A 144,179-nucleotide genomic window follows, 5' to 3' on the forward strand; every position below is an offset into this window, starting at 1 on the left:
AAATCTTGAAAACACCTAGACAGTACTGGCAGCAAATTCTGTCTAAAGCAAGAATGCAGAAGACTGTGCACCAGACACATCTTTGTCAGATATGTTTGAAGCCTTTTTAAATAGGTGCCTTATTTCCATGATGAATGCTTAATTACCTTGAAAGGAAGAAATTAGTGCCAACTGGAATGCTTAAAAAAAATGTACACAAAGTGTATAAAACACCCCAGAGCATTCAGAGGTGGTTGTGGCTATAGGAAGAAGGAAAAGAAAATGCATGGGCCTGCTACTGGCTCTAGCTGAGCCACCTCCGCTGCCTCATGCACTCCTCTGATGGGGCTGGGGCAGGTCGGTCACGCCGCTTGCGGCGGGGGCTAGCCTGCCACCGATTTTTATCTGTTGTAGGCCGTCTTTGCACCCGCCACCGCTTCCTATAGCCAGAACAACGACACTGGTGTTTTGTTGTTGTGGCTGTAGGAAGAAGGAAAAGAAAACGCATGGGTCTACTACTGGCTCTGTAGTGGAGCCATCTCCGCTACCTCGTGCAGACAAGAGAAAATTGAAAAGAAAGAAAAGGAAGAGGGAGAGAAAGACGCGCGCCGCAACAGCCGTCGTCCACCACCACCGAAGCGGTGGCGGGTGCAGTGGCGGCCTACCACAGATATTCGATGGCAGGCTAGCTCCCGCCGCAAGCGGCGGTGACCTACCTGGCCCAGCCGCCCTCCTCTTCCTGCTTCCTGGTGTTTTGGTATCCGTTGCGCATGTCGTCATTGCACTTGCCGCCGTTTCGGTGGCGTGCGGCGGAAGTTGAGATTCGCGCATTTCTTGCTTTTTTCTTTCTTATCACTTTCAATCCGCCTCTAGCCGCACGAGATAGCGGCGGTGGCTTAGCAGAATGTTTTATCCTCTAATGAAGGCTGCTAGTGCGCTCCTACGCTCGACATCAGGCGCCATCTGTCGCTGGCACGCGGTTCGGAGACTACGGGTTGAGCGGGGGTTTCAAGTAGAATACGTATGGGAGTAAGCATTCTTCATTTCTGTCCTTAACGAGCTCTACCACCTACTGATGTTGGTACGTCCTGTGCATCGCTACTAACATTTTTTTTTCTGTTCCAGAGGGTACTACACCAAGTTGAAGCGCACTTTTTTTTGCGAAGTTTATTGCCTCAGGGCATAAAAGGAATGTTATGATGGATGAAGGGTGTGGTCAAATAAATGAAAAAAAGATGGCTGGTGCAATAAAATTGAGGAGTGAACGACGATGCGGTCCCAGCGTCCAAACGGCATATGACTGCGAATTATGGGGGGAAAGGCCAGCTGCCATCAGGTGCCGGATCCGCGTCGACTTCAACGCTGGACATTGCCACAGCAGGTGGTGGATGTCAGCTTCTATATTTCTAGACTTGCATACTGGGCACCTACGGTGTGGATATAAATACCGAAATTGTGGCCACTTTGGGATCACTGCTGGTGTTAGGGCCACCCCAACTCTAATTCTCCGAAGCGCCACCTTCTCTGCACGGGTTAGACCGCGGGGGAGGCTTACCGTACACGGAGATATAAGAGCACGTGTACGGCGCCGGAGGTGCTCCTTTCTTGTTAAAAGCAGGGTAGCATGTCGAGGTTGAGTTTGAAAGGCGGGTCGCAGAATCCGCATGGCTTTGAGCACTTAGGTCACGCGGAGTCCATTCAATACGAATTGGATTTGGCATGCGAGACGCTAGACTGTGTATGTTTTGGCAGATTTCCGGGCTACCTAACGCGTCTAAGTAGCTTCATCACCTGGAGGGCATCAGTACGTATGACAATAAGGGCCGTGGGAAGCATGGGAATGGCGGTCACAGAGCGAAGCGCCTCTTGCACTGCAGGCAGTTCCGCATAAAAAGAAGATGGAGGCTCCGGTAATTGAAATGTTGATGTCTTGTTCATTGAAGACTTGCTAGGACAGTAAACTGCTGTTATCACTTCGCAGGCTCTGATGCTTGCGTCGACGTAAATTATAATGGCACCATATGGTGCAAGCGTGCGTCTTGTTCCATAGTTCGGGAAGTGACGACGCCGTTTCCTGTTCTCGGTCGTCGTAAATCTATTGGCTTGTTATCGCTCAGCTGTACAAAACGTCATGGAGAAAGAACACGTTGTGGCGGCGGTAGTAGTGAATGTGTCGAACCATATGCCCCCAGAACGCACGTTGCGTGAGAGAGTGGCCTAAAGGCTGGTTCACACTGGCGACTCGCGGAGGTCGCGCGGCTCGATTCGTCACGGAGGGGGAGACCGGCGACAATCGTCGATCAACAGGGAGTGTTCACATCGGAATGCGACTCGCTTCACGACAAACCCCTCTCCGAACGAGATTTGAACGAAGGCCCGGCTGTCGCGCCTTTACGGCTTCTGCTACCGCGCTCGGGGTAGATCAATTCGGACTGATTTCGCGTATGAATATGTGAAATTATCGGCGAAGAACCGGATCTTATGGTCATTCCTATGTTTAGGACTGTTTCGACCGCCAACGCGCTATAGTTCGACGAAGACGGAAGCGGCGGTGGTGTGTGCGCTGTTGTTAGCGTTCTCGCGAAATAGCAGATCACGAAATCGCCTCATGCCCGAGCGTCAAGCACATGACCAGGGATACGAGTACAAACGTGGATTAGTACGCTTCACTCTCGCAGTGCTCCTTAACATGTGTGCCCAACAACTGCGGGCGCAGTAAGCCGATCGTGCACACGCGCGCATGCACTCTTGAATTTTCCCGCCTTGGAAGAAGGCAGAAGCGCTGCGGATTGGCTCAGTAGCTTTGCGACTTCAAGTCGCGTCGCAAGAAATCGGTCAGCGAGCGACTCCATGGCGACTCCATCAAATGGGTTGCTGACGGCTCGTTCGGGTCGCCCTCTCCGTGACTAATCGCCCCCTCCGTGACGAATCGTGTCGCGCGACCTCCGCGAGTCGCCAGTGTGAACCAGCCTTTAAGCCTACGTGCATCACGTCGTTGCTGCACCAGTTCATCTATTGTGTTTAGTTGTGCGCTTTCTTGGAGCGCCCCGATTGGTGTAATGCGATGAAGGCAGGTGATGACACTCATTGCCTCTCGATTTATAGCCTGAAGCCGATCCCATTGTGCCCTTATCAAATGCTGAAATTGAGCTTGATAAACAAGGCGCGGTTGCACAACTGTCCGCACCAACTGTCTTGCAACATCTGAGCGAGCGCCGCCCGCTTTTGGAGCAATGCGTCTAATCAGACCCAGAGTCTGTACCGCTTGTTTTTTTAGTGCTAGATAGCCATGAGTTCCTGCCTCATGAATTAAGCCCAATAGTTTTGCTGTTGAACTTTCCTGGAGTGGGGTTCCGGATAGATGTAGACGAATACATGTTGCCGATAGTTTACGGCAGCCCCAGCGTTTGGCGACTGATATTTATTTATTTTATTTTACAATACTGTGAGCCTTTCTCAATGTTGTTGTTTTACTGGCGGAAAGTTCAAGCCCAATGGAAGATGCATATGTACACGTAATATCCAAAGCTGATTGCAGGGCAGATGATTGAGTCGGTAGGTCGTTGTGTGTGCTCCGCACCGTGATGTGATCAGCGTATATTAAAAATTTAACATCAGAAATTTTATGTAACCGCCATGCAAAAGAGATAAACGCAATATTAAATAATGTTGGTGACAACACAGATCCCTGGGGTACGCCGCGATGAGGGAAAAATGATCCCATGGCCTCGCCACTGAGGCGTATTGCAAATCATCTACCTTCAAGGAAAGATTTTACAAAATTGCGTACTCTAAGTGGTAAATGGAACATGTCAATTGAATATCCAGAATTGCAGCATGACTGAAGTTATCATAAGCCTAATCTCGTGGTGGCTTGAACATCACGGTTTCTACCACCCGGCCAAAATTGGCTTTCGACCGTAGGCACAGAAGACGAATTGGCTGTCTTGGCGTCCTCAGTATTATCCGCCCGCAGCCACAATGTACGCACCGTCCTCGCCATGGATCCATGGCGAGGACGGTGCGTACATTGTGGCTTCGGGCGGATAATACTGAGGGATCCATGGCGAGGACGGTGCGTACATTGTGGCTGCGGGCGGATAATACTGAGGACGCCAAGACAGCCAATTCGTCTTCTCTGCCTACGGTCGAAAGCCAATTTTGGCCGAGTGGTAGAAACCGTGATGTTCAAGCCACCACGAGATTCGTGTGGCGAGCATTTTCTCAGCAAGCTTGCAGATTGTTGGCGTTAAGGAAATAGGTCGAAAGTTTCTTAGGTCTGTTGGCGCTTTCCCCGACTTTGGAAGAGGGATCACAATAGCCGATTTCCAGCTGTTTGGTATATCGCCGTCTAGCCATACCTTGTTAATGGTGTCAAGGAGTTGAGGAAGTGCCTCACCACTGAGGTTTTTGCAAACCTCGTACGTAATGAAGTCCGAACCGGGCGCTGTCTTTCGGTTGGCTTCATATATAGCTGCAATCAATTCGAGCATTAAGAATGGGCTCGCGATTCTCTCAGTGTCGGCAATTCGAGCATGGAGAATGGGCTCGCGAATACCTCGGTGTCGGCAGCAGATGACAGTTTATCGACATGGTCTGGCATGCCCCACAAGTAAGTTCTTGTAACTGGTACAGGCAATGCGTCGTACTTGGGGGAAAAACTCGCGCGCTGCTTGTCTTGCGAAATCATTCGGAGACAAGTTTGCTTCAAAGCATGCTGTGGCCGCTGCATCAGGAATTCCATGCTCCATGGCATGGAAAGTTCGCCAGAGATAAGCATTCGATGAATGTGTGGAGAACTGCTCGCACCACAAATGCCATTGTCGTCGTGAGAGATCCCGCTAATACCTTCGAGCGTTAGCAGTAATGTAATTCAGTTTTGTACGTGCTTGCGTAGAAGTTGGTTCTCTAGTTGCAGTCAGTTCAGCTTGTCGACGAGCAGTCCACAAGTTGAGCAGAGGCACATCCGGTTTTGGTCGACCAACCTCCAGCCAGCGCACTTTTTGACGCGATATCTAAGGATGGTCTACTAAGCAGCCCAGCTGCGTATTGAGCACCGACAATATGTAAATGTCAACAAATCCCATTGTAACGACTCGATTTCGACTCTCCGACAAAGCAAATAAACTTACTCCAAAATAACCGTGTGGTGGAAATATTTTTGGCCATATTTCTGGCGCTCGAAGGCTAGTTAATCGTGGCTACCGTGCAGGTGCGGCCGCGGAGATATGTCGGTAGCAAATGGCTGCACCCGAGAATGGTTAAGTTGGCAGGCACGTGCATTTTCTTTTCTTCCTTCATACAATCGCAACAACAACGTGCACTGACATCGCATAGCACACGGACGCCTCTTCGTCCTCTCAGAGACACGTCTGTTTCCATGGTATAAAGGATCTGCGATAGTTCGAATGTATGAGCGCATAGAGCGGTTCATTTGGAGAGGTTGCGCCTGTGACCGGCAATGCATGCAGGACAGCGCGTTGGCTGGTTTTTTGCTGTCGATGGCCACGCACCTGCGTGCAGTACGTGTGTCGTGAGTTTAATGTGAAACAGCAGAGCAACGATCTTAGATATTATGTGCCTTACTCCTCATTGGCCCACAATACCTTGGCATCAGAGTCGATCCACGTGTTCTGACCAGGGTATTTCAAACATCTTTCTTACGGTAATATCGGCTAAAGCAGGATAAACCCCAGATAACATTTTTCCCAACGTTACTAGAAGCAGCTCCAGTTTGAAAACTCCCCGCCTTCGCTGTACATCGCAAGCGGCGCCCGGCGCCTTTCGCGCGTAGGTGGCGCGGCGGTCGAAATCGGCTCCTGACTGACGCCTTGGAACGATAGCGAAAGCAGGGGTGCGAAAGGCAGCATTTACGAAGTAATAATTTGTCTGAAGCAATTATGTGATTGTTTTTTTTTTTTTTCAATAGCTGCAACCTTCATAGTCACAAAACGGTTACGAACTCTAATGTAAAACCTTACAAGCAGCCATTCTTAAAGCGGCAGCAGCCCGCGCGCGAGATGTTTGTCTGGTTTTTGCCAACTTGGGAAGACTATACTTTTCTGGTATATTTTGCGTGATTTGTACTCACAATCAGACACCACACGCCTGCTTTTGAGAAACTAGCTGTGTGCGCATGTTTTAATTAAGACAAATTGTCTATGTGTCAAAAAGCTTTGAGAGCAGCCTTTGCAATGTTTTCCCTGCCACACTTGGCAATTGGAGTTGTGAAATATCAGAATTGTGGCATGTGGAACGGCCGGTAGTGCAATTTGCCAGAATCAATAGGGACTATTCCCAGTTGCTAGTTATTGTTGGTTTAGTAATCTGAAATGTAATGAGCGTACATGCGTATTGATCAATGCGTAGCTTCACTTGCTTATTACCCGCCCTGTACGCAATGTATGTATAAAATGTGTCCGCAGTGGCTGTGCAGCTTATGTTGACATGATTTCACTCGACTAATTATAGTTCTTCGTTGTTACCCTTTAATTAGTAAACTGTGACTATAATGAACGCTACATCATTAAGTAATATATTGTTGGATAGCTTTGTAAAGTATACTTTCGCTAGATTAAGTGTAGCAATTATTTAGTTGTTATTAATTACTTATCCGTGTATAAAATTTATACCTTCATGCTGCAGCATCAAATCCTATTTTGTTAGATAGCTTATGACAAATATAACTGCACTTCTGTATTGATTATCGTAATTAGTGAATTGGGATTAAATGTGAACGTTACGATACAGCATCAAATCATATCTTTGGACAGCTTGTATCCAGTGCGAATGCACTACTGAGTGCACTAAACATATCTTCCAGGCAAGTTGGTGCTGTAATTTGCTGTGGAGAGAAAGTGCGCTAATTTGGAGAGGGATGGAAGCGTAGACAAGCGCAGGCGACCGCGCTGCGTACGTCTTTTTTTTTCTCTTCAAGTTGTCGTGCTAAGTTCTTCACACCTTGCAGTGCTTTTTTTTTTCTTTTTTTTTTATAGTTGTAGGAATGGTAACGGGGCCGGTCAGCGTGGGCGGGTCTGCGCGCACGCTTTATTCGTCCATTGACTTACTCTGCGTAGTATCACGAAAAGGGCCTTCAAGCGTGAAAAGGACTCACGGATATACGCACGCTTTAAAAATGAACTTGTTAGCAGGATTAATAAAATGGTTCCTTTTAGAACACTACATGGCTCGGGCCGTGCCTGAAAGTGACTGTTTTTCGAGGCCCGGGCCGGGCTAGGGCTTGAGGTTGCGGACCTAGGCCAGGCTAGAGCTAGCTGTGTAGTCTTCTTTCGGAAATGAAGGAATCCCGGCATTAAAATCGTTCAAGTGGATTTGAATAAGCCACTAAATGTACATTTGTTAACGCCGAATGAGGGAAATCTCATTTGTAGACCGATTTTAATCAGCGCTATTGGTTTGCCCAAATTACTTTGGGTGCGCACGCCTGTTCAACGACACAAACGAAAAACTTAAAACGAAAAAGCGCAAAACACTGTAGCGAGCTCTACTACGGTATAGGTCTCATGGACCGCGGCAATGCATGACGCAAGCCCGTTTATATGAGCACGCGCCTACAAAAGTGGGAATTTTCAGCGATAAGTGAGCACCAAGGAGGTTATATAGAACTATATAACCTCCTTGTTGAGCCCACTCCGTCGGATCTAGCAGAAGGCACTCTTTTTATCTTCTCGATTTTGTGTTTGTCACCTTAGTGACTAGCCATTTGAAGCTTCATAAGCTCGGCAGACAGCCATCTTTTCAAAGATAGCCTTTCTCTGCCTTAGCCTCCCCCCCTCCCCCCGAAAAAAAAAAAAGAAGACAAAACAAAAAAAAAAGCATCTCTATGCTACGATAAACGGCATCGAATAAGCGCGTACAGCAATAGGAATATCCGGGTATTCAAACGCAAATACATGCACAATAAACAGGTGTCTTGCTTTTCGTCTCCATAGGGATGCGGAGTGCGACATTGAACGCTTCACGAGAATATGTAGGGGTTTTTTTCTTCTGCCCTTGCTAACACAGGTTCTTGAGGCATAGTTGCAGGAGACAGCCTGTGTGATTGAGCAAATATTATGTCCCAAGAACTAATTGCTAATAAGAAGCCATATTTAAAATTTCTGTAATCTATAGCTCTCAAACCTTAGATCTTGATTTGTGATTACGAAACATTTAAGCAGTATCATTTATTTATTTTAAATATACCATCAGTCCTATTCAGGATTAAGGAGTGCGTTGGCGACATAATAAACTAAGGTATTCACATGAAATACAGTCATGACCAAAGGAAAAAAAAAATCGTGAACAGCACACCTACAAGCGCTAATTTAGCAATTCAGATAGCAGAGAAAATTACGGCTCTTAAGCGCATACAGTATTGTTGATAAATTTATCACAATCTTGCTTCGGACTTAATGGTTGAAGCATGTGCAAGGTGCGTACAGAAAATAGATGGGCAGTTTCTCGTGTGATAGCAATTATATCCGAATCTAGCAACCAACTAGCCCAGACAAGGGCTTTGGTAGTACAGTCTCTTTAGTAGTATAGTCTCGCACTCTTTCAATAACACCTCATGCAAAAATCCTAACTTGTCTGGTTGGTGTAAGGAATACATTCCCAGTTGATCCCAGTTGGGGATCCATTGTTATCCAATTGGGATAAATTGGAAACTTGTTCTTTAAAATACTTCATGCAGTCTTTTGGAAATTTTTTCTTCTACTCGCTTTGTTTCGTAGCGCGTTATTTACAATGTTGACTCTTTTATGTACTGTTGCATGTAAATGAGGAATAAATCATACGATGAAATAAAAAGGTGTTGTGAAGCATTTCTTTTTTCGTCATAACTGTACATTTTTAAGAAATCCGCTCCGACTGTCTGCTAGACAAGGGCGAGACTTGGTAGAGCGGGCCCAGTTCGGGCTTGCTTCATGTCAGCGTGGGCCTTGTCCGGGCCCAGGCCTGGAGCAATGAGCCCGCGTTGGGTTCGATCTTCAAACGATGGGCGCGGGTCGGAAAATCAGGTCTGCGCAGTGCTTTAGTTCGTTTACTATCCTCACTGCCGTCATGCCTGCAGCCTCCGGCAAAGGCGCCGGCGCGGTGAAGCTTGGTAGATTGGTTCGACTCGCAAAGCTACCAAGCTTGCGCGGCGCCACTCGCCGCCCAAGGCAGCGGCGGCGCCGCGCAGCATCCGGAGTTTTTAAACTGAAGCTTATTCTAGTAACGTTGATTTTTCCCTTCATGATGGGCATACTATGCGTGGCGGTGGCAACTGGTAACATGGCTACCTTGAGTGCACGGTTAGCGTGGCCGTTCTGCCTCGAGTAGCACCGATAGCCGTTCAAAACTGGTCCTCATTCTACGAACTGCGATGCTACTGGCACCAACGCATTGATTCTGGACATGCCGCATTTCTGTGTGTGTCCTGATCTTTTGCAGTGAAGCTGAGCGTAGCAGGAGGTGGTAAAATTTAGGTGGGCGGATGAGGTTAAAAAGTCAGCTGGGGTTTTCTGAATGCATCTGGAATATTGGAGGAATATAGGAGAGGCCTTAGCGCTGCATTGGGTACACAGTCCGGCTGATTTGATATTTGAGACTCATACTCCGACGGGAGCTCAGAAGCTCTGACGCACGCAGTTTCAGTGCTCTTAAGGACATTCACGACAGATCCGTTTGATCTGCAATATATCGCATGTGTACAGTTACTGCAGGCCCGTTTGTTTGCTCACATCGGCGTTGCTGCCTAACTGCAGCCATCTGCCTGTCGTCCGTTGGCCGCTACATCCAAAATCTCACGAAGAAACTTCGCTCAGCAAACTGCGGTGAAGTGTTTATCTCAACCGGCATCTGAAAACCAACGCTTTTGTGAACAATGAACAAAGTGGGCATATATGTACCAGGGGTGTGCTAATATTCGAATGATATGTCGAATATTTTGCTACAAATTGAGTGAAATAGACATAGTGTATGTTTTTAATTTTCGAGACAAGTTTATTTTCTAGTTTTCGAATAACCTGGAGACAAGGACGGCCGTAGCTTTCTTTCTTAGACGACTGTTTGAACTGTTTGAACAAGTTAGTGATGTGCGCAGGAAGGAATGTTCAATGATGCGATTCCATGTCATGAGTGGACTTCGAAAAGGTTTGGTTTAGTTTCTGGGGTTTAACATCCCAAAGCGGCTCAGGCTATGGGAGACGTCATAGTGGATGAGTCTGGGAATTTCGAGCACCTGGGGGTCTTTAACGCGCGCTGACATCTCACAGCACAAGGGCGCCCTGCTTTATGCCTTCATTCAAAAAGCGACTGCAGCTGCCAGGATTCGATCCCGCATCCTTGGGCACAGAAGTGGAGCACAAGTAGTCCGTTGAGGTGTTGGCCGCCAGAACACTCAATTGATGCTTGCAAGGTCTCATTATATTGAAATACGTCTGTTGCATTATATACGTGGTAGTTGATCATATTGTCACATACGGATAGAATCACAAGAAAAAAAGTGCTCCTTGGTACGCTCGCTCTGTCTGTTGCAGTCTCGGTTGTGTTCAATTTACCACCTGCGTCTTGGTCACTCCCACATGTGGTTGTGTCATAGTAATTTCTGACCTTTCGGACTATGTAACATTTCTGGTGGAGGGGTCAAAAATAATCTTCGTACCACGGAACTTCACAGCCTATGATTATGAAACCCTTTTAGTATTAGGCATTGACAGCTTCGGAATGCTTGATATCCTATCTTTTGTTGGAAATAAACATTAGTATACGTCCTCCACCCAGACATCTACACGAGTGATATGGGCAGTGTATGTCAAGTGGACCAATGGCACACCATGTGGGACTGTGCCAGGTTCCCGACCGAAGCTGCATCCAGGACATACCCGCCGGAACTTCAAAGTGTGTAAAATACAGGCTAGGACATTCAACTACGGGCCGTCCAGCAGGCCCGGGATGCGCTCGAAAAGCACACGCCTCACAACCCACCACAAACGGGCCAAATGAGGTAGTGCAGAGTAGGGCATAATAACCCCGGGTCGACGCTTGGCCAGCGTCACGACGCTTTAACCCGTCGTTTGCCGGCTCCTTAATAAAGTTATACATACATACATACATACATACATACATACATACATACATACATACATACATACATACATACATACATACATACATACATACATACATACATACATACATACATACATACATACATACATACATACATACATACATACATACATACATACATACATACATACATACATACATACATACATACATCGCCATTATTTTACAATACAACGGCTATGCCGTTTAGTCCGGGGGATTTACCATAATACGTCCTCCACTGTAACTGCTGACGTTTACTTAGTTTTAGCTACTTATTTGTAAAGCAACTCCTCAATATGTTACTGTAGGGGCACTTTGAAAAATTTATTTGGAGCTCTTGCTTCCCAACAAGAACTGACAGCACAACTCTTACAGCTTCAGCAATTAAGGTGAACAGAACTTGCACCCTGAATCTGGTTACCACACACACGATCTGGAAAATTCGGTTACCCTAAGTCAAAACTCCATATATCGGGTCAGTATTACGAGACCGTGCTCGCTTTAAAACCTTTCACTGTGTGCCTTATGAAATATATTTGTTTTATTGCAGAACACGAAGCTCTTCTAAAAAACCGCACTTCAAAGGTTCGCTATTATCTAGAGTGTGAATTTTGACTCCAGGAGTTTTTTCTGCTTAAATCAAGATTTCGCCCAATTAAATGCTTCCTTTTTGTTTCGTGTGCCAGGATATAAAAATAAAGAATAGGCAAGCAAAATTTATTTTTGCACAGACCGCGGGATTTTTCATGGCTTTTGCACTGCTGCCGCATTCCTTCCTCATCCTCTTTTGATAGCCAACCTCACCACAGAGTACACCGGTGGTCCGGGTTCATCGTTGAATTCGCTTTGCATTCGAATATAGTGCTGAATGCTTGCATGTTCGACATTGGGACGTTAATTCTAGAAAGAAAGAGAACAATACGTCGGCTTCTTAGCAATGAAGATGCATGGTTCCAGTGCGTTCAATAATTTTTAGTAATGCCGGTATGCTTTCAATCAGTATTCGCTGCTTCACACTTACCTGGACAATCGAAAATAAGTTTCATACGAGACAGCTGAAGGAAAGCTTCAGGTGTAGAGTATATTGTTTGAGCACATTCTTACACTACTTTCCGCAGCTCACAGGCTCTTGTCTACTAAATTCGACATTTTGAAATGAAATGTTTTGTGTTATATCATGAGCGTTTAAAAGATTTCGAATCTCTGTACACTTGTACGACATGCGCTCGACGAATTCAGCGGTTTGGAGAAGAAACAGAATCTATGTCTCAAAGGCTACAATTCACCACTGGTGGACAGTCACTCCCCCACCCCTCCGCACCAACAACAATAACAAAAAAGATATGTCTAAAAAAATGAACGTAACAAACGTAGCATGAAAACATAAGTAAATTATACTTTTGCTTATACTCTGGCATCTTCATACCCATATAGAAGGGATTAATAAAGCTCCACCCAGGAAGGAAAAGCGTCTAGGAGGAGGGCAGCTTCCGACAAGGTAGGATGCAGAGAGCTTGGATGGATGGCGATGCATATCGACAGAGGGGCACGTAAAGAGAGACGGGTTGGACCAAAAAGGATGGATGGAATGAGATGTTTTTGTAAAAACTGGATACACTTTGGCTTTTTTTAATATATTACGCCCATCTCGGATTTTTGTTAAAACCGCTAGAATAAGGAGAGGGCGCCATAAAGTTTCCGGGACCAAATTTTGTATATATTTTTTTGTTTTGCATTGCTCAAAAGCGGTAATATAACAAGGGGGAATAGACTCTGCAGATGGAGTGACATTTCACTAGAAATGTTGCCTCCCGTATAGCGCCAAAAAGCCAAGTCATTTTTGATTCAAACCCGAGCATGTTAGTTAGCCCATGGGGAAAAAGCATCGCCACAGAGATTTTCGAAGAAAAACAACCCTAAAAATTGTGCATATTAACTTCGCTGCTGTTACTACCGCTATCTGAAGGATAGTACCGTCATTTTTCTTGATCCCATTTATGCTTCCCGATATTTTCGCCAACTAGAGAAATGTTTCATATGTAATATTTTGAATGAGTACAAGTAACGTACGATGTAGAATGATGAACTGAAAGTTATAAAAGTGGCAACTTTAAGTGCCTGTATTATGAAATATATTCCCCGAGCCTTACCTGTACTGTTCTGGGCTGTGTCGAGAGTACTCGATCACCTGTTTGAGATACTCGGGGCGGACAGTGCTGCACCATACCTGCGCATATAGGAAAGCAAGAAATCAATTTCTTTTACGAGTCGCCACATTTTATTGTAATTAGAATGTGTCGTTCCTAAGTAACCATGATGCTCAGATAGATTGTCGCCTCAGAAAGCATATTTACCATTGCGTTGCCGATGAATAAAAGCTGTTTCGCGGACAGGTCTTCCAAGCCTATTAAGCGGGTGTCGTTTTCAGAGCCCTCTTTCAGTAGTCTGTCGTACGCCTGCAAAAGAGATGAGATTTACATGAAATAATGTGGAATCAAGTTAACGCCAAAGAAGGCACCACCTGCACGTTAAAATTCTTTTTCTTTTGTTTTGTCCCCGATAGTATATTACATACGTCCGTCCGTCCGTCCGTCCGTCCGTCCGTCCGTCCGTCCGTCCGTCCGTCCGTCCGTCCGTCCGTCCGTCCGTCCATCCGTCCATCCGTCCGTCCGTCCGTCCGTCCGTCCGTCCATCCATCCATCCATCCATCCATCCATCCATCCATCCATCCATCCATCCATCCATCCATCCATCCATCCATCCATCCATCCATCCATCCATCCATCCATCCATCCATCCATCCATCCATCCATCCATCCATCCATCCATCCATCCATCCATCCATCCATCCATCCATCCATCCATCCATCCATCCATCCATCCATCCATCCATCCATCCATCCATCCATCCATCCATCCATCCATCCATCCATCCATCCATCCATCCATCCATCCATCCATCCATCCATCCATCCATCCATCCATCCATCCATCCATCCATCCATCCATCCATCCATCCATCCATCCATCCATCCATCCATCCATCCATCCATCCATCCATCCATCCATCCATCCATCCATCCATCCATCCATCCATCCATCCATCCATCCATCCATCCATCCATCCATCCATCCATCCATCCATCCATCCATCCATCCATCCATCCATCCATCCATCCATCCATCCATCCATCCATCCATCCATCCATCCATCCATCCATCCATCCATCCATCCATCCATCCATCCATCCATCCATCCATCCATCCATCCATCCATCCATCCATCCATCCATCCATCCATCCATCCATCCATCCATCCATCCATCCATCCATCCATCCATCCATCCATCCATCCATCCATCCATCCATCCATCCATCCATCCATCCATCCATCCATCCATCCATCCATCCATCCATCCATCCATCCATCCATCCATCCATCCATCCATCCATCCATCCATCCATCCATCCATCCATCCATCCATCCATCCATCCATCCATCCATCCATCCATCCATCCATCCATCCATCCATCCATCCATCCATCCATCCATCCATCCATCCATCCATCCATCCATCCATCCATCCATCCATCCATCCATCCATCCATCCATGAACAGAGGAAAAATAAACAAGAGTGACGGGGAAAGCTAAACTTAACTAAAATCTAAATGCGCGAGGGATAACAAGAAACAGGTGAAAGCGCTAAGCATGGCGGTACGCATTATTCGTTCTCGGTATTTAATTTCCTTATCCGAATGAAGAATGGAGGGCGTGCTGACACAATGTTCCGCATTCTTAGCATTCAGGAAGGTCCCAATTATTTTTCTGTCTTGCTTGCAGCCGGGACGAGAAATCTAGCTTCTTCTAGAAATGCACGACTATCCCGTTTTTTTTTTTTTTTTTTTTTTTGCACTTCAAGCAGTGTATGGTCAGATTGCTTCCAAATCACTAGACAAGTTGCGCTAGTATTCACTCTCCCTCTGCGTGAAGCAACGCAAAGTTGATACCAGAACTTCATGTGTGGCTGCAGTGCCGCATTCTTTACACATGGCGCTGGGCTTAGCGTACATCCTCGTCGCCTACAATCATTGTACGCTACACTACAGCACCTTGCATGCAGAATGCGCCACTGAAGTCATATACGAATTTCTGGGATCCTGTGGTAGCATGCACACCCTGTGAATATTTATCAAGTGTTGCACTGATAAATACAACATGTCTTCTTTCAACTTTGCAGGTTGCTTGTTCGTGCAGCAATCCAACACATGCCGTGTTACAGAATGGTTCCTTTTCCTATAACCTGGAAGGATAGAAGGCTCGCTGCAATCAGTCATAAATAAATAAAAATCACCATCCTCTGCTACGACCAGAAACCAAATCAGGCAGCATACGCAACAGTGGTTTTCCTTCATCTCGTCTTCCTCTGGGCAACCGACCACTGTAAACTGGAAGTGGAGTCCAATTTATTTTTTGGGTAACTTAGCTTAGGGCAAATACAATGCTTGATATTGAGGAGGAAATTAGTATGGAGCACATCGGTCAACATGAACGTTGCTTTATCGAAAGGCCGAGTGAACACGAACGCAGCTTGTCGAGTAAATAGGGAGGCAGTCTGGTCGTACACTGCATGAAGTACAATAAGCGGGGTTGTCGTGTCTCTAGAAGCTGAATTCCTAGCCACGGCTGGAAATATGACATAAAGGGAAGTAACTGAACCTTTCCTAATTTCTAAGAATAAAAACAAAACTTTGTTTGAGAAGGCATTCTATTCTTCTTGTCGACAAAGAAACTCAATACCAAGAAGGGAGAAATGCGTACCGCCATTTTTAGCGCTTTCATTGTCGCACCTCTTTCTTTATGCTCTCATCTCTCTCGCCATTGGGCTTTAGTTAAGTTTAGCCTTTTCACCTTCACTCTTCAATATCGTTTCTTGTTGATGTCTTCTCCACGATGTTTGGTTTAAATCAGCGTTTTTTGCGTGATGTGTGTTCTCTTGCTCGGCCTTTGTAATATTCGAGCCGTCTTGAAGATGAACAAGTATGTGTTATTTTTGGTGTTGAATAATAGGCAATTAGGAGTGTGATAATTGTAGTGCCACAAAGGTGGTTTTGGTTACAATGTTTAACATTCAAAAGCAAAGTACCCCTTTTTGTTGTCTCCTTGCCTCCGTCCTGTCGTTTCGGCGATTTTATCTTTACGATGTCCCACCAACTGGCCTGCAATCAGGCTATTTTAAATCCGAAAGCAACTCAGACTATGAGAGATGCCGAAGTGGCGAGCACCGGAAATTTGGACTAAACGGGGCCAGATTGCATAGTGCTTTCAACAGAAAACCAGTAGCAAAGCACGGCCCTGTCCGCCGGTGAGGGCCAACCAGTAGGAGCTGGGTACTGATTTTGAGACTAGTTTTGTATTGGAAGCGATATGAAAGATGACTCTGGGATTAGCCGCGCACTAGTATCGGACAGAAGTTGAACGCCTTGCTTTTCGCCTCCACCGAAAATCTGGCGCGGCGGCCGGGATCGAAACCCACGTCCTTGGTTTGACATGTCGAACGCCCTAAAAACAGCCACCGCAGTGGGGTGGGTAAAAATTAGCTGGTGGTTTAACTTTGGTTAATTCTAGAGTGAAGAGAAAACTTCATGTACATGTCTACGCTCATTGCAAAGCTTTGATTACATATTGTGCCTTTCTCCCAACGTAAACATTCATCGGTCTCTTCGGCACGCCGCCTTTTCAGCGCCTGATTCCGACGTGCCTTCGTGTTCCGACGCGCAACTTTAGCAGAGCGTTCATCATCCATCTCGCGCAGTGTTATAATGTAGGCGTTGTTGTTGTTGCGACTGTAGGAAGAAGACAAAGAAAGTGCACGGGCCTGCTACTGGCTCTGTAGCTAGGCTACCTCCACTGCCTCGTGCGGACAGAAAAAAAGAACTGGTTTATTTATAGGAAGGGAAAGGCGCAGTAACTGTCTCACTTGTTTTCTGTGGACACCGCAACCGCGCCGTAAGGGAAGGGAGGAAGGTGGGAGATAAAGGTGGAAAGAGAGAAAGAGGAGCCGTAGTGGAGGGCTACGGAGTACTTTCGACCACCTGGGGATCTTTAACGTGCGCTGACATCGCACAGCACACGGACGCCTCTTCGTTTCGCCTCCATCGAAACGCAGCCGCCAAGGTCGGGTTCGAACCCGGGTACTTCGGCACAGTAGTCGGGCGTCTTATCACTGCACCACCGCGGCGGGGCGTGCGGACAGAAGAAAATAGAAAGGAAAGAAAGGAAAAGAGGAAGAGAGAAAGACGCGCGTCGCAACAGCCGTCGTCCATCACCGAAGTTGGTTGGTTGGTTGGTGGGGTTTTAACGTCCCAGAGCAACTCAGGCTATGAGAGACGCCGTAGTGGAGGACTCCGGAAATTTCGACCACCTGGGGTTCTTTAACGTGCACTGACATCGCACAGCACACGGGCGCCTTGCTTTTCGCCTCCATCGAAAAGCTGCCGCCGAGGCCGGGATTCGATCCCGCGCCCTTGGGAACAGTAGTCGAGCGCCGTAACCACTGCGCGGTGGCGGGTGCAATGACGGCCTAAAAAAATACAACCACCGGTGGCAGGCTAGCCCCCGCTACATACCCCCCCTCAGATAGGTGGGACCTACCAGTGATCCCCTTCATGGATCACTGCCTTGTCGTGGTCGAGGGGCTGCTGTGTAGGGCCACCCAAGATAGGCGGGTCACGGCAGAGAGTTCTGACAAAATGTGATTTTCTGGAGAAGGTAATGGCAACCCACTCCAGTATTTCCTGCCAGGAAATAACAATAGCATTGATGATGTGACGCCGGAAATGAGCCCCCCAGGTTGGAAGGCGTCCCACATGTTACTGGGGATAAACAAAGGGCAATTCCTAATAGCTCCAGGACGAATGAAGCGGCTGGGCTAAAGCCAAAAGGACGCTCAGTTGTGGATGTGTCGGGAAGCGACCGAAAAGTCCGATGTTGCAAGGAGATATATCACATAGCAACATGGAATGTAAGATCTATGACGCAAGGTAAACTGGATGTCGTCAAGCGAGAAATGGACAGATTGAACATTGATATCTTGGGTATCAGCGAGCTCAAGTGGACCGGAATGGGAGAATTTAACTCCGGCGACCATTATGTCTTATTGTGGGCACGAAGCCAGGAGAAGGAATGGGGTCGCTCTCATAGTAAACAGAAGAATGGGCAAATCAGTGCTAGGGTACAACCCCCAAAACGACCGAATGATTTCACTTCGGAGCCAAGGTCACCCTTTCAACATAACAGTTATCCAAGTCTATGCACCAAATACTACTGCTCAAGAAGCTGACGTTGAGAGATTTTATGCTGAATGCCTTTCAGACCGTACTCCATCATCAGACGTCCTTTTTCTCATAGGAGACTGGAATGCTAAGGTGGGGAGTGAATAAATATCCGGAATTACAGGCAAGTTTGGTCTTGGTGAGCCAAATGAAGCTGGGCAGAGGCTAGTAGATGTTTGTCAAGAAAACAACTTCACCATAGCGAATACCCATTTACAACAGCACAGGAGGCGCCTGTACACATGGACTTCACCGGACGGTCTGCACAGGAATCAGATTTATTATATTATTTGCCGGCAGAGATGGAGAAGTGCTATACAAGCAGTAAAAACAAGGCCTGGGGCCGATTGTGGCACCGATCATCAGCTTCTTGTTGCCAAATTTAAGCTTCCATTGAGGAAAACGCAGAAAACTAGACGGCCTTTCAGGTATGATCTGGATCAAATTCCATCAGCAGATGCTGTGGAAGTGAGGAATCGATTTCAAGGATTAGATCTAGAAGACAGAGAGCCCAAAGAGATGTGGACTGATGTTCGTAATATAATACACGAAGTTGCTACTAAGGTAGTTCCAAAGGAAAAGAAATACAAGAGAGCAAACTGGTTATCTGAAGAGGCTTTGCAAATAGCTGAGGAAAGGAGATTGGCAAAAGTTATTGGGGAAAGAAAAATATACAGGGTTCTCAATGCGGATTTTCAGAAAATAGCAAGAAGAGATAAGAATGGCTTCCTGAACATACTGTGCCAAGCAGTTGAGGACAACAGCCAATTGAGGAACACAAGAGCTCTGTATAAGACAATCAAAGATATCAGAGGAAGCTTCTGTGCTAAGCTGGGCGTAATAAAGGACAAACGAGGCAGGGACCTCACTCAAGCCTCAGAGATAAAGAAGAGGTGGTAGGAATACACAGAGAACTGTACAAGAAGGACCCGGTTGTGCAAACCCAACATAAGACGGTTGTGATCACTGATCTCGAGCCGGGCATCCTGAAGAGTGAAGTTGAATGGGCCTTAGCCAGCCTTGCTAAGTACAAAGCTAGCGGAATTGATGGCATTCCAGCTGAGTTGCTCCGAAACCTCAACCATGACGCTGTTAACAGTCTACATACATTATGTCAGAAGATTTGGACAACCCTGCAGTGGCCACAGGATTGGAGGAGGTCAGTTGACGTCCCCATTCCAAAGAAAGGCAGTGGGGTAGGCAGCGAACGTGACGGTTAGATGGCATCCTCAAGGCGCTGCAGATGAAGTTATGTAATGTTAGGAAGATAGTGAGAGACCGGAAAGCGTGGCGTGAAATCACCCTGAAGGTGAACACCGTGCATACCTAACGGCACCTCACGTGACCTTCACTTGACAATTCCCATGGGCCATTTCGTGGCCTGTACGCCACTATGCCCCAAAGACACATGACGATCACGACGCTTAACAAAGAAATTTGAATTTTTATTCTCATTCAAGATGAAAACCGAGCATACTCGGCGGCTTGAACTACATGGCGCAGTAAAGGTTTCGGATAAAAACAAGTTTTTTGCCCCACCGCAGTGGCACAGCGTTTAGATGCCTGCCTACTGTTCCGGGTTGTTGTGGCTGTAGGAAGAAGGAAAAGAAAATACGCGGGCCTGCTTCTGGCTATGTAGCTGAGCCACCTCCGCTGCCTCGTGCGGACAGAAGAGAAGGTCGGACTGGGGTGAAGGGTGGCAGTTCCTGGCCCTACGGGGCTCGGACGGTAGATCAACGCCGCTTGCGGCGGGGGCTAGCCAGCCACCGAATTTTTATTTGTTGTAGACCGTCATTGGTACCGCCATCGCTTAGGTGGTGGACGACGGCTATTTTTGCGGCGCGCGTCTTTCTCTCCCTGTTCTTTTTCTTTCCTATTTTCTCTTCTGTCTGTACGAGGCAGTGGAGGTGGCTCAGCTACAGAGCCAGTAGCAGGCCCATGCATTTTCTTTTCCTTCTTCCTACAGCCACGACAACAACAACAGAAGAGAAAAAAGAGAAGAATGGAAAAAAGAAGAGGGAGAGAAAGACGCGCGCCGCAACAACAGCCGTCGTCCACCACCGAAGCAGTGGCGGGTGCAATATGCGGAGACGAGATACAGCTATTTCCAAGCGAGAGGATAAAAATGAAAAGTCTAGGGGGCACTTTAGATCACTAAACTGCGATGAGGCGAAACTATATAGCGAGGTGGTGTGAAGCCCTCCACTATGGCACCTCTTTCTGTTTTAAGGAGAAAGCCTTAAGCGCTCATACTCGCGGCGACCGCCCGTCCGTTACAGCCAAAGGCTGGAAGAGGGGATTGTGGGAGGCGGTAGTTGGCAGTTGACATGACCGAGCCCAACTGGATGCACAGCTTCATGAGATTACGTTTGACAGCAGCTGCTAACTCGCGCCTCTCCTTTAATATGGGAGGGTGGTATTATAACCAGCATGTCAAAACCATTGCATTCACGTTATCCCTAGGCCAGGCAGGCACGTTCATACGGCTCGGTTAAAGCGGTGCTCTATATGTTGGCTGGTAGCTTACGCTATAGCGTCATCGCGAAGGTGGGAGTGAAAAATGAAATGTTATTGCACCGTGCTTCGGACCACCGCGCGAGAGAGGCTTTCGCCTCATAACAGTTTAATGATCCAAAGTTCCCCCTAGAATTCTTCAATTCGCGAGCATGAGCCCTTGAAGGCTAATGCCTTAAAACGTGTAAAATTGGCTAAACCTAGTACAATAAAACTTTGGATTTCATAACTAGGCATAGCGCGTAGACAAGTCGCAGACATTTTTTTGCTCACGTGTTTTCTACGCGACATTAAAACTGTTGGTACGGCGACGGTGACGACTTTTCAGCCGAACAAGCACATAACGCCACCGCGCACGGAACAGCCACACGCTTTCAGTAAGGTTCGAAATGGGTACCGTTTATCACGCCCGTTAACCTATCAGCTGAGCTATGGTGGAGGCCGTCCATTTTTGTATTTTTGGGGTATTCGCCTTGAGTGTAACCCAACTTGGTGTTTTCACCAGCTCGTCTGTAGTGGCGGTCATAGAACATCCTGTATACCGCGATGTATTATCAAATAGTGTGGACAGAGCCTGTGCGAGAACCCTCTGTGGTGTCAAACCTGTCTTTTGAGGTAGTGCTGCTGAGTCACAGAAATGAGCTATGTTAAACAAAGTTTGAAGAGTGAGGACTGCGGACTTACCTCGAAGGCCAATCGAAGGCCGCCGTTGTCGGCAATGTTTTCACCCACGGTGTTTCTGCCATTGAGCTACAGATATAGAAAGGGAGAATACGGAGAACATTACTCCTCATAAAAACGGCTCAAGCTATCTGGGTAAGCAAATATAGTTCAGTCGATAACAGAGTCCACTAATGTGGTGTCAGTTTTAGGGTACATTGGGTGGTCGACGCTGCTTCATTTCAGTGCTAAGGATATGACTGAATCAAATCACTTTTCCGCCCATGCGTAGAAAGGGCAAGTTGTTTAAAGCTTTGTTATAGCTCAGGTGACCGCATTTCTTTATGACTTCAACGATGCGAACGGGCCATGGTCTGAACGCATACCCATAGATGCCTACATTATTTACTGTCTTTCTTCTTACAAAAATGGGCTTACAATCTCGATTATCCGGCTGTTGACCGTCTGTTGGAATAACGGAATCACGGTGGATATTCAACACAAATCGAGTTCAATCAATAGATGGCCAACAGGATTATCGCTTTGTTTGTCTTAATTTTCTATCGCTCGTTTGTGTCCACTTTATATTGTCGGTTTCGTACGTTCCGGAGAAACTCGTGCGCTTGTTACGCTGACCGATATTTTTCACGTTTTACGTGGAAAGGATAAAAACATGATGTAGCGATTAGATTATGCTTTGAAGATCTAATTAGTATTTCACCATTGGCCAGGTTCTACAATAGAAGATGAGAGCACTAAGCAAATACGTGAGCAATTTAAAAGTGCATGGTCAGCTCTCTGCACTGATGGTTGATAACATGCCGTAAGAATTTTCACGCCAGGACATTGCACTAGTGGTACACTCGACGCAAGTGACCACATAAAGTACTAGACACACTTCTCCGAACCGGGCTGCCGATCTCAATGTCAGCCTCACTATGGAAGAAAAAAGAAACAGAGATGAACGGCGCCCTTGCGATATCAGCCTGCTGATATCGTACGGCGCGTTTCTCCCGTGCAAGCCGTTCGCATGGCCTGAACTGTTTCTCCGTCATAGTCGGAAGTGTCACCGTAATGCTTCACTCTTAAGACATACCCATTAGATCAGTGCATAAGTGCAGTTCAGAATAATCTTGTCAATACTATTGATATATTTGTTGCTAACCATTATGTAACGAAGGAAAGGTTCACGTTGCCCTTTGTTATAGAAATATCGAAATTGTTAACTGATCGCAAGCAGGAGATGACGCGCCGTACAGTAATGAGCAGCCCTGTGTAGAGCGCGCTGACGGTGCTCTGCGGAGCAAGTCAGCGCCATTTAACGTTAGACTCTGGGTTTGAGCTATACCTTTCGTCAGCATGCGCGCCGTAAACAAAGTGGTGCCTACTCATCGCTTCCTTTTCCGGCCCCGCCTTGTGAGTTCGTTTCGTGCCGCCAAGGCCACGCTTCCTGAATTTGTGATGCTGTGAAGGTGGTTAGGGCGTCGCCATGCAGCCATGTTTCACGAGTGCACGAGACGGCCAGGAATGGAAGCGCGACTGATAGTTTATCCCACGTTTCTGCATACACACCCCTTGCCGCGTCGTTAACGCCTTTCGGTGTTTATCTGCCCTGCGCAATTATCTACGAGGGACGGCACATTTCGCGTCTGTATGGAACGGCCAACTTGTACCTAGTTGGTGAGAACACAGTGCAAAAAGAAGGCATGAGACAGTACGCCTGCGATTCATTGTAGGTACGTGGTGGTAACGTGGTGGTACGCGCTAACCTGATATGGGCAAGGCGAAAAAAATTGTCTGTGGTTTAGCTCTTTTTAAACCTGGTTGTGTTACGGAAGCAACGAATGCTTGGCTACGCTTATGATCCGCTTTGTGGCAGCTTAGTTGTACTACTTCGCTTTATCGACGTAGACGATAGCGTAGGTGCGTCTTAGACGTAGGCGCGTCTTTCTCCCCTTTGCATAGCTTTGTAGCTCGTCTATTAATCCTGAACACGCTCTTGTGGCCGGTAAAGTAATGTGACGTCTCTTTATTTGTCGATTTTGCATGTTGACGTCTCCGTCTAGCTGCATTCCAACATTCCTGTTTGGTAAGCCTAGCTCTGCAGAAGAGGACTCACACTGGGAACTCGAGCAGCTCGCCTCGTAGTCGTCAAACTCAGAAGAAGAAGCGAAACGCTTAGCTGCATACCTCTCACGACGTTTCGGCAATCGGGCGGCACGTTCTTCGTCGGTTTCATATGCACGTTGCTCCTTCTCCTTCTCAGCCTGTCTCCTGGACTTTTCTGTGGCTGTGTCCATGGCGAAACTGTTCTACCGAGCTGAAGCGCACTGGTATTACCTCGCGGTAGCACACCCTCTCCACATGGAGCGAGTGGAGCTGCGAGAGGACGGTGGTTGCTCCTGGCCCTACGGGGCTGGGACTGGTAGGTCTCTGCCGCTTGCTGCAGGGGCTAGCCTGCCACTGAATTTCTATCTGTCTTTCTTTCTTTCCACTTTCACTCCCACCTTCCTCCCTTCCCTTACGGCACGGTTCAGGTGTTCACAGAAACAAGTGTGACAAATACTACGCCTTCTTTTTTAATCTGTGAACCAATTAATATTAATATTATTGTAGGCCGTCATTGCAGCCGCTGCCGTTTCGGGGGTGGACGACTGCTTTTGCGACGCGCGTCTTTCCCCCCCTTTTCTTTTTCTTCTCTATTTTCTCTTCTCTCACGAGGCAGCGGAGAGGGTTCAGCTACAGAGCCAGTAGCAGGCCTGTGCATTTTCTTTTCCTTCTTCCTTCAGTCGCATCAAGAGGTTGTTGTTGTGGCTGTAGGAAGAAGGAAAAGAAAATGCAGTGGTCTGCTACTGGCTTTGTATCTGAGCCACCTCCGCTGCCCGATTTATTTATAAACTGATTTATTTATAGGAAGGGAAAGGCGCGGTAACTGTCTCACTTGTTTTCTGTGGACACCGCAACCGCGCCGTAAGGGAAGGGAGGAAGGTGGGAGTGAAAGTGGAAAGAGAGAAAGAGGAGCCGTAGTGGAGGGCTACGGTAATTTCGACCACCTGGGGATCATTAACGTGCTCTGACATCGCACAGCACACGGACGCAGTGCGGACAGAAGAGAAAATAGAGAAGAAAGGAAAAGGAAGAGGGAGAGAAAGACGCGTGCCGGAACAGCAGCCGTCGTCCACCACCGAAGCAGTGGCGGGTGCAATGACGGCCTACAACACATAAAATGCGGTGGCTGGCTAGCCCCCGCCGCAAGCGGCCTTGACCTACCGTCCCAGCCCGTAGGGCCAGGAACTGCCACCCTTAACCACATCCCCTTCGCAGCAAGAGGAGTGGGCGTGCGTGATGGCGTTGCTAGGCGACGGAGGAGCAGCTGCTAGACGAGGCGGTGGCATGAGGCCTTGGTAAGTAGTGCGCGATGGTGCGACGTGGCTATCGCGAAGAAATGGTCTAGTAGGCGTAATATTGCTTCCACAACAAAAGGACATCAAGCAAGTATATAGTCCAAATTTTCGCAATCTTAACTTAATGTGTTTGAAAGGCACAATCGTATGCTATCATTTGCGCCCGTTTTACCTCGCGCTTCTCCTTACCGAATACCTCGCGCTTACTTGCCTAGCCGTCTCGTGATTCGTTCGAAACGAGTTGTTTTTCATCCTGACATCTGCTGTTGCATATCATTCAGCGCGACCCTGACGGTGTGAAACGCAAGCCTGCGTGAAAATGAGGCCGACAACCCCAAGTTGGCACTGCTTTGATTTGCCCGCGCATGCGCACCAGACGCTTAACTTAGATGGCACTCACTTGCTCAGCAGAGCACCGTCGGCGCGCTCTGGACAATTCTGCTCATCACTGTACTACTGCTTTTTAATTAATGCAAAACCAGCTCATGCCTGCTGTTGGCCAACAATGTTGGTACTCTGCTTTTTGTTGTTCTGCACTTGATGATTTATAATCAAATTACATCACTTGCAGTTTCCAGAGCATTTCAGTTAAAAGCAAACACAACTACGGTGGCGTAGATTCGACCTGCGCTCAAAAGAGACTCATGGGGCCTTATTCAACACTCGCTCAACATTTGCTGAGGACTGCACCAGAAGGGATGTTCTCGATTATCAACATAATTTCAACAGTGCGCATATACATACATGGTGAAATTTCAACAGAATGATCATCCATTTTCAGTGGTGTCTTGTGTGAGGAATGTGTACAGAACTCTCATACAAGGCGACGCCAGAACGAAATTGGTGATGTTGTTATTTCTGATATGTATTACATTCTTACTTTAGCTAAAGCACATTTATGAGACCAGAAAGAGGACTGGATGTATCTTTCGCCCAATTATACTTTCGAATGATGGTACAGTGTCGATCATAACTGTGATATGCGAAAGAGTACTAAACCCATTTAATGAGAGGTTCGCAAACTCACCGACATGTTGGTCGCTTTGTCAGTGATGTTTCCGTACTGGTCAATGAAGCACTTGGCCTTATCCTTAAAATGAGCCCGTGTCTCGTTTGTCCACCACTGTTTCAGTTCACCGTAGGCATCGTACTGGCTTCCTGCAGGGGCACGGAGAAGATAAACATCAGTCACCAGTCGTGGCATGAATGTGCAGTTAACATATATATTGCATCCAATATTTCCTATGAATGCACGAGGGGTACTTTTACTCTGTTCTTGCGCACGTGTGTGTGTGCGTGCTTGTGTGTGCTGCTGAAAGATGCATAAAAGCTTGTGCCCATCCTGCTAGTGCTGAAGCTGAGTACAGACGACATGACAACAGACAACAGAGTTAAGCAGGTAATAAGCATAAGTGTACAGGAAGATTTCTCAGATTCGATGTGAGAAGTCATGGATGTTTCATATTAACCGAAGTGAAATTTGAGCAATAAAATTCCAGCTCATTTAGCTAAGCTGACCAGACGTGCAGTATGTGCGCCAGCATGGTGCGTTTTATTTAGATTTCGGTTTAAGACCAGGGGTTTCAAATCAGTGACTGGTGACCATAGTGATAGCGCGGTATAACATTTTACAACCGTTCAACGCACCCTAACTGGGCAATTACGTAGCGGTGTGTTTAAATCCTTGTGTGCGAATGGTAATACGAAGACAATATACAATCCGCAGCGCGGGAAAGTAGGCGGGTGACAGCTATGAGATTCTGTCCTCGCTTCTCAGGGAAAATTGCTGGGTGGATTGTAAGCTCCAACTTCGAGTTTTATTTTTTTTCTGGAACGGTTAAATTTAGGCTTCCTATACGTACCTCGTGATCTTCGGTTACCCCGTAAAGTAGTGCTTCACAATAAATGTAAATCCAATAAAAATAATCAAGCCAAAACATTACACAAGAAACACACATTCTTAACAGCTTTGAAGCCGTTATCTTTTTTTTTTTGAGTGACGATTAAAAAAGCAAACAGTGTGCTAACAGTAAAAGATACAAGACTTGCACGTGATGTCATTGCTCAATTCGTGGTTTCATGAACACAAAGATATTTGAACTGGCACATGAATGAACAACAGCAATAAGTGTCTTTAGATGAGCCGCTTTGAACTTGACTCTTAGTTCGTACTGGCATCGAAATAACAATGCTCAGAACGCCTTTTCAGCTAATTAATAAAGCACGTGATAAATTTTCAGGAGACTTTCCTGCCGGCTACTCACCCTCGTCGTCAAAGCCGTGCGTCATTTCGTGGCCGACCACCATACCAATGGCTCCAAAGTTGAGTGAGCTGTAGGCGAATGCAAGTTTCAGTTCACATGATTTAGCACTTGTTAACAGTGGTGTCAGGCATATAATGGCAGCTGTAGATAGGAAAACAATATCGACATTCCGCTGGAATTGTTCTAACGTACTTGATGGTTTCGGCTGGATAACATATTGATTTATTTTAAATGTTGCTTCAAATAATCTCTTTCTTCTCTCTTACGATATGCTAGTAGCAGGTTTGCTATGATCTAAGTGCCTTAAAAGCTACTAACAACGTTGCTTTAGGAAACAATATGAAGAACAAAATAAAGCCATGCAGCGTACTGGTTTCCGGTACTGAGGATGCGAAGAATGCATAATGATTAAGGCAAATTTTATAATTCCTGTTTACCTAATCTAAATGGGGTTATCTTCTTACAAATGCATTGCTACTGCACGTTAATGCGTTGCTAACGGCAGTGAAATATTGTTATTGTCTATGGGAGTTAAACCAGCAGAGTAGTTGCCGTAAAACATATGGAACTGCTGAAGGTTACTACCGCATGTAGGAAGTGTGCCTTACCGGGGAAGTCCATGCTCATAGAAGACACCTTGAAGGATTCCGGCAGGGTATGCTGCAAGGCAAGAAAGGCCATTGTGTTATCTTCGGAGTTGTTAGTAGATCACGTGTATTTTCTGCTCGCTTTATACCGCCTAGTTGTTTACTCTTACTGTATGCGAAACAACGGCAAACCAAGGTGCCAATCGTATGTCTGGTAAGTCGAAGAATGAGGAGAACTCTTAAGCTATTACCATATTGAACTCACGTCGCAAACTGGTCTACAGCTGAGTAGCTAAATGAGAACGAAATAGCATGACACCACCCAGAACGCTGCATAACAAAACTCTTGCATCAGAATTTTGATAAAATATGAAATCTGGCGACACAGTCCGCTAGTGACAGCGGTCGCTTACACTATCTTTTGAATGCTGTCACAGTTTAGCACCGCAGGACTTTCACGTAGTCATTTAAATGCTGCTGCCGAAAACGCACGCGTGTAACACCTCTCGCGCTCAGTTACCGCCATAGAGTATTAATTTTAGTGGACCATGGAGGTGGACCTTTTGAGAACGTGCCACCATGTACAGTGGAGTGTGGGCCCAGGAAACTGAATGAAGGCTGTCATTTGGAAGACATCCGGTCCTTCCTTGACTACAATGTCCGTTATCCCTTAATGAAATATAGCAGGAGTCTTGGGTGTGGTTCATGCTTCCGACCAATGCTGCTCTATTACGTACGGGAGATCGAACAACGGGGTCCCGACAATGCCCTCTCATCTTACGTAGGAGGGGTCTGCCGAGTCGGAGTGAAGAGAAGCGTGTGATTCCGCAGTTTGCATTTATCAGCCACTGGCGGCACCACTCATTGGTGAATGCTCGGGAGGCCGGGGTGGCGGGAGTCTCGAAAGCTCTGGCTTTGTATGTTTCTCCCTGCGTCTGCTTACTATTTCTGTTCTAACTTCACAGCGGACATGTACAATTTCGGACATAAGTAAACTGTGCACGCTTTTCTGTTATTATAAAATCACGCTTTCTGCACTGGAGGTAAGAAGAAAAATTGTTCCAGTGAAAGGCCACTAGCGTCTACTACCGGTTCGCATATATAATTACTGCCAGTTTCAATTATGCAAACAGTGAAAAAGTTTAGAAGGAAATAGCGTGTTCCGTTTATTTGTCCGCACCGGCGCGTGTGTCGAAAACAAGTACGTTTAAAGGGTTTTAATAACAGTAAGCATGTTTTTTATGCAGCAGCGCACCGCCTTGTAAAGAGCAGTAAAAGCGAGTACTGAAAACTTCGAAAGTGAATGTTTCCGGCCCCAATCGGATGCAGCGAAAAGCTATGTCTCTAACTAATGGTTAGGTATAGAGGTATGTTAGATTAAGGAGCGTAAAGAAAGCTAATGCCACACGTTACTTCAGTTAGCATGTTTTGTTGACAACAGGGGAAAAAAACGAACTTATTGATTTTAAATCCAAGCGAAACTGATGCTGAGCGACTGCAACAGCGACACAAAGTCACGGCGTAGTCCGTCAGCAAATAAAACGCCATAAAGATGATCCGAAAGATGAGATACCAACCGGGAGCTATGGCTGTGGGTGACCGGGCGTTAAATCGAACACAACCAGCGTTTCGTTGAACGAATCAAACTGCACCGGCGTTCTATGCAGAATGTATTTTCATCCACTTGCATTTTGGGGCATAAGGATTGCACGGCTGTGACAATCGAACTGGAGTTAGTAACTGAGGTGGAACATACATTTATTCAGCTATTCCGAACGTATGTACTAGCAGAAGGGCGTATGTGTTGAACATACATAGTCGATCGAAGAACAGGGAGGAGTCTTTCGATGAGATTTTCCAAAAGGCAGCGCAATTGGCAAAAAGTTCACCTCTCATCATAGTGGGGGATTTTAATGCACATAGCTTCTTGTGGGGTTATAGGAAGGATGGTATTAAGGGCAGGAAACTCGCTGCAGCCATTTCGGACCAAGCATTGACGATTCTTACTGACCTGCAGCATCCCACGAGGATTGGCAACAGTGTCTTGAGAGATACGTGTCCAGATTTCTCTTTGATTAAGAGAGCTAGAAACTATGATTGGCACAACACACAGGAAACCTTGGGGAGTGACCACTGCATTCTCAAGATCTGCTTCGACTACAATAAGCATCGCAAACCGAGAGGGACCGCTCGGCTCACGAGCTAGTCGTTTTTCCGAAAGGCGGAAGCCTCTACGCTTAACGCGCCCATTGAAAAGTACAAGGAGTGGGCAGAGTCATTGCTAGGAGTGAGGGACCGCTTTACACGTACGCTTCAGACATCAGAAGGAGTTCCGGCCATTGACAACCACCTACTACATCTATGGGAGGCCAGAAGAAGTCTCACACGGCGGTGGAAAAATCAAAAACATAACCACAAGCTGATGATCAAGATCGCCCAATAACACTGCAAGCAGAAGAGTATGCACGGACCCTGGCCAAAACCAACTGGTTGGCTAAATGCGACTCGCTGCAAGGACACCTTAGCACCACGGCGGCTTTGAGTCTTCTTAGATGTTTGATAGAGCCTTCCAAGTCCCGTGGGGATCAGCAACCTAACCTCAAGAGAGCCCTACATGGCTTCGCAGGCACGGACCAGCAGCTGGTTGCAGCCCTCACCAGCAAGTACCTATGTACAGTGAAAGACAATGAGCCAATAAGAGATTATGAGGGCATGGAGAATCCGGACCTGGATCGAGAGCTCGATGTCGAGGAAATACAGGCGGCGCTTATGGCCATGAGGAGGGGCACGGCACCAGGGAACGAAAGAGTGACGGTGGGATTGCTTGTCAATCTCAATCGGAAGCGCTTCAACATCTCACGTAGTACACCAACGAGTGTTGGAAAAGTGGACAGTTACCCGACGCGTGGAAGACGGCTGATGTTAGCTTTATTCCCAAGCCTGGAAAGCAGGTGCACATCAATAACCTGAGACCAATTTCGCTTACGTCGTTCACAGGGAAACTGATGGAGAAGGCGGTACAAATGCGGTTTTCAGCGTATATAGAAGACCAAGATATTATGCCTCGGGGGTTTAGGCCACACTTGTCAACCCCGGACGTGTACTGCAGTTGAAGATAGAGGTTATCGATCCCCCGTGCAAATGCATCAGTAGGGCTATACTTGCGCTGGATCTTAAGGGAGCTTTCGACAACGTGAATCACTCCAAGATTCTGGAAAACCTACAGGGTACTAACTGCGAAAGCATACTTTTAATTACATCAAGGCTTTCTTGAAAGATAGGCAAGCACACATCAAGATTGGCGACACAAGGTCCGAGCCGATACCCATGGGCACCAGGGGGATGCCTGAGGGAGCGGTCCTTTCTCCACTGCTCTTCAACGTTTCCCTCATGTACCTGCCAGAACAACTTAATGCCATAAAGGGAATCCGCCGCGCCCTCTAAAAGGATGACATAACCATATAGACAACGAAGGGCAACTTGGGACATATGGAGGAGGTCCTCCAAGAGACTGCTACTACGGTTCAAAAGCATGCAGAAGGATGCGGACTGCGTGGTTCTCCGGACAAGTCGGAGCTCCTCGTCCTGCACGGGAAGGGGCATACTGCACCGCTGGAAATCTCGGTCCATGATACCCATATTCCCGAGGTGGAGACAATGAGGGTTTTGGGGCTGCTTACTAACACCAAGAGTGTGAACGCAGCAGCGATCACCAAGCTCCGAACGGTGTGCGAACAGTTCATCCGTATGCTATCTCAGATCGCAACCAACAAGAACGGTATTCGAGAAAAAGATACCCTAAGGCTAATACAGGCCTTTCTCATCTGCAGGATAGTGTACGTGGCCCCGTACCTTCCTATGAGGAAAACCGATCTAAACCACCTGGGCGTTATCATTCGAACTGCTTATAAGAAGGCGCTCGGGCTACCCATGAAAGCATCTACGCTGCGTCTGCTTCAACTGGGGGTGCCCAATACCGCTGATGAACTGATTAGCGCCCATCGTACAAGCCAGGTAATGCGACTGGCCACAACCAAGAGCGGTCGCAGGGTCTAGGAAATTTGAACATTTGCTTTCCACGACAAGTGGCTGCGAGAAAAGATATACCTCAAGAGTGGAAGAGCAAATTTCTTACGCTTCCGCTCCCAAAAACATGCACTCGGAGCATCATCATGCTAGACGAGGGGCGAGAAGCAAGAAGATGAACGAATCTTATTCAAGAGAAGAAAGAGCCTTCTTCGTGGACGCTGCTGGTCCTGTAACGGGGATATCAACAGTATCAGTGGTGCACCAAATGCAGGTCGTGGACGGGCTTTCAGTTCGTAACTGGGATACGCAGGCTATGGAGGAAGTGGCGATAGCTAGCCGCAACGCGCTTCGCATCGAAATACATAGTTACAGATTCCCAGGCAGCTTGTAGAAACTGTATGCGTGGCAGAATCACGCCGCTAGCCTGCAGAATTCTGAGTCAATGTAGGACTTCAGCTGCACAGAAGGAGCTAATATGGGTACCAGGTCACCAGGGAGTTGAAGGAAACGAGCGCGCACACGCTTTGGCCCGAGGTTTTCTTCCCCTGAATCCTTCTATGTCCTGCCTTGCTGATTTAGGCCCCCCCTTTCCGTTAAAACATATTCAGATATATTACAGCATTTGCGCCTTGAAAGGCAGACATTCCCGAAGCCCGCTAAGGGTCTTAGTAAATTAGAAGAGTGTCACCTTCAAAGGTTACAAACTATGTCATTTAATAATCCAGCAACAGTTCACGCCATTGAGCCCGTATTCTTTTCGGCCCAGTGCAACGTTTGTGGCCAGAAGGCAAACGTATAGCATATGGTATGGGCTTGTAAACAAAATACCAGTATTGGCATAATAAATCAGCCAACGTGGGAAGGCTGGGAGGCGGCCCTGTCCAGCTCGGACCTCGAGGAACAGCGAGCCCTCGTCGAAAGAGCACGGGCAGCGGCTTTTAGCAACGGTGTCCCGGACTAGGGACCCGACCAGCCTTCCCTTAATCTAAGCCAATGTCAATAAATATTTTCATCATAATCATCATTACTGGCCCATGTGAAGACGGCAGACGCTTTCTCGCTCCACTCTGTCAAAGTGTGTGACTTCCAAGGAGGATGTAAACTCCTTGGTGACATCACGGAAAGAGCGCTCAGACCTGAAGTGTCTAGGAGGCTTTGACACACCTTAGTCTATACCTGGGGTAACCTGCGGGGCTTTTCTTCCTCGCGACAACCCGGCGAAGGCGGCGGGGCGAGGCCTCCGCGGAGGCGCGCGCATGCGCAGTGCGGCAACTATCCTCGTTCTCCTCTCCGCAGGGGGTGGTGGTGATCTGCTGGGATGCTGCTGCCACCCTCCTCCTCTCTGCTGCTTGCGTGGCATTTGTGACTATCCTCTGCACTCTTCCTCTCCACAGCAGCTGTCACGTGCTCTCAAGGTCGTGTTACCACGTGTTACGCACACGGCGATACCCGGCTTTATATACCTAGCAGAGTGAAGCTATCCCTTCAAAAGACGTATGCGCAAGCTCGACGCAGTTTCTTCTTTATTTTCTCTTCTGTCCGTACGAGGCAGCGGAGGTGGCTCAACTACAGAGCCAGTAGCAGGCCCATGCATTTGCTTTTACTTCTTACTACAGCCACTACCAAAACAAATGCTCCCAGGCTTTTTTGCCCGCCAACCGGACAGAGCAGCTACAAACGGCGGCAAAATTGATAAAAGGTTGTCAGCAAAAGCTGTGTCGACTGCCGACTTTTTCCCCACAGCTTCAAGTACCAACTCTTGTGCAAGTCGTGCTGATGGAGGAGCAACATGCGCCTGGGCACCACTGTTACAACGACCTCTAGGTAATAAGCCCATGCAGCGCGTTCCCTTACCCTCCGCGAAAACATCCGTAGGCCTCATCGACAGCTTCCTGACTTCAGAAAGCACCACGTTCTAGTGACGACCAGTGCGACGATGGTGCCGCAGAATTGTCATGCCGTAAGTTCTGGGTTAAAATGACATGGATATAAAAATAGACATTGCAAATCAAGAAAGGATTTCACAATAGTAAAATTGGAGATGTGAATTTAGAAATAAGCAAGTATGGCGGCGTAATACATTCTGGAGAGAGAGAGAGAGAGAGAGAGAGAGAGAGAGAGAGAGAGAGAGAGGGAGAGAGATATATATATATATTTTAATGACAACAGGAGATGTCTGCCTGGCTTGCCCGGCTGCCTGGCGGATGGCTTGCACGCTGGCTGGAGCAGACGACTGATTGTCTGCTACCGCCCTTGCGCGAGGAGAGGAGATATGAAATCAAGAATTGTAAGGATGGCTTTCGCCACCGGCGAGGAGAGTGGTATAAGAAAAGCACGAACAGCCTCAACAAGTGAGCACAGTTGGGAACTAGAAATGTCAGAGTTTCTGCGAATAGAGGTTTCGCATGAGCGGTTCCGGGATGCACACCTCAAATGAGGCTGCTGTGCGGTAATTTTTTGTGGGCTTGGTACAGATGGTTGTTGAACCTCTAATTGTTGCGGAAGAGGAAGAAATTCAACCACGTCATCAATTCTTGGATGACCAGCAGCATCTTTCTGTGACTGTCCTTGTGATTTCTTTCCCGTCAATGGTGTTTTTCTGTGATGACTACTCCTGATTTGATTTTGGTCAATTAAAGCAGCTTTTGCTGACTTGTAGTCGGTATTGTTGGATATCTTGTACTTATAGATTAGTTTGTCCTTTTCGTAGGCAGTGCAGCTGGAAAACGTTGTCTCATGCTGCTTTCCGCAGTTGGGACAAATGGGGATGTCACTTGGGCACGTGGTACGGTCATGATTTCCCCCACAGCGTGGGCAGCGCAAGTCTAGTCGGCAAGCAGTAGTCACATGGCCGAAGCGCTGACATCTATCACATTGTCGTGGTTTTTGGATGTATTCATGCACACGGTATCTTGTATATCCAAGAATAACGTATTCTGGCGCAGATTCTGTCACAAAAACAATGCGGATATTTTCGGAATTTCCAAGACGGTGCACCGATTTTATTGGAACTCTCTGCAGTAGTGCCGAGTAGATATCTATTTGAGAAAGATCCAGGGGCACACCCTTGATTACTCCTACGCCAAAGTTGTTTGGTCGGGGCTCGTATGCTTGCACTGCAATTCCTGCTATTGATCGTATTTGTAAAAGGCGTTCAGTAGCGACCGTGGTTCGGGTGTCAACTGCCAGAAGATTAAGCCGCTCGTTGGGGCGAACTTGAAGGACGGCATCTGGACCCAGAGATTCAAATGCTTGCCTCATTGCCAGCGGATTAAAGCGAGTAATACGGTATCCGGTATCTACTGGTTTCATGATTACTGTGAGGTTGCACTTGGGCGCTTTAGAAGCGTTAGTTGCGTTGACACTGAAATTCTACCGCCTCGAGCTGCGGCGACGCTTCGATGGCACTTGAATAAATTTGGCTCTTGAGCAGACTTCGCCGCAGCATCTATACAGGTAATGACAGACGAAGTATCTGAGCTATCAGGAAAATCATCCTGACCTGTAGGCATCAGCCGATCCCAGCTTGCGGTGGAAGGACCAGATGCGTGTTGTAGATGAGCATCAGAGGGTGAGAGTCCTGAAGTACCTGGTGATGACAGGTGACCGCATGATACACAGGTTGGGATGACGGGTGATGATTGCAGAGCTGGCACAGTCTGCAGAGGTAGGCCTGACGCGACGCCAGAACACTCAGGTGATGATCCAGGGTGCGGCATCTGTGGAGCCGCACCCGCCGCTGATAACATGTCAGGGTCTTGCAATATAGGCTATCTGGGACATATATATCGAGTATTAAATGGAAAATCAAACAGATTTCGCAGAGACGAGCAGGCACAATCTGACAGCTCCCTGACTTCTTCGTATTCCCAGAGAGAAAGAACTTTTAATGAGCATAATAATCAGTAGGAATTCGCAGGAGCTGGGTGGTCGGTGCCCCTAGTCCAGGGCTCCGCTGGCAGCAGCTGAGTTGCGGACTAGCTGGATAATCCAGGCTTGCTCGTCCAGGTTGTCGCTGGTCAGGGCCGCCTCCCACTGCTCGTGTGTCGGGCATGACACTAGTAACGTTGGGTCAGGATTGTCCTGGCATTTCCAAGAGATGTGATAGAGTGTGGGGCTTGCACCGCACCAAGGACAGTAACTCGTCTATTTTGTTGGGCTTATCTTATTTAAAATGTGAACATTAGGGAATGTGTTTGTATTTTTCTCCAGTCTATAGCGTCCGAGGAAGGAAGTTGTTTGTGTGGTGGTGAGAAAATTCTTCTTTCTAACCGTAGGTGTTCCAGCCTGTCGCTGTAGGGTCCTAGGAGAAAGGTGGGGTAGGGATGGGGATCCGCCCGGTTTGTGAGAGCTCGGGCTAGATCATTCGCTACCTCATTTCCTTCTAGGCCTTCTTGTCCATGTAATTGTGTGCGTCTGGGAGATGGAACGTAATATTGCACACGCTCTTCTGTGAGGTTTTCCGGCCAGGTAGTCCCTGCAGGCTGGTTGGGAGTCCGTCACTACATGTGATGACTTTTTTTGGTGGTCTTGTGTTTTTATGGTGACGGCTATTGTCAGTGATTCCGCTTCCGCAGGATCCTTGGTATAGATCGAAGCCTGAATAATTGGCCTCTTCTGGTTGTAAACTGCAGCTATTGTGAACTTGCCAGGCTCGCCGTAAGCCCCTATGTGCACGTAGACAACGTCCGCGTCTTTAGACTATTGTTTTTCCAATGATTTGACTCTGGCTTTCCTTCGACCCTTCTGTAACGCATGGTGCATGTGCTTGGGTATCGGGTTCACATAGATGTTGTTTCTTGTGGATATCGGAATTTGTGATTTGATCTCAGAAGTTCTTAGTGCCTGCCATAGCCCTAGTTTTGACAGGATTTTCCTACCCGCCTGCGTTGTTGTTAGGCGTTGTTTCTGACTCTCTAGAACCGCCTCCTTGAGCTCCTTGAAGTTGTTGTGCACTCCGAGTGCCCAACTACGTTCCGTTGATGTTGTTGACGGGAGGTTTAGGGCCGTTTTATAGGCTCCTCTTATGATAGTGTCAATAGCCCTTTTATCAGTGATTCTAATTTCGTGATATGGGAGCCCGTAGGTAATCCTGCTAACGACTAGAACTTGTACAAGGCGGAGGGTGTCCTCCTCCCTCATCCCTTTCCGGTGCCAGGTCACCCTTCTAATCATTCTGGAAATTTGGTTGACTGTGGTTTTGAATGTTTTGACTGTATAATCCACTCTCAAATTGCTTTGCAACCACAGCCCCAAAACTCTGATCTTGTCCTTCTCTTGAATTGTCTGGTCTCCTAGAGAGAGCTGAATTTCTCCTGGGGACTTGTAATTTCTTCTGTGTAGCCTGATAAGTTCGGATTTTTCTGGGGAGCATTGAAGACCGCTCTCCCCGGCAAATTCCTCGACTAGGTCTATAGCGGCTCGCAGAGCTTCTTCTTTTTGCGCCAAGGATCCCTGAGTAGCCCAAATGGTGATATCGTCCACGTATAAAGTGAAGCCCATATCATTGCGGGTCAAAAGTTTTTTTTGCGAAATTTATCATTGCTACGTTAAATAGCATTGGAGAGATTACAGAACCCTGCGGTGTACCTTTGTTCGGCATGGGTACTTTTGGTGATCGGATCTCTCCAATTCCTATGGTTGCTGTGCGATCTGAGAGGAAAGCCTTCACGTATTTGAAGATTTTCTCCCCGCAGTTGATATTGTTTAATTCGTGCAATATGGTTTGGTGGCCAATGTTGTCGAATGCTCCTTTGAGATCTAGTGCCAGAATGAAATTTTCGCCTTTTCGGGGTATGGTGTTGATGACTTCTTCCCTAATCCGGAGGAAAGCATCTTGCGTGCAGAGTCCCTTGCGGAAGCCCAGCATGCAGGAAGGAAAGATGTTGTTTTCGTGGATGTAATTTTGGAGCCTAGCCTGAGGTGGACTACTTTTTCATAGAGTTTTCCCAGGCAAGAAGTGAGGGAGATAGGATGGAGACTCTCCACAGCCGGTGGCTTTCCAGCCTTTGGTATGGTGATGATATCCGCGTGTCTCCAAGCTGATGGGACCTGTCCCTTCTCCCACAGTTCTTCTTTAATGTACTTCGTTAGGTCTTGCAGATGTTCGGTGCTTAAGTTCCTAATCATGGCGTAGGTGACTTTGTCTCCTCCAGGGGCAGTGTTTCTTGTAAATGTACGGGCGGCGGAGTAGACCTCCGCCAGTGATATGGGGGAGTCAAGGGAGAGGTTTGGTTGACCCGCATATGAAGTTTGGCAAGCCGGAGTAGGGTCTCCTATGTATTTCTTGTGCATGGCGGTGATCAACTCTGCCTCTGTGCCCGAGTATTTATGGGCTATGGTGTGGAGGGTTCTTCTTGTGGCCGTTTTGGTTTTTGAGGGGTCTATCATGCTTCTTAATACTGACCATGCTTTAGCCGTGCTTAGGGGAGCAAGTTTGGGGAGCAAGTTTGTGCATTTTTTGACAGAGAAAAAACGATGCACAAAACAGACGTCACAGATCACAGAAGAAAACAACATGCCTCGTCTGTCTGACTTCGTTGATGTCTTTTTTTTTTTTTGCATCGTCATTTTTAAAAAAATATATGCTGCAATGCATAACTAATTTGCATGTTCTCACCCATTTCATTGCTGCTTGGGTCGTAATAGGCGTTCACTACCGCAGGACCGATATGCCATCTGTAGGGAAAAATAGAAACAAATGATTTGTGAATCTACTGCGGAAGGATGTCTGCAAGAGAGGTGCTTATGGCCTTGCTTGCCCCTGCTCATGGCTGATTCGATTTGCTGGAGTAGAAGTAACCATTACTGCTGTTAAATTACCCCTCTCCAAACAACACCATGACTAAATTATTGACGAAAATGTATTTGAAAATAGAAATAAATTAAGACATCGCATCTAATAAACTTCATGAACAGTGACTTGCGGCAAAGTAAATCCTAACGATCATTACGAACTAGATTAGGCGTACACGACATTGAAATGAGTTGAATACATCTTTAGCTCAGTCACAAAGGAAAACGTTAACGACTTACTCGTCTCTGTCGTACGGCTGTCGCAGCTTAAGCATTTGCAGTATCCAGCGGTTATGCTGTAGCCAGTGCAGTATTTGCGGAAAGGAATTGTCGCCTAGCACTGGTACCTGCAGGAACAGATTAATTTACGCTATTAAACAAATAATAATTCCGAATATAATCTAAAGAGAGATTACACTGCACTGATAGAGTATATCGGAAGCGCGAAGAGCGTTTTTTCTGCTCGAAGTGCATAAGTGCATCAATGACAATACCGAAGTTCAAGTCTCAAATTTTGTCCCTATTTGTGCCCCTACAAGACGCCAGTGGCGACATGTTTTCATAATTCTCCGGCGAATGGATGATGTAATAGATACTTTAAGAATAGCAGAGCCGCACTACCATCCCCGCATCTGTAGGGGCGGGGAACGGGGGCTCCTATTCGACACCAATGAGCCCTGACTGCGTCAGCTTGAAATACGAGAACGTAGCGATGGTAGTGCTGCGAACACAAAGTGCGAATTCTCGCCTTTCAGGGATACGAGAATATCTGGTTGTGTTGTCTTCAAATTCAAATGGAATCACTCTGATATATTAACACCGGGAAACGGTCAAGGCAATATAAAAGCAAAATAATTACCAAATAATGTTAATTACCCTGCAGCTAAGTACCTTAATACGTTTTCGGGACGGGAGATGCTCTAGATGTGACTCAGAAATATGGTCCTAGTCAAAAATATGGTGTAAGTTGACCTAATACTCACGAATTGGTAAAGCTGTTCCAGGTAGGTCGTGTTGAACAGCCAGTCAGGGTATCCTATTTTTGCTTTCATTGTAAGAAGCTGAAAGAAGAGCCAAAGTGATGCGTTCATTCCCTACAATAAGTGGGCGGGGCTGGAACAGCATTCCTTGCTTTTGTATGTGGTTTAAATGTTTTCGAAAACCTTTCTTAAACGTTTTACAAACTGCTGTTTACCCTAACTGCATGTTCTTCAGTCATTATATGGTGAGGTAGCTTTATGATGAGCCGGTATAATTTTTGATAGATGTCAAAATACCGCAATGTAGGAAGGTAATCGGGATTGTTTAATAGCATAATGCTTAAAAAGGACGGCAAAGTAAGACTAGCTGTAGATCTTCACATTTCGCAAGAAATAAAAGAAAGTAGCACATTACCTTCTCCTCTGCAGCGTTCCTTGTTTCATTGTCCATCCATGTAGCCTTCTGAAGCGTTTCGTTGAAGACTATCATGAGCCTTTCGGTAAGCTCTTGAACCTGGAACAGAAAACTGGAATGCTCTGGCGAACGCTATTTTTGACCGTATTTATACTCGACTCTACAGAAGAGATACAGGAGCTTTGTGCGGCTCACTGGAAAGACGTACAGCCTCGCGTACATTTAGCTATACCACGGTCACTATATTAAAAGGGTCATTGTGTCCTACCTGACTAAATGACTTTTCTCCGTAAGCGCACGTGTCGTACGCAAAGTTGCTTTGAAAGCAGTGACCGTGTTATAGGTAGAAGTGGATGACCCTGTACATGAGCATTTAGAGAAATACGCAAGCGCACACTGCATCTGGATCATACGGACATCCCAGTTCGTATGCACGTACGCAAGTATTAAAATTAGATCAGCGGCAAACATTTCCAGATTTATGTAAGGTATTCATTGGCTTCTTTTGTGTGAACGGGTAATATGTCTAATTTTCGCTCAATATTAACCTGGGCTTTTACAAGAAGCCTTTCTTTACTTTCTTCCCCAATCTCATTGCCCTCTGCGCGCAACATCATTACATGAGATAGAAAGAATGCATTCGCTTCACCACATCAGGACCGAATACATTTTAGCCTTTCCCCTTGGAACTAATACTCTGTTCAGCAATCGCATGTCTCTCTTTTTTTTTTGTTTCAATGCTAATGGCGCAAAGAACATGCCTCCTGGCGTGGTTGTGGTTACCTCTCGTTTGGCATCTTCGCTGAAGTTTTGCTGTACATAGAGGTAACCGACCGGCTCGGGCATCATGTCGTTCAGGACATCAACGCACTTTTCCCACTGCGGCTTGTCTTCGACTACTCCCGTCATTACTTTCGTGAGCTCGAATGAAGCATTCCGGAATTTTGCAGATACCTGCTCTCCGTACTGTAACATGACTCTCAGGCCACCGTAGTTGTATAGCGTGCTTCTGCAAAGAAAATTACAGGACAGCGTTTCAGTCTGCTGAAGAGCGTAAATAAAGAGTCCCTTTAAAGTACTGTTTTCGCTAACTGCACCGCAATTGTCAACCCTATTATCATATCCATATATTAGTGTAGCTGTCATCGTTATCAATTAAATGTACCGTCATTGTCATCGCAACTACCATCATCATTATTACGAACTGCAGCGTCATTATCATCCTACGATCATCATTATCATTATCAAATACGTCGCTATTTTTTATCGCTGCTATTATCCTCGCGGTAGACAAAGAGTATTTGAGCGCTCTCTCACGAGCCCAGTGTGGCGCAATGGTTCGCGTAATCGGATGTGGAGAGGTGGGATAGGGGTTCTGTTTCCGGTGGAAACATTTTTTTCTTTGGTGTCAGTTCGACAGGATATTTCCTGCTTACATTCCCGCAGCAAATGAGCAACGAAAGGCTTTCGCTTGAAAAAAAAAAAAAAAGAAACAACTTATTAGGAAAGGGCGCAATTTTTATGACACAGAAAGAGAACTTTAATGTGAGAGGCATTCTGAAGGGTTAGAGAGAGAACCGATGTGTGACAGCGTAAATGCGCATAAAGTTTAGGTGAGCAGAAGCAGGTTTCCTGAAAATAATCTGCTGCGGTCTTAATTTGTGTTACATTTCTGCATTGCACTCTAATAGCTGGCGCCAACTGCATATCGCGTTGTACAGCAGTAGTTCGAATTGCTTGCATTATGCCAAAATAATAAAGGTTTTTCAAAGGATTCTCGTTTTCCTGTTCCTTTTCTTGAAAAAGGTTCATTAAACATTAAATCAACACTTACGGGTCAGCAACACATCGGAGAAAATAATCCAATTTGGTGTAGTATTCCAAGGCATACAATTCTACTGTTTCGTTGTCACTCAGCGTAATATTGGCTTTGGAGAATTCTTTCGCCAATAACTCTAAGAGCGGAACCTGTTAAAATATGATAAAGTAGATTTATTAAGATTTTACCCGTAATAAACACCGCGCAACATTGAGCCTTTTGCTTTTGCATGCTGCATGGGGTTTAATGTTCCTTTTATGGCCAACTTTTTCTGTAGGAAGTGAAGTATGGAAGAAGTTTTAGGCTGGAGAGAAAAAACGTGTCACATTCTGAGAATGAGGTCAAAGAGCATGGGAGATTTCAGTTTTCAATCCGCTGCCAGTTATCAGCACCACTCTGTTGCCTTCCATTTGCTCTCGTTCGCGGACGCTGATCGTCTCACGATGACGTCATATAACCCCGCAGAGATGCCATAGTAGAAATAACGTAGTGACTCCATGCCGAACCGAGCAGCGTGGTAAGGCTATACAGCTAAGCTTTTGAAAGGCAAGAGAAGAGCAGGAGGGCGGTATAAGTGCTTCTCTGTGTGGCAGAGAAGCAAATCATGCTGCCCAGTAGTTACTATTTGCAAAGGCGCTACGTTCAGTTGGACGTCCGGCTGGATATATTTTTGCCCAAAAGATGTCTTGAAAGCAGCCATCCCTTCCAACCTACTGATCTCCCACCTTCTCATCATCAGACCAATTATCCATGGGCAAAATGCCCTGCTCCAAAAAGGTTCATATTTTTCGTGCTGTGTTTACATAAAACAGAGATAGACTTCTAGCTTCCTGCAGTAATTAATGTCCTATAGTAGTTGTGTTGCCAGCGCCTTTCCATTCAGCGCTCTTTATTTATAGTAATGGATGTTCAATTTTATCAAACATTGTTTTGCTGCGCGTGGCTCACAGGTTGTTTGATTAAGCAGATCGACTCGTAAGCATTTTTGTTTAGCACGTTCTAGTGGCCTGATGGGGTTCAAATGAAGCGCACTATTTGGGCACTTCATCGTATAGTAGGCAAAGTGAACACTATAACGTGCGGACCTATACTTCTGACTCGAATGCAAGGATGTATTCATTTAAATATCCTAACTGTTCAAATGTATTACAGAGGGAAGGGGAGGAAATGCATTGTATTACAAAGCAAAAGAAATGAAAAATATTAGACTTGAGGCGGCGAAACACACACACACACACACACACACACACACACACACACACACACACACACACACACACACACACACACACACACACACACACACACACACACACACACACACACACACACACACACACACACACACACACACACACACACACACACACACACACACACACACACACACACACACACACACACACACACACACACACACACACACACACACACACACACACACACACACACACACACACACACACACACACACACACACACACACACACACACACACACACACACACACACACACACACACACACACACACACACACACACACACACACACACACACACACACACACACACACACACACACACACACACACACACACACACACACACACACACACACACACACACACACACACACACACACACACACACACACACACACACACACACACACACACACACACACACACACACACACACACACACACACACACACACACACACACACACACACACACACACACACACACACACACACACACACACACACACACACACACACACACACACACACACACACATTCACTCTGTTGCGAAAAATAGAAACTCTGTAACCGAATGCAAAGAAAACTGACAAGTATATGAAAAGAGAGATTACATACGGCATCTTTATGTCTATAAAAGCTGATAATGCCAACTACATGCCTCGGAAGGTGGTTCTAACAACCAGATGTGCTAGAAACAAATGAATAAAAGCAATGTTTAGTTCGACATGAACGCCTACTTTCTGGGAATGATCGATTCGGTCTAAGATAAGTGCGGCAGTGGTAGAACGGGCTTGTTGGTTATTCTTGTTTGGAAGAAATAGCGCACCTTTAAGACATGGATAGTGAAAGGCAGGACGAAACAGCACTGAAATAAGTGTGTGGGTACTTAGCAGTCGACTCTTGTGCAGTGGTAGACCTTATGAAACAAGCATAGACGAGGAATGTTTTTGCATTGTGAAAGAAGTGGCTGTGATAACGTGGGCTTCATGGAGGTAAAACTCTAATCGCGGTGATAATTTGAGCGTATAAAACGCAACGCTAGGTTTACTACAGACTCTAGTTCAAATAGTAGTTATGCAAGGTCAGGGGGCCAGAGGGAAGCTGCGTATTTTAATGGAGGTTGGAGAAATGAATTTATAAAGCAGTAGTTTAACTGGACTGAAGGAAGGTGGAAATTTTTCCACAGGTACGCAAACATGTGGTTATCTTTGTTAGCCATGACTTCAAATGCAGTTTTCAAGACAGGTGATAAGTTATGAGCGCACTGATGTATTTTTGCAAAGAAATATATTGTAGAGGGATATTGTGAAGTTCATAAGTGTTTGGTATGACACTGCATCGAAAAACACGCATATGTTTTTATGTTTCTTTCCTTATGCCATAACTAACACGCTCTGAAACTAGGCTAATATCAGTTTGAAGAACAGAAACGTCAGATTCACTTTTGATTTCTAGGCAGATAGCGCCGTCTTTAGCAAAATGGCACATAAAATAAGGTGTATTGTTAGGCATGTGAATAACATAAACGAGAAAGAGCAAGAGCCCCAAAGCTGAATTCTTTAAAACATTTGACTTCAAAAAGAGGAATGAAGGTTAAGATTATTTGAAGTCATAAATTGAGAATGATTAGTGAGGAAAGACTGGAGCCACGAAATAGAGTTAAGGTCAATTTTAGGATTACTGAGTTTGAAAAGAAGTACATGTATGTTTAGACCTTATCGACTGCTTTAGAAGAATTTAGAATTATACATTCCGTCCAGAACTCCAGTCAAAATTGATGTGCATGCAGATCGTGGCAAAGCATAGAAGCTGGGTCTCAAAACAAAACGCTTTTCAAAATCATTTGAAACCTACTACCTGCTTAGCAGTTTCGCTTCCTTAGCTCACAGATAACCAGTGTGAGTATTCCAAGCCAGTTTGGGAAAAAATCTTTAAGAGGAGTCAGTCTAGCCTGTTCTCTGGCGGTTTCATATCACTTATCTTACCAGACCACTAAAGTCAATTCTTGCTAGTTTATTCGTGTTAATTTATACAAATCGATGATCTAGACACACCATGCGATTTTTATCCGTCAACCAGCCTTTACATAAGATGTCATGGCCGTGCTCAGGTTAATTCTGACAGCCGGTTGTTCTCACATGGCCACAGGGAGCCAAGAACGGGTGGCGACTAGTAGACTAGCAGTAAATTATTTAACTCAAATTACAGTAACCTATTGAAAAAAACTGTGCATTTTGTGATGTACCAATAGCACCTCAAGCCTGGAAATATAGCTCTACAATAAATTAGTTTGTTTTAACAATTTCGCTGCTAACTAAATATTTACTTTCGATATTGTGTCCATTAAAAGGCACCTCTGATGTCTGTGCCACAGAAGCTTTGGTCTCTCGATCGGGAGGCCGGCTGGGTCCCTCGAAAGCAGGAAATACGTGCGAAAAAATTGGTAAGGGTGGTGCATCTGAGACTACGAGCTTCATATGTTATCATTACGTTGCTTTGGCGGAAGTGCCATGTCTAAACTCTCGAGTATCGTCTAGACAGCAAAGAAAGAAGCCAACAGTCGGCGAGGCCAAGGAAAGCGTTGGGAATGGTATGTTTATGTCATTTTTTTAATGTTTATTTCGATAACCACAGAAATTAGTAATGTAATCTGTTTAGAGGAAAGATAATTAGACACAAAGTAGAAGAAAAAACAACGTGCCGATGGTGGGATCCGAACCCACGACCTCCGAATAACGCGTCCGGTGCTCTACCAACTGAGCTACATCGGACGCTGTCCCCCCTGCTACTTTCTTGGCTATTTATGTTGTCTGTATACGAACCTTGAGAGTGTTCACCAGCGCCGCCCTCAGCCATAGCGGCGGACGTGGGACGTCCTTTGTTACCGCCAGCGTCACGTAGAACGTGATCAAGAGCGAGGGCGAAAGCTGTGCTAGAACCCTCTTACGCTACCTATGGCTTCAAGACTGCCAGGACCGAGACCCCCGTAAGCTACATACCGATGGTGGGTTCGGATCCCACCATCGGCACGTTGTTTTTTCTTCTACTTTGTGTCTAATTATCTTTCCTCTAAACAGATTACATTACTAATTTCTGTGGTTATCGAAGTAAACATTAAAAAAATGACATAAACATACCATTCCCAACGCTTTCCTTGGCCTCGCCGACTGTTGGCTTCTTTCCTTCATGTATTATAACGAGCACCCTCATTTCCCCTTGATTGATCTGCTAGACAGCAAAAGGTATATAGGACTGCAGTGGCAGGCTGCTCATGTCGGTGTTCAGAACTACTAAAGAAAAGCTGAGCACCCTCAAGGTAGCGCTAGCTATGGGTATAGTGGTGCATGGTTAAGATGAGCCGCACTCCACGGACCAAGCACCGACGCACTAAATAACCTGCTTCGGATCCTTCTAACTGTGCAGAAAGCTGCAGACAGAAATGGTCGCGTTCACCGCTCCATTATGTCATGAGCACAGTGAACATTAGAAGTTTTCGGTGATGCTACTGTTTTGTTTTGTTGACTTTTTCTTACCTGTTCAGTGATTCGTGTTTGAGCGAAAGGGAAATAAGAATATTTGGCTAGGGCTTTAGACTGTTGATGCCCTTAGCATCTAAGACGACATACGTGTTCCCAGATATAGCAGCGCACTAGTGCTACACAATTGTACGGCTGGGCAGAACACCGTAAAGTAGCGCTATTGCAGTCAATGGATTTGAAATTTTTTTCAGATGTGTGGGAAACTCTGTTATATGGTCTTATTTCGGTCCCCTTGACGGTTAAACATTTATTAAAAATTCTTGCAATTCGAACATCATCTTCGGTTCCTTGTAATCCTAATTAACGCAGCTTTACGATAGCAAACCGGTCCGAGTGAATTTTTGGTTCGCTGAGCCGTAATCGGGTTTTAATCCTGTCGTCACATCATGTGCTAGCTGTCGCGAAAGATACTTCGCAATTGAGCCTTCAATAGTTTCGTGTAAAGTGACTTACGCTTGTGAAATTTTTCTGCAGCTCCCTGATGGTGGTTCTGTTGTAAAGTTGCATTAAGTCTCGCCTTTCTTCAGGAGGTGTCGTCAGCTGGAAGCAAAGTGTCTTATTTGAAACCCTGTGAAAACTGCCTACCCAGTGCCTCAGCGGCACCGGTACAATGTCGAAGTTTTACTTTTAACCTGCATTACACTGCGCACATGCAATGTAAATTGCGATTGGCATATCGCATGCGCAGAAAATCACGTATGTTTATTCAGGATGAAGAATGATGTAGTAGTAATTTGTTATTGAATAATTTTACGTTATTCTTTATACTTCAACATTGATATTGTTTAGTTTGTAGCGACTAATTAGCTTACGATTTATTTATTGTCTTGAGGAACAAAATCCTAATGCAAATGTTTTAGGTCATCCGGTATTGAAGAACAACTAGCTGTGGTGTATGCATGAAGGCACAGTTTGCGCAGGCCTATTTACAAGCTCGCAAAGGAAGTTATTACGTGACCAGCTGATGGCTATTATCTCTCGCACAATGCATACACAAAGCTCCATCGGAGACAGCGCTCAATAAGAAGGCAGGCTTGGTTCACTGAAAAGTGTCCCGGGATGCCGGTTTAAATTGCTACTTTGTGCATATGGTGGCTTGGTGCAAGCATTTCAGTAAGCTGTTTATCATGACGATATACGAGTTCTTTACGTACACTTTTTTTCGCCCCGCCGGGGTGGTGCAGTGGTAAGACGTCCGACTACTGCCCGAAGTTTCCGGGTTCGAACCCGATCACGGCGGCTGCGTTTCGATGGAGGCGAAACGAAGTGGCGTCCGTGTGCTGTGCGATGTCAGCGCACGTTAAAGATCCTCAGGTGGTCGAAATTACTCCGTAGCCCTCCACTACGGCTCCTCCTTCTCACTATCCACTTTCACTCCCACCTTTATCCCTTCCCTTACGGCGCGGTTCAGGTGCCCACATAGCAAGTGTGACAGATACTGCGCCTTTCCCTTCCTGTAAACCAATTATTATTATTATTTACGGACACTTTTTAAAATGCCAAAAATTTAAAAGGTTGCTTATTAGTCTTTATTGCTTATTATAGTTAGGAGACTTAACAGCCCTAAATTGATTTTACTTGGCTTAGGCACCCCGCCTGATAAAAAACCATGGTAACATTTATCTGAAACACCCGGTAGATAGGCAATCCTTGCCGCAATTCTTTGCATGTATACAAGATGTATTTAGATGTTAGAGGACATTGAAGGGAGAGAGGGGGGATGCAAGATAGCCATGGTACAGTGAGTCGCTCTTATTCTCTACTATCGCAGTCCTTTCCGAACGCACATAAACACGAAATGGGAAATATTCCGTTTCAATGGCAGTCAGTCAGACGACGCGCCGTTGCTCAGCTTGGACTGAAATCGCGAATTAGAGCTCGCTTGAAGTGCTTTTGCATGCCGCTGTGGTTAGGCTGCCAGGCGTTGTTAGTCATATTGAACGTGATAGTGTACCTTCACTATTTCGCACAAGGTAGTGGAAGTATTTGATGAGTTCGATTTGTCAGAGCTAGAGATCAAAAAAGCTAATCGAAAGCAGTCAATTAAGTTCACATATGCTAATGAATTTGACGAAGTCCAATTTCGAGCGACACATGAAACCAGGAATCTAAATGGGGTCCCACCTAATCTAACTGTTGTTTGGCCTTGTCATTTGGGGAGACTGTTCTACAGAAGCTAATTCCCAGCGATCTAGGGAACCCCTTTCTTAAGAGGCGATCTGTCACGGATTGTGGAACAGTTCTTTGAATTTTCCTTTTCATTAATCAGTCCTGTGACGTCGGGAGAAAAAGGAGGTGATCAGCATTTCTAATATGTATAAAATTGAGAGAATATCTGAAATTAGGAGAAAATGTTCCTTTTTCTTCGCCACCAACGCCGTCGTCGAACACGCTTTAAATGGTTCCATTGCTGCCTTGCTTCCTATTTTGGAGAGGGAACTGAAAGTCCATTTAATAGTGCCTTTCATAAAGCGCGTTTTTATGCCCATGTGTGATCGGTATTGGTTGCGCTGTGTGCCTGAATATTAGTGCAAATTAATTACTATCACGTGAATATCATTCGTGGAACTTTCGGTAAATTGGTGCAGTTAAAATAAAACTGCGGGTAAAATCCGAACATGTGGCCAGCTTATAGCTAGTAACATTGATTTAATATTGCGCTCTGACCACAGCGTTGTCCAGGGTGTGAATGTCATCGTTAAATTGCATCACTACAGTGCTGTGTACGCTAACGGATGCACGGCCGCTCCAGGTGCAGTGTTAGGTGCAGTGACAACCTCGCGGTTGTCAGTCGGCTGGTTTGGAGAAACCAGCAGGAACCCCAACTACCAGCGATGCGCGAGATGACGAAACCCGAACCGTACACTTCTGTCGAAGGCCCATTCCTTGGACCGTGTGCACGACCAAGGCAACGTAAGCTTTCTCTCTTCCCCTTTCTTGCATAAGTGGCAATAAACTTAAGTTTTCGTCCATAAACAGTGTTGGGAAGGTGCTCGCCCACCGGGCTCTCACGGCCCGAATATAGCACATACTATGGTAATGTCTGCAATTGGTATAGACTTCTGAATAAGATTCAAGAACCTGCTTTAAAAAGAGCTGTAATAATATGATTAGTGGTAAGAAGGACAGAGGAGAAATTCAGAATTTTGCTGATGATTAGATATTTGGCTTAAAATGAGGATATATTACTGCAACATTGCAACTAGGGTGGAAAAAAGATGAGACAGCGTCAGAAGGTAACCGACGGGAAAGCACGCTAGACATCAAATGACATTCATTGCGCATGTAAAAGAAAACACACATTCGTAGTAGCACATGTTCAGGAAACTCTTGTATGCCCCCCCCCCCCCCCCCCCCCTTCGCTTCTTCTCCGTTTTCCTTTCTCGATTAACCCAGACGTCTTATAAACACAAAACTTCTAGGCTCATTATTGCAAGCACTTGTGAGCAAGCAATCTAAACGAAAGAGCGTTTATATGTCTTGAATTTTTTAGTGTTGTGCGACGACGGCTTGTTTCATCGATAAAGAAAAGAACGGGGGGTGGTCGGATGAGTATACAAGAGTTTCCAGAGCATATGCGCTAATGCAATTACATGTTTCTTTTACGTGTACGATTAATTTCAGTTGAAGTATAGCGTGCTGTCCAGTCGGTTGCCTTCCGTCGCTGTCCCTTCTTTTTTTTCACGCTAGTTGCAAGTTGCAGTCAGGTACCCAACCCCACCAACTAGTACAACTGTCGCCATTGATTAGAGGAGGAGTACGACCTAAGTGTGCATGGAGTGAACGATAACTTTTCGAGATATCATCAACGAATGGGCAGCAGAGGTAGGAGGTAGGATAGTAAGAGATGATACCGGTAACTGCTCAAGGAGACGAAGGATCTGATTAAGCTAAACGCCAAACCATGAAAGCCTTGAAACCAACAAACAGAATCGAACTGACAAAGCTGTCAACGTTAATTGATCAGTGTATGGTAAACCACGAATTAATGCCTAATTAAAATATATATAAAGCTGGCGGTAAATAATGACGGTCGCCTGAAATGAGTCAGGTTCGAGGAATCTAGACATATACAAAGTCATATGTAGGAGATAAAACAAGACGAGCGATGCCATTGCCAATAGGGTTAAAATAGTTAATGTCGCTGTGGAGATAGCCGAAGTAACCAAGATGATAATGAAAGTGGAAATTGTGCAGAGGAATCGGACATCCTGCCGGTAATAAGGAGCGAAGTAAAGAAACCCTTACAAGACAATAAAAGGAATAACTCTCAAATAAAATGAAACGAAGATCTACCGTCTACCTGCGCCATGATCGTGATGTCCTAGTGGTATTCAGGAGGGGAAACCTGGTATTGGCAGATAGTGCAATTTTGATAAATAAGATAATAAAGCGTTGTTACCGAGGCGTGCTTTTAGCTTTGGCCGAGAAAAAAAATACAACTTTCGAAATACTTACGTTCGCCAACTGCCCTTCAAACTTTATGATCTCTTCAGAAAGCTTCGTCAGATTTTCTTCGGTAAGGTTGGGTCTCATGAAACTGAGTGCCGTTGTGATAAGTTTCTTGTAGGCAGCAATTATTTCCTTGCTTTCTTCTTTCTCTGGTTGTATCAGCTGGTTTCTGCCTACTGCGTCGAAACTTAACTGATCCAGCTGCAAAATGTGAAATATGTCCTTCGGTACAAGCGTGAGCAATAAACAGTTAGGTTATTATTTTCTGCTTATATAGTTTGTCATTGTTGCGATAATATTCAGAAATAGTTAACGTCGTGCAAATCAGTATGCAATGAGTAACTGAGATCGAGGCTTCAACATGTGCTACTTCATGGTGCTGGTATCTGTGCTATTGCTAGTATCTTCTGACCAGTCAGAGATGAGGCAATGACCGCGTGCTGGGTGCACAGCGATCACGGTGAGAGCACGTTGAATAAATGCGGGTCATGTGTGATCGTGAGCCAACCAAGTACTGGGTGCACAGCGATCACGGTGAGAGCACGTTGAATAAATGCGGGTCATGTTATGTGTGATCGTGAGCCAACCAAGTACTGGGTGCACAGCGATCACGGTGAGAGCACGTTGAATAAATGCGGGTCATGTTATGTGTGATCGTGAGCCAACCAAGTACTGGGTGCACAGCGATCACGGTGAGAGCACGTTGAATAAATGCGGGTCATGTTATGTGTGATCGTGAGCCAACCAAATACGGGTTAGGTGGTGACCACATGCTGGCCACCTGCTGACTATGTGCTAAGCGCATATGAGTCTTATGGTGGCCAAGTGTTGTCCATATGGCTGCCTAAAGGCAACACATGTGAATATGCCTTACTTCGTGCCTTCGTTCGTGTTCCCGACATGTACAGGACACTAGCCGCAGTCCTAGTCACTGTTTGTAATTATTTGGGAACAGTCTGCTAACCAGTGTGGCGAGGCAAGCTGGAGTTTGCATTGTCACTAGGTCATAGCTACAAGAGGGTGGTGACAAAGAATTCTAATGGCCCGAAAAGGGTACGATTAGACCAAGGCTTCAAGGGCCGGCCCTCAATGCACTATGAATGCACTATGAAGGTTTTGATTGAGGCGCGCTCAATTAAGACCTTTTGGGCCTGCGGGCCAGAGAAGCCGAGTGTGGTCCCCACCCAACTAACCTAGGTGGAGTTGTTTTGAGGGAGGATACCAGGGTTGGATGGGCAGGCCCGCATCATGTGGTAGATGTCTGGAGACTTCATACAGTGCGGAGAGCTGCCTGATGAAGAAGATTCAAAATTAAAAGGGGGCTTCCGGGTACAACGAAGTGTTAATCTGAAGGCGCAAAAGCCTTTATACGGATTAAGAGAACGTCCGTGGCCAGATGAATAGAGTAAAACAATTTTTCAAAGAGTAGGCCTGAATGAACTTGAGTTCCAGATATTCGGGATCGTAAGGGATAACACGGATAACCTCCGCCCAATCTTTCTCACCTCCTGTGTGGGCAAACTAATGGAGACTATGGTGCGCGGCCGGCTATCCGAGTATCTTCAATACAGGCACACTTTCGCGGACACCATGTTCGGATTTCACCCACACATCCGCCCAGGATGTCATTCTCCAACTTTACAGAGAAATTCTCAACCTATTCGAACGCCCCTACAATGACCGGGTTGAACTTGCCCCAGACTTGAAAGGCGCTTTAGACAATCACACACGGAGTCATACTGACCCGCCTAAGTCAAACGCACTGTGACAGCAATGCTTTCAGTAATACAAGACAATTCCTTACAGACCGACAATCATACACCAAAATACAAGACAAGGAGCACGGACCATTCATGCTCGGCACGCGGGGCACACATCATGGTGCAGTTCTTTCCCCGCTGCTTTTTAACATTGCCATGATGCGTCTGCCGGTCCAGCGGGCTGAGGTCGAAGGCATGCAGCACGTGCTCTACGCCAACGACATCACTATGGGCCACAGAGGGCAGCGTGGGCGACATTGAAACCTGCCTGCAAACAGCGGCTGGCATAGTGGACCACTATGCCCGGCGTTGTGGTCGTCAATGTTCCCCCAGAAATCGCAGTTTGTGCATCTCCGCCCCTCTCCAAGATGCATCACACAGATCTCGCTCTCGCTTGCGAGTGGTCCCATTCATGAATCAAAAGAGATCGGAGTACTCGGTCTCTTCATCCGTCACCAAAGACGTCCTGACACAACACTAGCTAAGCTCCGCCAAGTGGTGCACCAGGTGGGCCGAATGGTCCACCGGGTGTCTAACAAACGCGGGGGGTTGCGAAGTAAGGATGCCTTGCGGCTGGTAAACGCCTTCGTAACCAGTCGAATCCTGTATTCGACTCCTTACCTCCACTTACGGAAGCACGAGGAGGAAATCCTCGAGGTGATCCTCCGCAAAATCATGAAACGCGCCCTTGACCTCCCAATCTCCAACTCTAACGGTCGGCGCATGGCCCTAGGGGAGGTGAACACTATCAATGAGCTTCGGGAAGCACATTTGATGAACCAATACACCCGCGTCACAGAGACAGTGTCCTGTCGCCGCCTTCTTGCCCGGCAAAATATTCAACATAAACAGTTCACAGGCATCCCAGAACCCTGGAGACGCGCCCTCAGGGTGCGGCATCTCCCTGACAACATGTCACGAAAAGAACATAATGGGCGGCGCCTGGCGCGGGCGGAAGCCTTGGCCCGCTATTATGGCAACAAATGAGGTGTGTTCTACGCGGATGCCTCTGGCCTCCATCCGGGTATCTGGTATACGGCCGCAGTCGTTCACAACGGGAACACTGTTGATGGCCTTACCTTCAAGGCCAAATCTATAACACACGCTGAAGAGGTAGCCATTGCACTCACTGCCTCAGACCACACCTCTGAGTATATCATAACCAACTCACGGGGGGCTTGTCGGAACGTCGCGCAGGAATGGACCACCACCTTAGCCTATAGAATATACCAAAACTGCAGTCGGGACACGGACCCCGTGTGCTGATATCTCTTCTGAGTTCCTAGCTCTACCAGGGTCTTTCAGGGAACAAGGCAGCTGACGCATCCGCCCGCGCGCTTTCTCTCTGGGAAGTTTCCTCTGGACTCGAATCGGCTGAGGACATCGATTCCAATTCGGCCTATACATTCAAACACATTGTAATGTTTTATCAAAACTTGCACCGTAAATACCCTAACCCTTGCAAAGGGTTGGGAAAAGCGAACGAGAGGCTGACCCTGCGCCTCTTCACCAACACGATGCTGCGTCCGGCAGTACTTCAAAACTTTGACCCTAAATTCACTGGCCAGTGCTAGTACTGTGCTTACACCATCCACATGGTAACCGATCCCTTCCCACCATCCCTGATCTTTCCCGGGAGGACAGGGAGGCGACCCTGCTTGGCTGCTGCGAGCTACATGCCCAAAGGGCCCTGACGCGGCGAGGGCGGGTGGCGGCAAACGCCAATGGGGTCCCTCACTAGGGACTCCAAACCAGTATTGTAAGGCCGAGGCCCATAGGGCTCCGTGTCAAACAAACCTCCTTCAAAATTTATAATAAATGTTTTTACCATCACCACTACCAACTTGAGCCTTGCCGGGTTGGTGCAGTGGTTAAGATGCCCGACTACTGTGCCGGAGTACCCGGGTTCAATCCCGACCGTCGGCGTCTGCATTTCGATGGAGGCAAAAGAAGAGACATCCCTGTGCTGTGCGATGTCAGTGCACGTTAAGGATACCCAGGTGTTCGAAACTTTTCCGGAGCCCTCCACTACTGCACATCTTCTTTCCGCGTTCACTCCCACCGTCCCTCATTCCTTACGGCGCGAGTCTTGTGTGCAGAGAGCAAGTGTGACAGAAAGTGCACCATTTCTTTTCTGGGAACCATTTATTATTATAATAACAATAATAATAATAATTATTATTATTAATATTCAATTTGTTGTTCTCCTTGGTCAAGGCTTGTACATTCTTCTGGCTAGGAGCAATGTACACAGCTGTACAATCAGACAAGTAGTGAGCCATGCTTTGAAATTTGAAACATGGCTCCCTACCATGGTTAAACCATGGTAGTGAGCCATGGTTTGAATCTCCGCTGCATTGTGCGGACAGAAGAATAAATAGAGAAGAAATAAAAAGAAGAGGGGAAGAAAGACAAGCGTCGCAATCGCCGTCGTCCACCACCTAACCGGTAGCGGGTGCAATGACGGCCTACAACAGATAAAAATAGGGTGGCATGCTAGCCTCCGCCGTAAATGGCAGTGACCTACCAGTCCCAGCCCCTTAGGACCAGGAGCAGCCACCCCCAATTAGCTCGTTTGGCCTCGCCGTCTTTGTGTCTGGTCTCAAGATTGTGTCTGGTTTGGTACAGCTGAGTAATTTCTCTGAAAGTGTAGGCTGGTGTGAATTTTTCTGAGTAGGAGGAGGGGGACGAGGTTTCCCGGTTAGAAAGCGCGCGGGTGGCGGCATCTGCTGCCTCGTTTTCTCCTAGCCCCGAGTGGGCCGGAGCCCAGAGTATGAAGCGGCGGGATAGACTTCCCACGTACGAGCTGTTTGCAGTAGTCGGTAGGCCAGATCCGAGCTTCCGTCCTCATATGTCCTCGCGATTGTAGCCCCATGAGAGGCTCTGCGCTTTGAGATCTAACACTAGTAGCGGATCTCGTCGCGCTTCCCTGATAGCCCTGCTCAGGAGTGTGGAGAAAGTTACGTTTTTTGCTACAGTTCTGCGGCTGCTCCACCTCCTGAATGCTGAGCCGCGAGACGCACGCGTAGCCACCTTCTCTTTCTCCACTTCAAGTTCACGAAGAGAGAGAGAGTGAGCGGCTTTGGACAGACATCGGCGAAATCCGTGATTGCGGCTAGTAGTGCTACGCACTAAAAACAAAGTCATAGAAACAGCGAACTAAAACATCTTGTAAACATATAAAAGAAAGTCAATATGGTTTTTGTTTTTCGGACGGATGTTTATAATTTTCGCCAAGATATCAAGAAAGTAGAAATGTAGCTATAATAATATTCTATGCTGCATAAGAAAGCAAAAACAAGCCTGCCGCTAGTGGTTGGAGAAGTTTTCAGTGGTTTTTGTGTATAAGAAATCAGATAAAGTAATTTTAGGCTTCAAAAATACGAAATTACGGAGTTCAATTTCAGAAATGTGATCACGTCCGCCACATGCACTGTGAAGAGTGCTAAACCTCAACGACTTCCTGAAGCTGCTCAATATATCTGCGGTGCTACTACTTTTAGGTCTGCTCACCTGTCGAAAAGAGCGGCCATGGCTGGAAGGGTATCGCGTGAAAGGCATGAAATACAATTGAATAATGTCAGCAAAATCCTTAGGCGTCGGGCCTAGCCCGTAAGTTTAAGGGAATTGTAAATCACTAGTCATTAAACTGGTACCAAACTTTGTCACAACCATGTATCTTGTATGGGTTTGCCGAAAAGCCATAGCGGCTTCCAAATTTCGCTCGTTGTCAGCCTTGAACAAATCTCGTCTTTTGAAATTTACACGCAGAAATAAAGAACCCATTCTCTTTACGCGGCGCTGTATTTTTTATTAATTTTTCAGTAATTAAGGAAAATGCAGCTTTGTTGGCTGCTTTAAGTGTGACCGTTGTCAACTCACCGCAATGATATTAGAATTCAGCATCTTGACGTCCCTTCCCACTGTGATCGAAAAAATGGTGAAGATTCCGGTTTTTGTCAGCACTTCGGTGCAGTTCTCGAACACTACTTCGGTGTTTGTTATCGGCCAGTGAACGACTCCGGAAGCGTTCATTATTTCTAGCATCACCTCGTGCTGGTCCACTGATGTTGGAACGGCTGGAAAAAAAAGAAGCATATATATATATATATATATATATATATATATATATATATATATGCACACAACGCCTACGCAGAGATACGCACATAGGTGACAAACGTTTCCGCGACATGACATCAAAAATAGAAGCTCAGAGTTTTGTTAAATTAGCTGGTGCCTGGAGACCAGGCCTGTGGACCTTAAGTGACGTCAGCTAATGAAATAAAGTGATCCTAAAGAATCTGGTAAATATGCTCCAAAGTTCCTTTTCTCGTGTCTAAGGAACGATTTCCCCCGATAGCACATGCATGCGTGAATGCGCACGTTTGCTATCAAACATGCCTGTATACAAGAAATAAATCATGTAGGCCTTTGAGCAGCAAATGACGCCAACTGTACTTTTATTAGCAGATGACCCAAACCAATATCTTTTAGAAGAAAATTGTGTTCCCAGCCTCTAACGTATGGCATTTAAAAAAAAGCAGTCATTGGCAGATGTGGTGTATGCGACCGGGTCGGTTTTAGTGTGGATACTTTTTCTTCAATAGGACATGTGCGTCTACAGCCTTCGCATTGGGTACATAGTTCAAAGCCTATCTTTCTGGGGCGTCGTTTGCGACTCCTGGGAACTATTTGCCTCACACCTCTGGGAGTTGCATCTTGCCCGGATGCTGCAAGAGTTTCATATCAACGGCTTAAACTGGAACTGTTTGTGCTCTTTGACAAGGGCTGTGCGGGATTATTCAGATTTTCCAAGGCCGCTTTGGAGTGGAATAATCGCGCCCCTGCTGCTCCCGAGACCACTCTGACACTCATGGGTGAAGATGGGTGTTCCCTTTTTTTTGAGCTTCACATTCACACAATGAGCTTCACACAATGTGCAATGTTCACAGCTTGAACATTGCACATTCCCCGGGTTGATTTTGATGCGAGGCATTACTGGCTAATAAACTCTGACGGTTGATGATGCAAATTGTTGACGAACGCGCACATATGAACACAATCGAAATGTTCGCGTTATAAGGTCGTTGTTAGTAAAGGGCATTTTCATTTTGGCTGCTATATGAAGTCCCATTCAGAAGTGGGAGCTGTGGAATTACTTAGAGCGAAAGCACTTTTATCCCAGCTCGATGGTTTTGCTGATTTCAAGACTGGGTTCGCCTAACTGATTGATTTCATGTCAGCAACCAAATCTACGTTCGCTATATGGTTATATCATGGCAGTACTATGAACATGAAAAATCATAGTATAACCATGGTTATACTATGACTTGCTTCGAGTGACCATAACTACTATTACTATAATATGACCACTGCCGAAGACGAAACTAATTAAGTCTAACTAAGTACACAATATGAAATGAAGCGTGACGCGTCTAGCACAGATTGGCGTAAATACACCTTCCTAAGACTGACGCATATGCTAGGCTTAGTTAAACCTAATAGGCCTGCAGCCGCCTAAACTGTTTTAGGTGTTTCGGAAAGTAAGACGAACGCATACTAGGGCTTGACCACTGCATTATTTTCATTTACAGTTATGACTATTTGGCGCAACTGAGGCGTTGCGTATGGCACGCTGTATAGGCAGAAACTTTCTCACTAACTTACTATTGCCACTGCTAGAAGCAGGCGGTGCTGGTAGATGTCTAAAACTCAGTGTCCCTTTTTTGCAGACGTCTTTGTAGATGATGTTTTTTTATATGTACTAGGGTCTTCATGCGGTGTTAAGAACTACAGTAGGTATACAAGGCCTAAAAAAAAAAACCTCGGTCATCTTGTTTCTTTTGTTTCTCTAGAAATGCTGATTAATCAGTTTTTTTTTTGTGCCTGAAATGGTCGAAGCTTATGTTCCTGACAGCGACTGGGGGCCGTAGCTCATAGACGCGGCTTTTGCCGACGAAGACAACGAATCTCACTCGTTTTCTTTACAGCAATTGCCACTGTGCCGAGTGCGTTTCACTACACCATGTATCAGTCAAGTCGACCTGGCAGTGCCGCTTGACGTTCAGCGAGCCAGAGATCGCAGTGTGGTTGTATAGCTTAACCATCGTGCCACCTATAGTGTACCAACATTTGACTTTTGGTCTTTAGCATGACATCTGATCTTGAACGTTTTCCTTTGGTGGTAGATTGACCATCACGTGTTCCATTTTGGAGTTGAAGGCGTCCTTGACTCCATAATGTTAGCAATTTATTCGTTGCAGTGCAATGTGTGCCCATCTCTAAACCTAAGCCGAATCCAAGGAAAACCAAGCCAAACTACGCTTTCGCTTCGCCTAAGTTTAGCAGGGTTAAAGCTCAGCTGTTTTTTTCTTCTAAGTCAGTGTATTGCCTGTCAACAAGTCCCGTGACAAACGCTATTTAAAGCGCAGAGTTCATTAGGCCTCCGTCGTGCAGCCAAAGTGATAGCCTTTCCTCAAGCTAAGGGTTGCTGCAGCGATGTCTTGCTAAGTGATGCTGAAAACGACAGGCAGCTTACGTACCCATACAGCTGTTGTAAGCAACAGCAGACTTGTCCGTCACGTTCTGGTTCTCGTAAACCAGGGTCATGTTTCCCAGTATGTCTAAACAAACGAAAAAATAGGGGTCATAACTTTATTAAAGAGCAGATAAGAGAAAATGTTCTGCCCTAGGCTCAGCATCTTTAAGCAGTAGAACATGCATAAGAATGATCAACTGTGATATTGTGGCGCTCTCTAGTTTCACAAGAAAGCATCAAACTGAATGAAGGGGAATTTTTTCAAAAGCTCGCAGCTCCACAAATGTGGCTGGGCTATTATCATCACTCCAAATAAACTGCTTTGCACCGCCCTACTCATTTTGATGCTACGCCAAAGGTGCAAGGAGTTTAACTATGACTTCATGACAATATGTGAACAAAGGTAGACAAATAAGCAGGTAGGGAAGTCGAATAGATGCATGCGCAAAAATTGAGTCCGGTACGAGTTTCGTGGCATCACAACAATGATGTAATATCTGCAGTACGGGTGCGATGTCACAAGCAAAAATTGAGGCATGCTCAAGCTCGCTTTAAGAGTACACGTGAAGCGCCTTTAAAAAACTTATAGCTTTGCGTTCACCTTACGTGAATACTTTTATAAAGTTTATAAAATATATGTCGACTCGTTTATAGGAAATGAAAGCCTCAGTATCTGTCCAACACCATCTGAGGACACCTGCACCGCGTCGTAAAGGCAGGAAGGATGGTGGGAATGAAATATGAAACACAAAAAGAGTTACCATAGAAAGAAGTGTCATACGTCATTCATAACGTGCACTACGTCATTGTGACCATCCGATCCCAATGGCGTAGATTTGGTGCACATTATGGATGTTGTTTTATGCTAGACAAAATAGAAGGCCGACGACGAGGAATGTGATGATGCACGGTGAAGTCGGAGAGGGGGCGAACCCCTTTTCTTACGTGGCATGAGACAGCCCTTAAGGGGCCGCCCTTACAGAGCAAAGCACCGGCCCTGGAGTTGTATCGACTTCAGGGCGTCGGTGATGACCCGGCACTGGTCTGTAGCAGCGGAATTGGCCAGGAGAGCCTCCCAGTATGACTCCGCTGTGGTTGGGGATGGAGGGTGTTGGAAGGTAGGGCACGGGAAGGGAACGTCGAGACAATCTCCCGGTTTCCCTCAGAGCCTACAGAAGGACAAGAATTGATCAGGGTAGTGGTCACGAAGGAGAATAGGGTAGGGAGCAGAGCCGTGTCTGCAGTCGTGCCAATGGGAGCCTCGGTTAGGCTATCTCGGTAGTAGGTAGGGTATCTGTGAAGGTACGGAGACGCTACTGGGCTGGCGGAGGGGGTCCAACCCTGGCCCAGAAAGCGAGACCACGGGAGAGGGAGTGGACCTCCTAATTACCTGAAAAGCCTGCGCGTGGGGGTATTCAGATGAGGGTTACGGGGTAGGTGGGTGCCAAGAGCGTTGAAGCCGAGCCGCGGTTCTAGATACCAAGCCATTGACGAAATTCAACAGGGCGAATTTTGGACCCGTAGAGAATTTGTTGGCAGATGTGAGATGAGAGTGATCGCAATGGCTACCTTCTCTGCAATTTCGGAGGTGTCAGTGGTGATGGGGCCTGGTGCGAGTAAGCGGGCCTGATGGTTAGGGATGACAAGGACCATGCATGATCCCGACAAGTACTCCGCCACGTGCACGTAGGCGACATCGAAATTGTCCCCGTACTCCTTGGTCAGGCCGTTGGCATAGGCTGTCCTGCGTTCCCCGGCGTGCTCGGGGTGTCCGTGCATGGTGATAGGAGGAATGGTGAGATGGGAACGTAGGTCTGGAGGTGGGGGGACCCCCTCAGAAGGATGGGTGATCCGGTTAGGCATAGCTGAGAGAGCAAAGTGTGGCATATCGCAGTACCCGGCAGTCGAGTCAGCTGTGCAGTTTGGGCGGCTGCTGTAAGCTCTTCAAACATCTTTGTACCGAGGTTGAGGAGCCGGGCAGTAGAGGTGCTAGGAGGTAGATGGAGGGCGACCTTCGTGCTGCGCCTAAAGAGCGCGTTGCGGTTCCGCTAATATTGCTTCAAATGGAAGTAGGTGAATGCCTACACCGTGCGACTGGTAATGTAGGCTTGGGTGAGGTGAAGTTTATTCCGCTCTCGCAGACCAATCGCCGGGTGAGATGGGTGGCTTGCTGGGTTTGGCTCTGGAGAGCTTGAATGGCATCGCCACGCGGGCTGTATGAGTGAAGAAAGAGGCCCAAGGTGGGGATCTTGGAACCTAGCGAATAGCGTTGGGTACATAGCGTGAGTGAGATGAGATGGAAGGTTAGGCGGGATCGTAGGGCCTGGAGCGGTAGAGGAAAAATTCTTATTTAATAGGGGAGCACGCTAAGCCATGCGTCCGAACGTACGAGTTCATGATGTCAAGGGCTGATTGTAGGTTGTGTTCCATGTCGCCATCACTGGAATAGTTGGCCCAAACAGTGATATTGTTAGCATATAAGTCGAAATCTACGTCGGGGACTTATGCGAGTTGGTGTGGGTGTTTGAGAAGGGCGATGTTGAAGAGGAGTGGAGACATCACAGCCCCATGAGGCGTCCGTCGCGCTCCCTGGGAGATACCGGAAAACTGGTGGTCGCCCAGAGTGTGGCTGTGCGTTCGAAGCGTAAGTCGCGGATGTAATTGTATACATCCGCGGGCCTGTAAGGACATGAATGCCTTGTAGAATGGCTGCGTGGGTGACGTTGTCGAAAGCTTTTTTTAGCTCGACCGGTGTCGCCATTGTGGGACTCCTTGGTGTCACCTGTGAGGGACTCAAGAATGCTATGTTGGATTTGTAGAAAGACGTTCAGTGTGGACAAGCCCGGGCGGAAACCAAACAAACACGAATGCATAAGGCTGCTTTTCTTCGTATTCTGACTGAGCTTGGTCTGGAGAACGTGCTCCATGAGCTTGCCAACACAGGACGTAAGAGAAATGAGACGGAGGTTAGCGGTGTGAAGAGGTTTGCCGGATTTGGGGATTAAGACTACTTTGGCGTCCTTCTACTGAGGTGGGAGGGAGTCGCGCAGCCAGCATTTGTTGAAGTACTCGATTAGGGCTGGGATGGAGGGGAATCCAGGTTGCGGAGTGCTTGATTGTGCAATACTTCGCGACGGGGAGCTGAGGACGTGTTTAGCCGCTGGAGTTCTGCCCTTAATTCCACCTGGGCGATGGGTTGGTCGAGTAGGTATTTAGGTAAGCCTGTATAGCCAGGGTTGGTTGTGGAGGTATGAGGGGAAGTAGAGATTACGAAGCTCCTCAAGGAGTTCCTGCGGCGAGATCGTGGATGTGTGTATGCTTGAACAGGTTGTGGCTGTGGAATGTGTTGGACGGAGTCGAACCAATGAGATCGCGGATCCGGTTCCACACCTGGGGCAGACTCATGTATCTATCCATCCTGTTAAAGAAGAATTCCTTTTCACGAGAGAGAGTTGCAGTTTCGTCTCATTCTCCTTGTTGAGCCTGGCCAGCCGGCATCTGAGCGCTCTATTACAGCGGTGAAGCCGCACCTTCACTCATACCCACCGTCGCCTCCTAGAGGTGCAAAAAATGGGAGTCGATGACCTCTGCAGGCAGTCCCCTGGGAGGGGGGCGTATCACGGCGCGGACATCGCGCTGAAGTTGGTCGGATCAAGTACCTATGCCTTAGATGATGCCCACAGTGCGGGCAGTTCTGAAGGTTGCGAAGGTTTGAAAATATTTTTGCTTAAGTACAAAAGTGTGCCCTAACTGGCCGTCTTAGATAACAAAAATTCTTTTTGAAATTTATTTTCCAGTTCGTGCCGACTACGAATATCACCGCTATACGTTTCAACACCATCTTACTTGGTTGAGCTGTTGAGGAGCGTATTGATTAAAATATCAAATACTATGATTTCAGCGATGTTTATGTGCAAAATACATTTTTTACTTGTGTGGCGGCCTTATCTAAAGGCGTAGAATAGAAAGACGCGTTTTAACGGGATAGAGTTACAAGGGAAGTCACACTGAAAATCCCGCGTCGACGTTGTGAGCGAAAAATTGCTCACTGGTGGCAGCTGGCAGCTAATATGGCCGAGCAGTGGTTCTTCGGAGGTTTGTACGACTTAGCAATACCCAATGATACCAGAAAGCTGGGTATCATTCGATATCTGAGGAGGGTAGGCAGAATAGGTGTGAACCTTCCAGACCTTCTGGTTTGATGAGTTCATGCAACTTGGCTAAAGTGGTGCTTCCTATGTTGCACGGTCGCCTACGCTATCGCGTCGTACCAATAAAAACGGAGCTTATGTGCCCATAATAATTAATTTTTTTCTTAAAGCATATTCAGTCACAACATATTATATATTGAGAAGTGATGTGTAATCGTATAGGAAGAAAAATATAGGGCGTGACTTACTTCTAAGCGTCTCCTGCAGTTCGTCATGAAGCTGTTGGAAAGTGCCCGTTTCAGGTTTGCTTTCCGGTATTGGGTGTTTTTCCATCCAACCACCACAGGCGTAAGAGTAGAAATCATCACACGGATCAATGGAGCGGTTGAGGGAAGCGTTGATAAGCTGGGCTAGACCGAGAATGCAATGAATGAATGCATAAATGAATTAGCCAAGTAATCAATCAATCAATCAATCAATCAATCAATCAATCAATCAATCAATCAATCAATCAATCAAGAAAATTTATTTTAGAATAGCAAAATTCATTCTGAAATAAATAAAAAAATCAACACCTCACCTAAAGAATGAATCTGTAACGTCTTTTTCTATTACCATGCCGTGTAGAGGACACATATTTACTTCAAGACCTGTGTTTAGTAACCGTATATTATCGGTTTGTAATATGACACACATGTTTTGCATCATCCGGAAGAAAAAATATTAATATTTTGTGGCAGTTAATTGAAACTCAGCAGAGGCTTAGCTCACAGAGGCCAGGATATACAGCATGTTGCAGAATTAGAGGCGCGATGTAGAATGCTTCTCCCAGCTAAACCGCGGAATCATTGCAGTTCAAATTTTGCACAGGAACACATTTTGTCGCTAGTATTTTTTAATACTAAATTTGTTTGGGGTACTTGCCTGATTCGATCAAAAGAAGTCAGATGTTCCCATCGCCTGCGGCGGCGGCGACGCCAGACGAACGCTGCCCCAGCGATGGGACTGGTGGCGCCACCTCATGCTGCTTACAACAACTCTGTAGCAGGAAAAGAGGGGGCGAACGTTTCTGGCAGAAGGTTTGAGTTGTTGTAAGCAGCATGAAACTCAAACCTTCTGCCAGAAACGTTCGCCCCCTCTTTTCCTGCTACAGAGTTGTTGTAAGCAGCATGAGGTGGCGCCACCAGTCCCATCGCTGGGGCAGCGGTTCGTCTGGAGTCGCCGCCGCCGCAAGCGATGGGAACATCTGACTTCTTTTGATCAAATCAGGCAAGTACCCCAAACAAATTTAGTATTAAAAAATACTAGCGACAAAATGTGATTTCTGTGCGAAATTTGAACTGCAAGGATTCCGCGGTTTAGCTGGGAGAAGCATTCTACATCACGCCTCTAATTCTGCAACACCCTATATGCAGCAAAAGTGGATGAATTGCAGATTCACCGGCCACAGCGTTTTCATGTTCGTCTCATAGTTCGGCAACGACTCGGCGTCTTTGCCGCTCCGTGACTTGACGACGGCGCTTCCAGACGTAGTTCCCTTCTTCAGGCGACTCCGAAGGACGCTTAGTCTCCCTTTCCTCATTCGTGCGTTGTCGTGCGGCCTTGCGCCATGCAATGACTTCCGGGTCCGCCGACGCTTCTTGTTGTTGCCTTTGCTGATGCCGTTCAGAGGTTCAGTGTACGTGCACTAACCGACAGCATCCTCCATGGCGCATCTGACGGGCGAGCGCGGCCTCGCGGCTTACATGCTCAGCTGCGCGGTAGTCAAATGGTCACGCGGAGTTAGCGCGAAGGCGTAGCGGGAGAGCCCTGCTCAATCGCAGAGAGTCCGCATAGCGATGCGCTGACGTCACGCGCGGCATCATGCAGGAGACCGGCGAGATGACGGCGGCGAAACACCTGTGGCTCAGCGCAACCGATCGCCATGGTAACAGCACATGAACAGTTGAACAGTTACACAACTGTTCAGCATTGTGTAGCTTTCGCTACAGAAAACGAGCTGTGTTAGGTGCTGTCGTCGGCAGCTATATTATCCTTCGTGCTGTAGTAAACACCACCGAATATAAATACAGTTATGCACTGATTATAATAAGCTTAGAGGAATAACAGCGTCGCCCGCGACTGTTTAATGTACGGTTCTGCAGCACCTGCGGATGCACGATAAATTTTGTTCAAGCGGCGCTGTTAGAGCAATCCAGTGCTTCATCTCGGAGGCCACGGTTCAAGTGATATGGTTTGAAATGCTGCCGCTTGAGTAGGATTCAAAGAAACGTGCGTCTTTCTCTTTCCGGATGATGAAATTCAAAGCGGAATTAGTTTAAGGGAGCTCACTTGGATGGTGAGGCAAGGCAGGTGTCGGATATCTGCTTTGTGTGTCAGAGGCCCATTCCACTGTCTACCCGAAAGGCGCACCTTGGCAGCACAGATAATTATATAAATTGAAAATTACTGTGTCTTTTTAAGATATCTCTGAAGAGGTGAATGGGGAAAGCCAACTTTTCCTACTCATCATTTGCGTCTTTCTCATGCCTCTTCTTTTTTCCTATTTCTCTTTCCTTTTTTCTCTTGGCCTCTTATTTTAGGCATTAAAGTCATTATTAACCATTTTAGTCATTTCTAATCAATCGTAGTAGCTACAACGTGTCGTTAGACATATTGATCATTTCTAGTCATTAGGTATCATTACAAGTCATTAGTATTCATTATTACTGATTGTTAAATACTTTAATTCCTTCTAATTAATTGCAGTCGTTACAATTTGTCGTTAGACATATGAATTATTGCAAGTCATTAGTTGTCACTATCATTCTTTATTACTCAATAAAACCTCTAACAATCTATTATAACCTCTATTAGTCACTAACTATAACAATTATAACTTCTATTAGTCACTAACTATAACTATCAATAATTTTTCCTTCTTTCCTCTGTCTTTATACGGGGGACATTTCCTTATGACGCGTCCGGCCGTCACGTCCAGCCTACGCACCGTGAGCCTAGAAAGGGTTTCTCCCTAAAACGTATTTTGGAGGTATACGGAGGGGATATTCGATTTCCCAGTGCGCTAATTACGAACGTCGCACGAGGGAGCCAGTGGTGCAGGATAAGCACAGAGAACAAATCTACTCAAAGCATCTAGGGCGAGAAATTGCCACGAATACCTTACCTCGCTGCTTGCACACCTCTGTCTCACAGACTGTGTAGTTTCCTGTAGAGAGGGGTTAAAAAGAAGGAGTGTCAGAAAAGTAAATTATGTGAAACTGACGCAAGGTAGCAACACTGTACATATTGTTGCAACTAATGATTATTTTATTGCAGTCGCCATGCTCGCTTCTATAAGAAGGTTACAGATGGAGACTCAGTTGTGTTTATCCTATTCTGTATATACTGTAAAATGTCTCCGTGAGACCCTTTGCATATACGCTGCGTTTTACTTTGCGGTCGAAGAAGAGTTGCGCTGGATGACTCAGTCCTTTACTTGATGGCGTGAAATTCCACCACCTGCCACAGAGCAATCTTAAGTTTGCTTGTCATCAGCATTGTCGTGACAAGCATATTCATGGGAATATTCTACTCCGAAGTTCTTTTTAATTTCAGCGGCTGAAATTGTAAACAATTAAAGCGAATAGTTGAAGGAAACGAGAAAACCGTACATTTGTTACGCATCGCATATGCTTGAAATAAGTGATGGGGTGTGGAACAAATGATCAATACGTTGATCGTACAAACACTAGCAAATTGCTGCACTATATTGCAGCAAATTGCCCCTAAATATTTGATCCACACCACTCCCACTTCAAGTTATAGATCAATTCGCTCTCACTCTACCATCTGATCTGTTAACGTTCCTGGTTAGCTCAGTCGGTAGAGCGACTCCCCTGGAAAGGCGGTGGTGCCGGGTTCGATCCCCTGATAAAGACGAATTTTTCTTCAACTGCGAAGTTTCTGAGAAAGCTGTATATAGCTTTCCTTTGTAGCCGTATGGCTGCGCTTGGGTGGATGTCAATGAGTAATTACTCTCTTATTACAAGTTTACTCCACCTTGGGGGTTTCCTCTAAATATTTGACCGACTATATAATATTTATTAGTGTAATAAATAGTCAAGATTAGTAGAATCGAAAATATTAGTGCGAAATTACTCATACGCTCTTAACGACAAGGAATTTTGTTTGACATTGTTTGTGCCGCCGTTCTCATTGGCTGGGCTGTTTCATGAGGTTACAACCACATGGCCTCGCGCGGGTAATTCAAACTCAGTCATAGCGGCTCCAGCGCGCGGTATCACTGACGAGTCTTTCAAGTTTCCCAGATGATAGACAGAGGGATTGGAGCCAATGGCTACAAATGGCCTCTTGTAGTGCTTTCGCATTAAAACTCCCTGGAGAGAATTCAAACCGGTCAGGTTTAAACCCGGGTACTCGGATTCAGTAACCGAATGTCTTAAAGGTTGAGTCACCGCGCTGGGTGCTACTGCTTGCTATATAACATAAGTTTAGGTCGAGAACATTTGACGCGGTGGATCCCAGATGGCGCTACAAGTTGCGTTAAGCTCATGACACCCATGACAAAGCGCGCCGCGGCCCAGGGGCTGATCACGGAGGCAAGGCAAAATTTCTTTCATTTGACGCGGAGGCTTCTAGATAATGTGCATATGTACAACTTAAACTGTACACCGCCGGGCCCATAGCCATAGACTGTATCAGGAGAGTATCTTTAAGAAGAGCAGTTACACTGAGTTAAATCAAGTAAGACGAATAAAGGGAAGCTTTTTAACTTTAATCCGTTTAGGATTACAGTTAAAAAGCTCCCTTGCCGATTTTGCGAAAAAGAAAGCTGCAAATATTCGGCCTCACGTGAAATCCATCAATGCCTATCAGAAGCACCCGAAGAAATGACGGACTTTCCCAAAATGCTGAATGAAAAAGTGTCAAGAAGTAGGTAATTGTCCCATATTTTCTATTAACGCAGGGAAAATTATTGCTGCATGATTTTTTACCTACTGCAGCTAACAAATTGAGCCGCTTTATAAGACGGCGCGCTGTATCCTGCTCTTTTTTCATTCGCTCGTGATGGAGACGTATTGAATGGTAAATCATAGGTGGGGAGGTTGCTGGCAGAGTCGAGTGTTTGCAAATGCACCACTCTTCTTGCGAAATTTTTTCGCGAAGAAGTGGATGGCAAGTAAGTTTTTCGAAAAAAAAAAATTCCGCTAAAGGTGCAGGCGGCGAGCAGACGCACACACTTCTCTCACATTTCTCACTTAAGTACATTGTCCCGAGGGACCTTCAAAGCCACGGTATATGTGTTGCAAGAAGAAAACCATACGGCTCGTAGACAATAAATACACGGCTAATGCGGCATGCATTGGACACTTAAGCACTCCTTGTGGGGTAGTGAACCAATTGCGACCTGCTTGGTCTCTGTCATTTCAAATGAAATCAAGCTAAAATTTTTCCTAGTTCATTGAAGCCGGAAGCAAAACAGAGCTAGAAGTGAGGTGAAATTACAATGATAATGGTACCGAAACTCTATAGATGTCTAAAGTTGAAAACAATTTGTAACGCGAAGCCAAGCCTTTATGTTGAACAAAGGTGAATCTATATCTTCTTCGTGCTAAATATTCGTCCAGAAATTACATCCTTCAATAAGTACGTGGGTGTCGAGCACAACACATGGAGTGGCATTCTTCTCATTGTTACTTTACTTTACAACACCGCAAATAAGAAAAACCACTGGGGTTCCGACGTTCCGCTTGGTGCATGGCAGGCAAGTAATTACCATGCTTCACGTTAATCTGCGGCAAGAACCAGAGGCCTACACTTATGACGCCGATCAACTCAACACCGAGCACGCGAAAGCTGGCGAAACTACGCATCAATACCGCATGTGCTTCGATGAACACTGGTGCAACTTCCAACATCATGATGTTCATTTCCAATGGTTATAGAGGTAAGGTATGACTCCAGGTTGACATCGCTATCTAGAGAGATGCTTCTAAAAGTCTACTTTTGCTCATACGATGTGGTTCACCCTATAAGCTATGTAAGTTACAAGGTGCACCTTATTCTGCCGCGAACATCCGGTCGTCCCCCTTCCTCTGAAGTTGTACACGTGGTTGGTCTGAAACCGTAATCTGACTGCGCTGCGTTTACTCTTCAACATTTCAGTAACACCTGAACGCGCAGTACCATGTGCCTTGGGGGGGGGGGGGGGGGAGTAGGCTCAGGTATGCAAATTATATTTGCTACTCCATCTACAGGGCAGATTGGCAACAAAGAGGATCGCACGGAGTTCACGTGAGCTCTGTCGCCCACTTCCAGCTCCTGCTTCTTCCAAGCCGTTGCTTCAGGACACCCTGCACTTTCCTGTTACCACCCCAGGATGCCGTGACAACTCGTGAAAATATGACGCACCATTTGTGAGGAGTTTCTTAAACAGCATTAAAACTGCTGGCTGCACTAATTTTCTCTGTTTTAACGCAATTACGTAGCACCTGTTTTTATTCGAAGCACGTTATTACATAACTTCCTGCCTTCTTTCTAAAATTGTGGAAGCGCTCACAAACCTCAAGATGGCTATCCTATACTTCTATACTATATTGTCAAAGCCTGTCATTAGTGTCAGTAGCGGCTCTCACAATGATGCCAATTATATGGTTGTGAATGCAATGATTCGGTCTTTTGCTGCTGAGAGTACTTTATCATCTTTCCTCCTAGTTGTTCGGTGCCGTGAATAACACGCGTAAGCGAAACATCAAAATCATCAAACACAAAAGCGAATTAGCTGTAACAGAAAGGAAGGCTAAGTTCGCCAGCCAGCGTTTCAACAATAGGACTTGTCTCTGAGAAAAGCAATCACTGTTCGCGGCGTATGCGGATTCCCGCTGTGTATTTTTTTGGCGTTCTCAAGGATGGCACCTCCTTGAACTCTCTCTCTACCATGAATTCTCACACAATACGAAAGAGCGCGCCGCCACCACTCAAATCCGGCCGTAGTCGATCATGGACATTCAGCGAAGTAAAACCACAAAATAAATTAACACGATTTCATTCTCAAGCGCAGTAAAATCAAGAAGACACACATAAAAGCTTGCCTTTTGATACTTCCTCATCTGCCAATACAAAAACTACCGAAGTCGCCGACGTTGAAAGGCAAGCTGCTATCACAAGATGTATGGCCGACATAGGTTATGTGCACAAAATTTGCGGAAACAAAAGCACAAATCGCAATTTGAAAATAATACGAACATATATTTTGGGATTGCTAGTTTATATAGGCTATCTTACTCGCTAAAATGTCACACGTGCGCTTGGCTACTGTGTCGTCAATCATGACATTTTGCTGATATAACTTAGACGGCCGCGTTGTACAACAGCCGGGGCTGGCTTCTAATATTCCCCAGCTGCCACGAATATATATCTCGTTCGATCTAGACATTCCGAAAGGACACATAAATAAGTAGGCGCTGCAGCAAATTACAGTTTCTGAAAGGTGCTTGCTGCTTGTTCATCACATAGGAACAACGATATTCTAGCTACAAAAAGATGTAACCGGCAACGTAAATGATTGCCGCATATTTTTGTAGTTCAGTCTTTTTAACTCTTCTTCAGGTCATTCATCTTATACGTCCTCAGTAAATTTTTTACCGGTTAAATCCATAGTCACCTAACCAAACGCCAGACTGACCTACAGAATACTCCGCCCGATATCTGCATATGAAAAGACGATGGAAATTTTGTATTTAACAAGACTAACAATCATAAAATTGAACGAAATCAATTTTGAAATTCATTTTCACTCCACCCCCTCTACCCTGTAAGTAAAGGAACCTGTCCTTGACGCGCACATTCTTGCTAGATGGCTACTGACCCAGCAGTTAAACTCAGTCAAATGCGAATATTAACAAACTGCGGAATCCTGGGGCATGCTTCCGGGCTTCAGATTTTTTTATTTATAAAGCTTATTTGTATTTATAAAGATGATTGAATGCATGTACCTTTGCATTTTCACGCACTGTTAACCCTGCCCGCCTGTGTTGTTCAATGATCCCCCTGCATTTTGACGAATGGTAGCTAAACGCTGGTTGTTTGCTTTCATCACTCGCTTTTAGGGCTGGTATTATAAAGGTTGATCAGATTTCAGAACAGCATGCGAGGACAAGGACGTAAAACTATGACCAAGCGTCATAGGAAACGGGTCACGTTCTCTCTATCGCCATATTTCACCGCAGTTCTATCAGTGCCGCAAAACTCAAAACACGTAATTATTTGCGTTATCGCTTGAAACATTTTGCTCCTGAAAGGAGTGGTTCTGAAATCAGGTAAACAGAGAATGATAGAAACAAACCAAGACACTTGTAATAGGAGCGTTTGCGTCAGGAATCAATGGCGAAAAATCATTTTATAAAACAAAACTGGAAAGAGGGGTACTCTTACTAAGAACCGGTAATCACGTGGGAACAGAAAAAAAGAAACAGAACCTTGGACGCTTAGCTCTGTCACATTGGCGGGTTGTTAATTTATTTAGAAACCCCAGCGAGTATGCACATGTTACATTCGAGGATGGCACGCCAGTGGAGGGAACGCAACCGCGTAAACTTACACCACCGCGAAAAAAGCCTGCCGACCTGGACAACTCTTTTTCCGCGGTACAGGAAAGCATGCGACGCGTGCCATCTTCGCCGTGCCTGTATGTGCACCCAACTGCTACAGAATGTTTTGACATGGTGATCGCGTCTGTGATGATGGTAGAGTTGTCTCCCCTGATGGGGCTGGTACAGGTGGGTCACCGCCGCTCGCGGCGGTGACCCACCTGGTGCCAGGCTAGCCTGGTACAAATTCGGTGCCAGGCTAGCCTGGCACCGAATTTTTATCTGTTCTAGGCCGTCATTGCACACGCCACCGCTGGTGGTGGACGACGGCTGTTGTTGCGGCGCGCGTCTTTCTTTCCCTCTTCCTTTTCTTTCTTATCTATATTCTCTTCTATCCGCACGAGGCAGCGTAGGTGGCTCAGATACAGAGCCAGTAGCAGGCCCGTGCATTTTCTTTTCCTTCTTCCTACAGCCACAACAACAACAACAACAACTGTAATGATAAAATATTTACTCCTGCAGTAGGGCTGCTGAACATATTTCAGCTTCCAGCCTTTTACTGCACTAGTCTATGTTCACTCACAGTAGGCGTGGCTTAAATGACTGCTCTGAGTACCCGTTCTACGCTATATCCAGTAAGCTGCCCTATTCTGCAACACGCATACATGTGCACACGTCGTCAACTACACAGCTGTGTAACTGCACATTTAGTTTCCAAAGAATTATAAAAATATATTGAGATTAGTTTCACCACACACGTGCAGCACATTAAGTTGGAATGTCGCCAGAGTGAAGCCGGAATATTGCTGGCAATCAATCAGTGACAGCGGTTTGAGATGTTTGGATAATAATCAATCTGTGACAGCGGTTTGAGACGTTTGGATAATAATCAATCTGTGACAGCGATTTGAGACGTTCGAATAATAATCACGAGGTATGCACTGTTGGCACATTCGGTCACATAGCCTGCGTTTGCTGCCCGGTGGGGTCAGCGCTCTCAGCTCTGCTGCCGTGAGCAGAAAGCGTGGAGGCGGTACGCTACAGCGTTCGTATCTTTACCAACGCCCAGCGAACGTAGATTATTTGGCGCTGCAGCACAGGGAGACGATGAAGAAAAGAATGCATTGCGAGACTAAGGGCATGGCGACAACTTCCACAGAGCTGCGCCTCATCTTGCAGGCATTTTTTGATATTTCTAAGTAACCTCTGCCGATGATGAGCTGCACTGCAGCCACAAGCCACAAGAATAATGCATTGAAATAGTGATGCAAAACCATTGGCAAATTGACTCTAGATAGTATAATAGCTTTTATGAAACTGTCGATAGTACTATAATTATTAAACTATCGCTAGTAATATCGATAGTAATGGCATTGATCATACCGCTGCCAATAGGAAGACTATTAATAATTATGCAGTTGTACGTCAGCGATGTTGCCAAAGCTTTTGTGATCCCCGATTGGTTTTATGGTCCTAATACGACTCAGGCTATGTTAGGAAATGAAAATTGGGCGCATCGTTTATTTTGGGCAATCAAGAATGCAATCGACTTATCAAAAGCACTAATACGAATGGAACTTTCGATAGCTTCTTTTATTATCGATAGTTCGATAGTGACTCAACTATCGAAGGATCGATAGTGCTGTCGATAATTATGCGTCACTAATTGTAACCCCAAGAAGCAGCAGGTAATTGTTTTCGCCAATTGGATAATGTGCGAATGATACCGAAGAGAGCACATAATTACGAAAAACAGCCTATCTATGCTGAAATTAATTCCTCTAAGTCAAACGGCAGTTGGAAGTCTACATTTCAGCTCTGCTTAAATACGTTTCCCCTACCCACTGTTCTGTAGCACAAAAGCCGGGAAATCACACACACACACACACACACACACACACACACACACACACACACACACACACACACACACACACACACACACACACACACACACACACACACACACACACACACACACACACACACACACACACACACACACACACACACACACACACACACACACACACACACACACACACACACACACACACACACACACACACACACACACACACACACACACACACACACACACACACACACACACACACACACACACACACACACACACACACACACACACACACACACACACACACGCGCGCACGCACGCACGCACGCACCACAGGCACACACACACACACACACACACACACACACACACACACACACACACACACACACACACACACACACACACACACACACACACACACACACACACACACACACACACACACACACACACACACACACACACACACACACACACACACACACACACACACACACACACACACACACACACACACACACACACACACACACACACACACACACACACACACACACACACACACACACACACACACACACACACACACACACACACACACACACACACACACACACACACACACACACACACACACACACACACAGCGCATGAAGGAGTAGAATTTCGACGAGAAGTAAGCAGCAGTGACAAAAAGAAAAGAATGATCGAAATGTGTCCACACGGCAGCCTTGTTCATAATGAAAGAAAAACGAAGAAATGTTACCTTAATTCCGGGGGCATGACCGATCTCAGGCATCTTGCGTATGCTGGGGCAGACATATTGTTATTTATTTCTAATATGCTAATTTTTGAGATTGAATTTAGAGACTTAGATATTCGGAAGGCATAAGCTTTCATACTGCACAGCATCTCCTTCGGCAATTAGACGCTTATAAGGGTACGCACAGGTTTGTACAGGTTGGGATTTACGTTTTATGGCCCTAGCTTATCTTCATGCATGGCGTTGTATCGGTGAAATGTAGCATTAAATATAGCCCATTTCAGAGGGCTATACTAGGTCTGTTGTCATTTTTCATTCGATAAATATCGTCGTTAACATTTCGATGTATGGTAAGGTATTTTTGCACTCATGTACTCTTGTGATGCAAGTGCATTTTTCTGGAGCGAGTGTAGAGGATCTTCTAGCCTTGTAAAACATGTGGTTGCATTAGATCACTAAATGGGGGTCTAAGAACCATTTTTCAAATACATGCAATACAAAATTGTGATGTTTGCGATCAAATTCAAGGACATTGTCGACAAGATAGTTTTATAGAGCTTTACTATGATGAAACATTGCTTGAGCATGTAGATCACTATTTGTTTGCAGGTGTAACTTTTCAGTCGAACTTAAACGTCGTCTTACCATTTGAATGGTTCGAGAATGAAAATAGCAAGATGTATTGGTATACAAAGTCGTCCTCAAACTTTTATTCCTGCCGGATCAAAATGAAATATTTCTCACTCATACGTCCCACTCTAATTACGGCTCTGTAGCATGGAGAAATGGAAAAAAGAAACTGAAAAGGATAGACTAGGACCATTATTGTGAATGCAATTGAAAACGTATATAAATCACAAGTAAACAATTGATATCCATGAAAAGGAATAACATTCCTTCTCCCGAGAGTTATAAAAATAACTATTGTGCACCAACTTCAGGGAATATTTAGCAGTTATATACCATTTATTATTAATTACTTGAATACAGACACCGACCCTAAATTCAATAGGATAATTACACTTTTAGGGAAAGTACGAACATATTAGTTGAAGCAGAAAATCGACCCCCCGATAATGATATTAAATATTAATATTCCGGAAATTCTCGAGATTGCACGTTCACTTAGAAGTGCTTGACCTTTCCAAAGACGCATTTGATCTCTTCTTATTTTATGTAAAATGAAGAATACATGAGTGATCCAAATGGGCTGTTATGACGTTATTTTGTTCGGATATTACAAGCAAGGAAAATATCACCTTTAGCACAAGCTGTTGTCTTGCGTATTGAGCTTCAAGCACAGGCTTCGCTGATAATGTATTGAGCGGTGATATTTAATGTAGTTTTATGTTCATGCTTGCTGTAATCCCACATTTTGCACTTCTAACTGCTGGCTTTGAGCAAGTGGGTGGAGCAAGAGTCTATTCAGGAGAATAATTATCTCCTTCTGTGTTACTCCATGGGCAGTGCCACTTCCAGCTTTAGAAATTTATTTGAAGTACATTTTGATACACATAAGGAAAGAAGCCATTGCCCATTATACAATAAAGAATACAGTGATACAACATATTGTTACGTGGTGGCATGACAAGCGATGGAACACGGCGACACAACAGAAACAGAACGACGTGATGACATGACGATGAAATATGCTTTCATGGTCAGCGGACCTGATGCGAGCGCTCCACTCCGCGCCACTGCCCGCTTCGTTATCCTCGTAGCATTACCCGGGGCCACCGAGCGATCGTCCCGATCGATTGGTAGAAATCCAATGCATGACGTGACGATGAAAACACAAGATTGCTACATGAAACGCTGGACACCACAATGAATACGAAAATGGAAAGAATGCTTGCACCGGAGCACCAGGTCCAATCTTCACCGTTTGCCGAAGGCCAAGGCTCATGGACGCGCCGAAAGGCTTGGGCGGGGGTGCTGTCTTCGCTCGAGTGGTCGTGAGGTCGCTACGTCGTGGGGTCGGTAGGGTCGGTAGGGTAGGCTTCTAAGTTTAACATCATATTGAGCACACCTTCGGTGAGCATTGACACTCAGCTGATTGATGAATGAGGTTCAGAAGAAAAAGCTGGAATTACCGCATTGTCTCTCGCAAAAACTGAAAGTAGTCGTTGAAAGCAGAACCTATTATTAGCCGTTAAGACACTGCGACACCGTTTATGATCAGTGTATCTGAAATGGACCCAAGGGTAAAATAGACTTCCGGAGTTTACGGGGATTAGCTTTTATTAATTTGGGCAAAGTAACCTTGTAATCAAACTTTTTGCGGCGTTCATTTTAAAACGAAGCTTCTCTTGGTCACTAGAAAAGTGACTAAATGCACTAGGTCGCCAGGACGCTTTGCTCGGCGTATTCTAGCAATCCTGCGTGATAAATGCAATAATTTTCTAGTCATCCAGGGAGCGGCAGCGTTATGTTTCTTTATTTTTAAAGGAATGAAACGATTGATGCATGTTTTGACAAGTTGTTCCCAAAAAAGGTCTGAAAGTATTGACATCGCTACTGGAATGTATTTGCTCCAGTTCGCCAAAGAATCGCAGAGAGGGTCAATGATTGCTAGATCATCTGCGCGGTTAAAATCAGGAAAAGTGCAGTAGACAAAACAAAGTTTAGGAATGGTTAAGGGACTGAAACTAACATAGGTATGTGATCGGATACCCCTTCAATCACATTACACTCATAACCATTGTTAACGAGAGATAGGGTGAGAAAGACAAGTCTAGAACTGCTACCTAACGATAACATTCTCGAACGACTTAACCGCAGGACAGTGAAGAATGTAGCAGCTCCCTTCCAACAGACACTTGTGTCCGCTCACTGTCATGGATGACCGCTAGAGGCCAGGTGCGTTTAAATCACCCATGCAAATAAGGTTTGAAGAAGAAGTATTGTATTCATGTAATACCTTACTCAGAGTACGTAACTGATTGATATCGCAACCATGAGGACGGTAAGCAACCCCTATTATTAGTTTTCTAATTATACCTTAGACCACATAGACGCGATGTCTGTTGGGATTGGGAGCACCGAAGAACGAATGTTAGACTGGAAAAAGAGGGCCACGCCGCCTCCTCTACCGAGTTTTTGTAGCCTCTAAAGAATTTGAAGCTAGAGGGGGTTACCTTTGCATCTTGCACACCATCATGCAGCCATATCTCTGTGACTCCAATGTTGTGCGGAGAGAAAGAAGTGACTAGTGATAGAAAGTTCGGAATTTATTAGCAAGGCGTCTTCAGTTAAAATTCAGAATTGAGAGATTGTTGCAGGAACGGCAGAGTCAAGGAGAGTCGACCTGAGATGAAGCTCCAGCGGATTTCGATGAACTAGTAGGAACTTCACGCGGACATCCGGTGAATGCAAATTGAGGTCTATAGCTGTCACTGAGCCTGGAAGCCAAAAAAAAAGTAGGGCTTCCGTCGTCGGCAACACACACGACCAAATTGCCAATAACGTCCACGAGTTTGCGTCCACGGAAATCAGTGTTCTTTTCACCCCACACGGAATGATGGGCGTTGAAGTTATCGCAGTTGATTCGAGGAGCTGGGCAGCGGTCGCAGCGCTGCTGCAGAAACAAATCAATTGCTGCCTTCTTCCGCGTGGACACGTACACGGATGAAATAGAAAGCGTTCGAATGCCGCTACCACAACGTCATCCGTGCAAGGATCGATAACGTAAAGGCACATGTGGAATTCCCCTTGTAACATAAAGCGATGCACTGCCTGCAGGAAATGGCTTTATGCCGCAGTTTTTGTGGGCGATATGTCCAGTCAAATATCTCCCACTTATCAGGCGAGCTTCGGAGAGAGCCAATACTTGAACACAAGTCTCATTCAAGAAAAGTTTCAGTTAAGCTGACCGGGTTAAACGCCCAGCGCAGTTCTATTGCAATATAAACAGCACTTTCGGTGGATTTTAGATGCATGAGGTTGAACACTAGCCAATTTATGTCGAAAGGAAGTTGACTACGAAGGCGGTAATCATGGACTCAAATGAAAGCACCAGCTGTTGGAAGGTCTTCAGGTTACCAGGTGGTATCGCTGGAACATGTGAACCTAGGGCCCCAAACTAAAACATGAAGGAGGTCGGACACAGCTTGATTTTTGACCTCCCTATTTTGAGCAACGCACTCACTCACAACGTCAACAAAAGATGCCGACGGGGACACACTCTCGGCCACAGTAGCTGATTTTCTTGTCACTTGTAAGGCATATGAAAGTCTTCCCTGCCGTCGAGTCTAGCTGTGATCCGGTTGCTCAGAAACTTGTCCACTTTTTATGAAGTCGAATAGCCGACTCGCACGCAGTCGACTTTGGCACCTCGCTGCACACAGGTCTCTTAGGGACATTGCTGGTTGGCACAACATCCGCCTCCAACGCTGGGAATTCAGCAATGCCGGGCATAGACTTCTCAGTCGGTTGGGTTTTGGGACCAGCAATGTAGGATATTCGAAGGTGCCCAACGCTCACACGGAAGGGGCAGCCATCGAACCTCGTTGGATGATCACCACCGCAGTTGGCAAGAGAGAAAACTGCCTTGCAGGATTTAAAATTGTGGTCGCCACCACACCGCTTGCAGCGCCAATATTTTGTGCAAACTTTGGCCACATGCCCAAACCGTTGGCATCTAAAACACCGTGGAGGAGTTTCAGAGAAGTCGGCTAAGCGTGTTTTGCGAATCCTAGGTCAATGTTTTTCGGGGCGCTTTGATTTGTGAGCGAATACCAATACGACAGAGTTGGTAGGTTTCGCAAAGCGTTTCTTTTCTTAATTCTCCACACGACCCATGAATCCCCTCACGTGCAGAACGCCTTGTGGTTTCAAGTAATAAAGTAGGTCGCTTTCTGAATACCACTTTGGTACGTAGAAATGGGGCAGCCGCACTTTAACTTTGATGTCACCAATCTGAGAGCACTGCAGGAGCTTGTCAACCTGCTATTCTGTTGAGACATCCTGCTGAAGAGCCCCTAGCATGGCGAACTGGTTACAAATCGGGGGTTGATCCGAGCAGTGATTGAATGGCCACGAAAAGCAAGATGGGGTTCCGCTTTCTTAAATCAATCTCTTTCTCAGTGGGATAAATTACTACTGGGATCTCGACCGTTCTTTGCTTTCGGTGACTAATGAACTTGATGCCCTGGTTGTCCACGCCAGCCATATCGGCCACAGAATCGTCACCGTCCACGACCGCTGACTCCTCCCCACTGAGCAATGAAGTCTCGCAGGACGGGTGGTAGTCTCCATGTTCTGGTCACTCCGTGGCCTGGGAAGCCATGGCCGCCTTTTCCGTGCTGGCCTTCTTAGGTTGGCACGGTCCCTATAGAAAGGCCGGCACCTGAGCGGCTGTGCTCTTCAAATAGGGACAGTACCGCAGAATATGTCGCCGTCTTCGACGATTCAAATAAAGATAGGCAAATTAGGTAACATTAGGTAAATCATCCGAGCTGAGGTGACAGCAGATAGAACAGCGTCTTCGTCTTCCTCGGTTCCCCTTACATAGACTCCAGAAACCGCCTTCTCATTATAATGAAGCGGCGGCAAAACAGCAAGAAATATTCTATTGATTGTCGTTCTCCGCAGAATGAACGTGCACTACTAAGCACCTCACCAGAGTAGTGTATGTAGAAGTTTAGGGGCGAGAATATGCGGCGCTGTTCTCTTAGGGAGACCTCAGCCTTCCGTGATTGACATAATTTCCTGATGCATGTATACTCGAGGTGCAGGTAGCGATCATACACGGTTTTCATGCCTAATAAGATACGTCTACGAAACCCCGATGCTGGTATTTACGCTGTAGCCGCAAGGATAGGTAAAACGAACCGGGCTATCCGTAACCTCACTGACTGTCACTTTTTTATGACATGATAGAGACACAATATATGCGTAATGCTCAAATGTGAAGGAAGCAACGATAAGAATGTGTTTAAATTTCTAGAATACATATTCGAAGCAAACAACATCACAACTAATACGTGTTTGCAATTACAGCAACTGCTGAGAATTGTGGATCTACCTTGCACAGAGCAAGCACCACCGCCATAAACTCCGCCTAGAAAATTGACATCAATTCCGGTCTATTAACAGAAAAAGCCCCGTCTAGATATACATTTTAAAAATTTTGAGGAGTCAGTTGCTAATGCTATGTTAACTGGAAGACTATGTAAATGACCCTATAATTTTCTATTTAAAATATGGGCTGATAAATGTTTTGTATTATTTAATTGGAAAGCTTTGTAAATGAGCTTCTAATTTCATTGAAAATGGGGGCGTGCCAAAGGTTTCGTATCATCTGGAAAAAAGTTTGTCAGCAAATTCTATGGTAGACCCATTGATCTATGAGGCGAGGATTTTATAAAGGAGTATAATTAAAGGTTCTATCAGATTTTGCAACGTTATTACTGCGCCGTGTGAAACAGGCCAGTGCTCTCCAAAACAGGAAGTTGGTTGGTATCAAAAACAGGCAGGAAGTTGTAGAAATTGATTAATTTATCTTTGTATAATTCTGAACACGTAAAAATGAAATCTGGATAACTAAGGTGGAATTCGGACTTCAAAGTAAAGTACATTCTTAGCCACAAAGTTGGGGAGACGAAGGCGCAACCCAAGAGCTTCCCGCTCCAAAACAACAAGGGTGCGAACTTTGTTACCACATGAACAAGAAAACAATAGAGATGAAAATTCCGAATTTGTTCGGACATGCACAGCATAAATTATTAAAAGCGCGTCTCTGCGCCTTCTACACAGCGGATTACTTAATGAGTGCAACATGCCCACGGCACGATCTTCTTTTGCTGAAACATGGGCAATGTGAGCCCGCCATGTACAATTATAGTGTGTAACTACAGCCTAACATAAAAAATGCACAAAAGAGAAGACATGACGACACGAAGCTGAACTAACAACTGACCTTCAATGAAAGGTGCGAGGATTATAAGGGCAAAAGGGAAAAAAGCGAGGGACGATAGCACGAAACCAAAACAGTTATGGTGCAATAGATGAACCCAAAGCGCTAAGAAACGCAGAAGAAACAACGGCGATGAAATAACAAAAAGAATAGGGCACTGAACACTTAAAGAACTGTCCGATAAACTTTATCTCTTTTTCAGTAAGCGCCACAGAGGCGGTGCTATGATGCAGGATTACCCATAATCATCAATTTGCACTGCTTCCAGCACTTCTGATGTTAACCACGCGCTTTTTCTGGCCAAGGAGGATGACTCATACAACAGTGGGGCACATCCAGTGGCACCGCAATGCCTGCAGTGCTGAGATATATATGCCCTCCCGAAGCTTCGCTTGCGTACCTTGCGTGCTCCATGGCTCTTTCAATGTAGCACCTACCAGTCTGTCCTACGTACACCTTACCACACGAGACAGGAAACCTGTACACAACACCCCCATCACATTCCGTAAACGGCTTCTGGTGACGCGTATCACATTTGGGCTTCTTTTTAGTGCTGTTCACTTCCAAGCACACAGAGACAGCTTTTTTAGGTGCGGAAAATGCCACCTTCACCGCACCTCTTGCGGCTACCTTCTTGAGATTGTGGGAAAGCCCGTCTATATATGGTATTACCACAACAGGTTTGATCGAGCCTGCTGCCTTCGAATGAAACTTGCTGGCCCTGAACTTCCGTAGCAGCGTTTCACATACAGCAGAGATGCGCGATGCAGGCAAACCGGCATCTTTGAGCCTGGCGATCTGAGTTGCGAAGATTTGTGCCATTTGGTGCTCACATCAACGCTCAAGCGCCCGAGGACAACGCCGCCGGTGCTTCCCCTCACTAGACAATTTTCGAGTGACGGCAAGAACTGCTTCTTAGCACGAGCTTCATACCTCCAGAAGACGTGCTATCTGAAAAATTTAAAACGAGATCGAGAAAACGGATGCTGTTTTCCTGTGGAAGCTCCGTCGTGAATATGAGGTCAGGACAACTAGTAGGTGCTACAATGAAAGAGCGATGGAGAACGCAAGGTACGCAAGCGACGCTTCGGCAGGGCATCTATCTGAGCACTGCAGGTATTGCGATTCCACTGGATGTGCCCCACTGCTGTATGAGTCATCCTTCTTGGCCACAAAAAGCGGGCAGAAGTGCTGGAATTAGGGGCAGTTATTGATTATGGGGAATCCTGCATCAGCACCTCCTTTGTGGCGTTCACCGAAAAAGAGAGAAAGTTTCTCGGGGAGTTCTATAAGTTTTCAGTCCTCTAGTTTGTTTTTTGTTAATTCATTATCGTTGTTTCTTCCACGCAATCTTCACGCTTTGGTTTAATCTATTTCACCATGACTGTTTGTGTTTCGTGTTATCGCCCGTCGCTCTCTCTTACCTTTGCCTTTATATTTCTTGCACCTTTCATTAAAGATAAGTTGTCAGTTCAGCCTCGTGTCGTCATGTGTTCTCTTTTGTGCGTTGTTTTCATGTTAGGCTGTAGTTACACACTATCATGAAACGACTAGCTCAGTTTCAGATCATGACAATTGTGGTCATAAATGACATCCTTAGACTCAACTTCAGAAATAATTTCTTGCTAACATGTTACATATTTGTCGTGAGTGTTATCAGACTAGCGAGCAAAAATGAAATAGTTTTTTATTTCTGGATGGCAAAACTCACTATAAATAACTCTGGCCATCATGGCAATAGTGCGCAGCAAAACTTTTCATCGTTGTGCCGGATTCAGAGCATAAAAAAAAAATAAGATCGCATCACGATGTTTAGAAGACTGCTACCTCCCCTACTTGTCGTCGAGCAGCGTGAATGAGCAGGTTTATATTTTAAACCGAGAGTTATTAACCCATTTTCGAAACATTGTATGCGTTTTGAAGCTAGACGGTGTCTCTTAGCGCTGAAACATTAGGAGAATATTCTTGGTTGGTGGCATTTGCAAGGAATGCATGAACGATAAGAATACTCTTTAGAGCAAACTTTAAGTGCAGCTCTTTGCCTGTACTAATTGTTGGTTCCATTTATGAAATAGGTCTGTAGCCTTGTAGATATGTACAGTTAAAGACAAGCTTTGTTTTCCACGCACATATATTTTTAAAGCTACTGTTCTCTCAGTTCATTGTCGCAATTACTACAGCTCTGTGCTCCAAGAAGTGGGCATGATATATTATACTTGCAACAACAATTTCTTCTTCTGAGAGAATAGGTCTGTACAAGTGTTTCAGGTAGTCGTCACAGCAGCGGCAGGAGTTGCAAATAACTGCAGCTGGATTTTTCGCACATAGGTGGCGGGAATTTCTTGTGTGCTTTTACATCTAGATTGAAGACTCCCGTTACTTGAATTTGCTTTTATGTACACGGGGATGACATACATGTCGAATGAGGTGGACGGTACGTTTAATAAGAGCATTATGTGAGAAGTAGGCCGCCACTATCAGCTACCAGGTTTTCAATTTTGCAGTGCATAGTTTGCCAATTTTTCTTACTTATTAAAGTGTCAATGATCTTCATAAATGCTGCAAACAAACGCAATTAGATGGCCACTGCTGTAGATTTGCCGAGGTCGTTGCTACAATCACAGCAGTACCTATACCTTATAATTTTGAGGAACTAATTATACAGCCATGTAAAGGGCATCTCTTAATACGCACGCTCCCATTTACAAACGTACTCAGTTGCGGGAAGTCGAGTGGCAAGTAAAAAATATAACAATCCGCATGCGCCAAAGTCCGGTGATTCGCTAAGCGACAACGCGGGCGTTCTGATGAATATTATGCAGAAGATAGTCAAAGTAGCCGAGAAGTTCTATCCATAGCTATATAGTAGCCGAAATAGTGGATACAGCCTTGGGATTAACAATGATGAAGAGTAATCGCACGCTCCACCATTAATGATGAACAAAGTGAATAAATGTTTGGAAGCTATAAAATGTAAAAAAAAATAGCCGTGGAGGATTAGGTAACTACAGATTTGTTGAAGGACTTTGGGGAATTTGTGTTACAAATAGTGGCTACCTTCTATGGAAAATGCTTATAACATCGTCTATGCGGCAATCTTCGAATAACGAATAATGCTGAGATCATAATCTATCAAAAGGGGACGCCATGAAGTTGAATTGAAAAATCACAGACCAATCAGAACATTGTATTTTAATTTCAATGTATTTAACGAGCTCATCGCTAACCGAATTACGGCGTCCTTAGACTTCAACCGAAGGATGTGGAAGGTTTTCAAAATTGGAACTTGACCTTTTATTCTGTCCATAGGAAAATGATCCAAATAACACCAGCCTATATATAAGCATTTATTGATTACAAGAAAGCATCTTATTGAGATTAAACAGCTGCACTCATAACGGCATAGGAATATCAGGGCGTAGATTAGCCGTGTGTCAACGTAGTGGAAATTTTCGCAGCAATCATAGTTATGATTAAAGAAAGTGATAACATTTTCACTGAGAAAGGTGCTAGGCAGGTAGACGTAATCTTCCCAGAACTATTCACGGCTTGCTCCGAGAAAGTATTCAGACACAGTGTGGGAGCAGTTGGGGACTAGGGTTGATGGATGATTCTCCAATATACTGAAACTCCCTGATGGCATTACCTCGTAAGCAACTGAGATGAAGAATTGCAAACAATGATTCATGACCCTGAGAGGAAAAGCAGAATAGACCCGTCTAAAAATTAATTGAAGGAGAATAAGGAAATGTTCAAGAGCCTTAGAAATGAAAACAGTTTTCGATAGGCAGCGAGGCACTGTAGGTGGTAGGGGAAATGTCTATATTAGACATTTAGTGGCCGCAGATTCAGACAACTAAAAGGAAATATACTGGAGAGTAAGGTTAGAATAGAGCACATTTGCCCAATACTTACAGGGCATCACTAGAAGTTTGACTGCATTAATCGCAGGGAACGTATATAATAGTTTATCTTCCTTGAATATCCGCCATTATTCAGAAACATGGAATCTAAAGCAAATATTTCTACTTACGTTGAGGACAACGCAGAGAGCTATAGAACGAAAAATGGCAGGTGTAACGTTAAGATATGAAGCGTGGATAGTGGACCAGGGAAATAACTGGATTTGATGACATACTAGTCGAAATCAGGAAGAAGAAATTGGCATGTGTAGATTGGAAGGGTGCAGTTGGTGGTGGTGTAGGACATAGTAATATTTCAGGCGATGCTTGGAGAAATATTTCGTCGAGGTGATGTTAGTTAAGAACGAAAACGTGTCTTATTTACAATAAAAATTTTATCAGATGGGCTCAGGAATGAGTCGTGCTCACCTCATAAGGCGAACAAACACCTGTTCCTCAATCTGGCTCGGCGCACTTGATTTTTCAATGTGAATATCTCTAACTTCTTACAAATTCCCTCGAAATGAGAGCTCCTGGAGGAAGAAGTATATTGTGAGCTGGGTAAGCAGTGAAATCTTTATATTTAACTGCGTTTAAGAGAAGCTTTACATTATTACCGAGTGCTAACGTCATTTGATTCTTCAGGAAACAAGTGTGGAAGTTTCGCACGGTTAAGGCTTGTTATTCGAGCACCATAGCTGCACACTGGCAAGCATCGGCACGCATGTTATTCATGTTTGGACGAGCAACCATGCAAGTGCTGGTGAAACGGTTATTATACCGCACTCCACGTGATGTGGTGTGTGCACGTTAATGAACTCATGTTGGTCAAAATTTCCGGAGCCCGCCACTATGCTGTCTCTCGTATAAATGTCACATGATAAGTAAATGACCTTGGACGTTGCAGTGAGAAATAGAAGAAATTTCTAGAATTCTCCACTACCGCATCTCTCAGCTCCAGATGAAATTTACAGCTAGCTATGACCTTGGGAGTTGAAGTACGAAGATTAGAGCTCAAATTTTGAGAAATGGGAAGTTTAAATATTTATCCTTCAAAAATTATTATTCTCATTCAGTCAACCAATAGACCTGTCATTCCTTCTTAAGTGTCTACTAGACCATTTATATCTTAGGATCAAGTAAGGGACTGAAAAATGCACAGAATATCAAGACGATAATTGTATCGAATCCTATAATCTGGTACCGTTAGTGTCCGTGTGCTGACTTCTACGAATTTCGATATAAAGCCTTCGGAACAACACATATTATGACGAGCATTATATTATTGTATATGTAGTCTTCTTTATCAGACTGCACAACGCGCGAACGATTGTCACACAGGTAATTGACCAACGAGCGAAACCTGTTATTCCGCCGACCAATACACGTACTACTGGCTACAGCATCAACACACTCTGAAATACACCTTGACCTATCATCGAACTGAGCTTTGGACGACACATTGCGAGCCAAAGCCAACTTCTCAACCATTAACATCCCAGTGTCAAGACAGAACTTTGGTCAGAGGCGTAAAGTCTTTTCATGCTTGGAATCCAAAACGACATCATATAAGACCAAAAGCTTTCCTTCTGGGGCTGGTCTTCTCGTACATTTTGGGAGGGTCGCACGGACTGCACTCGAAAGGAATTCCGTCAGCTGACCGGTAGTCGTGCACCACTCACGAAACGCACGCTGATTAAGGCGATTGTTCTCAACCAAGCACTCAGTCCGAAGCAAGTCCTTGAACAGCGTCGCCTGCCGCCACAGTTCGCTCTTGAGAATTCTGCATATTCTACTGTTGTGTCCCGTAGAAGGCCGAAGCTAGCCACAAAGTGCTTGTAAATCCGGAGGGCAGGTATCGTACCGGCAATGCCACGACGCAGTGCGAGCTTGGCAGATACACACGGCGATGATGGGAGACAGTATTGCTGGGTCAGACAAATCGATGTTTCGATACAAAATAGAAGCCCATGTACAAAAAATGAACGATAGAAGAACGGCTGAATGGGCGAGTTGGTGAACCATGATGGACTGTCATGGTTCACCAACTTAGTCAGTTCTGAGCCGTCGTTGTCTACGTCACGTTTTTGTCGCACACTTATATTACAGTCCATCATTGATCAGCAGAGCCGTATTTATTAACGTTGCCTGAGTTTACAGCAAATACATTATACACAAGCAACGCCTAATAATAAAACGTTCTACAATAATAGTTGGTGAGCAACTGTTATTGAACGAAGCATCAAAACTGTTATTTTAAAAGTTAGCTTCTGGTTTCTGGAGAATTTAGCTCCGGCGACCATTATGTCTTTTATTGTGGGCACGAATCCAAGAGAAGGAATGGGGTCGCTCTCATAGTAAACAGAAGAATGGGTAAAGCTGTGCTAGGGTACAACCCCAAAAACGACCGAATGATTTCACTTCGGATCCAAGGTCACCCTCTCAACATAACAGATATCCAAGTCTATGCACCGACCACTACTGCTGAAGAAGCTGACGTTGAGAGATTTTATGCGGACCTACAATGCCTTTTAGACCGCACCCCATCATCAGACGTCGTTTTTCTCGTAGGAGACTGGAATGCTAAGGTCGCGAGTGAAGAAATATCCGGAATTGTAGGCAAGTTCGGTCTTGGCGAGTCAAATGAAGCTGGACAGAGGCTAGTAGAGTTTTGTCAAGAAAACAACCTGACCGTAGCGAATACTCATTTTCAACAGCACAAGAGGCGCCTGTACACATGGACTTCACCGGACGGTCTGTACAGGAATCAGATCGATTATATTCTTTGCCGGCAGAGATGGAGAAGCGCTATACAAGCAGTAAAAACAAGGCCTGGGGCCGATTGTGGCAGCGATCATCAGCTTCTTGTTGCCAAACTTAAGCTTCGATTGAGGAAAACTCAGAAAGCTAGAAGGCCTTTCAGGTATGATCTGGATCAAATTCCATTAGAATATGCTGTGGAAGTGAGCAATCGATTTCAAGAATTAGATCTAGAAGACAGAGACCCCGAAGAGATGTGGACTGATGTTCGTGATATAATACAAGAAGTTGCTACTAAGGTAGTTCCAAAGCAAAAGAAATGCAAGAAAGCAAACTAGTTATCTGAAGAGGCTTTGCAAATAGCTGAGAAAAGGAGCATGGCAAAAGTTATGGGGGAAAGAGAAAGATACAAGGTTCTCAATGCGGATTCTCAGAAAATAGCAAGGAGAGATAAGAATGCCTTCCTGAACATACAGTGCCAAGCAGTTGAGGACAACAGCCAATTAAGGAACACAAGAGCTCTGTATAAGACAAAGATATCAAAGGAAGCTTCTGTGCTAAACCGGGCGTGATAAAGGACAAACGAGGCAAGGACCTCACTGAAGCCTCAGAGATAAAGAAGAGGTGGGAGGAATACACAGAACTGTACAAGAAGGACCCGAATGTGCAAACCCAACATGAGACTGTTGTGATTACTGATCTCGAGCCGGGCATCCTGAAGAGTGAAGTTGAATGGGCCTTAGCCAGTCTTGCTAAGAAGAAAGCCAGCGGAAGTGATGGCATTCCAGCTGAGTTGCTTCAAAACCTCAACCATGACGCTGTTAGCATTCTGCATACATTATCTCAGAAGATTTGGACAACCCTGCAGTGGCCACAGGATTGGAGGAGGTCATTTTACATCCCCATTCCAAAGAAAGGCAGTGCCAAAGATTGTTCCAACTACCGCACGATCGCGCTTATTGCGCATGCTAGCAATGTGATGTTGAAAATCCTCCAAGGTAGGCTGCAGCAGTATGTGGATCGGGAGCTTCCGGACGTGCAAGCTGGGTTTCGCAAGGGCAGAGGAACTAGAGACCAAATTGCCAACCTTCGCTGGATCATGGAAAAAGCAAGAGAGTTCCAGAAACCCATCTACTTCTGCTTTATTGATTATGCGAAAGCGTTTGACTGCGTAGATCACAGCAGATTGTGGCAAGCTCTCCAACAGATGGGAGTTCCAATTCACCTCATCTGTCTCCTCAAGAACCTCTATGAAGGACAAGAGGCCACAGTCAGAACTGGGCATGGTCTTACCGATTGGTTTCCGATTGAGAATGGAGTGAGGCAAGGCTGCATACTGTCGCCCTGCCTATTTAACCTATATGCACAGTGCATCATCAGGAAGGCCGGTCTGGACGAGTCTTCAGCTGGAGTGAAGGTGGCTGGAAAACGTATCAACAACCTTAGATATGCGGATGATACCACTTTAATGGCAGAAAGTGAAGTGGAACTCAAGAGACTTCTGATGCGCGTACAAGAAGAGAGTTAGAAGTTTGGGCTTAAACTGAACATCAAAAAGACAAAGATCATGGCGTCTTGCCCTATCAAGTCCTGGAGCATCAATGGACAAGAAGTGGAGGCTGTGACAGATTTTCTCTTCTTGGGCTCCAAGATTACCTCGGAAGGAGACTGCAGCCATGAAATTAGGAGACGCCTGCTTCTGGGAAAGAGAGCAATGGTTAGCCTTGACCGCCTAGTAAAGAGCAGAGACATTAGTCTGCCAACCAAGATCCGTATAACTCGTGCTATGGTCTTTCCAGTTGTGATGTATGGATGCGAGAATTGGACTGTGAAAAAGGCTGACCGCCGAAGAATTGACGCGTTTGAATTGTGGTGCTGGCGAAGACTCTTGAGAGTTCCTTGAATTGCCAGAAGATCAAATCAGTCGATATTGTCGACCATAAACCCTGACTGCTCATTGGAGGGTCAAATTCTAAAGTTAAAACTCAGCTACTTTGGTCATCTGATGAGAAGGGAGGAGTCGCTGGAGAAAGATTTGATGTTGGGAAAGGTTGACGGTTGCCGGAGAAGGGGTAGGGAGCGAACGCGATGGTTAGATGGCATCCTCGAGGCACTGCAGATGAACTTATGTGATGTTAGGAAGATAGTGAGAGACCGGAAACCGTGGCGTGAAATGGTCCATAGGGTCGCGAAGAGTCGGACACGACTGAACGACTGAACTGAACTCTGGTTTCACCAGACACTTAATGTTTTATTTCAAAGCCAAATTTGATTTCGTCATTGCTAACATTTTAAAACATTTGTTGAATATTCCGATAGTTTGTTTTGAACACATTTCACTAGGCCTATGCAAATGTGGTTTGCGAAGTAGTTTGAACTGCATTGCAGGAAAAAAAGCTGGTTGCAGGATGGAAATAAATAATTACAAAATTACAAACAAATTACAAATAATACAAATAATTACATAATAAGTCATTGCCTATGGCATTCAAATTAATTATAAATAAATAGAACCCCACACTACCATGATACAATTTTTTACGAAGCCCTCGATTGTTTCAAACATATGATGCCGACAAACAACAACTAATACTGCTACGATGCCAACTGCACTTAGTCCGAACGAGCTGCGCAAGCTATCGCTAAACTGCGCATGACTGGTGAGTACTAGTTATTTTCTTTTGATATTACCCGATTGCCTGCAGAGAACTATGCTCTAACTCAGTCTACCATAAACATGATGCAAAAATAAAGCCTTCATAGCAATCGATAACTCAGCATAGTGAAATAGAGTGTGCATATAGTGTACTTATTTCAGCTAAAGCTGTGAAAAACCTCCAAACATAGCTATAACAAAATATGCAATTATTGGTCTCAATAAATTTTGTTTGTGGCAGCTGATATAATTTTGCTCCAAAAAAGAATGACATTGGGTCGATAAGAAATTTTACTCAGGCAATGGGATGGAAATGAAATCAAGCCCTAAGTTACAGGAAATGGAAATCATAGCTTTGAAACAAAAAGGCTTCTGTAACTCTCTATGGTCAGAACAAATCCGCGCCATGGGCGACCAGAAATTTAAAATAAAGTCCCCTCTATTAAAAAAAATAATAAAATTGCGCCCGCATTGAAAGCATTGTGACCTTGCTTTCACTGGACATCATCATACATGATTTAATCTCAGCAGCCATGCTAAATGATAAGACATTCAGATCTAAGGCAGTTGCAAACAGTACGCTAAGCAAGCTATGCTCACGCTAAGCCATTTAACTACGATCTCCCAATTTTTATGTAATGATTGCGACAGTGCTGGGCAGTCTGGTAGAAATGGAATGCACAGCCCTTTTGCAGGTCATAACGACAAATTAACATGATATGCTAGGGCCGAAATTTTGAAAAAAAACTGTTGTTGAAATCGTTCAGCTCATTATTTTCTGTACTCTGATACTTTAGATATTTTACCACAGAGAAAGGTATAAGTAAGTATGACCAATAAATTTTTGCGTCACGAGCCGAAACGATGATCAGTACGTTTCGTACAGCGGCGGAAAGAGCTAAATGGAGCGCGTCATTGCCATCGAACATTTCTCACACATTGCCTAATTGACAATGCGATCTATATATGTACATGTTGGTATGAATGGCTAGTGGCCTTTCTCAAGGACATATTAATCATCATTGTTGTACCCCACAGATGAGATGACTTTTCCAGCGAGATCATAAATGGTTTCGGAATCGAATGTTACCAAAATAGGAAAAGGCGACGTTTTCAATAAATCTCCATGTCACTCATATTTATCCCCGAAATAGCCGTGCTGTACGACGTGATTCTCTTTAGCTAACATCAGCAGCTTCTCTCATTCGTAACCTTCCTCATAGGAACATGGCGATAAGTTTGTATGTTTAAAACCTCATTCAAGAAAATATCAGTTTCAGAAGGATAATGTCAGGATGATTCTTCCAGCATTACCATAGTTTGTGCTGCAACTAAAGGTTGCTCTAAGTGAAGTGCCTTGCGTCTACGAAATACGAAACCTTAAGCTTACTCTGAGGTAATAATTCCAGACGACCGGACACAGAAGAACAATATTTTAGACTTCATGTTGGAAACCTTTATGCTTGCCTTCACCAAGTAGTTCTCAGAAATCAGGAAATGTCCGCATGCCATTGTTATATCGTTGTTTTATATGCAGAAAAATTGAGATTCCTAATGTTACGGCACTTTATGTTTCTTAAAAATGATAATATTGCTTCTTGAAAATGCCATCGTATTTTGCATTTCAGAAATTCTGTAAAATTAATTTGACTTTACTTCGCCAACTAAGCATTGAGACCACCAAATAATTTTTATTACAGGAGATATCATCAAAATCCTATGCGCCTACGTCATGAATTTCTTCTCTTTGTAGACCTGACTTCTGCTATACGCCGCTGTTTCAAGGAGATGAAAATATGCACACTCCCAAGGTATATCACATAATCACGGATGATATGCATGGACGCTTTATAATGTAGGAGGCAAAGTGGTTTGCTTTTCAACTAACATATATGAGTGATTACAGCACACTTGAGTTCTTAAACTGTAGAAGGCCAAACCATTCCTTCTCACAACTGATATTGAATAAATCTTTATGAATATCAAAAGAACATCGCCATGAGGATGACAACGAAACCCCGTTGTCCAGACAGTTTCGAGAACAGCGGATCGTTCAGCCTGTTTATTTCCTACAGCTGTTTGACAACCGAGAATATTTTCTTGCATTAGCGAGGTACAATTCACGCTGTACATAGTGTTTTCTGAAAGTAGAAAAATATTTCCAGACCAAGTTTGGCCAATATGATAAATTGTGAACAAGCAATTGAACGGTGAAAATCAAAGATATAAGAATAAATATACGGTCATTGAACCTATTGCACTGAAAAAGAAGTAAATAAAGGGGCCACTGATATTTCAGTGTACACTGAGAAGAACTTTACGCAAGCGGAGCACACGTTCCTGAATAACGGGCTAGCTTTGTAATCTTAGACGTGTAGCTATCGACGACATAGAGGAAATATGTGGTCAAAAAACGTATAATAAACAAAAACATTTCCCCATTGCTAGTGATCTTACGTTCTTATAACAATCCATCCCACAACTGAGATCTGTTGCATTAACACAGAAACTCAATATACGAGGTTCAAACGGAAACATATAATTTGCCCTAATCAGTGTGGGATCACTATTGCTCAAAACCATAAACAACAAAGTTAAGCATTAGGTTAACACCATCTGCGGCAAGAAAAATGCCTCCAAACGAATTCTCCAATACTGTGCCGTTTACTCTCATCACCAGACTTCCTGCCGCTGCATGCCTCGCTTGCTTTTCCGCGGAATCTTTCCGTCAGCCATAAGGTTGATTCGCTGCCTTTACTTCGAATTTCATAAAGCCTCACAAATCGGCTAGCGGATGAATGGAGTTCTAAGACCAATCGCGCTTTCTTGCGCTCGCCAAGCGTTACTCATGTTGTGCTCCTTCTAACGCTTGCAGCTTTAACCACATTTTCACTTCAACCTTTTATATTAGCCCCCTCATGTCTGCCACTGAAGCGCTTAAGTATATGAAGGGTAAGGTTGTTGTATATTTTACTCGCTTGCGATACAGAACTGCCATTCTTGACATGAGAATGTCTGCGAAAGTTACTCTTAGTTACTCTTGTTTCCTGTGAATTTGCTCTTGGGTTACGTATCTGTTGTCATTACCTGCTTTAATTAAGTATGCTTTTTATGAATTTACCTAAAACGAAAAAAAATTTGAATTACACCGGTGAATCACAAAAATTATACAACTGGTACTAGAGGACAAAAAAGCTTGACGAGTTGGTTTGGATACAAATGAGACAGGGTTTAACAGCGTGATTAACACGGGCAGGCAGGGTAGAAGTCACTCAACAGAGGTCTGACTAGGAACAGAATCTTTATTCAGGAATGACGGTTCCTTATACGCAAAAATTAACATTCATGGCAGAGAAAGAATAAACAAGTACATTTATGACTATCAAAAATTTCTTTATCTAGAGTAACGTACGACTTCTGAGCAACAAAAGAAGCATTCACAAGAAAGAGGTTGCTGGGTCACAATCAGTGTTCAGCCCGGCGAAATAGATTGCTTGTCGCTCACAAGTTCCTTTCAGTGTTTATTTCGCCGACAGTTTCGGGAAGGAAGTTCCCTTCGTTGGGACCTCTCTACATGCTGTCGGGAAACTGCCCTGACGAAGGTAATACCATTACCGATACTGCCTGTAAAATAAACACTGAAAATTAACAGACGCGATTGTCGCGTAGATATATGCATATATATATATATATATATATATATATATATATATATATATATATATATATATATATATATATATATATATATATATATATATATTATGTATCATCACATGACGGTGGCGATGTAAAGTCAGAAAACAGAGAGACTTGTGTGGCACAGAAAAGAAAACCTTCATTAGGCAGATTTGCGGCGGCAATAAAACTCCGCAGCTCAGCGGGGGCGATAGCTGTAGACGGTCTCTTCCGTCGTCGAAGGACGAATACTCGTTATATTTGGTTGTAGACAATTTTAGGTGATCAAAGAAGTAATAAGAAAGCAGGCAAAAGATTACCAGAACATTCTGGAATATTCTGGAAATAGACTCGAACGGCTAGAAGCGTTACAGATATATATAAGCATATCTTGGGCGTCAAAGCAAATAATAAAGCAGCGTCTCTACGGTACTGGGCATGCGCTACAATAGCGGGGTTAAGGAAACGTGCTGGCGTCTGTTTAAAACAACAAAGCTCTGAATGGTTTGCGGCAATATGTATTCATACAAATTGAGCCAACGCCAATTGTACTGAAGAAAGCACAAGTAACCTTTTGACTTTTCTGTTTATATAATTTGAAATATAAATGTAATCATAAAGACAATGTATTAGCTGAAGACTATGGAACCACATGCGGTTGGTGCTATTCAATCCCACGACACCGTAATTTCATTTCTGCTCCTAAGATGAGAGGATTACATTGCCGCCCTTCACTCGACTGCGTCTTCAGTCATTTACATTCAGTGTGCACGTACACTTTAGAGTGTTCGCAGACATCACACTCCGCCACAGTACGGGCATAAAATTAAGCCGGAAGAGCTCACTCAAGATGATTCTCTAAAAGAACAATCTTTTTGTTGTTTGTTCAATTTATTACCAATACAGTGACTTGAAGTGCTCCAAGTCAACCAACACTGGCGGCACAAACTATTGATCATACGATCTGGAGATGAGCCGCAATCGTATGAATTAACAATACGATAGTATCTTAAGAAATTTTCAGTTCGTAAGGATTACTAATACGGGGTCAAATGTTAATTTGAGAATCTCGCTGGCGAGATAAAATCATGGAGCAAAACTGAAAAAAAAAACAACACAAATGAAGTTAAAGAAACAAAACGCTTATAAAATATTAGGCATAATATGAGCCGCATGCAATAATGTTAACGCGGAGCAGTAATATATTCCAGCATTTACATCCGTACATTACCATATTAATTCCTTGGAGGGGCGCTAGGCTGGCTAAAGTGTCGTCTGTTGCACATTAGGCGCAGGGATAAATTCTATGAATGGCGTACCTTACCCGATGATGCAATCTTCGAAAAGCATCAGCCTGCTATGCAATTTCAGTGTAGCGAAAAGCTAAACAGGTGTAAGTTCATCCTGGTTTCCCTGAAATGATAATTCGTAGCGGACTAGACTGTTTGGCACTCCATTCGTGGAATAATTTACCGATGGAGCGATTGGTCAGGAGATAATTACAGGCATCGATCCTGCCTAGTTGACCAGCACCGCAAGCCTACTATAATAATTTGCATTTTTTAACTATGCTTGGCTTTTGCTTGGAAACAACATCTATTCGTCTGTTTTGCACATTTGTAATTTAACAGCAAAATAAGAAGACTAAAAAACAGGCTTGTGATGAACATTATGTGCTTCGGCAAATGAATTTCACTTCAGATAAATGTGATTCATGAAATATTAAAGACATTCAACCCTTTGAAAAGGAAGCTGAGACGCTAACATGTCGAAGGAAACTGTCAATAAACTTGTGACAGTCATAATTATCACAAATTAGTGACCGAACTAATATATTATTTGTTTTTGGGTCTCTAGTACTGACAGGGGAGATACTTTACTCTTTTTCATATAGAGGCCTTCAGAAAGTTCCGCCGCGTCCTTTGAGTTCTTCGCTCTTTTAACTGCTTCGGATGACGATCTGGAGGGCTAAGGAACAGCACACGCTTTAAACAAAGATACGTAGTGCTAAGAGCATTAAGGGATCGATTACAACAAGTATAAACAATCAGTATGAACCACCAAAAGAAATAGTCAGTTCATGGAATGCAGAATATTTTTAAGCAAAGCGCAATAGCCAATCCTTCAGTAATCTTTCAGACCCAGGATATTTATTTTTATTTGGGTCAATACAATGAAACTATACAATAATATTCACAGTCCTTTCCCATCGTGGCCAATATAGCGCGACGTAATCTTTCTGCCAATTTCTCAATTTGTTTCGCGTTTAAAACTCTAGCTTCCTCTTCTGTTATCGGTGGTAGGCTTCTTATTTCATCATCATCATCATCATCATCATTAGCCTGACTATACTCACTGCAAGGCGAAGGCCTCTCCCATATTTCTCCAATTAACCCGGTTCTGTGCAAGCTGCATCCACTTGACCCCTGCGAACTTCTTAACCTCATCCGTCCACCTATCATTCTGCCGCCCCCTGCTACGCTTTCCTTCCCTTGGAATCCAGTTTGTTACCCTAAGCAACCATCGGTTATCCTCTCCTTGCACGGCATGTCCTGCCTATGCCGATTTCTTCTTCTTAATTTCCACTAGAATGTCAGAAAATTCAGTTATTTCTCTGACCCACTTTACACGCTCCCTATCTCTTGATGTTACCCCTACCATTTTTCGTTCCATAGCACTCTGCGTTGTCCTCAACCTACGTAGAAACCTGTTGGTTAGCCTCCTCGTTTCAGCCCCATAGGTGAGTACAGGTTCAGGTTTCTACGTGGACCACCAACCACCGCGGGTTCGAGCGTCGCGCGATCCGAAGCCCCGATCAGCCGTCACCACGCGCACACTGAAAGAGCGCAGCGAGCACTCAACCTCCACAGGGAGGAGAGCACTTCGCTGCAAGGATACAAGCCTCTAAGTTCACAAAGGAGACGTTTATTGAAACGCCATCCTCCAGCGGTACACACACACACACACACACACACACACACACACACACACACACACACACACACACACACACACACACACACACACACACACACACACACACACACACACACACACACACACACACACACACACACACACACACACACACACACACACACACACACACACACACACACACACACACACACACACACACACACACACACACACACACACACACACACACACACACACACACACACACACACACACACACACACACACACACACACACACACACACACACACACACACACACACACACACACACACACACACACACACACACACACACACACACACACACACACACACACACACACACACACACACACACACACACACACACACACACACACACACACACACACACACACACACACACACACACACACACACACACACACACACACACACACACACACACACACACACACACACGTACACATATATACAAACGCACATACACATAGTCACCGTGTCCCGGGAGCGCGCGAGGAGCAAGGCTCCACCTGCGCTCTCAGGTACGACCCGGAGTGGACGAACTCGAGTACACACTGGTCTGCGCGGACAAAGGCCGGCAGACAAGAACAGCAGCGTACGTACCTTGCGATGTCTCGAAGCGGTCTCTCCCTGGGCCGTACTCGGAGGGTCACGCGAGCGCGACCGTCGAAGCGGTGCCGTGTTCCCGCCAAAAGGCGCCAATGAGAACAGCCAGTGGGACGCCAGGGCGGAGCTGTGGCCGAGCGACAGTGACAAGTCGTCCAGACATCTCTCCGCCACCTCAGGCGGGAGGAAGGGAAAGAGGAAAACAGGGAGGCGGGAGGCTGCGTGCTAAAGGTAGCCGCAGCAAGCCCGAATTCCACAAGGTAAGTTGCAACTGTTGTACACTTTCCTCTTGAGCGATACCGGTAAGCTGCTAGCCATAATCTGCGAGTGCTTGCCAAATGCGCTCCCTCCCAATCTTATTCTTCTTGTTATTTCCTTTTCATGGTCCCGATTTGCGGTTACTACCTGTCCTAAATAAACATATTCGCCTACTGCTTCCAGTGCTTCGCTACCTAACGTAAACTGGAGTTCCTTCCCGACGCTGTTGAGGCTGTTCTTATTTCAATTCTGACTTTATTGCTCTTATTATTTTGATGATGCATAGGTCTGCGCGGAACGCTTGAGCTTCTTTGTTTATATATAACTTACTGCAAATTGTTTTGCCTTCCTTTTCGCAAGTGCATATGTGCCTGCATTTTGTGCATGCTTGCCTTCCTTGTATGCGCTCTGTAGAGTCTACATTATGTAAAAGTTACTCCTTTCTATCCGTTATTTTACAATGCTTTCATGAATTTGAGAGTTGTGCCGTTACTGTAAGGTCAAAATGTTTAGATGCTTCCAATTTTTCTAATTTAACAATGAGATATTTGTCTCCTGATAGCATTTACAACTGTCCGACTTCTTATCATACTCCCTGATTGCCTGTGGGTTTGAGAATATTCAAACATTTTAGTCGATTGCTATCGCGTGATTAATTTTTTAGATCCGAAACAACATGCATTTTGTTCATTTATTAAAATGTAATTTCACGCGTCAGAAGTTTTCGGAGCTCTATTCGACTTCAATACACAAAGAAAGCTTGGCAACTGCGGTACGGCTAAATAATTTGCATTATTAAGGAGGTCTTGAAAATTTATAGCGCTTTCTTCCGGAATTATTCGGCTGAGGGCATTTGACTTTTGGTCAGTGCATGATTCTTCAAGAAAATGAAGACACGCAGTGTTCGTCGGCACATTACATATGAATAGAGGGCAGGAATTTTGCTTAAAGTTGCAATTCAATCGATATTTCCGCCTTATTCGAGTAATTACGGCAGTTCATTAGCTCTTACAGCGGGGAAAATAAATATTTCCTTTCAGCGTATTCCAAAATGACGTGGGTTTCAAAGGAAGCGTTAGACCCTAACTTTCGGTAGAAGCGAAGGTGGGTTTTTCTGCGTAGGTGCAGCAGGAGCAGCAGCAGCTTATGCACGATGTTGAACACGTTTAGTGTGTCTGTATGCCCCTCTCGAATATAGCATCACATTCTGCGTTAGACCATTGCAACGAATATTTCATATTTCTCATAATTATTGGCTCTAACAAATTATGCTTCCGAGTGTAAATAGGGAAAACAGGATAACTTATGAACGAGAAATGGGGTGAATAAAATAAGTGATATAAGTCTGAATATAGGACGAAACAGGAACCTACACTAACACGTACATAGGCACCTACAAAAAAAATAGACATCACGAATTTTAAAGTCAATATGAGACTTTAAAGTCAATTGGAGAAACAATGAGCATGCGCGGAACGTGTAATGATGATATATGATAGAGAAGGACTGTCGTCTCTAAAGCGCTCCCTTTTGTATATAAAACCCTATGCATCTTGCAGCAGGTAAGAAGGATTTGAAGAAATAACGCGACTGGACTTGTTAGCAAGAAAAGATTAAATTGGGGGATGAACTCGTGCAGGCTTTTTGCAAATATTGAATTAATAGTTTCAATAGGTGATGCAAAGCCAGGGTCTCCGTGCACGCACAGGAACGTGATTTTGAAGTGAGCCAGAGGTCACACCATCAAACACGTGTTGTAGCTATGGTGTCACTCCTCATGGTTACAAAAGTCAAGGTCAACGTGATGATCTATGACATGGACATAGGGTTCGGTTTTACGTGATCACGAATGTCACATTGTGACTGAGCATATGACGAAGAGAGTACAGCAAGCCAGATCATTGCTGCACCGTGGAGCCCGAGGAGAGGGACGGGAAGGAAGCTATCGGGTGCACATTAGGTTTAGCCGTAGCTGCACCTCGAGTTTGAGGGGCCGGATTATCCTGATAATTCTTCGCTGGCGTTAATTTTAGTGCTGCCGAATGCTGCGGGAATTCGTAGTTCGACCACCAGTGAGTACGTTTGCTGCAGTTGCTGCTGCTGAGTTACTTGTTTCTTTGGCGGACATTAGTGAGCCCTTTAATTAGTTTATTTCATTGCTATACCTGTCTGTTCACTTTATGTATGGGGAATTTCTCCTCCACGTGACAATAGTGTATTGAGAACGCCAAAGGTATACGACCGAACGCTTTGGTGTGGTGCATATAATTAATTTCACAAGGGGAATAAAAAGGAAACGATGAGTTTTGTAGCACATTGAGAAACAGGGCAGTGCAAGTTGTTGAAGCAGTGTGGTAGACATTTGTCACTGAAATTACAGAATACAGAAGGTGGGCGATAGAAACAGAATATTTATAACTACAATGCATGTGAAGGTTTTGCAGCTATAAAGGTTTAAATTGTTTTTTTTTTTGGTGTCATACATTACCAGTCAAGGTGCTTGGTACGCCAGTGATATTGTCAGAACACTATGGAATGTTAGAAGGCCCGTAAAGAATGGCGTGGCTGAATATTCCAATGCGTAACCTTTCACATGCGCGGTTTAAAACTTAGAACGGAGAACCTGCCGTTGACAGCCTTTGTATCTGCAAGGAAATGCCTTCTTCCATAGAGTGAGGACAGAAGTTTTTGAGAGCGGGCTGTAGGCAAGAAAAGGCTATGCAGTTTTTTACCAGTTGTGAGTGTCGAGAACCAAAATTTAATAACGATTTTTGAAGCGCGGCTTGTTGACCCAACTATTGTAGCCATCCTAATGCCTTAACTTGAGATACGGACTCTGAAGTTCATTTTTTCTGGGCACTTCAAATGTGAGGCTCAGAGGCATGAAACTATCTTTAAAAACCTTCAACTCATCGACCACATGCCTAACATGTCCCTTTTATGAACTAGTACAAGATAATCATCTACACATCTTCAGATATTAAAAGCAAGAACATTTAGAGTTTAGCTAATCGGCATGCCTTCTATCGCGAGAAAAATTCTACTTAGAATTCGGCATACCCGAGAACCGATACATATGCCCTGTTTTTGCAAAAATATATTTCCCCTCCATTCTACAAAGGACACAAGTAAAAGGACAGCAGTTCTAAGAAAGCTTCAACTGTGGTATCACTCTGACCTATAAAATCTATTTCACCGTTCGTTAGTGTGACGCAGTCCTTCAAGGTGATCAAAAGGTTTTCATAAGGTAGGACGTAATACAAATTCTTCATATCAATGCTGAATCCAAACCAGGAACCAGGATTATTATCTTGTAAGAACTGGACGACGTACTGAGTGTTTGGAACTCCACATGGGTCATCCATTGCTAACGCGCAGAGGTGCTTTTTAGATATCCTGATACTATGTGCAACGATGTGTTGCCTTCAGACACAACTTTGAAAAACGGGATGTTCGGTTTATTTGTTTTTGCGACAAAAACACAAAGACTTCAATTAGGAGCTTTCTGTACAGTAGAAGCAAGCGACAGGGATTTTCAACCTTAATTATTTCATCTGCACGATTCATAAGTCGTTCACATTTTATATTAACAATTTTAAAGGTCTTATCAATGTTGGGAGCACGACAAAAAACCCCTTCCTTATCCAATAATAGAAGTCGCACCTCGTTCACTGTTAGAAACGCAGTCAAGGGGTGGTTGTATAGCCTACCTAAGGATCTTCTCAACGCATCGGCGCGGTCCGGAGCACAGGATGACGGTCTTCCTCGAACTCGGTGGGTAATGTTTTTCACCAGAGCCATCTTCTCCGGCGAACACACCACAGATTCAAAGGAGTACTTGGGACCAAGCCTGAGCGGATATTGGGCGCAACTAGCACAAGGATATCCCGGTTGGCGTTTGCTTTCCAATTCTACTTACGGAGGTATATGGACGCACGAAAGCCTGCAGGAACTCAATGGTTTTTTACCATGTATTTCATATACGTCTTAAACGCTCTCGCTTCGCGTCGGCTGTCACCTTTTGTGCCACAGGCAATGCGTGAGCGGTAATTTAGGAATCAAGCTTGCCGCCACCACTCCGAGTGGAGCATGCGACATATCCTTCTCGAGTGTCCCAAGGATGAAAGGGGCCGAAAATTATTTGTAGTACAGCTGGGAAGGTACTGTGTTGATCTGTGATGATGCCACACGAACCTTGTATACATACACACTTTAAAGAGAGGCAAAAATGACGGCGTTAGATAGAAATGCATTGATCCCAAAAAAAGAGATCGAAGTACTAGAAATATATTGCAGTATGATTGCAAGTTGGGCTAGTTGAGTTATGTTCATATTGATGAAATATACAGTGCGAACAGAGACGACAGACGAAGTACACAATACAAGCGCTATCTCGCAACTGAAATTTATTCCGAAGGAAAAAACCCACATAAAATGTCTAGAAACCTGACGCATGTCCAGTAAACGTTGTATGTAATGAATACAAGATAACACTGTACGGGAGGCTCTCTGTTATGGTCTAAGGCACGTAAAGTGATTTGTAAGAATTATTGTCAAGTGTTTTCTAGGCGTTTTATGTGTTTTACTTTTGAATAATTTTTACTTGAGACAGCGCTAGTGTTGGGCACTTCTTCATTCATCGTCTCTGTCCGCTTTGTGTATTTTCCGAAGCTGAACACAACCAAACTAGCCCAACTTGCCATCCTAGTGAAACATGGAGATCAACGTAAAGCGTTCTGCTTAAGTTGAAGACAAAGCAGAGTGCTATGGAACGGAAAATTATAGGTGTAATATGAAGAGATATGAAGCTTGAAGAGTGCGTAAGAGAATTCAAGTTACAGAGATTGTTGTATAAATTAAGAAGAAGCGATTTGTATGGGCAGAACAGGCACTATGAGGAAAGGATAACCGTTGGTCGCTAAGCACGAACTCTTGGATTCCAAGGGAACGAAAGTGTAGCAGGGGCGGCAGAAAAATTAAATGGATCGATGAGGTTAATAAGTCCGCAGGGGTCAAGTTTATTCAGGTAGATCATTACTGTACTAATTGGAGGAAAGTGGGAGAGAGATTCGCCCTTTCGTGGATATAGTCTGGCAGACAGTAATGAATGTTTATTAATCTATATGCCACTTTTTGCGGACGGATGCACGCGTCGACACGAACACATGAGCCTGTAAAGATTATCGCCTTGCCGTTTGTTGGCGTGCGTCGTTACAATGATGCATGTGTAGGGTTGAAAATACGATGCAGTGCTTACCACGCAGTGTTCTCATAACCACGTGGCAGTCTGGCGCAGTCTCTCCCCACGACCTGTGGCGCCCTGGCGTCCTCCCATGTCGTCACGTTATTTCGAGGATGCTCCATAAAATTAACGATGGCAGTCTCCATGGCAAACGCGTTTGCCTAATGCTAGACATGGAGAACGTCAGTACGTTTCTCATGTGTTCTTCTCATGTCTGTGTGTATTTGTTAACCTGCTGGGGTAGTGATTGGATGGGTAGGAGTCCCACGACTACTGAAGTACGATTTACGAAGTCACATGATTCGGTATTCGAGAAAGCGGCAGTTAAAACGCGAAGCACATATACTTGGATCGGAAGCCCGTCGGGGTCGGCTTCGTAAAAGCGTAAAATGCCATCTTCAGTCATCAGCCCTGACTGAACGTGACTTCATGACAGGATCCAACGCCATCATAATGGCACCACATCCTATTATTATAGGTAACCGGATGTGACATTATGATTATGCCACATCTAGTCATGGCCGATGACAATTTCACGATATCCCGCGTTGTCACGAGAAGTGTGACACTTCAAGCGAACGGAGAGCCCTGCCAGTCATGAGCTGCAATGGCTTTTGCCATAAAATGAAATGGAGATTGCGGTACGCGAGGTTTATTTAGTAGAAAATCATTCCCACTTATGACGTGCTGCAGTTACTATGTAGCAAATTTTAAACTACTCCGTGTGCAGAATCTTGTTTAAGCTTTCTCTTGCTTACCACGCAGATTAGAATTTGTGTAGGTTCTCTTGCACTAAGTGCCGATGCAAAATAAATTGCAGAAACCAGCAAATTTAAACAAATTACAACTTTTGAAAAAAAAAAAACAACGGTTTTTTAAAACGAAAATACAGTGATTGAGGTTCACTGTGGCAGATTTGGACTCACGCAAGATGTTTTAGTCTGCCTGTATTTATTGAAGGATGCAAAACATGATCGTTATGAATGTGATTTAGTTTTCCAGTAATTCTTCCCATTTCCATCTGACAGGTACTGTATAGGCCATGCTATATATTGGCACATGAAGTTCATGTTGGGCGTCAAACTAGGACAACTATTGATTTCCTCTATGAGTTACAATCACGACAAAGTACCGTAAAAGTACCAGTTCCCATGTACTCACTCCTTCGTGTACACAGTTTAAGTTCGCCCCAATTGTAATATCTGAAAACGGTGTAGCGAAGGCGATTGACCGACTTCCCCTTTCCACCAGTCCTGGCCCCGACGGCATCAGCTCCAAACTTCTCAAACTAACGTGCCATAAATCTGCATTTCTTTTGTCGCTGCTATTTCAGCAGTCACTTGACTCAGGGTGCGTCCCGGACGACTGGAAGATCGCTCACATCATTCCTATACATAAGGCGGTAGCTCGTTCTGATCCTACTAACTGCAGACCCATTTCCCTGACATCAATATGCTCCAAACTATTAGAACACATCTTGTTCTCTCACATTATGAACCATTTAAACTTAAATAATCTGCTTCTAGAAAACCAGCATGGTTTCCGGTACAAAAGATCATGTCAAACGCAGTTATTTGAATTAGTTACTGACCTACATCATGCGCTACATATGTCCCTTGACACAGACGCAATTTTTGTCGATTTTTCAAAAGCCTTTGATCGTGTTTCTCACAAACGTTTACTGTTAAAAACTAAAAATATGCAGCTTGATGATAACACGGCCAGATGGATCGCAGAATTCTTGACTAATCGTTTCCAATCAGTTAAGATAAATGATTGCATCTCTAACCCTGCACGTGTAAAATCAGGTGTCCCACAAGGGACAGTTCTCGGGCCTTTGCTCTTTTTAATATACATAAATGACATGGCAAGTAACATCAACTCATCAATTCGCCTTTTTGCAGACGACTGCGTAATCTATAAAACAATATCTAACGCGGAAGATGCACATACGCTCCAGTCCGATCTAAACAGGCTAACTGAACGGTGCCGTGCTTGGCAAATGGAAATTAATGAAGAAAAAAAACTAAACATATAAGATTTTCTTCTGTTCCAGGGCCGTTACTTAGCGTGTACACAATCAACGGTAAAGCTGTTGAATCTGTTTCTTCTATAAAATATCTGGGTGTTCATTTGCATTTTAATCTCTCTTGGAATACTCACATAGACTTCATCACCGGCAAAGCTTTCAGAAAACTTGGCATGCTAAGGCGCCGTTCACACCTCGCAAATTCTACCACAAGACATCAAGCTTACACTACACTAATAAGGCCCACCTTAGAATATGCTTCCGTTATATGGCATCCTCACCAGGACTCCCTTTCGAATCTTCTTGAATCCGTCCAGAATGAAGCAGCAAGATTCATTACATCATCCTACTCAAGATTTCAGAGCGTATCATCAATTAAAGAAGTTTTAAACCTACCATCGCTCGCTTTCAGAAGGAAGTTTGCGGGATTATCATTTCTTCACACATTATACTATAGCAATTCGAAATTTGCTCGCTCCCATCTTCTTCCTGCTCCTCACGTCTCATCCCGGCTTGACCATGCGAACAAAATCATCCCACTGTTCGCACGAACAAAAAATACCAATATTCACCACTCTCTTTAGCAATAAATGAATGGAATGAGTTGGCGTCAAATATCGCTGCTTTGACTGACTTATCAGAGTTTCAAGCAGCATTGCTAGCTTCTTCAGACGCATCGTAATCAATTTGCGCGGTTTTGTCGTTCCCTGTATAGAGCTTCCTTTCCTTGATTCTTTCGGTGTAATCTGTGTGTCTGAGTCAGTGAGATCTCATATGTTTCATTTGTTATCTTTTTCTGGTTTTAGTTTCAGCTTTGTAGTGTCTGTCATGCGCGATGTGCAAGTTTTTCCCTTTTGCTGAAATCGCTGCACATTTTTATCTTTTTACAGTTCTCTTATTATGTTGAAATATTGCTTGCCCGACTATTTTTTTTCTAGTTTTGTATAAAGATTACTATGACTAGTTATATACTTCCCTCACATACCACCATAACATTATCTGTTAATCTGTTTTTGTTCTACCCTGATTTGCTTCCACATCCCCCCCTATGTAATGCCCTATTGGGCCTTTAGGGTATTTCAAATAAATAAATGAATAAAATGCAGTTGCAAACTATAAATACAATATAACTGTAAAACCTAATGCGTGAACTGTTTTTTTTTTGAAGAAATGAAAGCACGTTGAAGTGGAAAAGGAAGAAAAAATCACGTGGGCGTTAAAGAAGACAGAGGCGCTGTAAAGGAGGGTTCTAACTACCTGCAGATTTTTAGCGTGTACTATCATCGCACAGCACACAAACGCCTTTGCGTTGGGCCTACATCGAAACCCTGCTGCTGCGGTGGGGTTCGAATTCCATGTAATTTGTCTCTGTAACCGAGTGTCTTACCCACTATTTAAGACCTAAATGCGTAAGGACTCATACAGTGATGCTGCAAAGGTAAATCGACTGGAGTAGATGGCTACGGAATATAAAAAAACCAAACGAGCGGTGACGGGTAGCATCATCACTCAAGTTTAATGCTAACTGCCCAAACGACAAGGTCACTTCCCTCCGAAGTTAAAAGAAGCCTTAGTCCGCTGCTCAATCTCCTGTCCCCAAATAATGAAGACAAGTCTTGTAAAAACGTCGACGTGCGGCTTGAGGCTCTCCCTAAATCCTTATTCAATATTGAGCGATATAATAGCAGCAATGTCACGAATATTACAAATATTCCCAGATACCGGAGCTCCCTTTCTAACATTCTTGAATTGCGCAGTGTTTGCTTATTTTGGATCGTTGCTGTTTTCGGTAGGATATCTTAAGGAAGTAAGAGCACTTCCTGCGTCTTAGAACTACATTGTTTTTACTTTTTTAGTCCCTCTTCAATCCATATGCGGGGGACCATATCCTGGGATAAGAAAGAGACGGGTCACTTTCTGGTGAGCGATCCACACACACGCAGTCAGAAGCACAGCGACTGGGCAGTCTATTGTAAGGATTGCACAGAGGACAAGGAAAAAAAAAAAAAAAAAAACGAATCTTCCGGTAACCTTCTGGCGCTCCTGATGTGTGTTCTTTTTAAATAAGTTTCACTTTAAGTGGTTGTTAGCTACAACTGAGATTAACATTTCCATCATATCCCACGAGTAGCTTATTTCTATGATCCTCTAATATTATTGACACATTTAATTGCCACGAAAAGCGAATTTACCAGCGCTATACCACACACAAACTCCCGCCATATCCATAACCTACAGCCGGCACCGCTTAGAGTAAACGCAGAGTCTTTCAGATAATGTAAGCTGTATGCCTGATTCCTCCTCCATAAGGCCATTTAACGTACCGCAAACAATCATACGGGTAGCAATGATATGCACCTTTGTGCTGTGTGGTCTTGCAGGAGATTAGATAATAAAATATCACCGCGTGTAACCTAACGTGATGAATACACTCATTCACCTTAAGTGACCATTGGTTATCTTATCTTCGCAGTACCTGTCCATGTCCATCCTTTCTTGATTTCAACTGGGATGCTATTAATTATTGTTTAATTCCTATCCCTACTCCGGTGTCTTTCACTCGGCGATTTGCTTGCATTATTCATTTCAATAACGTGCTGCGTTATCTGCAGCATTCTTGAGCGCTTTTCGCTAGCCAACACGTTTCAGCGCTATTGTTAGAGTACAGTCTCGATGCTGCTGTAGTAGACTGGTATCCACGCTTACTCTTCCGTTAGGAGTGCGATGCGATAGCTTTAGGAGGTCTCCGTCAGGTCATTACACATTTCAGACGTTCTACTCATGAACTTGCAGGACAAATATGTGGTGTTCTCTATAAATGGCGGCACTTACACGATACAAGAACACACTTCGACACTTGGACAACGTTTTGTTAGCTACTGTACTTGGCGAGGGTTGCAACAAAACACTTAATATTATAATAACAAATAATATTATTATTATTATTAGTGTTATATAGTTAACATTCGCTTTCTTTTTTCTCCTTTTTGTGATGGCAATGATAAATCGCAGCTGCAGTCTAAACATAGTTATAAAAATTCAGTCGTGAACAAATAAATAAATCCCCGCGAGTAACAAATTTTCGTATCACGGTTGCACGTCCACACTCCAGCCCAATTACAGCCGATGTGGGACCAAATGAGGTTTGGCTAAGGTGGCTTCATTTGGGCTTCAGTAGGGCTTTCCTAAATTGAGTTCTCCTTCATATTCAACCTATCCTCAAGTAACCTGCAAGAGGCCCAGTGAGACAACGCCCGTTTCGTGCCACACAATAGCCGATTTTGGTGCAACATAGATTTAAAATGGATGACCCAGTTTTATTTTATGAGAGCTTTTTCACAAAGAGCCATTATTTAGGTTGAATTTGTCCTCGAATACGCGACAACGAGCCCGCGTGGTGTGGATGCACGAATCTCCTCTGCTTTAGCCCGAGAAATTTCACTATTTGAGCCACGTAGCAGTACCAAGAGCAAGTCGAAACGGGGCTCGCCCAATTTTGCCCCATCGGGCACCAATTCAGGTATTAGGCTTGTTGCCCCAGTCCTAACTGTCTATTGGACTCACTGGGGCACAACATTCTGTGCTTCGTGTGTATTTTAATCGGTCTCTATCAATCATGAGCCTGATGTGCACTCCGCAAGTGCACTCTGGTCAAATGGCATAGCTTCCGAACTACTCTCGAATTTCTTTCATGGAATCTTCATTGTTTGTGACTGCATATATTATACGCTGCAATCAGGCTACAACTTCCACCTGCACTGACGTTGACTGTTCGGTACATATTTCAGCTTTGCTATTTTATCGTATTGATACCCAGTCGGAAAAAACTACAGAAAATTTTCTGATGGTATGACAGAATTTTTGTGCGGTTTTTGACGGGAAACCTGTTGTGATAACAGAGCATGCTGTAGTAACATCCGAAATTTCTGTAGTTACAACAGAAAAGTGCTACAGAACTACACACAACAGAAATATACCACAGAAAAACTACAGAACTACAGAAAAATCTGATGGTTATGACAGAACTGCGGGATATTTTGTCGTATTTTTGCTCAGTTCTGTAGTTTTTTTCGAATGGGTAAGGTGCCCATCAGCCAATGGAGAAAAATCGTTCTGTCAACGAAAACGTTTTATAATTATTTGTTGCTTGGACCTGCATCGTTTCGCCGTGGGGCAAACGTGGGCAATCCCAAATGGGGCTCGCCCACTTTTGCCCCATCACCAGATTTTATTGTAGTTGCCGTAGCCCTATTGGCGTACATCAGACCGATTTGGGTCATACATTTTGTGCTACCCTGGTATTAAATGGGCCGGATGCGCACACCACAAGTGCATACCCGTCAAATGGAATAGCTCCCGAACTACTCTCAAATTTTTTTCATGGACGCTCAATCACTCTCTGTGACCGCATATATTTATTGCCAAAATCGTGTTACACCTTTCACCTGTACTCCGTCGACCTTACCGGTACATATTTTGGTCTGCTCAAGCTCTGGATTGCACAACAGTCCGAACTCGAGTCCTTACGAGGTCCCACATAATGACCCCAGACTCGTACTGGGCTTAACTATATATCTGCCAAGACTGGAATTTATGGACGTGATCACCATAGCTTTGAAATGCGTGCCATGAGCACGTCTCTATGAAGCATCCAAATTCTTCTTTCCATAGAACAAGCACAGGATGGGGCTAATTGGAGGAATATGGAATAAGCTTTCGCCCGGCGGTGTGTATTATGTTCTGCGCTCTATGTGTGTACATGTTTTCTGCCTCTGTCAGTGTTTTTCCGCGCAGTTTAATCATGAACTACAAGCACCAACTAGCCCTCCAGAAAACCCTTCTTTATCAAAGAAAAGGTACTGCAGGCCTGTCTTTCACATTTATAGTGGCCAAGCTGAACCCTCACGTTAGGTGGCTGTCGCTTTTTCTTGGTGAAACGCTGGTCATAAATTCTAAGATGGCAACAGTTTCTTCAACGATGAAACCGCAGCAGGTAAAGAGAAGTACCACAAAAGCAGTTGCAAGAAATTTGAGTTCTCTGCTCTAAAGAAACGACCACCGAACAATATGCAGCCCGATCAAAGTATAATTTTTGAAGCAGCATATTATTCTTTAACAGAACGCTCGCTTTCAACGGTTGATACATAACATGTGCTAGAAACCAAATGTGTATTTTGTACTTTTCCTTTGACAAATACGGCATGCTATTATGGTAGGCCGGTTTCATTTATTCTATTGCTCGTATATCAGGAACCCAGCTGGAATCAAAGTTTTGTACTGAAAACAGTATGGCATATATTGATGGTTTATATTTTTACTCTACTATAAATGGACGATCATCTCCTTCTGTACGTATACAAACGTGGGTAACAATACCATAATTGAATGATATATTGCCGTATCCTGCCACGCAGCACACGTTTTTCAGGCTGATTTAATTCCTGCGCAAAGTGGGACTGTGGTAAATGTCGATGTGATGCGAAAGTCCATCTGTTGACGTGTACTGCACGTTCCATTTATGATGTTGCCCTTGGTGATCAGACGGTCATTTATCTCCTGCCGCTCTTATGGTCAAATGAAATCGTTTGTTTTATTGGTATCTTCACCTGTCATTTGGCAAATATTTCCAAATGACAGGTGAAGATACTTGCGTAACCGGACATAAGTCTTGGTCTTGGAAGCCAGTGCGCGTGGATATGTTTCATTCCTGACATTTATTTGTAGCTTGCTGCTTCCAGGTAGCACTTACATGTTTTATTGAAATTGCACGCGAACACGAAAAAGATCCTTTTGTGAACGGAAACTGGTTCAAGGGATCTAAGAGGGATTTAATGCGTTAATTCTTGTTTTATTTATTTACACTAGGGTTTCATTTATTATAATGCAAAGACCACGCCATGTACTGAGAATTACACCTACTTTTTCACATTAATTGATTCAGTGGGACCTCGTCTCTCCTCTCTATAAAAAGTAGGAGAAATCAAGCAAGCTAGTTATTCGGATATGCATTTTCTTTTGCTGTCTGAAAAATAATAAATTCTGCAGTATTATTAGGACCAGTGCCCATCCTCACTGCTATGTATCTAGCAATAACGACCATTTATTAAATATTTTGGTCTCTGAATTCCAAAAAGATGTGAGGTTAGCTGTTGGGACACTTTTTAAACACAAGTCCCCCGAAAGGTATGCAATAATTGTCCTAATGGCTGACTCATTTCTCACTGCTGATAACAATTGACTCGGCTCTCCTTAAAATGTCCAAGATGAATACGCACCCAAAATGCAAGCAAGATAATTATAGAAGTGCTACACAACTTCGGGCTAAACACCCAGAAAGAGGTCGGGGTCTACTTTTATATGTCGAAGCCTGGAAATTCCATCATTTTTGGTATAAATAAGAAAACATTACTCTTTTTGATGGGTTTCAGTTTATGCGCCTTTACGTATGTCTTCTTATAAACATGCTTCTTTCCTTCCTTGATTATGCACTGTGTTATATGGGGGGGGGGGGTACTGGGCATCTCAGCGTCTCTTCTAGACGTTTTCTTGATGTTAACGATAAGAATATAATGTCAGTCATTATATTTTACTCTCGTAATGATATCGTACAGAACTATTTCTTTTGGAGCCGTGGATCGGCGCTTATATACTATTTTGTATTTTCCTCATTGAAAATGCGCAGCAACTATGGAAGTGCGATTAGGTTTATCTTTTTTTCATCCTACAGTTAAAGTGGTCTAGTGTTCGCCTGCGTAGGGAAAAGTGGCTTTTCTTGCTGGTTCTGTGCTCTCACCTTATACTTAGGAAACCATACACGTGGCGTGTTTTTATCAATATCTTGAGGCATGCTCTTTAGTGTTCTCGGAAGTTGGTATAGACACTATGTTGAGAACGAAGACTTTCTCGATTCGGCAAAATGTCGGCTAAATGTATTTTTTGCAATTTGGTGCACTCCACATATAAACTTTACATCCAAGTTCAAAGTTAGTGTAAGGCCGCAGTGAAAAGCGACTCGCACGTGGAGTCGAGCTGGCGGTCGAACCCCCCTCGCGCCGAGGCGAGCGCTGTTTTTTTTTCTCCTTTTCTCCCCTTTTCTTGGGCGCGAGTGCGCGGGAGGCCTGGTTTGTTTCGTCCTTTCGCCCCGAGACGTCGCCAAGAAGCGAACGACAGACGCATCTAATTATTAGCCGGGAACAACAGTGGCACGCTTCTGCGAACCACTTTGCGGCCAGCTCGTCCAGCGATGTCCCGCCGTGGCGCCAAGCATGGGTGCAGGGAAACGCCGTTAATGAAGCTTTTTGCACTGCCACAAGCGCTCGCTAAATGTCCTGCAGAAGGCGACAGCGCGACCCTTGGCCCTCCCAAGTAGGCAATCAGCCCAGCGATCACCCGCCGTGTCGCGAAACATCGGGGCAGAGAGACTCCGATAATGAAGCCGTTTTGCCCTGCCCCAAGCGCTCACTAAACGCCCTGTAGAAGGCGACTGTACACTGCTCTGGGACAGTGCCCCCCCCCCCCCCCCTTTTCCTCGAACGGGACGGCGGGGTGGCCTATTTACCAGATCCCCCGCGGCGTTTCTTTCACAACAGCGGCAGCTGCAAGGTCGCGTCGCAAACACGCCGGGGAGAGGGAGGCAAAGACAGGCGCCGTGTGAGAGGGTTTGGGGACCAGCGAATGGAAAGAGTGTGTGTTTTGAATATTGTATTTTTATTTGAAGTAATTAAGGACCTGGGTCCGATATTATTCCCAACCCACGAGGGTTGTGGCATGTTTTTAAATAATTTGATTGCTTCATTTTCGGGACGGATCACCTAAGGTGACCGCCCTTGGGTCTTTGTTGATGTCTGGTATCAAAAAGCGGTCCTCGGACCATGTTCGACAGTCAAGATTGAGGCTCCGTGCTTAGCACGTATTTACGGTCCCTAGGCTTTAGCCGAAATGCTCGGTAGAAAAGTAAGGGCTTGTAGAGTGACTACTCTGTGTGAGAGTCTATTTTGTTTTAAGTTGCAGTTGTCTGTGTGACTCTTGTTACTGTAACTTACAGTTTGCCAATGTAAATAATCATCCTCGTTGAACGTCATTGGATCATCGGCTCCAACTCTCTCAACTTGCGAAACCTGTCGAGTGCTTCACTGCCTGCCGAAGACAGCTATTCTTTACTGTTAGTATCTTATTTAAAAAAGAGAAAGAACGGGGAGCACCTTTAAAGAATCTTTGAGGAAAACGTTTCTCTTCAGTATAATGATATGCCAGAATCGTCCTTAATAAATGGGTTGCAGAACAATTCTGAGTATAGCCGCTCGAAATCATAAATTGTCGCGTCTGCTGCATATATTTCCTAACATACAGCGGCGAAAATTGATATGGCAGGGAAATGAAAAACTTCCTTAATTTGCCTTCATTAGAGGCGTTGGTCTTCCACGTTGCTACTTGGTCGCATTTCAACATCGTTTGACGCTCGCTGCGCTTTTTTCTCGCAGCGAGAGATTTGGCTACTTTTGTTCCGTTATGAAATACGAGCAAAAACTGCCAGCGCCTGTCTTCACTCAACCTATTTTTTCTTTATTACAGTGATTCGTATTGGCACTTGGACGCATAGGTCTAAAACATTTTTTTTTTCGGAGACCCAGCTCTACTGCATTCTTCAGAAATTTATCCTTTGATCCTTCCATGGATTACGGAAGTGTTCGCTTGCTGGAGACCATATGCAATGAAGGGGGAAATCCTGAGTACCAGGCGCCGCATTCACGCACAGACAGTCAGGACCACAACGGATCCCTGGTCTGGCTCGTGCATGATACTGACAGGAAAGAAATGAAGCAGGGCCGTAAATTAATCGCTGAATTTCGGAATTCGGGCAGCTAGACACAATGTTAAACTCTCAGCAATCAAATTATTACAACAAAATAATGAAGGTTGGGTCATTGACCAAGTCAAAAATTGAAAATGGCGTTTCGGATCCCATACGGGGCCCTTGTTCACAATAGGATTGTCACGGAAGAAGGGAAAGCTTATATATGCTTCAATAGGCTCCGTAATCGTTTTCCGTAGATATTATGAAGCATGCCCTGATTCTTGTTTAGCGTATGTGGATGATTAGAGATTCTAAGTGCAGTCTTGCCGATGGGTTTATTTCGGTCGCCAAGATTGCCGCTTCATCCCAGCCTATCTCGTGGCCGGCGGACAGCACGTGCTCAGCAATTGCATTTTTTGCTGCGCGCCTCTTTCTCACATTCGCCTCGTGCTCCTTTATGCGTCGCTGGTAGTTTCCAGTTTCCCCAATGTAGACGCAGAGGTAGTCGCTGCATGGTATCTGGTAAACAAACCCAGGGAACGTTGCACGTGGTAGCGGGTCCTTCACATTGATAATTTCGGCTCGCAGCCTACTTGTTGGCACGTGGGCAATGTGCACTCCATGTTCCATGAAGATACGAGAGAGGTTCTCGCTGATCGATTAACCGAGGGCACGCTTCATAATATCTACGGAAAACAATTTCGGAGCATTCTGAAGCATATATAAACTTTCCCTTCTTCCGTGACAGTCCTATTGTGAACAAGGACACCGTATTAGAAACGTCATTTTGAATTTTTCACTTGGTCAGTTACCCAACCTTCATCGTTGTGCTGTAATGATGCTCCACCCTGACCAGACGGTGTTCGGTCGAACGTTAGACTATATAAACAATCAAATTTCTACAAACTTCTCACTTTTATAACTGGAATCTATCAGCCGTCTATTAAACCCTTCACCATTATATTCTCATTTAGCACGCAAATAATTATGTAGAAAGTGGTGACGAGCAACTGATGAAAGCGAAATGCCCGTTTACACTGGAAGCGTACAGGTATTCGTACCTTAAGATGAAATGACATTGAATAGCTCGCCTTTGATAGCAGCTTCAGCAAACGTGATTTCTATTGTGCAAAGTTTCTCTTACTCTTTATTAAAGTTTCATTTGCAAGACCTTAGGAACGAGAAAACGTCCTCAGATGCCATGAAAATTGCTTCCTTGGCCTGACTGGACGCAATTAATTTACTGCATGAGAATTTTCTTGACCCCTAACACATGGCTTGGAAGTCGCCATTGGTAGTCTAGGATAAATGTTGTGCGCAAAAGACCTCGCGTATTTGTGTTAGACGCTCTTTAGAGGTACCATTTAAACTTTGAAGAAAATTACGTTACCCTATTCATAACTCAGGGAACATCAGCGTTACAAATGTTTTGTATACGAAAATGAGAATATCATTAGCCTAGAGTTAACCGAAACATCCAGCAGGCTACCCTAATTTCTTCACGACAATGCAAAACACATTAATATTTCTCTATAGTAGGCGAAAGGAAACACGCAGAATATCTGGCACCGCTATACGAATGCAGTTTTTCATATATAACGAAGATATTACATACGCATGCATGTTTTACGCTTGAGGAGTGTAAAATAGCCAAATTCAGTAATGCAACGGGATACTTCTAGCGGCTTCACAGTCAGTTTAATCCATCTGTATGAAAGTAAACTATTCAAAAATTACCTAATTTATAATGGGCCTCGCAAAATTACCGCGATGTGTATCTATGCCCGCTTACGGGATGTATTCAAATAATTCTTTCTTGGAACAATTCTCAGTGAGCGTTATATTAAATACCTCCCTACTCTTCAGCTTATTCATGACATTAGCTTGCTAAGCCCCTCAGTGGATAGACAGGACGGTATCATTAAAGGCACTGGAATATGACCCAAATGGCGGCTCATAAAGATCATATAGCAAGCATTTCAAGTAATTTGCGTCAAACTATGATGGCAAGCGCATTTTACAATTGGTAGGCGGCGCTGTATGTTAATATGAGCCACCAGAATACGTTTATATAGAGCTATACGAAAGGGCACTGAACAACAGTGCTTTTTCATATTGAGTAGCCATCTTCCTTCTCTCGTTCAACTCTTTTTACAGAGCAGTAACATATGATATATCGTACGCAAAGTTTTTCAGACGAAGCAGACAGAACCAGGCGGAACATGTTTTTCACATAATACCAGGCCCGGAATGCCCGTTCATTTTTATATATAAAACATGCATCTCGTCGGCGCTCACGTAGGAGGCGACAATGTACTTGTAACAAACAGGCCAAACTATAAATTCAGTTCTAGGCAGCATAGTAAGTAAAAGAATCATCCCCTGTAATGACATGTTATCGAAACTAATCACGATATTGATCTACAACTGACTCGTATAAAAAAGCTAACATAAATGGCGACTATTATATGTCAGGAGAATTACTGCCAATAAATGAAATCTCAGAAGAGGTGGCAGGAGGTAGATGAGCACAAGAGAGGATATTTAAGGGGACAAGCAGGGTGAAGCTGGTACAGGTGAGTGATCATTGATAAGTGTTGATTAAGTTTTTTGCTACAGTCGGAATGGTAGGTTGTACATTAGACCTTTTAAGCGAAATAGTATCTAGAAATATTTATACCCTTCTAGGACAATAAGGGTGACGTGGTGTCTGAGACGGAAGGAGCTTTCTGTAAAAACAAACAAATAAAAGTCCTTTAAGAACAATCTTCAGGTTGTGAATTGAAACAGACTCTGACAATTCGTGCGAGAAAAATACTTTTCCAGAAGAGAATGTATTCAGGATGAAAAAGGAATTGACTTTTCATACAGGTGCACATAGTAAAATAGAGAATTAGACAGGAAAGAGACTGGATAAACTCAAGGTAAAATTCTTATTCGGAAACTCCAGTCTTCTTCATCTAATAAATCTAAGGATATTTCATTCTAGATTGATACCTTTTTGGCCTCCCGCCCTTTGACTGGCATCTGAAAGACAGCGGGAAACAATGAGAGTCCTGCGAGTAGACCACGTCCTATAACACAAAGAGCTTTGTAATATTGATTTCATTACGAAGGCCACTAAACTATGTCCACTCTATTCCAAACAGCTGTGGTGGTTTTGAATGAATATAAACGATCTTAACTGGCCAACAATCACCGGCTGCAACAGGCTTGGTCGGGAGTACGCATTTCGGGAAACGTTCACTGGCGTATAACACCTTTTGGGAAAACGGCTGGTTTGCTGATATTTAGCTGTTTAAATCAAATTTAGCTATATATCCGCGTCTTTATGCTTTCATTTTTTGTGTATTTCCAATAAAGACATTATGCGTATGAGTAATTCAAATACTTTGCTTACATGATGGTCGCAAGCACTCCCAAAAGGAAGCACAGGCTGAGTAATGTAGACTTCATTACAATATCTATTAGAACGTTTTTCAGAACAAAAGTGTAGCGACTACCGAAAATGTCTTCTCACTTGCATTACGGATTAACATGTGCGTCTGTAACCGCTAATTCCCAATTCTAAACTCTTTTCGCAACTTTAGGCTTCTTGAAATAATATTATCAGTCATTTTTATATACTATAAAATTTCAAAAGAACGAGATAATATGCCAGCACTGTATTGTGAAAATGTCCTGAATAATGAGAAGACCACGCTTAAAAGAATATTTCCTATCAAAATGTTCCGAAGGGAAAAGAAAAGCCCACTAAATAGTCATCTTTGTGCTAGTCTCTTTTTATCGTTTAAACGGCCACTCATTATCCCCAAATTCATTCGTGCCTAGTTGATAATTTCCACGATTTTCAGATAAATCTTAGGTATATTTTAATTTTTCATAAGTATTCAAAGTTTTAAGAATACCATAATTTATGCAATTTACCGAGGAAAACGTGAATTGTACAATGCTCTTGTTGAATATTATCTATTTTCTTGCCTTCATGAAGTAGCGCTAATTTGGTGGATTTTGTTTCGTAAACCTTGAAAACTTTATGGAACAATAACTGCAGATGTTTTAGATATTCAGGAAGTATGTTGTCAAAAAGCATTCTGAGATTTTTAAAAAACACCTAAATGATGTTTAGGTTGGCAGTTATTAAAATCATTTTTTCGAGCCGTCGCTGTGTAATGTTGTTCACGACGCATGAAATTTTAATTTAAGCAAAAAGACCTGCTCTGCAGAATGCAATTTTATTCATTTGTAAATTAGGGAGGCAGTTATTAAAATTGTTTTGTCGGGCCATCTTTGGTATGCCAAACCGTCTTTTTGTACAGCCGTTCACGATGCGTGAGAAAATATTTAAGCTGAAATGACCACTGTGCCAAATGCAAATTTATTCCTTTGTATGTTGGGCCTCGCAACAAGGAAAATGAAATTGGGTGATGACTTATCACCGCGAGGTGCTAGCGGACTATAAGCTTTACAGAAGCTTTTCTTCTTTATTCTTAAACTCTTCAGTTGGTATAAAAATATGAAACATTTTTCATTTAGTTTACCGTACCCTTCCATCTTCATAACATTCCTATTATGAACCCAGGTAATAAATATAGCGAGTAAAAGGATCATACTGTGTGCACAGTTTTCAATGTGCCTCAATATATCATGAGCTGAACCGTTTTCTATATTTAAATAATTGTGGTCGATAAGATGTATTGATTGACTCTAGCACAGTTCAGTTTCTGAAACTATTTCAGCTCACATATTATCTCATACGGAAGTGCACGAAACCTCAATCCCGGGTGCTAACTGCACCTCCAGCATATTGAAATTCTCGCAAGACGCGGGAAGTATATGTCTCTTTCGCGTCTCATATTGGGCATCAGGCAAAGGTTTGTATTATGACGAGATGGTCGATTGCTTTTCTTAACGATACTCCGGTCAGCCTTTTCCCAATGGCAATGGCTACCATAATCGAGAAAACCGCAGCAGGTCTCATATTGGGCATCAGGCTAAGGTTTGCATTAGGACGAGATGGTGGATGGCTTTTCTTAACGATACTCCGGTCAGCCTTTTCCCAATGGCAATGGCTGCCATAATCGAGAAAAGCGCAGCAAGTGGGCTAAATAATCGCACAGACAAGAGTACGAAAGTTGTATTTCTGATCCCACGAGCAGCGCACCGATCAATGGGAACTTTGTAGTACAATTTGCGAGATAACAAAGAATATATCCCGAGTCAATTCTCATCCACAATTTAGAAAAATATAGAATACGTGAAACCCATACAGTCATTGCACAGCGAACCATTGGAACCCCAGCGAACCCACTGAATGTAAAAATAACCATCATGTTTTACATATACCAGTAGAAAAAAAAATCAAAGTGAAGGAGTTTGCATACAAAGAAGAATACTGCATATTGCTGCGAAACATTGAAACCTTTCTTTGTACTTTATCAACTGCTGTTGGTATACAGACTTATCCCTCTGATTCAAGCGCACAGATCAATTCTGTATTCACTGTGTGTTCATGTTATTTGCCGCGAGGCACAGCTTTATAATTTTTTTAGCTGCGCAAAATGCGCCGAGCGGAATCTCGAAGATTCTAACCACTGCCGTGAATTTCTGCTAGGTCGAAAGTTCTGTTGATGACGTTTCTTCGCGGCGTTGACGAGCGTTGACGAGTGTGATGGGCATTCAATGTTAAACGACCAGAGAGCACGTTTTTTGCTATCGCCGCCGCCGAGTTGCCTAGTTTTTTGGGAGGGCGTAAGCCAGTGTAATAATCAGTGCAATAATCAAGATTTCAGCGCTAGTACGCCTGCCTTCTCGTTTGGTTCCGACGGCCTTGTCAATTTTCTAGAAGCTCGAGGATTTGCTTCGCTGGTTAGTGTTATGCAAGACAGCAGCCAGAAGCAATGCATACGCCAGGAAGAATGACCGTCATGGTTAAACGCACAATACTAACTTTGTTATTGAGCGCACTGTTGTGACATAATGGAAACTTTCGTAGGTTAAAGGGGGACCAGAGAATTTGGTGGGGATAAAATATGTGGAGTTGAATACAGTGTGTGTGCACACGATGAGTGGAGAACACTTTTTGCAAGCAAAAACTTCTTAACTGTAACCTGAGATTTTAACGTTCTAATGCTTAGAGGTAAGGCTACACAAATTAGCAATATTTTTCAAAATATTGCTACTTGCAAAATTATTGCAAACAATATTATCTTACCTAGAATTTCATCTCGCAACTAACGCAAAACACTTTGCAACACGATAGCCTACAAGTAGAAGAAAGAAGCAGATTGTCCACACAACGCTTCCAGAAAACCCGCGAGCACAATAATATAGTAAGGGCTGTAGAACGGGTACAGAATGTAACACAATGGCTTGAATAAAAAATAAAAACTAATTTGAGACTTTGAAACAAAGGTCTATCTCTTGATTACTGCTCATACCAAGCATGTGCAAGGAAACCACATTGTTTGCCTCCCGATCCAAAATTTGATTATACTTTGTGCTTACTTAAAGGAAATCGTTTCATAACAAACAAAGTGAGGTTTAATCGCAAAACACTTAGTACCCTGAACCAAATATATATTAGAGAGATAGACTAGACGTGCCTGATCACTTATCGCATTTAAGAATTGAAACCGGATAACTTTATTTTCTCACCAAAAGGACCTTCTGTTTATATAGGTGTTGCGAAGAACGTGTTTAGTTGCAAAATTCTTTGAAATTTTAGCTTGCCCGAATAATTACAACATTATGCATACGCCACGTAGTGCCTAAAGTAAAGAACTTATGCCCGGTCGTGAAGCCATAAACGATTGTAAAGATCTGTCTTATAAACATCGCCGGTACAAGCAACCAAATAACAAATTTAGTTTTGCTAATTGCTTTCGTGCAAAAAATGCTAGCAACAAAGCTCCTCTATGTGTCTTGAGAAAACAGTTTTATTTGCTTTATTTGTTTCGGAATGCAGAACATTAGCAGAACCAGTAAAGATTTAGCACATATATGTTCACTATTACTTGGATGCGTAGGGGGATAATTTTTTTTTCAAGCATCCCAACGTGAATGCATTCGTCAGAAATTTATTCTTTGATCCTTCCAACGAGAGCGGTCTAGTTCGCTTGCTGGAGACCATATACAAGGAAGAGGGAATGCAGGCCTTCCGGGTGCGGCGTTCACGCACAAGCAGTCAGGACCGCAACGAAGTCCTACTCTTGCACGAATGGGGCACTAAATTAAAAGAATGGAAATGTATCACTGTTTCAATTTAGGAGGTAATAATATTTCGAGGAAATTTAAATTTAGGTACACGCTCTTTTCATCTTGATAATTCAGAACTTCACCCACTGAAACAGGCACATCGGCTATTCAACGGTGCCCGCGACCAAGGATTGGGTATGCAGTTTTTTAATTACCACGCAGCTTATTATAGAGAGCCTGGCGCCGAGAAACATTTACATCTACAACGTAACCGAAAGTGACATCATTAAAAGGATTTGACGAAGTTTAGATTAGAATGGTGTAGTTGGTGTTACTTTAGGACATACTTGTATTTAAGGGAATGCCTCGAGAAGGATTTCGTCGAGGTTACGTGAGTTAACAAGGAAAACTTAGGTGGTATTTAAAATAAATCTTTTGTCACTTTAGAAACGAGTCATTTTCGCCTCATAAGGAGAGGAAATACCTGTTGTTTTTTTGTGTGGCTGGGTGCACTTAATTATTTTACTGTGAATACTCCTCAGGTATTAGGCAGAGCTGGCATAAGGAGTTTTAAAAATATATTAAATTTCTGATCCTCATTAATGGCATTTTGTTCAATGTAGCCGATAAAATGAAAAGAGAACAGAGTTTAATGAGCCAGGCAAGCAAAATAAATGATTGGGTTGTCATAAACAATTTCTCAACAATTTTAAAACGATGTTCACCGATCGTGCTCAAGTAACAACCGTTAATGATAGGAAGGGTGTACTTGTAAGTATGAAATGACTAAATACACATACGGCAGTAAAGCAAGCCCATTTGCACCATGTTATTGAATATCTAGGATAATATGAACGCAGGGAGCGCATTTATGTTATGTTTTAAGCTTCAAACTCCAGTCAATATTTTCGAACAGGTTTTCATAGTAAGCACAAAAACAAACATTCCACGCAGAGCCATGCAAAATAGAGGCATTGCATGTCTGTCTCGGTTTCATCGATGCTTGAACCGCAGACATTTTTCATACACACTTAAACGTATGGAGACTTTAGTTTTGTAATACCAATAAAGGACTTGTATTTATTACGTTGTGGAGATATAAAATAGACACTGTAATAGTCAGGAAAGTTTTATATTGCGGCTGCACAGCAAGCTCAGTTCATTACAAAGAAAGCAAACTTTTAAAACTAAGACAACATGTAATACAGGCGGACACAAGCTGCCTCATATCTTTCAAAACAAGCTTGCAGGAAATATTCAAGCTGGTATTAGGTACAGCTGGGATAACGAGTTAACAAGTTTTAAAATTATCTTAAAGTTGGGAACATTACTCATGGCAATATGTTTTAATGTAGCTGATAAAATAAAAAGCGAACAGAGTTCGATGAGCCAGACATGCAGCGCTAAATGGCTGTGCTATCCTAAATATTTTCTCAACAAATGTAAAGCAATGTCCACCGATCACACTGAAGTAGCAACATTTAATAATAGGGAGCGTATACTTGGAAGTATGAAGGGTCTAAATACACATGCGGCAGTAAAGAAAGCCCATTATTGCCATGTTTTTGAATATCTAGAACCTTGTGAACAGGGAGAGCGCATTTCGAACCTACTATCAGATAAAGATACAAGATGCCTTTCAGCCGTCCAAATGGGACCAAATATTAGCTAACCATAAAAATAAAACAGCTGGACAACACTGAAGCTAAATAAAGAGAAAAATCCGGTGCAACATGATAAAAACAGGAAGAGTAGGGCTATGAACTAAGCTGGGTTGATGAGTAGGGAAAATCAACACAGGCAATTGGCTTTAACATACCGGGTAGGATGAAAGATGGCCTGTAAAAATGATGAAGAAAATATGATGGAAGTGATGAAGAGAGATGGTCATTAATAGTGACAAAGAAAAATAAAGCAATGTTTGCATCGTTAGAGGAAAGTTGAGATTTAGATGAGTTGTAGTAGTTAGCGCGGATAAGATGGGCGCAGCTAGCCCAGGACGAAGGTGGTACAGGGTGTGACAGAGGCAGTTGTCTTTCGTCTGGATAGAAGGCTGGCGGTCAATAACGCAAAGTAGCTTGGATTGTCCATACCAAACGAGGACAATAGGGGATCCGTGGTGGGCTGTACTGAAGAGGATATCTGAAATAATAAAACATGCTGTATGAGCGCAGTTAGCGCTGTGGATTGAAACAGATACTGATTTTTTTTCTTTTGATCAGGAAAAATGGTCGCACTGAGGGTGCATGCAGGATAAAACGTGTATTCTGGTACTTTAGCTTGCTGCTTCTTCCAGCTTATCTAAGAAGCTCCCAATGCAGCGTGTCTTACTTTCTTGGCCTCCCAATGTTTGACTGGCACCTGAAATGCACAAGAATGCATTAGGAGCACTGTCGACAAATAATTGGCTGTAACTCAGTCTCCTTTCTACTTTTCATTCACCGAGTAATTTAATACACACTACAGTGGTTCACAACAGGCAGCTATACTTTATTCACTGTAGGTAATGAAACAGGATAAAAACAAGGCGGCTAATACTGACATGGATGCCACTACCTGCTTAGGACGCTCAAGATTCACGGCCAAAATGAGCGTTTGATCAAAACGGCTCTTTTTTAATATGGCGACCATCAGCGCCTGCATCACCACTGAAAAATACAATATCGGCTTTATACTGGATTTAACAAGCGTTGAAGTGCTGGCTAGTCGGTAATACATTTGTAATAACCGCGCGAAGGACGAGGACGAAGATTGTTTGTGTCCTTCTGATCTTCGTCCTCGTCCTTCGCGCTGTTATTCCAAATTCATACTGGAGTACAGGTTGATTCGGCGAGAAATCGGATGCAGCTGTGAATTCAGAATTTGCTGATGATTCAGTGGCCCTGCAGTCTGGTGAAAAAGAGTGCCGCGGGGTGCAAAAACAAGCAGAACTATAAAATCTTGTTCAAACATTTAAAATAGATAAAGACCTGGAGGTTTAAAAATTTCCAACACTCTCCTTCGGCGCCACAGCTGGGGGCTAACTACTACTCCACGGCGGGGGCGTTTTTTTTTTAATTTTTTTTTCTTGCCAGGTTTTGACAGAAATTAAGAATATTTCAGAAAAATCACGTAAAAGCCGGTCACTACTACAAGTGCGGCTTTGTCACATCTCTAAGCTTTACCAAGAGCTCTGACCTTGGCAACCAGTCTGGGGCACATGTTACAGATTCCAATAGCTGAATCCACTAGTGAAAACGTTCACGAACATAGATGCGTGCAGGCCACGCGCATTCATATCACAGTGACACCCAGCTATTATGGAGCGCCATGTACACCCACGAGCATAACTGAATCAAAAGAACTATTTTATTATTTGTAGGCAAAAATTTAATTCCATACGAGGTAATGCGGTATACCTTTATTGATTCTTTGTAGCACGACCAGAAATAAACCTCTTCCCAACAGTACAAAGTACGTGCGAATAGTAGTCATTGGAGTAGTATTGGAGTAGTCATGGGGATCCAGTGACTGACTACTTCACGCCGCCACTGGTATAGACGGTCACCGTTAACCTTGTGTAACGCGACTTTGTGTTTCACACTGTGCATCCCTTTCTCAGGTGTAGGAATTGGTGTCGTAGTTCAGCGACACCCTTTAAACTCGCTGTACCTTTTCCTGGCTATAACCAAGGATCATCAACGTTCAGCATCTTTAAAATGCATCGGTGTTTTGCAAGCAGATCTCATAATATTCCACTTTTGCTAGCGCTAGATGTTCTCTCATTGTCTTAGTAGGCATATGTTTTTGCTACATACAGAGATATCTGAGGCAATATGCGAGTCATTTTGCACCTTTTCGCTTCACATATTGCCAGCGGAGCAAATGCGCGAATGATTGAACTTGCGATAGTCTTTTTCCATATGCAAACAGTCTAGAAATCAACCTCTGATACGTCACTATCAATGCATTTGTCGGTGGTCAGCGACGAGTTTCAGTTATGCTCGAGTAGATTCCTTTTGCCGATAACTAGACGCTACGTTCTGAATTGCAATTTATCAATTAAGCTTCAGTCCCAAATATGAGGGTAAAACAGAACATCATCATCATCATCATCATAATAATCATAATCATCATCATCATCATCATCATCATCATCATCATCATCATCATCATCATCATTTATTTACCCTTAAGGGCCCTTTTGTTAGGGCATTACATAAGGGGGGGAACAACCGTGACATAATACATTGGTCGATAATACAATAATATAAAACAGAAATACATGGTACAGGGTTCATCTTGTAACTATTCTAAAAAACAAAACATCAACGTTAAACATCAACATAAAAGACACTGCTGCTCAAGAACAACCTGAAAAAACGACACGCACTAAGAAGCGCGGAAGAATCATTCAGTACTTGAAATGTACTGTTAATAATTGCCTGAATTTATTTGGTTCTGTTTCAGTGACAATGGCATCAGGGAGTTCATTCCATAATGAAATAGCGCTTGGTAGGAAAGATTTATTGAAATAGTTAATGGAGCCGTGTATGCGTTGTAAACTTAAAGAGTTAAAGAGTCGGCGTGAAGTGCGAAGCGGCGTGTGGAGGACAGAGGATCTTAGCTGTGGAAAGTTGTAATATAATTTGTGGAATAAACAAAGCTGTGAAATTTTACGCCGAAGTGCCATGGGTTGAAGATAGAGGGATGATTTGATAACAGTTACGCTATGTCGTCTGTCATACTGCGATGTGATAAAACGGGCCGCGCGATTTTGGATGGCTTCGAGCTGATTGATTAGATAAGTCTGATAGGGATTCCAGATCGCTAGCTGCGGTGATTGTTGCACAGCTGATCGTGATTGTTGCACAGCGGTGATTGTTGGACTAGCTGCGGTGATTGTTGCACATACGTACGCGAGGAAGGACACGCAACTAACTGTATCATGCGCGCAAGTACCTGCTATAGTAAGCATCAATTACTTCATTGGTTCTAGTTATTTTTGCAACAACGCATACCTCTTGTATAGAGAAAACCTGTGATGTAAACAATCTCAGTTGACATGGTCGGTCATAGCCGTTCTGGTTGAGCGTAATCGATCAGTTTCTTTTGAGTTGAGGAATAATACTTTCCGGTATAATTTTTTACAGGACGGTTTCGTACGGCAGAAGTTCCGAAACGGAAGTTGTCTGTCCATTATGTGAGCTCTACATCATACAGCTCCGTTCCGTAGGAGGTCCCTACTCGACATGATCTGTCCGCTTAGGCCTGAATACTGCATATGTCCTGTGCGGTATCAGCTGAGTCCCAGATTCGCCTGTTCCGGTTGAGCTTTATACCGTTCAGAAATGAACCCGCTCAACCTTTATGCAAAACAGAGCACAGCGGTGCGATTTGTACTGAATCGTACAGGTCAAATAAAACTCTTTAAATCCCCTTTACCACGGCAGGTATCGAGGGAATTGGTTTCTGTATCTCTCTGCTATCGCTTGGAATCTGTCGTCTCACGATAGATGCGCCTCCAAACAGCTCTCTATTCCGTTTCAGGAAGAGTGCACCGTGAATACAAATGCAAGGTGCGAACTGGGAATCGGAAGTAAAGTGAAAGTTAACCAAACCGAATGCGACATCTGCGATATATTTGAAATTAACCGTCAGCTCTCTTTAGGAATCGAAGGCAATTCTCGCCACTTTGAACCATATTTAGGACGTGGTTGCACTACAACGTAATGTTCGCTAGAGATATAGTCTGCGGTAAAAATGTACTTCACGTAAAATATATATATGACTGCTGTTCTGGGAACTTGGACTGGGTCACCCTGCTCCTTCCAATAAAGAAGCATTCATAACTCAAAATGCGGTACTACATACTCAGCTACCTACACATTAAGGACGCCATATCTTCGCTCTACATCAGGATAAAGTTTGGGATGGATACTTTTTGACAGGGCATGGACGGAAGCTCTTGTTTTCTAGTGATCAAGAGCCGCAAGCAAACTGAATCTTGGAGCCTGTTGTGGTTGTTGCGACTGTAGGAAGAAGGAAACGAAACTGCACGGGCTCTGTAGCTGAGTCACCTCCGCCGTCTCGTTCGGACAGAAGAAAGAATAAAGGAAGAAAATGATGAGGGAGAAAAAGACACGCGTCACGACAGCCGTCGTCCACCACTGAAACAGTAATGGGTGCAATGACGGCCTACAACAGATTTAAATCTGGTGGCAGGATAAGCAGAGGTCACCTAATAGTCCCACTCCCGCAAGGCCAGGAGCAGCCACCCCTCTACTGCGTCCTCCTCCTGTATCTTGGAGCGCCACCACCCATACTGACCATAATGACGCATTTGATGTGATCTGTAGTCTTATTGCTGTCGACGATGACGACGTTGCGATATAATGCTGTCTGAGTGAGAAAATCTCACCATGGCACTCAAGGCGTAAGCAAAAGAAGCGAAAGCAGCTGACGGGCTTCTTAAAAAATAAATGACGTGTTTTAGGATGTTTAGTGCAACGACAGTGTTTTGGTGGTATGCACTTAAGGAAAATTTTCGTTCAACATATTGTTGCTTACCTCTACAGCTATGTTGTAGCGTGAGCAACTGCCTATTCCTTTAAAATAATTTTAAATAAATAAAACCACAAAATACCATGATACAAGGTTTTACGAAGCCCTCGATTATTTCATACATATGATGCTGACAACCACTACTTACACTACTACGATGCCAACTACACTTCGTCCGAACGAGCTGCGCAAGCAATCGCTAAACTGCGCATGACTGGTGAGTACTAGTTATTTTCTTTCCATATTACCTGATTACCTGCAGCGGACTATGCTCTAACTTAGTCTACCATAAACATGATGCAAAAGTAAAGCCATTATAGCAATCGATAACTCAGCATAATGAAATGGAGTGTGCATATAGTGTAGTATTTTCAGCTAAAGCTGTGAAAAGCCTCCAAACGTAGCTATAACAAAATATGCATTTATTGTCCTCAAGAAATATTGATCGTGGCAGCTGACAAAATTTTACCCCAAAAAAGAATGACAATAGGTCGATAAGAAATTTTACACAGGCAGTGGGATGGAAAGGAAATCAAGCCCTAAGTCACAGGAAGTGCAAATCATTGCTTTGAAACAAAAAATGGCTTCTGTAACTTTCTATGGTAAGAACAAATCCACGCCACGGGTGACCAAAATTTTAAAATAATGTCCCTTCTATTAAAAAAGATAATAAAATTGTGCCCGCATTGAAAGCATTGTGACCTTGCTTTCACTGGACATCATTATATATAATTTGATCTCAGCAGCCATGCTAAAATGATAAAACATTCAGATCTAAGGCAGTTGCAAACAGTACGCTAAGCAAGCTATGCTCACGCTAAGCCATTTAACTACGATCTGCCAATTTTTTGCAATGATTGCGGCAGTGTTGGGCAGTCTGGTTGAAATGGAATGCACAGCCCTTTTGCAGGTCACAACGGTTAATTAACATGATATAGTAGGGCCAGAATTCTGAAAAAAATCTGTTGTTGAAATCCTTCATCTAATTTTTTTCTGTGCTATAATACTTTAGATATTTTACCACAGAGAAAGGTATAAGTACGTATGACCAATAAATTGTGGAGTCACAAGCCGAAACGATGATCAGTACGTTTCGTACAGCGGCGGAAAAAGCTAAATGGAGCGCGTCATTGCCATCGAACATTTCTCACACATTGCCTAATTGACACTGCGATCAGTGTATGTGCATGTTGATAAGAATTGCTAGTGCCCTTTCTCAAGGACATATTAAGCATCATTATTATACCCCACAGATGAGATGACGTTTCCAGCGAGATCATAAATGGCTCCGGAATCGGGTGTTGCCAGAATAGGAAAAGGCCACGTTTCCAATCAAATCTCCATGTCACTCATATTTATCCTCGAAATAGCCCTGCTGTACGACGTGGTTCTCTTTAGCTTAACGTCAGCAACCTCTCTCATCCGTAACCTGCCTCATAGGAACATGGCGATAAGTTTGTATGTTTAGAACCTTATTCCCGAAAAAATCAGTTTCAGAAGGATAATGTCAGGACGATTCTTCCAGCATTAGCATGGTTTGTGCTGCAACTAAAGGTTCCTCTAAGTGAAGTGCCTTGCATCTACGAAATACGAAACCTTAAGCTTACTCTGAGGTAATAATTCCAGACGACAGGACACAGAAGACCAATATTTTAGACTTCATGTTGGAAACCTTTATGCTTGCCTTCACCAAGTAGTCCTCAGAAATTAGGAAATGTCCACATGCCATTGTTATATCGTTCTTTTATATGCAGAAAAATTGAGTTTGCTAATGTTAAGGCACATAATGTTTCTTAAACATGGTAATATTGCTTCTTAAAAATGCCATGGTATTTTGCATTTCAGAAATTCTGTAAAATAAATTTGACTTTAATGTGCCAACTAAGCATTGAGACCACCAAATAATTTTTATTACAGGAGATATCATCAAAATCCTATGCGCCTACGTCATGAATGTCTTCTCTTTGTAGGCCTGACTTCTGTTATACGCCGCTTTTTCAAGGAGATGAAAATATGCACACTCCCAAGGTATATCACATAATCATGGATGATATGCAAGAACGTTTTCTAATGCAGAGGGCAAAGTGGTTTGCCTTTCAACTAACATATATGAGTGATTACAGCACACTTGAGTTCTTAAACTGTAGAATGTTAAAAAAATTTCTACTCACAACTGATATTGATTAAATCTTTATGGGTATCAAAAGGGCACCGCCATGAGGATGACAACGAAACCCGTTTGTCCAGACAGTTTCGAGAACAGCGGATAAACTTCGAAAGCTCATTTAACCTGTTTATTTTCCACAGCAGTTTGACAACCGAGAATAATTTCTTGCATTATCGAGGTACTATTCGCGCTGTTCATGATGTTTTCTGAAAGTAGAAAAATATTTCCAGACCAAGTTTGGCCAATATGATAAATTGTGAACAAGCAATTGAACGGTGAAAATCAAAGATATAAGAATAAATATACGGTCATTGAACCTATAGCACTGAAAAAGAAGTAAATAAAGGGGCCACTGATATTTCAGTGTACACTGAGAAGAACTTTACGCAAGCGGAGCACACGTTCCTGAATAACGGGCTAGCTTTGTAATCTTAGACGTGTAGCTATCGATGACATAGAGGAAATATGTGGTCAGAAAACGTATAATAAACAAAAACATTTCCCCATTGCTAGTGATCTTACGTTCTTATAACAATCCATCCCACAACTGAGATCTGTTGCATTAACACAGAAACTCAATATACGAGGTTCAAACGGAAACATATAATTTGCCCTAATCAGTGTGGGATCACTATTGCTCAAAACCATAAACAACAAAGTTAAGCATTAGGTTAACACCATCCGCGGCAAGAAAAATGCCTCCAAACGAATTCTCCAATACTGTGCCGTTTACTCTCATCACCAGACTTCCTGCCGCTGCATGCCTCGCTTGCTTTTCCGCGGAATCTTTCCGTCAGCCATAAGGTTGATTCGCTGCCTTTACTTCGAATTTCATAAAGCCTCACAAATCGGCTAGCGGATGAATGGAGTTCTAAGACCAATCGCGCTTTCTTGCGCTCGCCAAGCGTTACTCATGTTGTGCTCCTTCTAACGCTTGCAGCTTTAACCACATTTTCACTTCAACCTTTTATATTAGCCCCCTCATGTCTGCCACTGAAGCGCTTAAGTATATGAAGGGTAAGGTTGTTGTATATTTTACTCGCTTGCGATACAGAACTGCCATTCTTGACATGAGAATGTCTGCGAAAGTTACTCTTAGTTACTCTTGTTTCCTGTGAATTTGCTCTTGGGTTACGTATCTGTTGTCATTACCTGCTTTAATTAAGTATGCTTTTTATGAATTTACCTAAAACGAAAAAAAATTTGAATTACACCGGTGAATCACAAAAATTATACAACTAGTACTAGAGGACAAAAAAGCTTGGCGAGTTGGTTTGGATACAAATGGGACAGGGTTTAACAGCGTGATTAACACGGGCAGGCAGGGTAGAAGTCACACAACAGAGGTCTGACTAGGAACAGAATCTTTATTCAGGAATGACGGTTCCTTATACGCAAAAATTAACATTCATGGCAGAGAAAGAATAAACAAGTACATTTATGACTATCAAAAATTTCTTTATCTAGAGTAACGTACGACTTCTGAGCAACAAAAGAAGCATTCACAAGAAAGAGGTTGCTGGGTCACAATCAGTGTTCAGCCCGGCGAAATAGATTGCTTGTCGCTCACAAGTTCCTTTCAGTGTTTATTTCGCCGACAGTTTCGGGAAGGAAGTTCCCTTCGTTGGGACCTCTCTACATGCTGTCGGGAAACTGCCCTGACGAAGGTAATACCATTACCGATACTGCCTGTAAAATAAACACTGAAAATTAACAGACGCGATTGTCGCGTAGATATATGCATATATATATATATATATATATATATATATATATATATATATATATATTATGTATCATCACATGACGGTGGCGATGTAAAGTCAGAAAACAGAGAAACTTGTGTGGCACAGAAAAGAAAACCTTCATTAGGCAGATTTGCGGCGGCAATAAAACTCCGCAGCTCAGCGGGGGCGATAGCTGTAGACGGTCTCTTCCGTCGTCGAAGGACGAATACTCGTTATATTTGGTTGTAGACAATTTTAGGTGATCAAAGAAGTAATAAGAAAGCAGGCAAAAGATTACCAGAACATTCTGGAATATTCTGGAAATAGACTCGAACGGCTAGAAGCGTTACAGATATATATAAGCATATCTTGGGCGTCAAAGCAAATAATAAAGCAGCGTCTCTACGGTACTGGGCATGCGCTACCATAGCGGGGTTAAGGAAACGTGCTGGCGTCTGTTTAAAACAACAAAGCTCTGAATGGTTTGCGGCAATATGTATTCATACAAATTGAGCCAACGCCAATTGTACTGAAGAAAGCACAAGTAACCTTTTGACTTTTCTGTTTATATAATTTGAAATATAAATGTAATCATAAAGACAATGTATTAGCTGAAGACTATGGAACCACATGCGGTTGGTGCTATTCAATCCCACGACACCGTAATTTCATTTCTGCTCCTAAGATGAGAGGATTACATTGCCGCCCTTCACTCGACTGCGTCTTCAGTCATTTACATTCAGTGTGCACGTACACTTTAGAGTGTTCTCAGACATCACACTCCGCCACAGTACGGGCATAAAATTAAGCCGGAAGAGCTCACTCAAGATGATTCTCTAAAAGAACAATCTTTTTGTTGTTTGTTCAATTTATTACCAATACAGTGACTTGAAGTGCTCCAAGTCAACAACACTGGCGGCACAAACTATTGATCATACGATCTGGAGATGAGCCGCAATCGTATGAAATAACAATACGATAGTATCTTAAGAAATTTTCAGTTCGTAAGGATTACTATTACGTGGCCAAATGTTAATTTGCGAATCTCGTTGGAGGGATAAAGTCATAGAGCAAAACTGAAAAAAAAAACAGAAATGAGGTTAAAGAAACAAAATGCTTATGAAACATTAGGCATAATATGAGCCGCGTGTAATAATATTAACACGGAGCAGTAATATATTCCAGCATTTACATCCGTACATTACCATATTAATCTCTTGGAGTGGCGCTAGGCTGGCTAAAGTATCGTCTGTTGCACATTAGGCGAAGGGAAGAATTCTATGATTGGCGGTACCTTACCCAATGATGCGATCTCTAAAAGGCATCAGCTATACAATTTTAGTGTAGCGAAAAGCTAAACAGGTGTAAGTTCACCCTGGTTTCTCTGAAATGAAAATTCTTAGCGGACTAGACTCTTTGGCACTCTATTTGCGGAATGATTTACCGAAGGTGCGATTGGTTAGGAGATAATTACAGGCATCCATCCTGCCTATAGCTGACACGCACCGCAGCCTACTACAATGATTTGCATTTTTAAATTATTCTTGGCTTTTGCTTGGAAACAACATCTATTAGCCTGTTTCGCACATTTTAAATTTAACCGCAATATAAGAAAGAAAACAGGCCTATGATGAAAATTATGTGCTGCGGCAACTCCATTTCACTTCAGATAAATGTGATTCATGAAATATTGAAGACATTCATCCCTTTGAAAACGAAACTGAGACGCTAACATATCGAAGGAAACTGTCAATAAATTTCTGATAGTCATAATTAACACAAATTCCTGACCACACTAATATATTATTTGTTTTTGGGTCTCTAGTACTGACAGCAGGACATAATTCACTCTTTTTAATAACAGATGCCTTCAGAAAGTTCCGGCGCATCTTTTGAGTTCCTCGCTCTCGTATCTGTTTCGGATGGCAATCTGGCGGGCTGAGGAGCAGCACTGACTTTAAACAAGGATACGTGGTGCTACAGAGCATGAAGGGGTCGATTACAACAAGCATAAACAATAAGTATGAACAACCAGAAGAAATAGTCAGTTCATGGAACGCAGCATGTTATTAAGCAAAGGGCTATAGCCAACCCGTCAGTAATCTTTCAGACACAAGATATTTATTTTTATTTGGGTTAATACAATGAAACTCTACAAATAATATTCGCATTCCTTTCCCAGCGTCGCCAGAGATTATAGCGCGACGTAATCTTTCTGCCAATTTCTCAATTTGTTTCGCGTTTAAAACTCTAGCTTCCTCTTCTGTTATCGATGGTGGGCTTCTTATTTCATCATCATCATCATCATCAGCCTGATTATACCCACTGCAGGGCGAAGGCCTCCGCCCATATTTCTCCACTTAACCCGCTTCTGTGCTAGCTGCATCCACTTGACCCTTGCGAACTTCTTTCCCTCATCCGCCCACCTAACTTTCTGCCGCCGCCTGCTACTCTTTCCTTCCATTGGAATCCAGTTTGTTACCTTAAGCGACCATCGGTTATCCTCTCTTCGCACTACGTGTCCTGCCCGTGTCCATTTCTTCTTCTTAATTTGCACTAGAATGTCAATAACTTGAGTCATTTCTCCGACCCACTATGCACGCTTCCTATCTCTTAATGTTACCCCTACTATTTTTCGTTCCATAGCCCTCTGGGTTGTCCGCAACTTAAGTAGAACTCTCTTGGTTAGCCTCCACGTTTCAGCCCCACAGGTGAGTACAGGCAAGATGTAACTGTTGTATACTTTCCTCTTGAGCGATACCGGTAAGCTGCTGGAATGTCAGTAAGTTGAGTTATTTCTCTGACCCCCACTCTGCACACTTCCTATGTCTTAATGTTACCCATACCATGTTTCATTCCATAGCCCTCTGCGTTGTCCTCAACTTAAGTAGAACTCTCTTGGTTAGCCTCCACGTTTCAGCCCCATAGGTGAGTACAGGCAAGATGCAACTGTTGTATACTTTCCTCTTGAGCGACACCGGTAAGCTGCTAGTCATAATCTGCGAGTGCTTGCCGAATGCGCTCCATCCCAATCTTATTCTTCTTGTCATTTTCCTTTCATGGTCCGTATTTGCGGTTACTGCCTCTCCTAAGTAGGCATATTCGCCTTCTACTTCCAGTGCTTCGCTACCTAATGTAAACTGCTGTTCCTTCCCGAGGCTGTTGAGGCTATTCCTATTTCAATTCTGACTTTATTGCTCTTATTATTTTGATGCTGCATAGGGCTGCGCAGAACGCTTGAGCTTCTTTGTTTATATATAACTTGCTGCAAATGTTTTTGCCTTCCTTTTCACTGTGAGCTAATGGGCCTGCATTTTGTGCATGCTTGCCTTCCTTGTAGCGGTCTGTACAGTCTCGATTATATAAACTTTGGTCCTTTCTATCCGTTACTTTACAATGCTTTCATGAATTTGAGAGCTGTGCCGTTACTGTTAAGTCAAGAGAGTCAGATGCTTCTAATGGTTTAATTTAACAATGAGATATTTCTCGCCTGACAGTATTTGCGAGTGTCCGACTTCATATCATATTCCATAATAGCGTTTGGGTTTGAGATTATTCATGCATTTTAGTCTAATGCTATCGCGTAATTACATTTTTAGATCCTAAACAACATGCATCTTGATCATTTATTACAATGCCATTCACGCCTCAGAATTTTTAGCTCTATTCGACTTCAATACACAAAGAAAGCTTGGCAAGTGCGGTACGGCTAAATAATTTGCATTATCAAGGAGACCTTGGAAATGTATAGCGCTTTCTTCCGGAATTATGCGGCTGAGGACGTTTGACTTTTGCTCAGTGCATGATCCTTCAAGAAAATGAAGACACGCAGTGTTCGTCGGCACATTACATATGTATAGAGGACAGTGTTTTCGTCTAAAGATGCAATGCAATCGATATTTCCGCCTTATTCGAGTAATTACGACAGTTCATTAGCTCTTACAGTGCAGAAAATAAAGATTTTCTTTCAGCATATTCCAAAATGACGTGGGTTTCACGGGAAACGTTAGACCCTAAATATTCGGTTAAAGGGAAGGTGGGTTTTTCTACGTAGATGCAGCAGAAGCAGCAGCAGCTCATGCACAACACTGAACACGTTTAGTGTGTCTGTATGCCCCTCGCAAATATAGCACCGCATTCCGCGTTAGACCCCCCCCCCCCCCCCCCCCCTTATTGCAGCGAATATTTCATATTTCTCATAATGATTGGCTGTAAAAAATTATGCTTCCGAGTGTAAATAGGGGAAACAGAATAACTTACGAACGAGAAATGGAGCAAATAAAGTAAGTGATATAAGCCAGAATTTGGAACCAAACAGGAACCTACACTACCACGTACATAGGTACCGTCTTTGCCAAAAGTAACCAGGTAGCGTGCTCCGCTTCTCAGTCTGGTAGTAGAGAATTCGTACAACTTCTGAAGCTCTAAACATATGCAAAGTACAAGCGAGATCCAGTCCTCGATTTTTAATAAATTGTGATGCTGTAGGATTTTATGTTGATTTTAGAATTCAAGCGAAAAGATAAACAAGCTGCCTGTTTTCTTTTGGCAAAGAGGGTACCTACAAAAAAACAGATATCGCTAACTTTAAATTCAATTTGAAAAAAAAAAAAAAAAATGAACATACGCGGAACGTGTAGTGCTGATATAAGATAAAGACGTTCGTCACTAAAGCACTTCCTTTTATATAAAAGCCTCTGCATCTTGCAACAGGTAAGAAGACTTTGAAGCAATCACGCGACTGCTTTTGTTAGCAAGAAAGAATTAAATCGGTAATTAAAAGTAACCAGGTAGCGTGCTCCGCTTCTCAGTCTGGTAGTAGAGAATTCGTACAACTTCTGAAGCTCTAAACATATGCAAAGTACAAGCGAGATCCAGTCCTCGATTTTTAATAAATTGTGATGCTGTAGGATTTTATGTTGATTTTAGAATTCAAGCGAAAAGATAAACAAGCTGCCTGTTTTCTTTTGGCAAAGAGGGTACCTACAAAAAAACAGATATCGCTAACTTTAAATTCAATTTGAAAAAAAAAAAAATGAACATACGCGGAACGTGTAGTGCTGATATAAGATAAAGACGTTCGTCACTAAAGCACTTCCTTTTATATAAAAGCCTCTGCATCTTGCAACAGGTAAGAAGACTTTGAAGCAATCACGCGACTGCTTTTGTTAGCAAGAAAGAATTAAATCGGGGGATGTACTCGGGCAGACGTTTTGCAAATTTTGAAATAATAGTTTCAATAGGAGATGCAAAGCCAAGGTCTCCATGCACAGGAACGTGATTTTGAAGGAAGCCAGAGGTCAAACTATCAAACACGTGTTGTAGCTATGGTGTCACTTCTCATGGTTACAAAAGTCAAGGTCAACGTGATGATCTATGACATGGGCATAGGGTTCGGTGTTACATGATCACGGAAGTCACATTGTGACTGAGCATATGACGAGGAGAGTACAGCAAGCCAGATCATTGCTGCACCGTGGAGCCCGAGGAGAGGGACGGGAAGGAAGCTATCGGGTGCACATTAGGTTTAGCCGTAGCTGCACCTCGAGTTTGAGGGGCCGGATTATCCTGATAATTCTTCGCTGGCGTTAATTTTAGTGCTGCCGAATGCTGCGGGAATTCGTAGTTCGACCACCAGTGAGTACTTTTGCTGCAGTTGCTGCTGCTGAGTTACTTGTTTCTTTGGCGGACCTTAGTGAGCCCTTTAATTAGTTTATTTCATTGCTATACCTGTCTGTTCACTTTATATATGGGGAATTTCTCCTCCACGTGACAATAGTGTATTGAGAACGCCAAAGGTATACGACCGAACGTCTTGGTGTGGTGATAAAATTAATTTCACACGGGAATAAAAAGGAAACGATGAGTTCTGTAGTACATTGAGAAATAGGGCAGTGCAAGCCGTTGAAGCAGTGTGGTAGACATTTGTCACTGAAATTACAGAATACAGAAGATGGGTGATAGAAACGGAACATCTATAACTACAATGCATGTGAAGGTATTGCAGCGCTAAAGGTTTAAATTGGTTTTTTTGATGTCATACATTACATGTCAAGGTGCTTCGTACGCCAGTGATATTGTCAGAACACTATGGAATGTTAAAAGACCCGTAAATTAAAAATGGCGTGGCTGAATATTCCAATGCGTATTAAAATTTTACTTGAAGATTTCTTTTCCAGTCTCACCGAATAATAAAGCCTCTTAATTGCGAAATTATCCAGGGTGCGTTTTAGACTCTATTTAGAGGTAGCTATTGAATATGCAAAATATTGGTACTAGCCCGTAGTTGAGACTGGAGAAATTTTGCAATGCTCGAAAATTTCATTATTTACACCCTGTGATATGCTCAGCCAAGTAGTTTAAATGACAGCTAAAACCAATTTGGTACATTTCGAAAAAGAACCGCAGAAAACTACTAGTTTTTTTTATAAAAACCACGTAGAAAAACGATACTTGTGTAATTTCATGATATTAGAGAAGATTGCATTTATGATCAGTTTTCTGTTGAAACAGTGCTACTTTCAACCATATTTCTGTGTATAAATCCTGAAGTGATGAGTGGGGTTCATGATGGGTGTCTTTTGGCCACCATACAGCGGCGCACCTTATCATCGCAGGAGAATTACTGTCTCTGAAGAAATTTAAGGTATTAGACGCGTTGGTGTTCGACGTCACATCTGATATAGTTACGCATTTCCCCCTTATCGTGCTGAGCTCTCCCTAGACGGCGAAAATGCCAGGTATAGACATATTTAGTTTGGTTAACAACTTTCATACAAGTAAAATGCAGGAGCAAAGAGTCAGGTGATCTGTTAATAAAAACAAGTTTTTCATGTTCATAAAGGGATGTTCGTGCTGGCTTAAATGCTGTAGATGGAAGAACAATTTTTTCAACGTCACATCTTTACTGCATGCATCAGAAATTTATTCTTTGATCCTTCCAAGGGAAACGGGAATGTTCGCTTGCTGGAGACTATATGCATGGAAGTGGTTTTTCAGGTGCTCCAGGAGCGGCGCTCACGCACAAGCAGTCAGGACCGCAACGGATTCCTGGCCTTGAACGCTGATGACACTAAAAGAAGCAGATAAATGTGTGTTCAATGAGCAGCGGGTATTTGAAATTTTAAGAATGCTAGGTTTACTAAAAATCTTGAATTGTAAATCCGACCATTCAATATTACAGCCCCTCATTTGAGGGTGCTCAGATTTTGCAGTCGTGGCCAAGGTAATTGTAGAACAATTGATATAATACAATTATAAGATAAACTAGTTGCTATAGTTTACGGTGCTGGGAGAAAATAAGCTTTTTTAGTTGATTAAACGAAATCACGGAAATTTTACAATTACGTCAATTTCGGGAAGCGATAGACAAAAGAGAGGTCAGCGTTGAGATTGAAGGATCAAATTTCTGGTCGTGCAAGAGAGCAGTACCATATCAGCATCGTCGCTAATACAGCCTCATTGTATGTCATCCCAGTGAAAAAACACCTTAATATGTTATATTTCGTGTCGTCATCCCTATTAAGAAATGAGTCACGGTTTCCTCATGAGGCTACAAAACATATATGTTTCTAATACTGATATGGTGTTTTCGCTGTAATGAAGTCGTACCTTTCTTCGCACTAGCACATGCCTTTCAAGCCAGAACTGCTGTCGTAGGATGACATTTTGGAAGGAAGGCAACTTGCACATTCTTTAGAATTACCGCCATTCAGCGGGTGCTTTGAATGATCCAACAGCATTACCAGTATCCTAAACTAAAGGAATGGAGTAACAAAGTTACAGTGTTTCCCCTTTATAAACTAATGATATGCTTATATCTACGAAACTGAAGGTTCTAACAGGCTTCCGTAAAGGTTGTTGTCAATATGCCTTTAGACACTACCGAGCTGATAACATAGAGTTACGCAGATAATAAAGAAACTTATATGTGTTTGCTTTTCATATACTACTAGAAAACCAAACAGTCATGCAGGCAATGTATAATTAGGACAAAAACGATCCCAATCTTCATTTCAGAAAACATATCTATAGCGGTTCAACTACCTGCTTAGACTTCCATCAAATAGTTTAAAAGGCGAATCCCAGTAAAGCTGATAAATCCGATAAGTCTATTGTCCTTCACCGTGAGCTTACACGAGTTATTGCGACAACAAAAGAGTGTTGTCTGCAAAGTATTCTTTAGCAAAGCGAATGAAATGGATTAAATACTAAGCGAGGACAATGACCAACACAGCCGAAGCAAACAGGGGTTGTACACATTAATACCCAGGAATCAAAGTATACACTAATACCGCAATTGAAGGGCAGTTTGATGTGTATGAAGTATTGGCACCGCAGTTGCTTTTCTAATTTGTTTAGAAAGTGGCCTCTATTGTAAAGTACAATATCCCTTAAAATGGAGGTTGGCCGTTTGCGGGTGGAGTTGTTTGTGCCGAGACGCAGGTAATACTGCGTTGTATTTCTTAGAAACGCAAAGAGGTCGATTGGCTCATCCGCAAACATGCTGTAAATTTTCCTAGCATTCACAATGGCTACGCTTAACATTTGCGTAAACAAAGGCCATCACCACTTCTTGTTACGAATGCCAACTCTATAATTGTTTACGGCTTGATCTAAGAGGTCTACGTCTCCCATGTCTCTGTTATAGCTGCTGAAGAGTCTTGGCTGCAGTTAACATTCACCCTTTCGTGAACTGCGGACGACCACCGCTTTACAAAGGACGTGGGTTCAATACCGTCGTAGTTCGCAGCCATTCTTACAACACTGCTGTCCTTCCAAGTTACGAGCGGAACCTCACAGACTGGGTCGAAAAAATGAAAAGAAAAAAAATGCCGTCTCCTTTTTTTTTTCATTTATTTTTTAGCTGGAAGAGGGGACTTCAAATGCCGGTTCAGTGCCTGTTGCCCTAAACCACTTCTCATGCAGGGTAACGAGGAGATTGCGATTCGTAAAAAAATTATTAAAAAAGACAATGTGGTCACAGGGATCAGAAGTTGCTCAAGCAGAGAGAGAACAGCGCAAGTTCCCAGCGGATTCCTATCTGAGATTGCAGATTTTCCACAGTAGGTATCAAGAGCATAACAGTAGCCGTCAGAATTGCACATTATCCAGTTCTTGTGTCCAAAATTATTTACCATAGATTGTCTATAGCAATATTTGAATGAAAGATACCATGCTGCTGAAAGCGCTCGTTCAGTAGGTTCATGAGGGGACGTATTTTAAACATCCGATCAGTAGTCTCCCCGATCAAGCCACTGTTGGCCAGGTGCAAAAGCTTTTTATCTCAATCAACCGATTTCTGCTCCTTCACGTAGCTACGCATGACACTCCAACATCTTCATCAAAGCACCTGTAAAGCTTCTGACGGCAAAGCTATGGTGGATAGATAGCAAAAGAATACCGATGAACCTCTTCAAGTAATCCAAATCGAGAGAAAAGCCGTGTTCATGTTTTTGCTTTGCGGAGTTGCCAGTCTGTATTATTATATGAGTAAATATTTGGTCAGCAAGAATGGTGCAGAATATTGGACTCGGAGTGTAACAGCTGTAGAGAGATGTTTGCATCGCCTTGCGCTCCGCTACCCCGTCAGTTCAATTCACCCAGGCATACTCTGGTTGATCCTTGGTCCAGTTCACGGCAGCAACATTTGCCCACTTCAACGCAAGGGCGCACTCATCTTTTTATTGTGACACCAGTGAACTTCGAGTTTGGCTGCAAAAAAAAAAAAAGAAAAAACGGTTTGGTGCAAAGGACTTACACCGTTTCAAAGACTGTGCCTAATAGTCTTTTTCGATCAAAACAGGAAGCAATAATGTCGGCAAATCCGCGCAAAAGACTTTTTCTCGCGCATGTGAACTGCACCTCGACGGAGGATCGTAGATCACTCGGACACGTTCGCGCAAACTGTTCGGACGCAACTGCGCTGCGAACGTGCTTGCTTGATTTAGGAGTGTTGGCTGCCCCCTTACGACGCATTTTACAACTACTGAAAGCAATATACAAATTTTTCAATTAAAAAGAACTTGAATTGTAGCTACAGCGGTCAGAAATGGGTGAATGCTACTCATACTGTTATGAATTGGATGCGATTATGTGCAGATAATTGGGGATGGATGTTTTGCAAAAAGGCATCCAGGCCAACGCGCGTCACACTTTGTCAGCCTCCTCTGGCAACCAAATAGTCACTTCCACTTCCTTCACATCATTCGCTGCATTGCGCGTGACAATTTCCCCCGTTGCAGTCGAAGCTCGTCCTTGAGCAAGTTGTACGACACACGGGCCAAATGAGCTGCGTGGGTGGTGAGGGAGTGGTAATTGTGGGCGGTAACGTCGGCGACCACATAGGCCACTTCGCGTAACCGACCAACCTCGACAAAGGGTCCAGTGTGCCTAAACAAAATTTTCTGGAACATGCTTCGCTTGCGCAAAAGTATTCAAAGCCACACGAAATAGGTGGCCTCAACCTGGCGCTTGTAAGAGGGTTCTTTGAAGTGGAGCTGGGAGGACAAATTGCGCAATACAAAGATGTACAATTTAGAAATGGGCTGTTTATAGAATAATCTTCATGTCCTTCATCGGTGAGAATTATTATTATCCATTTCCCTCAAACATTCCTGAACAAGAGGACAGTGGCTTTACCCTGTTAGACTGCTTAAGTAAACATTGGGAAGGTGCTAATGTTCTCTGCAGTTTTTCGGGAATTGTTTTTTCAAGAGTTATTGCAGCACGAGGAGCAAGGCAATATTTATTTGCATGCCACTTGGCTGAGGATTAGGTAAATCGAACGCAGTTTAATTCAAAAGAATATGCATGGTCTAACTATAGCAGATGGGCGTAAAAATGCGTAAGGCTTGCGGATGGACCCGACATGTTGCGCCCCCGCTTGCGAATCGCAGCAGGGAACAAACGGGGCTATAAATTCATGCACTTTATCTGTGCTGCCACGTCTTGAACACTGAGTGGCGACCTGACTGGCTTTTTGGTGATATCCCAGTTTTTAGACGCATCCTCTAAGCTTGCAGATGTCACCGCTACTTAAGAGAAAAATTGACCGGAAAATATTGCATTTTTGAAATGATTGTTGGGGTTCTTATTTGTCAATTCAGCATATTCTATTTCACTCTATATTCCCATGAGAAATTTTAGATTACGCATTGGTATGCGAGCCACCTTTTGGAATGGCGAAGAGTGTCGATCGATTATGTTTTAGGAATCCCGCACGGTGGAGTGGATTTTAATAAGGGAGTAATTACTCATTGCCATCCACCCGAGCGCTGCCATATGGCTACAAAGAAAAGCTGAAGCTTTTCTTTCTACCGTATGGCTGCGCTGTATTGTTACCATCAGAAGGGAACCAGCATGTCATCATATGTGTTTAGGGTGTTCATTATTTGGTCTCTACGATGACTCGTACCTAATTACTGAACCAGTCAATGTTATATTGTTACCATCAAAAGAGAAACCACTACATCATCTAAATTGAAGACAATAGTTTCGCCTCGTCTGTGGCACTGAAATCGCACATAAAACTGCAAATTTTACCGTAATCTTCATTAAACACCTGTGCTTTACAATAGACAAGCGGTGCGTTTAGAGTGCAGGGAGTAGTGCAACATGGCTCATAAGACATGTTCAGACTTCTGGCATTAAAGAAGGTTGTCCACCAAAACTGCTTGTATCAAAACGCCATTGACATGCCTTTGCTCCTATAAGAGCTGGAGCCATAGCGAAATGTTTTAATTATGTTTGATAATAATATTCGGTTTAGAGGAAAGAAAGGCACGTTATCTGTCACACTTGTTCGGTGGACGCCTGAACCGAGCTGTAAAGGAAGGGAAGAAGGAGGTAGTGAAAGTGGAAAGTGAACGAGAAACAGCCGTAGGGGAGGGCTACTCAGTAATTTTGGCAATTAGGGGAT

General features: G+C 44.0%; 2 protein-coding genes across 8 annotated transcripts; both read right to left on the minus strand.

The window, feature by feature from the left end:
- Nucleotides 1-11,393: 11,393 nt before the first annotated feature.
- Nucleotides 11,394-75,588, minus strand: LOC146181658 (neprilysin-1-like). Of its 2 annotated transcripts, none has more exons than XM_084576656.1 (19): nucleotides 75,445-75,588; nucleotides 63,833-63,994; nucleotides 59,438-59,518; nucleotides 56,775-56,971; nucleotides 51,139-51,333; nucleotides 47,134-47,220; nucleotides 41,892-42,025; nucleotides 40,841-41,066; nucleotides 40,058-40,156; nucleotides 39,646-39,723; nucleotides 38,903-39,009; nucleotides 38,487-38,545; nucleotides 27,860-27,911; nucleotides 27,252-27,319; nucleotides 26,015-26,145; nucleotides 21,608-21,673; nucleotides 13,431-13,532; nucleotides 13,227-13,303; nucleotides 11,394-11,976 (listed from the first exon to the last, which is right to left on the minus strand). In XM_084576656.1, the coding sequence occupies exons 2-19, from the start codon at nucleotides 63,915-63,917 to the stop codon at nucleotides 11,877-11,879; spliced, it is 1,944 nt and encodes a 647-aa protein (XP_084432782.1). In that variant the 5' UTR covers nucleotides 63,918-63,994; nucleotides 75,445-75,588; the 3' UTR covers nucleotides 11,394-11,876. The 2 variants fall into 2 exon arrangements, with proteins under 2 accessions (XP_084432782.1, XP_084432781.1); XM_084576655.1 differs by lacking the exon at nucleotides 75,445-75,588 and adding an exon at nucleotides 66,751-66,790.
- Nucleotides 75,589-114,347: 38,759 nt separating this feature from the next.
- LOC146181659 (uncharacterized) lies at nucleotides 114,348-130,123 on the minus strand. 6 transcript variants are annotated; one of them, XR_014700254.1, is made up of 7 exons: nucleotides 129,973-130,121; nucleotides 124,060-124,183; nucleotides 123,916-123,982; nucleotides 120,840-121,852; nucleotides 117,623-117,652; nucleotides 117,306-117,354; nucleotides 114,379-114,631 (listed from the first exon to the last, which is right to left on the minus strand). XR_014700254.1 is itself a non-coding variant. In XM_084576658.1 (4 exons), exons 1-4 carry the CDS (start codon nucleotides 118,079-118,081, stop codon nucleotides 114,476-114,478), a joined length of 291 nt encoding a protein of 96 aa, XP_084432784.1. In that variant the 5' UTR covers nucleotides 118,082-118,307; the 3' UTR covers nucleotides 114,348-114,475. The 6 variants fall into 6 exon arrangements, 3 of the variants coding, with proteins under 3 accessions (XP_084432784.1, XP_084432783.1, XP_084432785.1); XR_014700253.1 differs by having other exon boundaries at nucleotides 114,380-114,631; nucleotides 123,916-123,964; XR_014700251.1 differs by having other exon boundaries at nucleotides 114,381-114,631; nucleotides 123,916-123,964; nucleotides 124,097-124,183.
- Between the last annotated feature and the right edge of the window lie 14,056 nt (nucleotides 130,124-144,179).

Source organism: Amblyomma maculatum, chromosome 8 (genome assembly GCF_055883805.1).
Source record: "Amblyomma maculatum isolate TAMU_Amacu chromosome 8, ASM5588380v1, whole genome shotgun sequence".
Lineage (NCBI taxonomy): Eukaryota > Metazoa > Arthropoda > Arachnida > Ixodida > Ixodidae > Amblyomma > Amblyomma maculatum.

Excerpts from the sequence above, each read along its gene's own strand:
- LOC146181658 (XM_084576656.1), bottom strand. The coding sequence starts at position 63,917 with ATGGAAAAACACCCAATACCGGAAAGCAAACCTGAAACGGGCACTTTC. Across the intron at positions 59,519-63,832 it reads ACTGCAGGAGACGCTTAGAA|ACATACTGGGAAACATGACC; the intron begins GTAAGTCACGCC and ends TCGTTTGTTTAG. Across the intron at positions 26,146-27,251 it reads GCACGGCTTTGACGACGAGG|GAAGCCAGTACGATGCCTAC; the intron begins GTGAGTAGCCGG and ends GTGCCCCTGCAG.
- LOC146181659 (XM_084576657.1), bottom strand. The coding sequence starts at position 130,094 with ATGGCATGTGGACATTTCCTAATTTCTGAGGACTACTTGGTGAAGGCA. Across the intron at positions 124,184-129,972 it reads TCTGGAATTATTACCTCAGA|GTGCCAGTCAAACATTGGGA; the intron begins GTAAGCTTAAGG and ends TGTGCATTTCAG. Across the intron at positions 123,965-124,153 it reads AACATTGGGAGGCCAAGAAA|ATATCCTCTTCAGTACAGCC; the intron begins GTAAGACACGCT and ends TTATTATTTCAG.